At 38.5% G+C, this 144,179-nt stretch overlaps 1 protein-coding gene across 1 annotated transcript; it reads right to left on the reverse strand.

Moving 5' to 3' along the window:
- Positions 1-27,638: 27,638 nt before the first annotated feature.
- Positions 27,639-94,160, reverse strand: LOC137502979 (uncharacterized). The gene is made up of 7 exons (XM_068230267.1): positions 94,117-94,160; positions 80,586-80,682; positions 80,410-80,490; positions 63,650-63,775; positions 55,414-55,472; positions 31,854-32,242; positions 27,639-27,790 (listed from the first exon to the last, which is right to left on the reverse strand). Exons 3-7 carry the CDS (start codon positions 80,476-80,478, stop codon positions 27,639-27,641), a joined length of 795 nt encoding a protein of 264 aa, XP_068086368.1. The 5' UTR covers positions 80,479-80,490; positions 80,586-80,682; positions 94,117-94,160.
- Positions 94,161-144,179: the final 50,019 nt, after the last annotated feature.

The following is a 144,179-nucleotide window of genomic DNA, read 5'->3' on the forward strand; positions in this document are numbered from 1 at the left end:
TTGGCACATGATGGGCCTATGTTGTGTGTTTGGAATTGGTGGACATACTGCTTTTGTGCATGTATGCATAATGCTTTCACTAACAAAAAGGAGGTCTGGATTATAGCCTCGTCCCCATCTTCCACTGTTAAAAGAAGGAGAGAGTTTGCTATCATGGATGAGGGCGAGTTGAAAATGTTCAGCCCACGACAGAACTGTCTCACCATTCTTGTCCTCATGTGCGTAACCCCATACATGACTGTGACTGTTGAAATCACCTATAACAATGGAGGCTTTACTTTTATCAAAATTGTGGGGTGGAATGAAGGAAAATTCTGCTGCAGGTGGTTTATAAACTGAGGTGATTACACAGTTACTTAGTTCAACGGTGATAATTTCAATATTGTTTTCATCTGACTGGCAGGCACTTCTGACTTCTAAGTTCGGCTTCACAAAAACGGCACTTCCATACAGAGCGTGTGGTCTTTCAGCGATCAGTTTCATGCCAGGAACAAATGGGCGTTTCTGCTTCATATCTCTGTGTGTTTCCTGAACACATAGAACATCACACTGCTTGTCGCGACAAAGTTCATACAAAAGTTGTTCTTTACAAGATGTTATGCCTTCAATGTTAACAGAAATGACTGTTAAGGTTGGTTCTGAAAAGAACCGTTTGTTGGATCTCATATTAAATAGCTCTGTTACTTCTGGTGTGAGAGAATCAGCCGTCTAGGAAGAGTCCTAGTCCGTTGCCCAGGAGACACCCGGATGTATAACAATATCGCATGCAAATACACCCTACTGGGAGGTTTCTCTCGTTTTCCACCAATGATGTGTTTCTTCTTCATCTTGTGTAGGGGTTTTCTTTAACCACCAATAAAAGATTGTGGGCGGGTGTTTTCCTTCCTAAAACGCCTCGAACTTTCCACAAGAGTATATAAACTGCTGATTTTAGGGTCTCTGCGCCACTTCTGTTCCATCTTTTCGTGTGTAAAGACCATAGCAGGGGGCGGGAAGCGCCTCTTTCTTCGGCGGCAGTCAACAACCAGGTAATGGCCGATTAATTACTTCTTTTCTTGCTTGCTCAGCAGTTTAACTCTCGGGGCGGGTCCGAAGTTTTTCCATTATGTAACCTTCCTTAAAATGTAAAGAAACTTGTATCTATTCTATCTTTTAAACTACATATTGGGATAGAGAGTGCTTAACCCTCTCGAGCTCCCACTCATATTGTTTTGAGGTGAACTTATTTTCTCAACCTATTCTTCCTTAACATTATGTAAATTTGTTTCTTTCTAAAGTCACCTCTTTAGTATGGGATTAGCCCTTGCATTTGTGGCCTAGAGCCAGATTAGGTTTTAAAAGCAAATGTATTAGGAGTGCAGTTCGCCTCCTCTCAACTTGGTATTTTAGAGGTCATGTAATTATCCTTTTATCGCTTAATAGACCTCAGTAGGTTGGGTATTTTACCCCTGTGCTTACGTCCTTAGAGGACAGCTTGAAAGTAGAGTTAGGTGTGACCTTGTGATAGGCTCAAAACTTTGAGAGCGGATCGCTCTTTTGCAATTTGTTTCTGCGTGCCTCTAGGAGGTATTACTGTGTAAGTGCTCCTGGGCATGATTGGGGTTTTCTGCCCCTTTGCTAAACCTTATGTACATGTAAATTCGGGCTAACTGCTCGAGAATTGGAAGTTCGGGGCCCGAAGCCCAAAACTTGTAAATACTATTGTTGCTCCTTGTTGCCTTGCTACTCTGTACCTGCCATTCTTGTTATTTCTGAGTTTGAAAAGAAAATATAACCTTGTTAAATTTTAAATTAATTTTACTTTCGTAGCTTGAGACCTGTTCACCACCTCGCACCTTCTTTCACCTCTAACTACCACAAAAACACGGTAACAAAAATAATTGCTCTACAGTGGGAATTGGCACAGTAGATAAATCAGCTGGTGGTGTTCCATAATATGACACAATCACTAAAACAGTGTTTCTACTTTTCATCATATCCACATAGCCGTGCTAACTGTGAGACTGATTTTAAGCACATATAAATGGACAGAATGTTCAGATCAATGATTTCCGAGAAATGCTTAGGAAACATATTTTAAACTTAAAATATGTTTAGCAAGGCAAAAACTTTGAGAAAAATTTAGTTCAGAGTTTCTGAAGGGACCCAAAGCAGTTTGGTGTGAGTTATAGTTCTAAAACTCTTATGTGTGTAGAATTTTAGTTTTTGTATATATATAACCTTATGTTTTTTAGCCTGTCAAAATGAATGCAAGATTAATAAATCACTACCTAGCAAGTGGCTGCACTGTTTGGCTCACGCAGCTATCAGCTTGCATTTAGGAGATAGTGGTTTCGAACCTCACTGTTAGCAGCCCTGAAGATAGTTTTCTGTGGTTTCCCATTTTTTCACCAGACAGTTAATTTGTACTCATCATCATCATCATCATAAAACCTATCTGTGTCGGTGTGATGTAAAGCAGATTGTAAAAAGGAAAAAAAAAATACTAGAATATACCTGGAAAAGACCGCATTGCCAGGCTGAGTAGCTCAGGCAGTAAAGTGCTGGCTTTCCTATCTCACGATAGGGGCTTCAATCTCAACACAGTCCAGTGATATATGAAGGTACTCAAATATGTCAGCCTGATGGCAATAGATTTATTAGAACATTAAAGAACTCCAGTGGGACAAAACTCTGGTCCCTAGGTATTTTCAAAAAACATAAAAAAGGTAGTTACTGGGATGTAAATCCAGTATTATTATTAAAAACAGAAAGACATGTTTCATTCCTAAACAAATATATAAAATAACTTTCATCACTCATATATCATTTCAATATTTCATAGAATCTGATGTTCCTTTAGGATGAAATATATCATTCTCTTATTAATTACACATTTATTTTATAGTAATTTTTAGTGGATTGTTTTTCTATTAACATGTTTTCATTTCCAGGTGATTCCTGGCATTTTCTTAATCTTGAATTTCTTTTGGTGGACTGATAAATTTAGAAATTAAATGTTAGCCAAGTTGAAACTGAATAATGTTGTGTAATATAATGTGTTAAATATTTCTGAATTGATGCAAATTATGTCATCACTGATGCATCATAACAGGTTGTACGATATGACAAGAACAAGACCTTCATATCCTCAAAAGAGTCGAAAAAAGTAAACTCATGACAGAATACGAAAATTTATTCATTTTCCTCGACCAGCATTTTAACAAAGATAAGAACTTAAACGACATTATTGATTTTTTAAAAAGCCTATTGTCCGAACAGATTTTATTTCTATTACAAGAATCAATTCCCCTCACCAATATATTCTTAAACATTTTCAACCTCAAATTAACAAGCACTCCCACCTCCTCTACAACTAATACACTCCCCTCCCTTTCCCTCACTGCCAGTACCTCTAATTCAAAAGCAACCAATAGACCCATAGCTACACCCATGCTAATATCGCTCCCTCCAACGGCATCTCACTGTTACAATACGCGCAGCAATATACTTTCCTCTTTCTTTCCCACCAATAGTAGCTCCCCTCCAAGTACTACAAACAAGCCCATGGTCACGCCTTGGCAAACAGATCCCCCTCCAACTTAAACCTACAGCTATAACACTCGTAGTAAGAAGTCGACAGTCGTCAATAACTTTTAGCTCATAACGTTACAAGTTACCCTCACCATCGTCAAATGGTAAGCGCACACGATTTCCACTTAAACATTTTATTACAATTTTTTCACACAATTAACACCATGCTTCTGGTTTCCTTTTACAGATTCAACTGTCACATTGCTTTTTCGACCAGAATGTCAATAAACCCATATTCTTAACAACGTTTTAGCATCGTATCCATAGTGGTCCAATTTAAACATTGTTCATCAACCTTCAACTACAACTTGATATTTTTCATCAAAGTGAACCACAACTTCACCATATGCCATTGACTTTCAACTTTTATCTCATGTAAACAAATAATTACAATGAATATTGAATTTTCACGACCGCATTGTAATCGAAACCGACTTTCATCCTATTAGGTCATGTTACGTACTAAATGTACTAAATGTATGTAAATGTACGTAACACGACCTAATAGGTTGAAAGTCGGTTTCAAATAATTACAGGTTACTTGACCATCCTTCAACGTTATTTTATTCAACATTATTTTTTGAATAAATATGATTTTGATCGTCATTCTCGTCATTGTCTAATTGTAACTGCTGGTCGGTCAAGTCTCTTCAGGGCTTCTTATAAATTAGTTTTATTTCATTTATATGTAAATCAGGTGCCTGAGTTTATTTCAAAGTTAAGGCATTGGCAGATGGTGCCTATATACCAGGCGAAACATGTACCATTTTAGTTAACATGTCAATGTAAATCAACAAAGACAAGACTTATAGTATTGATTAGGTGGTCAAATTAATAAATTAACTTATTGTTAATATTTCAATCAAATATCATCAATACAGATCAGAAATGATATTTATCACATGTAATCTCTTCATTAAGCTTAAAATACTGACAATTATAAATTTGTATATTTATATATCTTTGACATATGTTAAAAACTACATAAATGAATTCATTACTAGGGAAAATTCACCTTCATGATACTCGGGGCGAAGAAGACATTGACATCACAATTCACAGGCTGTCAAAAACTGCTCACTCACATAAAATCAGTTGTTTAAGATTATTTAATAAATTACCACATTGTGCACAGTCCACTCCTTTATGTAATTTTAAAAGAAAAATGTATGATTGGTTAATAGAAAATCCAGTTTATAATACCTCTGAATTCTTAGAAATGCATAATGTTAGTATTAAGTTTTAATAAAAGGTGTATGTTCATTTAGCCTTAGTAATATTAAGTACTAAATTATTATCAGTTGTATATGATCAATGGCAAATAAAGATTCTTGATTCTTGATTTTGCAATGAAATAGCTGAGGAAATTACCATGTTGAATGCATACACCATATCTGAAACATATCACAGAATGTGACAACAGTGACCTTACATCCACATAACATAACATAGAAGGCAAGCAATAATATATCCCTCCTCATGTTACATTCCCGCACAAGAGAATAATATGAAGGTTAATGGAGGCAAATCAACTGTTACAACTTTTACAAACAGGAGCTTTAAAACTGAATTTGAATATACTTTGGATGAAGTAGTTATCCCAAAAGATGGCAAGTGCAAATACTTAGGTGTGAGATTTGAATGTAATTTGCACTGGAAGGGTCATGTTGATGACATTGTTGGGAAAGCATACAGATCGTTACATGTCATAATGAGGCTACTTAAATGATGCAACAAAGAGATAAAAGAAAAAAGTTACTTGAGTATGGTTCATCCATTATTGGAATATGCAAACAGTGTTTGGGATCCTCACCAAGAATACCTAATAAAAGAAATAGATAGTGTGCAGAGGAAAGCAGATTCGATGGTCGGAAGAGGGAAGCTGTCGAATACCACATTCCAGTTCAGGGATCGATAGTCGATCATGAGACGAGGCTGGCCGTCTTTCTTGGGAATCAGAAAAGCGGGGCTACTGAAGGAGGACTTAGAGGGGCTGATGACACCTTTTTCCAACAATTCATTAATGCATTTCCTCATGGCAGCAAGCTTGGGGGGGGGGGAGAGAGCAACTAAAACGGGAGTAGGGTCTTTCAGTCTAATACAGTACGAAAATTCTTTAGCACAACCTAATTTTGCGGTAAGCACATCGGGGAAATCACTTAGGAGATCGTTAAGCACGGAGGCTTGATCGTTGGACAGGTCAGATAAATCGATTAGAGGACTGTGGTTCGACATAAAACATAACGGTATATTATTGGTAGGGTACTCAAATGGAAAGTTCTCATTAGATCGGAAACGAAAAGCGAATGAGCGGCTGATAAAGTCAATGAACAATCCAGTGGCTAACATAAAATCAGCACCAAGGATCAGGGGAACAGACAGTTCGGGGACAATGTTGAAATTCCAATCCCAAGAAAAGTTATGAATTTTGAAATGGATTTTGGTACGTTCTTTAGGACACATGCGACGACCGTCGGCTGACATGTAGGTTATAGAACATTCGCGATCTCGAAGATATTTTATATTCATTCCCTCCAACACAGATTGATTTACGAATGAACTAGAAGGCCCAGTATCAAGCAAAGCGTATACAGTGCGTGAACCAGAATGAATTTTGGCCCAGGATGACGAAAAGGGGAGTCCACAAATTTGGCGATGAGCAAAGGTTTTAGGCACCAACGGCGGGCCTTCACGTCGGTGCAGGGTTAGTTTCCCTGGTTTCCGTTACATCGGGGCCAAATGTTGCGGAATACGTCGGCTAGACCACATTGATAGCACTTCACAGAAGGTTTTTAATTACATTGTTTGAAGCCGTGCCCACCTTTTCCACAATTCCAACATCTGATAGAAGTTGCCGTGTTACGACGGGGAACATTCTGATCAGGGAGCGCACTGGCTACGCGGCCGGGTGAGCGAGGGGACTCCAAACGGTCGCTAGGGCGTTCAGTAGATGATGCACGGGCAGGTGACTTGGCAAAGGAAACAGATTTTGATGCAGAACGACAGGCGACGTCAAGAAACGAGCAACTGGATGGCGGGGGCGGTGGTTGGTACAGGTGATGCGACTGAAGAGTAGACTCGTATTAACGGCCTAGATTCACAATGTCGTCGACGCAGTTTACTTCCGACCTTTTGATAAACAATTTGTAATTTGGGGCAAGATTTCGATAAAATGTATCAAAAATTTCTGTCTCATGAACTTCGATATCCAAGCGATTAAACAAAGTGAGGATGCCGGTCGCATACTCATCAATATGTTCCTCAGGACCCTGTGTCCTACGAAGAATCTCCTGTTTTAAAATGAAATTCATGTCCAACAAACCAAACCTAGTTTTAAACTCCTTAGTAAAGTCGGACCAACTATGAATTTTATATTTCACCAGACGGAACCATTTGCTCACACATCCCTCTAACATACCAGGAATAACAGGGATAAAGGAATCTAGGGGCATCGAAGCACATGCAGCAACATCTTTGACCTTCTCCAAAAATTCAATAACTGAAAAACCTTTCTCCTCACCGGAGAACCTCATATTCCACTTCCAGATAATATCAAGAGCAATGTTAGGTAGGGGCGTACAGTTAGTAACCGGGTGTGAAGTACGACAAACAGGCTCACTGTTAGTATCAGAGATAAATGCACTAGATCGATTGTTTACCATAGCATTGGCATTGTTGTTCTCGTTATGTGAATGAATGGAAGAGCCATCGTTTGATGCGCTCGAAACGTTTTGTTGATCAACACAAGTAGGGTTTATACACACAGGGTCTTGTATATTCTCCATATCGTCAGACAGAATACATAATGGGGAGGATAATATACAACAATGGTAAACTTAAAAACTGAAATTATACACAATATGCAAGGGAAAGTATGTCACAGAATAACATAATTTAAGATCCATTCACAGTAGTGTCATTCAAACATAAAGAAAAGAGGTTGAGTTACAAACGAATCCAGCTCTGTTTCACCGAAATTCAACCTCTCGATGAAACCTTCCAGTCACGAACCACGCTCTGCCTACCATTTCTACCACCCCCGTACCCTGCTACCATTACACATCAACACAGTACACGACATATACGCGCAGATACTTACCTCACTTACCTCTCTCCGTAAACTGCCGTGGATGGACTGGAACGAGCTAAAACAGCTCGGAGCTGGATCCATGCGTAGACAAAGGGAAGCGAAAGGACAGAAAGGCATGAACCCGTAACCCCCATAGTAGTAGTATAATTGGATGGTTCTGGCGCCTCCTCCCGCGGGAAATTTGAATTCTGGCGGGAAATTAGAATTTTGGCGGGAAATTTGAAATTTGGCGCGAGATTTGAATCTGAAAACAAAGCCACGTGCTTTTTGACAGCTGTCATCGACAACAACGCATCGCTAACCTCACTGCTGCAATCTTGACGGGCCTAAACCTCAGTAGTGCCAACTTAACCTAACTAGCGCGAGGTAAACAAAGCCACGTGTTTTTTGACAGCCACGTGCTTTTTGACAGACAACAACGCATCGCTAACCTCAGTACTGCCATCTTGACGGGTCTAAACCTCAGTAGTGCCAACTTAACCTAACTAGCGCGAGGTAAACAAAGCCACGTGTTTTTTGACAGCCACGTGCTTTTTGACAGACAACAACGCATCGCTAACCTCACTGCTGCCATCTTGACGGGCCTAAACCTCAGTAGTGCCAACTTAACCTAACTAGCGCGTGGTAAACAAAGCCACGTGCTTTTTGACAGCCACGTGCTTTTTTGACAGCTGTCATCCGCCATCTTTAAAACACAGAGCACTGTGCTGCCCTCTTTATCGCAGTAGCTGCAAATTCGTCACCTGTCATCCGCAGTGCTGCCATCTTGACGGGTCTAAACCTTAGTGCTACCAACTTAACCTAACTAGCGCGAGGTAAACAAAGCCACGTGTTTTTTGACAGCTGTCATCTGCCATCTTTAATCTATAGAGCACAGTGCTGCCCTCTTTAGCTACTTACCTTTGAAATGTGGTGGCGGATAATTTGAAAAATGCTTTTTGACAGCAGCCATCTTTAATCTAGAGAGCACCGTGCTGCCCTCTTTAGCTAGATACCAGTGGTGGCAGGCAATTCCACATGACAGCAGCCATCTTTAATCAAGAGAGCACCGTGCTGCCCTCTATGTGGTGGCGGCAAATTCTACATGCTCTTGTTTGGAAACAAACTCACGCGCTTTTTTTGACAGCCGTCATCCGCCATCTTTAATCAACAGAGCACAGTGCTGCCATTTTTGGCTAGATACTTTTGAAATGTGGTGGCGGCAAATTCCACGTGCTCTTGTTTGGGAACAAAGCCATGTGCTTTTTTGACAGCTGTCATCCGTCATCTTTAATCAACAGAGCACCGTGCTGCTATCATGCGGGCAATTTCGTCAGCTGTCATCCGCCATCTTTAATCCACAGAACACCGTGCTGCCCTCCTTAAGCACGTAGTAGCGGGCAATTTAAAAAGTTCTCTTAGCTATCATCCGCCATCTTTAATCAAGAGAGCACCGTGCTGCCATCTTTAGCTAGATACCTTTGAAATGTGGTGGCGGCAGATTGGAAATTTCACGTGCTCTTGTTTGGAAACAAACTCACGTGCTTTTTTGACAGCTACCATCCACCATCTTTAATCAACAGGGCATAGTGCTGCCCTCTTTAGTTTGAAATGTGGTGGCGGCAAATTCCACGTGCTCTTGTTTGGAAACAAAGCCATGTGCTTTTTTTTGACAGGTGTCATCTGCCATCTTTAATCAACAGAGCACCGTGCTGCTATCATGCGGGTAATTTCGTCAGCTGTCATACGCCATCTTTAATCTACTGAGAACAGTGCTGCACTCTATGTGGTGCTGGCAAATTCCACGTACTCTTGTTTGGAAACAAAGTCTATGTGCTCTTCAGCTGTCATCCACCATCTTTAATCAAGAGAGCACCGCGCTGCCCTCTTTGTGGTGGCGGATAATTTGAAAAATTCTTTTCGACAAGCAGCCATCTTTAATCCAGAGAGAACCGTGCTGCCCTCTTTAGCTACTTACCTTTGAGGCGGTTAATTTGAAAAATTCTTTTCGACAAGCAGTCATCTTTAATCCAGAGATAACAGTGCTGCCCTCTTTAGCTACTTACCTTTGAGGCGGTTAATTTGAAAAATTCTATTTAGCAAGCTGCCATCTTTAATGAAAAGAGTATCGTGGTGTTATCTTGCGGGTAATATTTTACGTCACAGCTGTCATCCACCATCTTGCATTGCTAACCTTAGTGCTGCCCTCTTTAGCTACTTACCTTTGAAAAAAAATCTATTTGACAAGCTGTCGCCCGCCATCTTGCATCGCAAACCTCAGTGCTGCACTCTATGTGGTGGCGGATAACTTGAAAAAATATTTTTGACAAGCAGCCATCTTTAATCAACAGAGCACCGTGCTGACATCTTTAGCTACCGCCATCTTACATCGCTTACCTCGCTGCTGCACTCTTTAGTTGAAATGTGGTGGCGGTAAAATCGAACAAGTTTAATCACGCATCGGGAAAGCTAGAGTAAGCACGTGCTGTTGTGATGACGTCATTGTGCATGACGAAAACATTAATAGTTGATGTGCAAGGCTTTAAAGTAAACGGAAACAAATTTGTGTTTAAAGAGGTGGCTGTGTTAGATTGCAGTGTGTTGTGGGCTCCAAAACTTGTTAGTTTAGTATTTAGTCCACCGTTCCCTTACTGTTTGCAAACAGATGAAGATAAAAAGCACTCAGTGGATTGAAAACAATTTAGGTTTGAAGTGGGAAGAAAAAGGAATACCTTATCGTTTTCTACCTTTAATGATGAATGCACATTTGTCAAGAGCAGATCTTGTTCTTTTAGAGGGTTGTGAAAAGAAAGAATGGTTGCGTGATTTTCTACCATCATCATGTGAAATTATCGACATGCATGAATTAGGGTGCCCATCATTTAAAACTCTTCCGAAAGAGCATAGTAGAGAAACAACTAAACAGTCTTTACAACATGTATGCATGCTCTTTGATTGGTTGTGTCGCAGTGCATGTCGGGAAGTGAACAACATATGTAAACTGCAGTGTCGAAATAACCTTAGTGTAAAAGAAACATTTGTAGAGTAAAGACATCATGTCATTTCTAACAGATACTAAGTGTAACGCAGTTGAAAAGGCGATCGTAAAGTTTTATGCATGCAAAAAGAAACTAAACACTTTTACTGAAGAAGAGTTAAATGCATTACCAAAGGCATTTTTGGTTAATGTAGCTGCGAATGCTGTAAAGAAGATTTGGGATAAGGTGCCTCGTGAGTGGACTCAAGATCCTGTTTTGTCAGAGCTTCAAACGTGTAGTTTACATCATGAACACGTGAGTTTAGGTAGACGACCTTCTGTGAGACAGTGCCGTACATGTCAACTAATTAAACTGTATCACGGACCTAAAACTAACGAGTTGTCTTCGCTTATAAACACTTATCATGGCTGTGGAGAGAGTAAACAAGGAAAAGGTGAAGAAACGTGCTGGGAGAAAGATGAGGAAGCATGTTGGGCGTGGACACATCAATAGAGTGATTGATCTTCTTTTCTTCGTGCTTCATCTCCCCTGCGGCCCTAGAACACGTTCGCCTGACATAAAGTTACATGCTGCCTGCATAGAGTATGTCGTGTAGCTGTTAAAATCTGCTTCGTAAAGTTATGCTGTGTGTGTGTTATTACCTAGTGCTTTAGCTGCTCAGAAGAATATAGCAGCACTTGTCGTTGTTGGTGTAATAAAACGAAAACTGAGTGACAAAGACTGCAAAATAAACAAAGGATAAAATGTACATATATATATATATATATATATATATATATATATATATATATATATATTCTAAAATAAATATGAATTGTCAAAACATATTACAGGTGTTGTTTAATCCTACAGCATGTCCTAGTGACTTAGAAGAAAGGAAACGTAGAGGATTAAAAGAAAACACACATAAGATTTAAAGTACATCCTGTTTATTAATCCATGAATTAAAGCTGTTATTAAAACCAAGCCATTTAACATACAGTTTATTGCCACGACGTCGAATAACACGTTCAACTAAATAGTGATCAGGATATTTTGTTTTCTGCAGTTCTTCGATGTAGAATCCTCCCTCAATAGGCTGTCCTCTGAGATCGCGAAGTAAATACGTAACTGGATTAGTAAGCTTAACACTTCTGATTTGAAAAATTTCAGTGCTCCAATTAGGTGTGTATCCTTTTGCAAAGATAGACTTGTGTTTGCTGATGCGAACAAAATCACCTTCTTTAAAGCGATGGCGACGTTATTCAGCTGTTTTAATTACAAGATGAATAGCATTTATACGAGGTGTATTCTTTGTAACAAGACGTGGCTTTGTTCCGATAGTGCGATGAGGTGTATCGTTGTAGGTAGATAAAAGTCTAGGTAGCAGATCAATCCAACGATATGAACCTTGCGCTGTAAATTCTCGCCACATCATTGTTTTGAGTGTACGATTAAAGCGTTCTACAACACTTGCCTTGAGATTCCTGAACGTAGAGTAGTGTTGAATGCCAAGTAACTTGAGGTAAGAAGAAAAATCCTTGTTGTAAAACTCTTTACCTTGATCAGTTTGAAGAAGCCTTGGGCAGCGTTTCGATTCTTCAACAATATGTTTAAATGCTTCTTTAACTTGAGCTGCTGTTTTAGAACGCACGGGTTGTGCAAAAGCAAACTTCGAGTACACATCGATAACAGTAAGTAGATACTTATACCCCTTATTACTAGAAGCATATGGAATCATTTCTACTAAGTCTGCTTGCCAGAGATCATCTTTTCCTCGTGTAATAACGCGTCTGCGACAGTAGGTGCGACGTGCTGGTTTATGTAACTAATGTGCGATGTTTACCTTTACAGGTGAGATCTTCTCTTGACGAGCCATTACAAAATAATACCGGCATAACGTAGTTCTCTTTCTATTTCTAGAATTTCTGATCCGTGACCAGTGTGACCAGCCTTTTGTTGCGATGTTCTTAAAAGTTGTAATCGTTCAACGAGTAAGTTTGGGTCATTCCAGTATCTTACATCCACATACGGCAACAAAGGCTTGTAGATAACATCTAGACTACGTGCAGTCGGAAACAGCTTAGAAATAATCTCACGATACTTGTAACTCTTATTCGCATTTACAGCTTCTGTTCTCTTGTAATTACGTCGTGTTGCGTCAGTAGCAAAAAGTATTGCTTTATATTTTTTAAGATCATCTTGTAAAATTATATCCTTGTCAGGTATTCGTGAGAAAAGAAGTTCTAAGAGTCCTTTCGTAGGTTTATAGGTAACACCTTTTACAATGAGTTTGTTGTTATTAATCTTAACATTTGAATTTCCTATCCGGAAACAGTCATCTTCGTAGCGAATACCGTAGGTAGTGTCAGTTTGTCCTGTAAAAAGTTTTCTATATAAGGTGCAAAGAGAGATCCATAGGTATCTTGAATAAAAGTTCTAAACTGATTGCGATACTCTGGTGTAATCATAACCTCAGACAAAGATGGTAGATTTTGCGTCGATGTAGTAGGTGTTTCAGCAATAACATCTGTAGTTAAAAACTCAACACGCTTAGATGGTGATGTATCATTAAGTTCTTCTTCTTCTTTTTTTTCCTTATCTTCCTCTTCCTCTTCTTGATCTACATCCTGCTTCTTCTCTTCCGTATCTTCTTCATGCTTTTCTTCTTCATGCTTCTCTTTATGATATGATGTTTGCATAGAAGCAAAACTTGAAGTAGACTGCGGTAATGAAGTAGAATTAAAAATTTCTTTGAGTGGTGTACTTAGTTGTGTTTTTAAAAATAAATCCGTGTCTGCTTGAATACGTTTAAGCTCTTTAAATTTCCGTCGAATATTGTTTCGAGCTTGGATGATATGTTTTGTGATCTCCTTGCTAGATGTTAACATGATGATGGTTTTTAATCAAGTAGTTACTCTAATTCTGTGTTAATGCATATAAAATGGTCGAAACCCATGCGATATCGTCCATGCTGTACATCACTTTCTTTATCAATAACTAAAAAGCTGTAACGGTGTAATGACCAACATTTAGCACACATACGTTTAAAGTCATCGAATGTCATATCCGTGTTAACATGATCGTTATACACATGTCGCATGTTGCGCTCATCTTGCCGAAAACGCACAATAACATTTGCGTTGTCGCGTATCAACTGCTTAGGCACACGAGAATAGGTTTGGCACAAATAGATGCAATCAACATATTTATGCCGACCCATACTAAAGAATGCACGAATAACGTTTTGCTGTTCTGTTGCGACATCATCAAAGATCATAAGAGAATTAGGAAGCACATCGTCTGGTGATGGTACTTGCTCATGTGAATTAAATTTAAAATATCTTATTCCATCTTTAACTAGATCATGCATTACAGTTTGTAGAATAGTATATAGCGGCTGATAGAGTGACTTTGCGAAAACGTAAATATTCTCGAAGCGTACACCATTTACAGAAGTAATAAGTGTGAGTAAAAGATTTGTTTTACCGCATCTCGACGGACCTGATATAATACATCGAACAGTAAAAGGAAACAACGTTCCATGACGTTTTCTCGTAGTTGTACTAGAACTAGGTAAGAGATGTGGTACAATGTCGGTAACAGGTAGCGTGTCTTGCTGCTTTATAATTTTCATGATAACTGAATCATAAAGTACGTAATAGTAATATATATATTAAACGAAACAAGAGGCAACGGTTAGTTTATGATTTGCTCTTGACTAGTAAAGTCGTGTCCAGCATGGTGAAACAACGATATCCAAACGACATGAAGAAGAAGAAGAAAGTAAAAACTGTTGGATGGAAAGATGTTATAAAGGCTGCGCAAAAAGCTATTCGAGGGGAATACAATCCTCGTGTGGCTATTACTAAGGCGTTACGCGCAGCAAGAGCGAGAATTTCTCCAAAGTGCAGAGCAATATTTAGTAAACGTGCACGAATTATTCCTGTACCAAAACGAGGAGGATTTCTTCCTGCGCTGTTTGCTGGCTTAGCAGCTTTAGGGTCATTGCTAGGTGGTGCTAGTGCTGTAGCGAGAACTGTCAAAGCTGTAGAAGAAGCGAAACAACAGTTGAAAGAGAGTGAACGTCATAACAAGACGATGGAGGCAATTGCGTTACGAGGCAAAGGTGTGAACATGAAGCTAGCGCCATACAAGAAAGGGCTTGGTATCTACATTTCTCCAAAAAACGTCTACTGAATGCACTGCCATATCGAGCTCTAACGCATGATGATTTTACGTTTGCTAAACAACTAGGAATTCATTATTTTCGAGGAGTGTATATGCGCGATCAACTACCAGTGCGCCCACGTGAAAGTGCCGTAATTAACTTGGACGACAGTCGTGGACCTGGAACTCATTACGTTGCTTATGTAAAACGTAAATCTAAAGTATGGTATTTTGATAGCTATGGAGATTTACCTCCTCCTTTTGAGCTCATACGTTATTTCGGAAGCAGTGTAGACATTGTTTACAATAAAAACCGTGTGCAAAACTTTAATACACGCATGTGCGGACGATTATGTCTTATGTTCTTATATCAAACCCAGACAGTAGAGAAAGTGCATTAGTGTCTACGTGATGACGAACAGTGAAAGAACGTTTGCTGTACGTGGAGAAGGACCTGAAACAACCGTCTATTTTAATCCACCAATCGAACTTGGTTATCAGCCGCATAGTCTTGGACTAGTATCGTTTGAAAGCTACAATAAAATCTATAATGTGCGTGATGGTTTAAACAAGTTCTATTACGATGAGTATGTGCTAACACTACCCTCAGGTACTTATACAGTAGACGATATTCACGACTATATTGAAAGTACGTTAATTGATCAGTTTGGGGAAGATAGTTTTAGTAATCATAATTGCAAGTTCTCAATCACTATAAGCAACATTACACATAAATGTGTTATTGAATCATCATTTAAGATTGACTTCAAATCACAACCTGATTCGATTGGACCACTGCTTGGATTTTCATCGAGGGAGCTCCTACCGAACGTACGTTACGAGTCTGATCAACCTATAAAACTCTTCGATGATTATAATGTGAACATTACTTGTAATATTATTACAGACTTGAATAGTAATCTACAACCTTCGCACGTCCTGCACGACTTTATTGTTACAGAGGAACGTGGATATACTATTTGTGAGAAACCAGCAGTAGTTCTTTATCATCCTGTGTCTGTAAAACACATTAGCAACATTACTCTTAGACTTGTAAATAAACATAATCAGCTTATTCATTTAGATCAGCACGCGTACGTAGCTTAAAAACTACACCTTAAACCAGTATGAAAACCATCTATAAAACACGGTGTACATTCCGAAGACATACTACATGTGTGCAGAGACTCATCGAGTTAACAGATACCCATAAGCAGATACTCCAAGATTTAGGATATACACTACTACAACAGAATGGAAGAAATGCTAGACATTACGAATACAGTAGAAAGTCGTGAAGGTGTAGTACGAAGTGAGCTTCATTCCTATCAACCTTTTACGTTTGGATTAAATAACAATGATGAAATTCATTTTATTATTAATCAGCAAGATGTTTACACCTTACCACACGAAAGCTACCTCTATATTGAAGGACGACTAGAAAAGTCTGATGGAAGTGGACCAAGCACTTCACAACTAAACAACCATGCTCTAGCTTTTCTCTTTTCTGAAGTGCGATATGAAGTAAATATTGTTGAAATAGATCGAACGAAGAATGTTGGTATTACAAGTGCAATGAAACTCTACCCTTCTTTCTGTGATGAAGAAAGTAATCTTTTGCGGATGGCTGGATGGTGTCCAAAAGCTACTAACAACTGGATGATTAATGAGGATGGAACTTTTACGGGTATGTTATCACTGAAAAATATTTTTGGATTCGCAGAAGACTTTACACGTATTATAATCAACGCAAAACAAGAGCTTATTCTAATCCGTGATCGAAGTGATTACAATTCTCTTAAAGCAGTAGAAACACCAGTAGAATCGAAAATAACACTGCATCGTATACTGTGGCGGATTCCACATGTAACCCTTATCTGATCGTGAAAAACATCGATTGCTCAAGATTGTAGAAAATGATACACCATTACCTATACGTTTTAGAAGTTGGGAGCTGCATGAATATCCTGTGTTACCACCTACAAACAAGCATAGCTGGGCTGTTATAACATCACGTTTTACTGAGAAGCCCTTGTACATTATTTTTGGATTTCAAACTAATCGTAAATTCAATCACGAAAAAGATAGCTCACTGTTTGATCACTGTAAATTAAGACACGTTAGACTATATCTCAACGGAATTACGTATCCCTACGAAAACATCGACATTAACTTTGAGAAAAATAATTTTGGGATGCTCTATGACATGTTTTGTAAATTTCAATCATCGTATTATCAGAAAGAAGATCGTCCGCTATATACACCTCAAGAATTTAAAAATAAAGCTCCGATTGTAGTTATAGACTGTTCTTATCATGAAGAATCTATAAAAGAATCTCCAGTTGATATTCGTTTAGAATTTGAAACATCTGAAAACATTCCTGCTAACACAGCAGCCTATTGTCTTATTATTCATATGAGTGATGTTACTTACCATCCGCTAACGAATATTGTTACGAGACTATAAATAAGAATAGATCTTTATCATTTTCATTAGTGTGTGCTTCGACATCGTACGCTATGGAACAAAACTGTAAATGTGCATGCTGTTTGCATGCTCATACGCAACATCTTATTTATCTTTCACGAGTGAGTGAGGCTATTAAGATGTTCTATAAACATAGATCGTCGATGCCGAAACATCTTATTCAATACTTACCACCAGGATTTTTATATACGTACGCTGCCTCTTACGTACATAATTTTTGGGACATCCTTCCTCTACACAGAAAGATGTCGATCGAAGTAGCTTTATGCAGAACTTGTGAACGACATTACAAGCATCGAGGAGAAAATGGTGATGATGATTGGGATGGACCAAATCCGAGGATTGAACACTGTACACAGTGTATGAATGAACGTTCTCTAGTACCTCATGATGATGATGATGATTCCGAAAAGGAATAACAGCAGGGTAAGAAGTATATGATCTTCTCTGTAAAGCATAACATACTTAGTATAATATATTTCCAAATGTTTTGTTTAATTTGAATGTTGCAGGAGGCATTTCAGAAGCATACGTTGTTAAGAAGCACACCAATCTTGTCAGCCGCAAAAACGAACACTGTTGTAGTACATTTGTAAATAAATATTTGATCGCATTCAGAAATGTTGTACTTATTGCATTGCTTCACACCGACTTTCTCTTAAGAAAAACGATCAGGTCTAAACATGCACAATGACGTCATCACAACAGCACGTGCTTACTCTAGCTTTCCCGATGCATGTTTAAACTTGTCCGAATTTACCGCTACCACATTCCTTTACACCGACTTACTCTTAAGAAAACGGCCAAGTCCAAACATGCATGATAACGTCATCACTGCAGCACGTGCTTACTCTAGCTTTCCCGATGCGTGATTAAACTTGTTCGATTTTACCGCCACCACATTTCAACTAAAGAGTGCAGCAGCGAGGTAAGCGATGTAAGATGGCGGTAGCTAAAGATGTCAGCACGGTGCTCTGTTGATTAAAGATGGCTGCTTGTCAAAAATATTTTTTCAAGTTATCCGCCACCACATAGAGTGCAGCACTGAGGTTTGCGATGCAAGATGGCGGGTGACGGCTTGTCAAATAGATTTTTTTTTCAAAGGTAAGTAGCTAAAGAGGGCAGCACTAAGGTTAGCAATGCAAGATGGTGGATGACAGCTGTGACGTAAAATATTACCCACAAGATAGCACCACGATGCTCTTTTCAATAAAGATGGCAGCTTGTTAAATAGAATTTTTCAAATTAACCGCCTCAAAGGTAAGTAGCTAAAGAGGGCAGCACTGTTCTCTTTGGATTAAAGATGGCTGCTTGTCGAAAAGAATTTTTCAAATTAACCGCCTCAAAGGTAAGTAGCTAAAGAGGGCAGCACGGTTCTCTCTGGATTAAAGATGGCTGCTTGTCGAAAAGAATTTTTCAAATTATCCGCCACCACAAAGAGGGCAGCGCGGTGCTCTCTTGATTAAAGATGGTGGATGACAGCTGAAGAGCACATAGACTTTGTTTCCAAACAAGAGTACGTGGAATTTACCAGCACCACATAGAGTGCAGCACTGTTCTCTGTAGATTAAAGATGGCGTATGACAGCTGACGAAATTACCCGCATGATAGCAGCACGGTGCTCTGTTGATTATAGATGGCAGATGACACCTGTCAAAAAAAAGCACATGGCTTTGTTTCCAAACAAGAGCACGTATAATTTGCCGCCACTACATTTCAAACTAAAGAGGGCAGCACTATGCTCTGTTGATTAAATATGGTGGATGGTAGCTGTCAAAAAAGCACGTGAGTTTGTTTCCAAACAAGAGCACGTGAAATTTTTCAATCTGCCGCCACCACATTTCAAAGGTATCTAGCTAAAGATGGCAGCACGGTGCTCTCTTGATTAAAGATGGCGGATGATAGCTAAGAGAACTTTTCAAATTGCCCGCTACTACGTGCTTAAGGTAGTAGCCATAAAGAGGGCAGCACGGTGTTCTGTGGATTAAAGATGGCGGATGACAGCTGACGAAATTGCCCGCATGATAGCAGCACGGTGCTCTGTTGATTAAAGATGACGGATGACAGCTGTCAAAAAAGCACATGGCTTTGTTCCCAAACAAGAGCACGTGGAATTTGCCGCCACCACATTTCAAAGGTATCTAGCTAAAGATGGCAGCACTGTGCTCTGTTGATTAAAGATGGCGGATGACGGCTGTCAAAAAAAGCGCGTGAGTTTGTTTCCAAACAAGAGCATGTAGAATTTGCCGCCACCACATAGAGGGCAGCACGGTGCTCTCTTGATTAAAGATGGCTGCTGTCATGTGGAATTGCCCGCCACCATAGGTATCTAGCTAAAGAGGGCTGCACGGTGCTCTCTAGATTAAAGATTGCTGCTGTCAAAAAGCATTTTTCAAATTATCCGCCACCACATTTCAAAGGTAAGTAGCTAAAGAGGGCAGCACTGTGCTCTATAGATTAAAGATGGCGGATGACAGCTGTCAAAAAACACGTGGCTTTGTTTACCTCGCGCTAGTTAGGTTAAGTTGGTAGCACTAAAGTTTAGACCCGTCAAGATGGCAGCACTGCGGATGACAGGTGACGAATTTGCAGCTACTGCGATAAAGAGGGCAGCACAGGGCGGATGACAGCTGTCAAAAAAGCACGTGGCTGTCAAAAAGCACTCGCTTTGTTTACCACGCGCTAGTTAAGTTAAGTTGGCACTACTGAGGTTTAGGCCCGTCAAGATGGCAGCAGTGAGGTTAGCGATGCGTTGTTGTCTGTCAAAAAGCACGTGGCTGTCAAAAAACACGTGGCTTTGTTTACCTCGCGCTAGTTAGGTTAAGTTGGCACTACTGAGGTTTAGGCCCGTCAAGATGGCAGTACTGAGGTTAGCGATGCGTTGTTGTCTGTCAAAAAGCACGTGGCTGTCAAAAAACACGTGGCTTTGTTTACCTCGCGCTAGTTAGGTTAAGTTGGCACTACTGAGGTTTAGGCCCGTCAAGATGGCAGCAGTGAGGTTAGCGATGCGTTGTTGTCGATGACAGCTGTCAAAAAGCACGTGGCTTTGTTTTAAAATTCAAATTTCCCGCCAAAATTCAAATTTCCCGTCAGAATTCAAATTTCCCGCGGGAGGAGGCGCCAGAACCATCCAATTATACTACTCCCCATGAATAAAAGAATGGATCAAGGAAACTGGGGTTTATTATAAACACACATAATATAGAATGAGAATAGAAATGTGAGGCTGCATTAAAAATTACTTACATAACTGTAGAAAATTGAAACATCAAGTAGTATCCCGTTCAATGACATAGTAAGTTTCATGTAACAGGCCGCCAGTACACACGATCGCACTACACACTTACGTATGACAACATAGAATTTACAAATTCGTTTGAGAAAAATAATGTGACGTGAAACACATAATCGAAGGAATCAGAAAATGGAACCACTAAAGGAATAATACAGTCGCGGTAATATGGGCCGCGCACATATCAACAGTTTGCATCAGCGCTCCAAGCGAGCGTCCATTCAATGCCAGCGCGTCCTAACAAAAGCAAAGCACAGCCTCCCAAAAGGAGCAGATGTGAAGGAGAAGAACATCTCCTCGCCAGCCAGCGCTTCCTAGCGAACCGGAGACGAACCGCCAGCCAGCGAAAACCACCCGGCAGAGCAACCTACCGGAGCAGCAGGTATCACCTCGCATACAGAACGGTAAGCTGCCTTCTCTTACTTTCTCTCCGTCCAGCGAGGGCCCCTACACCGTAAGCCGGTGCGGCTCCCCAGTGGAGCTTAAAAACGCAGTCGGACAGGTGGACGAAGCGGCACTCGAGGGGTTTCACCCCAGGACAGTCTTGTTCGGTGTAGGGTCCCACGGAGGGCAGCTAGAGGTGTCTCCTGCCTCGACTTGGTGCACCTAGGTTCCTCCAGGTGTACCAACACCAGTTAGCGCTCGCCATCAGTAGACGTTCATATTAGAATATAACGAGTGCTACAGTGCTAAAGTAGTGTGAGTGCTGTGAACAGTGATTACGCTCATATTAACGAGTTTGCCATTACTGTGAGTGAACTGTACACCGGACAGTGCTACTGCCATGGCATCAACCAGTGCTGCCACCGATACCACCACTACCAACACCTTGGACCAAAGGCCAGAAGCTAACCATTTAGCCATGGAGTCAGATATTAATGAACATGAGCAACTAAATCAGAGATGAGAATGATGTTGGCAATGACTTTGCTATTGAAAGTGATCATAGTACTGATTGGGAGGAAGAAGGAGATAAAGAATCCATATAACAGCATTATTACTATGTTAAAAATCATTATATGTGGTCTGCAAAAGAACCTACTAGAAATGTGCGCACCCTGAGTTTTTTTTTTTTTTGCTAGGGGCTTTACGTCGCACCGACACAGATAGGTCTTATGGCAACGATGGGATAGGAAAGGCCTAGGAGTTGGAAGGAAGCGGCCGTGGCCTTAATTAAGGTACAGCCCCAGCATTTGCCTGGTGTGAAAATGGGAAACCACGGGAAAACCATCTTCAGGGCTGCCGATAGTGCGATTCGAACCTACTATCTCCCGGATGCAAGCACGCACGGCCAACTCGCCCGGTCGCACCCTGAGTCATAACATAATTTGCTTACCTGGAATTTTATATTTTCCAGGGAGAAGGTGCAACTTATAGTTAAATGGACTAATATCAAAATGCAGAATATGAGAGAGAAATACAAATGCATGGACTGTCCCGAAATTCAGGGCACTGATTATATAGAAATTGAAGCTTTTCTATGATTATTTCTCTACACTGCTTCTTTCAAATCAAACAGTGAAGAAGCCTCATCACGTCTTGAAAAGGTTTCTTACACTTCTCCTAGTGCTATGATTTGACAATGCAGAAGATAGGACACAAAGGCATATGCAAAACCCCACACCAGCAGTGTCTGTACTTCTAGGATTGCTAATAAAAAATTTACAGAAATCGTACTTGTTGGGAGCTAATGTTTGCATAGATGAAATGCCAGTCGCTTTCCGTGGATGCTCTGCCATGAAAATTTTTTGCCGAACAAACCAGACAAGTATGGTCTAAAACTCACGTGCATGACCGATGCGTGGACAGATTACTTCTACAGTGGATATCTGTATGCTCAATCACTATCATTCACTACTGATCTGCATTTAGAGCAGATTCACCTGAGTGACAGATTCCGTATGTGTTGTTTTCCTAGCCTTTTACTAAATTATTTCAAAGAAATTGGAAATTTATTGAACATCTCCCTTGGTAAGTTATTCCAATCCCTAACTCCCCTTCTTACAAATGAATATTTGCCCCTATTTGTCCTCTTGAATTCCAACTGCCAGGGATACAGATGGAATAGGTCTATCAGATGAAGAAAGAAAACTAAGCAAGCCTACACAAGCTGTTTGCCTGTCAAAACCAATCCAAGGGAAGAAGAGAAATGTTACTTTCAATACCTGGTTTACGTCTGTTGAATTTGCGGAGAAGCTAAATTCTGTGAACCTCACTTGCCTGGGAGCTATGAAAAGAAAGAGATACCTTCTTGCGTTCTTGCCATTATAGCCGAGAGAAGTTGGTTCATCTCTCTACAGATTTACAAATAGGCTGACACTTCTGTCATTTGTTCCAAATAAGAAGTAAGCCATCATTTTGTTATTATCTGTGCATCACAAGAAGCATATTTGTACAGAAACAAGAAAAGAGGAATTGATGGGTATGTACAACACAACAAAGGGGAATATTTTCAGTTTGGATGGAAAATGTGCTAGTTTTCCATCAAGGCGGTGGACAAGAAGATGGCCCATGGCTGTCTTTTCCAGGATAGTTGACACTGCAGGAGCTAATGCTTATACTTTATTCCTGTCTTACCCCAAAAGTTCAGAACTCCTTGAAATCGTTATTAACTCAGTTAGCCCAACAGCATATGGAAAGGAGACTCTCAAATCAAATAATTTCAAGGGACATAACTGGAATAGCATTTATTCTGAAAATGCCACTAGGAGACCAGGAAGAAAAACTTGAAACAAGGAAAGCCTGTTGCGTAAGTTCATCATCAAAAAAGAGAAGAATATCATACTGCCATTTCAAATACAAGATATCCATTTGCTGTTGAGTGCAGAAGGAAAATATGCATAAATTGTGTAAAGGATGCACCTGTGAGTGACAGTGTCAGTGGTATTCCACGTCTGCCATACTGATAAAGACAGTTTCTCTTTCATTTATGAAATTTCACAAGATATGTATAGGCCTAGTATGAATATGATCACCTCTTATTTTGAACACTTTGGCCGCTTTTGCTCCAAAATGTTCAGAAAATAATATAGTCCTATGTAGGAAGTAAAAACATTCTCTTGATTAGTGTGGGCCGATGACCTTCGATGTTAGGCCCCTTTAAACAACAAGCATCACCATCACCATTGATTAGTGAAAACATGGAAACAAATATAATATGTGATTCGAGTGCGTATTGGACAAAAAAGAAATTAATAATTAATAAACACTTTATTGATCATCATTAATTAATAAAGATACAGCACACAAATTGCGCATTGTATAAACAAAGTTTGTCATATGTACTGTCACTTCTCACTATTACAAAAGTTCACAATAGATAATCCCCGGTTTTAGCATGTGATTACATGATATCAACTGCAATGCTCATTGCACAGCTTGCAAACACAGGTTTCGTCGAGGCATGGAAGTACTCGGTGTTGCACAGTTTATGGTGATACCCATGGACTGCCATCGAGTTAACGAAATGTCGCATGTCTTGATTGGTCTTTGTCCATGTTCTATTCATCATCGCCTCCGTTGAGTAGAAATCGAGCCAGATTTCTTCCCTCTTCTTGACTCTGTCCTGCATTAATTTTTCCCAATCATCTGAGGATGGAAACCCTCGCTTCATTCGGAGGTCCTCGATGAAGAAGGTTTCCTTTGCAAGCTCATATGCAAGCCTTGATTTTGTGTATTTTGATATTCCCAGTGTAGCTTTCAGGAAGCGCGACTTGACTGCTTCAATTGTCTTCAGCTCAGCCAGACCCAATTTATTCCATATAATGTCCAGTCCATATGTGGCAATTGGTGCAATTTTCGCATCGAATAGTTTCATAGCAGTTTCTAGTGAAAGCTTGGTAATTGTTTTAATATCATATATTGCTTTGGTGGCCGCCGTTGCTCTAGACTTTATGTGAATCCTATAGGTTGTTGCTGTTGTTTGCATGGTCAGTCCTAGATACTTAAATGTATTGTCAGTCTTGAGGACTGTAAATCCTAAGTATATCCTGTCACTTGCGGCCTCTCGGCCACCTTTCCAAAACGACTTTTTCACTGTTTTCTCTGTGTTAATTTTCATCTTGTTATCTTTTGCCCACCTGTCTAGATTGTCTACAGCTTTTTGCACATCATGTAGGGAACTTGATCCAATGACCATATCGTCTGCATATATTTTCAAATCTTCTATTCCTTGCTGAGTAACCTTTACCACATCATACGTCTAATGTTAAACAGCAAGGGGCTTAGTGGGTCTCCTTGGAGTACTCCGTTGGTCTGCATGATCAATTTTGAAGTCGCAACTTGGTCATCAATTTGTATGTAATTTGTCATCAGTATGTTACTTATCAGAGTCGTGAGCTTGTCTTTCCCCATTATTGCTTCCAGCTTCGCGATTATTAGTGGTCTGCTTAACGTGTCAAAAGCTTTTGCATAATCAACAAATACTGCATGGAATTTGCCTCTTGGATGTCTGAGGGCTTCTTCAATGTCATTGATGAGGTTGTTAATGGCATGGAGGGTGCTCCTTCCTTTACAGAATCCAAACTGTTCCTCTGGGAGTTTGTGTTCTACTGCGTCTGCAACTCATTTTGTGAGAAGCTGTGTCATTATTTTCAGCATGCACTTTTCTATAGCTATTCCTCTATATGACTTAGGGTCTGACTGGTCGCCTTTTCCCTTGTACAACATTTTCATAGTCGAGGTTCTCCAAGATGTTGGGATGTTGCATACTTTTAGACAGAGGTTCATTAGGTTTGAAATCACCGGTAATACTGTTTCTGATGAATCTTTTATGTGTTTGATGTATATGGCATCAGGTCCTATGGTCTTATTTTTAAGTGACATAATAGCTTCGTACACCTCTTCCTTTGTGAACGGGTTAGTTACTTCTTGGTATGATCCTGTTATCACTGCCTCAGTATTGACGTCCTCATCAATATTTAGTATATTCCTAAAGTGATCTTCCCATGTATCTATTTCTATCATTCGACTGCTTTGCATTTTCCTAGGCTTTAATGCTACAAACGGGTCCTTGATGACATCCTTCACGATTTTTATCGCTTCCTTTTCCATATGTTCATTTCGTTTTACCGACAGCAGTTTCTAGTATTCCTTCCTGATGACGAAATATTGCCTTATTGTCTCAATGCTCTTGTTGTTCTTTGCCGCATGCATGGCCTTAATAGTGCTCTTTCTCTTCTTATATCAATCTTTATCAAACCATATTTGCGATCTTCTCTTACACTTATACACAAATGCTGATTTGATTGTCTTCTCCAGGGATAGTGCGGCTGCATCTATGTAATTATTCTTTATGTTCTTTTCAAGTTCTTTCCGTTCTTTGGTTTGTTGTTTGAGTACAATTTTATTTATCTGTCTTGAGGGTTTGCAATCAGCATAGTTCTCTCTCTTCTCTATTCTTGAGACATAAAAATGCGTCAAGACAGGACAGTGTTTCCTTATCATCGCCTGTTCTGTAGTGAAACACACGGAGTAATTTATTAGCTTAATGTTTTGACCTTTGTAAAAGATTAAGTCTATAGTACTACTCCCTGTATATGTAAAGTACGTTCTATCTTCGAAGTTGTTAACAAGGTTGAAACCTTCCTCAGACATCATTTCCAGGAGCTCTTTCGCTCTATGATTGTTGTTGTCAAGTCTGCAGTTTAGGTCTCCGGCAAGTATTATGTCTCTGCCCGGAGCTATTTGCATTATGGAGGACATGATGATTGCTATTAGTTCTTCTGTGTATATTGCTATCACGGAGATCCATTTAAAGTTTATTATCATTGTGTCCTGTTCTTGGTGTGTACATAAAATTTTACCTAGTCATGGTTTATAGTAGCATGAAATACCGCGCATTTGTCTCCCTCTTGGTCCTTGTGTTCCTGGTAAATGTTGCGCATAGAAGTGCTTAGTTCAGTGGGTTTGGTAGATAGAGTCTCAAGTAGTATGAGAATATCATGTGATTGTAGAAGGTTGTTTGTCAACTGTATGGCGCTCTTTAGACCTTCTACATTCCATAACAAGATGCGAAGAAGGTTAGGCTGGGAGTTTGACTCCTGTTTCTCTGGAGCGCAAAAGACGGTATCGTCTCACAACAACGCCTTTAGGCCATGCTTCTGGAGCGTACACTTTCCCCATTTCATGTAAAGGTATAATTACTCTTAGTGCTTTAAGTGAATTATTAGTTTGTAATTCTTCACATTCAATAATATTTGTCACATTTAACTTGGTTAGGTGTTGCTTTACCATTTCTACAGTGGTATTATGGTGGAGTCGCCCTATGTATATCCAAGCTCTGGGTTCTGCTGCTTGTAATTCTGTTTCATTCATTGTGAGGGCCTTTTTGGAGTTGATTAATCGTGCATCTGCTGTTGTCAAGATTGTCGGCTGTATGTTGGAAGGCGTTGGTGTCTTTTGTGTGGATTGTGACTCTTCCATGATTTCTTTGTAAGTGCGGATGAGGTGCGTTGTGATTTCCATGGATGACGTTTGAGGAAGTTGCTTGATCCGCTTCTGTGTTCGTTATGAATGAATTATTACCTCGAATATCCTTCAAACTCTTTCGATTGATGAGTTCACCCTTATGGATTGTAATTCTCATGTTAATTTCCTCACGTAACATACTCGTTAATTTGGCAGTTAAAGTATCCATCATGGCATGTAAGTCCTGTGTAATTTTTCTGGTGATTCTTTCTTCCATTTCATGTTCTGAGGAACTGACTATGTTGCCCTGCTGGAGGTTGCCCTGCTGACCTCTAGATGGCATCTGGCCCTGTTGGCGCTGTTCTAGATTCGATATCTCATCTCTCTGATCATAGGTTGTTCTCCCTGTGCCATCGCTGCTGTCCCTAAAGCTGTTCTGCGGATGTCCGCTAGATAGAACCTGTCCCTCATCATGTTGGTCATTATTCATAACTTCAACTCGTTGCTCGGAGAATGATATCTTTGAGTTATCTCTGTTATTCTCTTGACTGCTCTGTGGCCAATCGGGATATTGCGTGCTACTAGTTGTTTCTTGCGAGTTCCCAAGAGATGGTGCCACCTGTCCTGCAGTTAAACTATCTGACATTGCCGTCATATCATTTATTTAACCTCATTGTCCTCATGTCGAGGAGTCTGTTTCCTTGCACTGTTATTTTCAAGCATAGTTTTCATTTCATCAAAACAGCTTATGATGACACTCACCATTTTATGAATATCTTCTTTAATTTCTTTCTTCATATATCCTCCTGCATCTGCAGTATTCTGTATAAACCTTAGAGCAATGTGTAACCGGCTTTATTACTGGATACTGGCCGCACTTAAGCGACTACAGCTATCGAGCTCGGTAGAAATAGTTATAGAGCCATTCAGAGGCATATGAGGAATGCCGATACGCTTTTAGTTCAAACATAGATTTAGTCCTTACTACATCTTCCCCATCTTACTTCTTGCTTCCATTGCTACTCAAATGTGCATAACAGAGATACAAGCGCTCAAACATCAAACCAGCTCATCATTCCTCACCATTGAAAAACAACTCATTTTCTGTGTTCAGCATATGAGAATGGATCCGTTTACCGGATGACGTCAGAGGAATACCAACCTCAGTATCATTTAACAGAGCCCTAAGAGGTACAGCAGGATACAAATGAACTGTGCATTGCTGGTCTTTTATTGATCGTTCTAGTACATTATTATCACTAGCTATTATTATTATTAATATTATTATTATTAATATTATTATTATTATTATTGTAAGTATGTATATCTCACTGGGGGGCGATTTTATTTCTGTTATAATATTTTGATTGTGTTTAACTGGGCTATATTTAGTATTAATTGTGGTAGTGTTAACTGTGATTGTATGTACAATAATTGGTTTGGTGTAAGAGAAGGCTTAATGGTCTTAACTACTCCAATAAAACATTTATCTTTATCGATCTTCTTCATAAAGCTTTTGACTTTTTAAAGAAAATGTTGGTACAATGGAGTTGGTAATAAAATGTGTTAAAACATTTTTTAAAATATGCATTTTCAATATAAAATGAATTAACCTTGCCTTTATGAAATATAATTTCATTAAAATTGCTCAAATTATAGACGTCTCTCAGATGCCATGTCACCAGTTATGTTCCTTTCGAATCACGTCACTAGCATAGCGATAACCATCCTTTGTATTTCAACCCAAATAACCTGCTATCTGGACAGGTGGGTTAGCTGCTTTACACCTAAGACAGGGCAAAGTGAAACAATAATTCCTTTCCTGTATTCTTTGGACTATAAGATGCACCCTGATATTTTGCTGAAAATTTAAGTTAAAATTTAATTTCAATATGGTTTTTTAAATGCATCTTAACTTTTGACAATAAAGTTTACAATTGCACCTGATGCAACCACCTTTATGCTTTTACATAGAATACTACACTTTGAAATATGTTGACATCATCACACAATTTCTTATCAATTCCCACACGAAGTTTTTTCCCATTCCTCAAATTTTCTGAATAAAATATTGTTCATATTTCCAATGTCATCAAATATTTGATATTTATTGGCCTGAATTTACTGTCTTAAGAATGTTCATATTGTTTTAAAACCTCATCCAAAGAAGCATATTTTTTCAGTGTTATCCAATGAAATGATTCTAGAGACTAATATGGAGAATATCACTTTGTAATCAGTAGCAAGTTCCAGTAGTGATAATTTACTGTACATGATGTAGATAAGAGATTTCTTTATGACTTAGCATTCACATTAGAAGCAAGAAATATGCAAAATTACATGGTAACGGGGCAGCACGTAGACAGTACCTGCTTGTGATTTGTAACAGTGACAGTATTGCACTATCTACAGTGAAAGGGCAATGGGGACAACATAGAGGAGGCCATAGTTCAGGCAGCAGTCAAAGGTGAAAGGCTAAGAGGAAGGGCACCAAGCGGACAAGCTGGTCAGGTGATACAGGTCACCCAGATGCTTTTAAAAAAGAAGATCTATACTTGTGCAACTGACTTAAAGCATTTAATAGCTGCCCATGTGGGAGACCGTATCTGAGTTAAAGCGTTAAAAGTCTTGTGATGTAAATGTTGTTTTGAATTTAGCGCTACATTTGTACAAAGACATAGTTCGGGGTGTAAACCATGGATGGCATATAAATGAACAGTCCCTCAACCTGACTACCTGAACAGAGGGTTCATTCCAATGCTTTTTCTTTTTTTCTTTGAGTAAACACAGACCTAAGCCAGTCGTGATATTCTTGTGTGAAGTGGGTTATTGTCTGGTGATATGATTTAACATTAAGAATTTCATACTTAGGTTCTATATTGAAACAAGATTTACATCAAAGAAAGGACAATAAGTTCCACCTTTTCAATACTATATATTGTGTGAAAGTTTTACATAACAGTTAAAACATCACAACTTTTGTTCATTCGGTTCCAGTTTCAACAGATTCCCTGTCATCATCAGCCGAGAATAATTAAACAAAGACAAGTATAGATCATGACTCTTATGGTGCGATTACAATGGTAGATTAAAAATATACATTATATACATTATATGATTTTAATATATTTTAATATAATGTATTAAAGCTACAGAAATGTGAACATTCACTCACTCAGCATATAACTCAGTTGCTTGCACACGGCAGATATTTTGGCAATACTCCGAAAACTTTTTGTAAGAACTCAAATCTAATGTGGGTAGGATTTCACAACCTAATGGGCAGTGACTATGAAGGAACAGTTGTAAGCAGTGCAGAGCCTTAGAGACCTATGGTTAGAGAGGAGCCTGATCATGTATTGTTATATGAGGAGAGATAATTCAGTTCACCCCAATTTACAACCACACAGAAAAAGGGTCAACATGTGAATACTGTGCTGCATATGCTGCCATGATAACTAATGAAATGTGACAATCATTGCACAGCATAAATGTAAATCTAATAATAATAATAATAATAATAATAATAATAATAATAATAATAATAATAATAATACAAGTATTCAAGCTCCATCTGAGCATGTCATAATTGTCTCAAGATGTCAGTAAGCAAGCTGTCACAGCAGCCTAGAACAGGTAACATTAGGGATTGTACAAGTTAAGATGTTTTCCAAATGTATTAGGGCAAAAATAATTCCTTATTAATTTTACATCTTGTATCTGTTAACTTATTTAGTCCAGAACAGCATACCAGCCACTTACGTAACAATTTTTAACAAGTTAAGGTTTCTTCCATATCGAGTAATACAGCCCCACTTTAATTAAATTTAGTAACAACCTGTTATTTTTGTAGTCACTGAGTTATCCTAAAACAAGATGTAATATTGTCGAAAGCCTTTGCTTCACTGAATAAAAAGGAAACCCATAGTTCAATCTATCTGAAAATTATTCTCTCCAAGATATCCAATGAAAATATGTCAGCACACAAACTTGGTAAATGGCACCAAATGCTAACATATTTAGTGTTTTACCATTTTGTTAGCCAACGGCCGTAACCGTGTTGAAACACCGAATCCCATGTGATCTCCGAAGTTAAGCAACATTGGGTGTGGTCAGAAGTTGGATGGGTTGCCACGCGCTGTTGGTGGGGGGTAAGGGAATGGAGGAGCGGAAAGGAATTGGCCACCCTACTGCACGCAAACTCCGGCTCAGGAACACCTCTGCGGAGGTTCGGACCTGCCTTCGGGCAGAATAACCCTTACCTACCATTTTGTTCAATTGTAGTATAACATGGCAAACACATGGGATGCATTTTCAGTATGTGCATATGAACCAGAGTTGCAAGGTTACAGTATATGCAAATTAACTACCATTAAGGTACTTTTGCAGAATGTCGCAAAATATGTCTCTTTAAATAATTTTTATTGTTAAATGATTTGCCACATTTCTCGCAAGGAAACGGATCTTTCAGTTCGTGTACGGGCACGTGAGCTTTCAGATACTTCTGTTTACTAAATATTTTTCCACAGACAGAGCAAGCGCAAGATAACTGTGGTTTTGTATGTGCCAACAAATGCTTCCGGAGACTAGAGGGCCTTCCAAAAGTTCTATCGCATTTTGTACATTTAAAAGCATTAATACCAGTATGCGTGAGGATGTGCTTTTTTAATGTAGTTTTGCGCGTAAATCCCTCGTTACATATTTGACAAACGAATGGTCTGTCCTTACCGTGTATCAGAATATGATTCTTTAGTTGAAATCTCAGGGAAAAAGCTTTACCACACGTAGTGCATTCATATCCCTTATGCTCCCCATGGGATAGCATATGTCTACCCAGATTTGACCTGTCATTGAAGGCTTTACCACAAAAGTTACAGCAAAGCCAATTATCTTGAGAGTGTTTCCGCTGATGGCGGTACATACTTGACCTGTTAATAAAATATTTATCACACATACTACAGGGATACACACGACAATCACAGATCTTGCAGCAGTAAATATTCTTTCGTACAGTTTCAAATAAGTGTGTACATTTCTTTTCAGCACTCGTAACAAACAAACCTGACTCAGGCTTCTCGAGAAGAGTTTCTGTGGAGCAGGCATTGTCACTGACTTCAAGACCTTCATCTGGTAACAGAGGAGCCACAGGTCCAACAATACAAGAAGCACATTCATTATGATTGGGCCCATTTATTTCTTTTAGGTGATGAACATCAGAGTTACCCATTTCTTTCTCCACAATTTCAGTAGATGAAGGATGAAAGCTGTAACATAAAATACAGAACTATTGCATTATGAGCATGCTACACAGGAAAGGATTATATATAAATCATGTTCATAAGACACTTCTTGTACATTAAATGGTACATATTCCCTTTACTAGATATGATTTGGTAAAGATTAATTCTTGTTTGTTACAAAATCACAGGAAAATAGATTAATCTTGGTATTTAAGTTTAGCATAAAAATGTGGAGGAGGACTTAAGCTACAACTGGTTCAGCATGAGGAATAGAGAAGGCCCTAAAACATAAAACTCAATGTATCTCTTTCACAGTTTGTTTTACACAAATAATTATTCTTGATGAAATTTATTTTGAGTAATTTTCACTAACTACTGTGCGCCATAACTTTTCCAATACAATGAAAAATTACAAAAAATATCAGTGACAGTCATGTGAAATTTAAGTGAAGGGCTGACAGCAATGTTTTAAAGGCTTGCGACTTCCTTAATATTATTGTAATACATGGCTTTTATACCTGAAGGAAGAGTTCAAATCATGGGCAGCGAGAATGGAGAAGATGAAACTGCAAAGTGTAAGAGAGAACCAAGATAGGTTTATGACATGACAAGCTCCTAACAGGGAGAGACATCACACCACAAGAGCCTCAGAATTCCACAGACATTATGGGTTGACAAACATACATATGCTAGGTGACTGTCCGGATCACAACACTAAGGACTTCAGCTAGTGATCTATAAGCCTGACTGAAAAGGAAAGTGAAGGCCTCCTTAGGACTGAGATCTACATATTAGAAACTATGGTCAAGTCCTACAAATCACAGTCATATCTAAAAGTAAGCAAAAGAAAGTTAAGAGACGTGCTGATAGTATCTGGTTTCTTGTCACTGAATGCAATGAAGACATATTCACTTTGGTTTTAAGAGATGATTTCCATCTTTAAATAGTTTTAATGGCTAATCTATGATTACATAAAATTAACTTATTGTCTACTATGGACTTAGCTCAAGGTTTAATTAGTACATATTTCATCCTGATTCATAGGACATAGTGTGTAATACAAAAACTGACAGAGACAGCAAAACACTAGGTGAATTAAGATTGTTTAAAATATGTTGAACACTAGTAAAATGTTTGGTGACACTTAACAAAGCATGGTAACATTCCAATCTATGAAGAATAATGTGCACTAGTGAAACATTTTCTGAGCATTGCCTTCCTTTCTCACCTCCTAGGAGCAAGAGCAAGTTGTTATTGTCATTAATACCCTCTATTGTAATTTGATGAATATTCACATGGACGATTGAGCACATGCAAAGCAAGCTCAGCAGGACCAGCAGGAAAACTCCTAACAAAACATTATTACCAAAAAATAACACTACTTACCAACCAAACTTCAACTACATTCATTTTCCACCTGTCCAAATAGAAACTAAAATTTACAAGAACTTAAGTAAACAGAACTAATTCCACATATATATGTTCAACCAGCCATAAATACCCATCAAATTACAATGCAGTTTTAATGACGACAAGAACAACTTGCTCCTAGAAGAAGAAGAAACTAAGACAACATTCAGCAAAAATTGCCATTGGTATACATTGTTATTCACAAGCTGGAATGATTCTAAAGTTAGCAAAAGATTGTTGTACGAAACCATATGTGGATATTGAGATACTCCTATAGAATGTAAATATTTTCAGTATTTATTTTGTACCCTTCCAAGATGATACCCACAACTCCATGCCACACTCAGATATTCCAGTTTTGGCCTGACAAAGATGCTGTACAATTAATACATGGTTTTATGGTTTTAAATGGCTTAACATTTCTTGTCATGTAGGAACCTCGTCTGAAGTGTTGTCCTGTATTGTCAAGAAACAAGGAATCTCAGGAAGGCAGATCAGAAATACATCAAAAGGTTTGGAATGTGGAGTCAAAACACAATAGAGAGGATCAAATGGGCAGATCAAGTGGGCAATGAGGATGTTGTGATGGGAGTCAATGACCAAAGAACAATTTGCAGAAGATTTATATGATGAAAAGCCAATTCGACGGTGATCTACATGAAGAAATAGATTACTGAATGATAATGCTGGAGGTCAGGTTGAAGGAAAGAAGGGAAATGGAAAGAATAAGGATAATGTTTACAGATGAACAGAATAAAGGGAGGAAGATGACATACAGCAGCTAAATAAGAAGTTGCAAATAGGACAGAGTGGTGAATTTCCTTGGAAGAGAACAAGGGCTTGTCATCGGATAAACACTTAAGCAGTACAACTGCATATGAGGTGACGGAGTGATTAGCTCAGTGTACTGGTGCTCAAACATCATCCTCATGTCAATAGATTTACTGGCACATAAAATAACTCCTAAAGAACAAAATTCTGGTACCTCAGCATCACCAAAATGCTTAAAAGTAGTTAGTAGGATGTAAAATGAACATTATTATTATTATTATTATTATTATTATTATTATTATTATTATTATTATTATTACTTTTTTACATGCGAATGGACCACTAAGGATCATGCTACAACTTCATTTCTTTCCCTTCATGCGGAGTTTTCTCTGTGTCCAATACTCCTTCATGCGTTCGCTGGCCTGCTTTCGTTGTTCATCTGTCCAGGCTCTTCTGGTCTTCCTAGTTCTTCCTGCAGCTTGAACACTTTCCAAATGCTTCAGTGTGTTCTTAAATGTACTCCTTTCTAACAGCTGGTCTTCCAAGATGCTTAACCTTTCCATATCCTTCTTTGTTTCCTTAATCCATGCTGTAGTGGTCTCTCAAGAAGTAATCAAATATCTGTTTGGTAAGTCTGTATGCATTCATTCTGTACAGATGTCCAAGAAATGCCAACCTCCTTTTCTTCATGGTCTCTGAGATTCTTTCCACCTTCTGGTAAACTTCTTTGTTACTCCGAAGTTTCCATCCGCTTTCAGTTTGGACAGCTCCCATAATTTTTCTGAGGATCCTTCTTTCCAGGACCTCTAGGCATTCACTGGAATACAGGCATTCTGTTTTGACCACGGTGTTGTAATGTTTCAATTTGGAATTCCGAGATAAGCACTTCTTATTGTAGATGTTTTTTGTCAAGCCGTATGCTCTCTCCATTTTTAAGATCCGATCGTCCATTGCAGCTTTTTCTAGTCTATTCTCCTGTATTGTCTCACCAAAGTACTTGAACTTCTTGACCCTTTCTACCCGTCCTATCTCTGTTTCCAGGAATTTGGGTCATCTTTGATGTTTGTCATGAATTTGGTCTTTTCTGCTGAGATCCTCAGTCCTGTTTGGCTGGCGATTCTTTTCAAGAGGTTAATCTGGATGGTTGCAACCTCTGGACTTCCTGATAGTATAGCAAAGTCATCAGCAAAAGCCAAGCAGTTGACTTTAACCCCACCTGATTTTCTCCCTAGACAGATCGGGATTATCCCTTGATGTTCAAGTTCTGAGTTCCATATTCTCACTATCTTTTCTAGGACAGAGTTGAACAGGAGTGGGGATAGTCCATCTCCTTACCTCACACCTGTCTTGATTTCAAATGATTGTGAAAGATGCCCAAAGAATTTTACCTTGGAGGTTGTGCCTGTTAGGGTCTCTTTGATTAAATTTGCCAGTTTCGTTTTGACTCTAAATTCCCTAATGATATTATCCAAAGTCTCTCTGTCCACCGAATCAAAGGCTATAAATGACACCACAATTTTCTTACCACTCAATATTCTGTGGCAGAGTATTGACTTCAGGTTGAATATTTGTTCGATACAGGAGCGGCCTTTCCTAAATCCTGCTTGGTATTCCCCTTGTTGTTGGTCCAGATTGGCTTCTATTCTATTAAGAAGCAGTTTTTTTTTGCTAGGGGCTTTACGTCGCACCGACACAGATAGGTCTTATGGTGACGATGGGATAGGCCTAAGAGTTGGAAGGAAGTGGCCGTGGCCTTAATTAAGGTACAGCCCCAGCATTTGCCTGGTGTGAAAATGGGAAACCATGGAAAACCATCTTCAGCGCTGCCGATAGTGGGATTCGAACCTACTATCTCCCGGATGCAAGCTCACAGCCGCGCGCCTCTACGTGCACGACCAACTCGCCCGGTAAGAAGCAGTTTTGAGAGAATTTTATAGGCCATCGGGCTGAGGGACATGCCCCTATAGTTGTTGACATCCTGCTTGTCCCCTTTATTATTATTATTATTATTATTATTATTATTATTATTATTATTATTATTATTAATATTAATATTATCAAGGTTTATGAACCTCTGACATTAGAACAGCTGGCAAAATCAACCTTTACCACATCCTCATCCGTGTCAAACAATCTAATACCATCTACTCAGTTTTTTCTACTGGGGTTAAACAACCATTTCCTAGCATAAATTTTTTTGTTGCAATAACTGAAATGAAAGGGATCATATGATCTAAAACAACTGAAAGCTCTAAGAGAGCTGAAACATTTTCAAGCATTTCAGGCACCTCATGGCTACTGATGAATGTGCAATTAGGCACTTTCCCTGCCGCCTACATCCAGTCACACATCATATTAAAATAACTTTATTCTTTCCTAACCCTAGCCCTAACTTTAAAGAAATACTGTGACCGTATAGTCACATTGAATATTTATTCGGAAATATATATATGTGGAAGTGTGTATGCTTGGATTTTCTTTGTTAGAACAGGGGCTCGGTTGCATTGTGTTGCGTAACTTCTTCGCCGGCCTGGCGCCTACCTTGGCTTATAAAACCCCCGAACTGAGTGCACGTGATGAGGGAAGAAGAGAAAAAAATATAGTTTCTGCTCACTCTGCCTCTAAAACAAATGCCAACTCACAGTAGAGCCAACATGAGGAGGTGATTTTAGAAGTAGTACTTTCGGGATAATAACGTTTAAATTAATCATGAAGCGCATGTCAAAGTAATAACTGGAATAATGGATCATTGACAAAATTATAAATCAAAATAAAATAATGTTATTTATGAAATTACATCTTAAGGAAGTTACGTAAGATGGTCTGGCATCATAACGCTAGCTGTGAAATCAGACAGCCAACAGGGATTCCCCGTTGGGCTCTTGATTTAGACGATGAATTTCTATAAAACCACTGATTGTTCCGTATTCTGCATTACATCTATTATTTGTGATTAGCGAGCCACACAATCTGCCGCATTGCTGATTGCCATAAACTTGGTGGATCTGGAGATCTCAAAATTATAGTCAGGAGCCGTTCCTCTGTCTAACGCCCACTCCATGTGAGGCCATTTATGCACATACACCTCAGGGTAGCTTGTTAGTCTGGAGACAGTCTTGGAGGTGAAAAGACGGTCGGTCGGTGGTTGGTTTTGCCTATTCTTTGTACAAGAAAATGTCCAAACAAACGGGAGAGCTCTACATATAATTTCTCATACGAAGTGCTAATAGAGAACCTAACTGATCGATAGTGCTGTAGGAATTACAGATCGTGAATTACATGATTACGTAATATGTACGTATCACATAACTGTGACGCTCTGATGTGACAAATATCAGACAGAGAGGACTATCCTTGAATTAATCTCCCCTGTGTGCGAGAGAGAGACCATGGGGTGTAATATTCATTTTGAAACTGTGTGAAGGCAAACGTGTGAAAAGGTAGCACAAAAATCTGTGTTAGATAATAAACAGATTTCCTGTACAAAATTATCGTGCTGAATGATGGCGTAGTTGTAGTAGTACAGAGAAACAGACGAACGAGACTGGGTTTCAAAATAAATATAGATACCCAATGTCTCAATGATTTAGAGTGACGAACTATTGCATTTACTACACCACGAGTTTTTGCACTAGCATGTTGGACTGAGGTAGACTAGCTACACCCTGCATCAAAGTAATAAGTACGTAACTTTCATTCCGTCAGAGGAAAAAGGGAAATTTGACTGTGACATGTGCAGAAGAAGCCATTGTGAAAATCAGTGTGATTACTATCTTTCCATTGATTTCAACCCTAATACCATGGATTACTCAAAAGGCGTCGAGGGACGTCTAGAACCCGGGACTTCCCATTTCAGCACCATGGAGTAAACACTGCAGGCGGGTCCCTCGTGGGCTCGGACGATGGAGGACAAACCAGCTGTTGAGTACTAAGCTATGACTTTGTAATGCTTGTATTCCATTAGTAAATATGTTAAAATGTAAGGATAGGATTAGGATAATTTTTAATATTGAATATTAGATTAGTTCACTTAGAGTGGTCCCTTTTACTTTTAGTCATTTCAGGTTATATGGGAAGGAAACAAATTAGGGTAATTGTACGTATTTTTGGCCCCATTTATTTCCTTGCATGTGCATGTTATGGATATTTAAGAGTGCTGTCAGAGGAAGATGGGGGAAGAGAGTAGTTAATTTTGGTAGGTTAAAGAAGTAACTTTCATCTGAATGACTATACAAGATGAGTCAGGGTAATGCAACGGTAGGATCTTTGCCAAGTGCCTGTGAACAATATAAATGTGGGGTAGTTGAAGCACTCTCCTTTTAACGTATAGTAGTAGAATTCATTGCGTGATAGGTTAAGATGTGGCTGTATCTGGATGTGTGTAAAGAATTCACTGTCCCTAGGTTCAAATACCAAACCTCCAGCCACTAGCTAGGCTCCTGTGAATTTTTTTTTTTTTGTGTGTTTGATATTGTTTGATATTTGCATTTTATTGAACTAATTAATTTGATCGGATATTTTTTGAAAAACTATTTTGTCCCTATCTTTGCCAATAATTAGCATCCATGACCTCTTCCGTTCAGGGTATGCATATAAGCTAAGTTGGTTCTAGTTCGCATCCGCAGATGCACCATGCCCTTGAGAGGCTTGTGCTCATATCTTGGAATTGAGGGGTAGCGGTTGACCTCGCTATGCTCTAATGGGCATTTGTCATCTCATGTGTTCAGATTAGTTATTAAAATCCAAATGAGGCAACATTTGTCACTAGGCAGAAAAGGTCCCTTGACTGTTATTTTCTGTAGCGTGTGGTCCCATGTGTTAAGACCCAATAGGGGTAAATTTGTGTTGTCACATGGTCCCATGAGCTATGGGAAGTGATGGGAAAGGTCCCAATACAAACAATAGCACTGAGACAGTAAACTGCCAAGGAATTAGGACTTTGAAATGGAAAAACAGGTAGAATAAAACAGAGTATCTTTAAGGTTGTATACAAGAGAGTGAAAGGGTTTGGGGGGGGGGGAGATTGTGAAAGTTAAATCAATTTATTACTGGAACTGTACTTGAAAAAGACCAAACCCACAACCTTTATATTTGAAAGCAATACTCTTCCATCTGAGCTATCAAGGCCTAAAGCCCTTATTGCTGAAATGGTTGGGGTTTGCTTGTACTGTTGTCTCATTGGCCATGATCATTTTGTACCTATAATTTGTTTGGCACATACTAAATATATTCAACTAGAAGTCTATTTCAAATACGAAAGTGTATATACTCTGGTGTCTACAAGCATGATAGGACTCTTTTTGCAGGTGCCTAATTACATAATTATTACTGAGTATTGTCTCACTGATATATTACCTTTTTTTAATGTACTTTCAATACATACTTCCTTCCTCAGGACAGGAAACATTTCACTGATATTAGTCAAAGCTAGTTTTTGTGGAATATGAAAGGTGTGCGATACTGATTATTGCTTATAGCTTATCACTATGCATTGTTGTTCTGAAGTTATCAGTGTTTGAACTTGGAATATTATTTACAAATTGACTCTGGTTTTCTTGTGTAATGGCATCAAAATGTTGCTATGTGTATAAAGAAACTTGTAATAGTAAAAAATTATATGAATAGAATTTACAACCTCAAAACTCTCAAAGATGAAGGGATGTAGGAAAAGAAGTTTTTACCAGTGACACATCAGTATAATCCCAATCATACATAAGTGCTAAAAGAAATTCTCTTGAGATGCAACCTAAAACAATGTTCTGTGAAAAATTCTGTTTCTCCACATCTGACTACAAGTACACGTTCAACCCTAAGTAGGGCCTAAATCTATTAAGTACATTTTACTGGTCCAAATCTAAAAAATTATAAGGCACTTTACACTAATTTTCCCAAAAAATATATTTTCTTCCTCAGACTGGATCTTAGTTCACATTAATTATTGTCAACATTAACCCCAGAACTGGTAATGTTAAATCTTGTGGTGGCAGTCATATTTGGTAGCTTTTACGTGTCTAAATAAAATACAAAATATCTGCAAGACACAAAATGAATCTATGAAGTTTTATAGGTCTAAGTAAAGGTAATACACTAAGGATTGCTGTAGTTACACAAAATTGCATAAATGTTTTGAGTAGAAAAATGTAGTCTGTTCTTAAATTCAAAATAAAAACAAAAATTAAAATCATATGTACACAAAATTCGAACATGTCACAAACAATATGAGAAATACAGATTGTCAACAACGAATCTGTGATGCACTAGCAAAGGTTTCATCACCCTGAAAGGTAAATAATAAGAATAAACATTCTAAATGTGACCCTGAGTCTGTCTGTTCATGCCCAGTAAACCTCAAAGTCAGGTCCATCACTTTCATTTTCCAACAAATGTTTGCACTATTTCATTTCTAATTTTCCATAATGAAGTGAAGATGCCATATTTAGACACACACTGTACTAAAAATGCATACAATCAAATAATATATACGTATATGGTATACAGCAGTAAATAACTTGCACCGAATGGAAAACTGCAAAATAAAATGAAATACAATTGCAAGAAGAGCCCGTGGAGGTTTGTTTACAAACACTACTGAAATGGCGCTCAAACAGGTCGTCGGAGAACTGCACTAATGTATTTGTGTAGAAGTGTGCCCATAGGGGCTGTAGCTATGGAAGAAACTGAAATTACAGCTGCTGTGAGCATCAAGAATGAGAAGAAGTAGACTTTCATGACATCTGCTGAATAATTGAGGAAATTAAGAGAAGAAATACAAATATGTCGATTATTCGAGAGTGCCACTACAGCACGGACCACAGTGTCGAATATTTGACAGTTGCCAGTTCTAGGGTTAATACAGACATCCTTCTGAACAATTCAATGCAAATTAAAATTCTGGTTTTATAATTGAGGAATCATGATTTTAGGTCTTAAGCTAGGTGGCATTCTTAGCACAATCAATGTAAACTCAAAGAGGGTTAATAACTTAGGGGGCCGATGACCTTCGATGTTGGGCCCCTTAAAACAAGCATCATCATCACCATCATCATCAATAACTTTTAGTACATAGTTCCTTCCCCGAGGTAGGAAACATGAATGTGTAAGTGGGGCTTGCCATTCATCTTCCATCCTTAACTGTGGTTACTCACATGGTGCTCACCTGCACAGTATACAGCTTGTTGTTTGAATGTTACAATACCTATGCTTTTGAAACACCATATACCTTTCAAACAGATTCATAGGAAGAGAAGGTGTCAGTTATTTGCAATATCTTAAAAACCAAGACCCTCAATCCACTAATAGGTGCAACAGTGCATATTTGATGAGCGGTACGCTCAGTAGCAAGTAACAAAGCTAGTCACATTTTGTGCATTGTAATAAGTCAACGTTTCTCTTATGTTTGTGTTTAATGTGATATGTTTATATTGTGACTGTTGTCAGTGAATTTATACATGTTATAACGGCATCCACTGATGAGATAATTTCGTGGTTGGGTGAAACATTGGAGGAAGTGGACTTCAGTACCAAAAGTGATGGTAATGAAACAGACAAGGTTTATGAAAGTGATTATAACTCTGAAACAGAGCATCTCCACGTTCTGAGGAAGAAGGTGCATTCTCGTTGATTGAAGACTGTATTCCATGCATCTCAAATTTCTTTATATTCAAGTATTCATGTTCCTAAATAAATTGTTTGTTTACCCCTTAGTTCTATTTCTTGATACAGGGTAAGGAATGAGGTGAGATGAATTTATATCGCACGTTTTTGGCCGGATACCCTTCCTGATGCCAGACTCAGTTGAGTAGCTAATGCAGATGAAATGAATGAATATGAATGAAACTAGGTAAGGAGCTGGAAGCAATCACCTGTGGCCAATGAATAAGAACAGTTCCTGTATTTGCCTGGACATGTAAATGGGAAACCGTAGAAAACCAATCTCAGGACAGCTGACGGTGAGGTACCAACACAGTCGTCTACTAAATGCAGAGCTTGGCATCGTAGTCGTAGGGGGTTAACATGCGTGGCCACTCCACTTGCTCATGTTCCTAAGTAAGTAACTATCTCAAACTGATGTATTAAAAATACTTCCATCTTCATATGGCCTTTAAACATAAAGGTGAGGTCCTGTACTCAGTAGCGAGTAACAGTGCAGGTAAAGACCCAGCGAGTAATGCTGGGTTAAACTGTATCACACATTTTGGAAAATACTGTATAATAATAATAATAATAATAATAATAATAATAATAATAATAATAATAATAATAATAATAATAATAATAATAATAATATTAACAATGATAATCCGTGCCCAGTGGGTAAGATCATGTATAATGGTGCTGCGTCTTGTATCGGCTTATACAGAAGAACTGTACTTTGTTTGTGGCTTCCGAGGAATAATAGTGGTTTAACATTCGGTGCTAAAAGTGTGTAAGTGTTATCTTGTGATTTTGTTCTTGTATAATAGTGTTTTTGGGGTAATATTTAATATGAATTTTGTGCCATAAATGTCCGCCAACTTGGTAATTGCGGCAAATAGTCCATAGATAATACTATCTAGAGGGCACTCCATATATCTGAATAGCACTTTCGACCTTACTGCCCCCTTTTTGTTTCCTTTGTCATTATTTCCATAGAAACCTCGAATAAGATATGCACTATTCTTTATATTCTCGGCGTTACCTAGGTCACACAGCCGGCCACTATTGTCAGCCATCTTTATGACCGGCAATGTGACACTTCTGTACTGGATAGCATACTACATTATTACCTGGTCAGTTCACGTGGGGGTTTAGTTCCGAACTAAGTACGAACTAAGCATAACCCTGCGTGAAACACTGGATGGGGCTCTCAACCCCGACACGGCGCGTCCCAATGGCTAATAGGGGAAGTTTCCTGTAGATATACAGGACAGGTGCGAATAAGACCTAGTCAAATAAGTACTTGCGGATCAACTGAGCTGAATAGAACTGTGGTCAATGGCTTCGATGGCAGAAGAGGACTTATGTCTCAATGGCAGAGAGGGCGGAAGAACCAAAAATGAAATCCACTTCGCGTCTGACTTGGATCGAGCGGCAAAGTGGTCATCGTCTGTTTACCTAGTAGGTACGGCTGTACAAATTACGTTCCAGGAACTAGCAATCCCTGGTCCTAAACTCTCAGCGGAAACACTGGACTAATCCTTGATTACAAGCAATTATGATTCGTGAGAGTAATTTCAGAATTACCCCAGGTGGTAACCAATCCACCCGTCAATGGACGGCAACCAGGTCTTCGGATTCTGGGGGACCTGGACTACCACGATCACAGAGAAAGTCGGAGTTCTCTGGCAAACTACCATGAAAGAAACCCACATACATCGGGACCTTCAACATTAACACGTTACTACAACCAGGCAAACTACACACCTTAACATCAAAACTAGATCGACAAAGGATACAGATACTAGCTCTCCAGGAAACACGCCTTACGGATGAAAACACACTAGACTATGGTAATTATCGTATTTTCAAAAGTAAAACAGACAAACGAATAGGAAGAGGTGCCACCCCTCTTTTGGGCATGGCTTTTGTAGTCCATAAAAGCATTGTTGATTCGATCAAAGAAGTCACTCCCATAAGTAATAGAGTAAGGACGATGCGCGTACAATGTGCGAACAAAAGATACACTGTGCCGCACAAACACCCATCCCCACAGTGTCCGCACAGGTAGCAACAAGACAAGAAATATAGGTTAAAAAAAAACCAAACAAGGTGGAAGCAAAATTATCCAAAAGTAAACCATCACAAAAGGTACTTACCATGAATAAGACAAGCGACCAGAGGCCATGGAAAGAATGAAAATAACTATCACTGTATGGTTTCAAATACTACAATAATAACACGTCCAGGTTCTTTTGAAGTAAATAAATATATTTAATCAGAGAAAGAAGTAATATTAAGATAACTCTGGACTCAGAACATCAACAGGAATAAGAAAAATATTCAAAGAGAAATAATACCAAAACATAACTAACCTACGTTTCGAACCGGCCTAACTTATTGGGACCCAATATAAAATTTCAGTACTAGCCTAACCTACCTTCTTATTTATAAATTACCAATAAATCATGATACGTTTTAAAGTCTTTTGGTTTAGATTAATTATTTTCGCACCATTAACTTAGTTAATTTGCATGAAATAAATTTGTTAAGTTAACTTTTCTTCTCTTAGAAAATACACTAAGCGAATACAGAAATTCTTTGAGGTACTAAGCGAATACAGAAATTCTTTGAGGTACTAAGCGAGGAGGTGGTACAAAGTTCATTGTACCCACACCCAAATAGAGGAAAACAAGGAAAAACCCGAAATTAAATTGAGAATAAATCAGGAAAATCATATCACGCGGGTAAACGGGGATACCAAGAGAAAAATCAATAACCAAAGATAAGCGAGCCAAAAATTAAGGACAAATATTAGCTTTCAACATTACAGCATCCCACAGGAGCATAAAACCTTTTGTCAACAACCCTCAAATCCGTCTCCATAGCAACAACAACAATTAACATTCACTTCAAAGAGAGTGAACCAATCCCAGTGAGAAACGCAACAATGGCAAAACAGACTGCTTTAAAAGAAAACCGCAATTTCTCAAAGGGAAAAGAAAAGTCTAAAAAGAAAGGCAGAAATACGCAGAAAATTCGCACAGAAATACCTTATACAACTTCCTCGCTTAGCATCTTTCGTTACCCAAGAGTAGGCCCTCTAACAAGGGTTTAAGACATCACCTTTTTGAAAATGAAATAACGGAAAGGTGACCAGAATAAATTTTACAATATTAGTAACACATTTTTAAGGTTTCCAATTTTGAACAGTTCCTAGTTTGGAAAACGATACAAAGCATGGGAACTGATTTCTAATCACAGCACACCGCCGAAAAAGTTATTATTATTATTATTAAATTCAAGTTCAGGTAAATTTCGATTTGTAATTCCAGTAGAGGCATTCCATGTATCACAACCCAACTAGCACAATCACTTCGACGAAATTGTAGATGAAGTTAGAGGAAAAGTTATAACTTACAGTCTTGGCGGTGACGCAGAGGAAGGACCCCGTACTTACATTAGGCCGAAGTTCAAACAAATAAAACTAGTAGAAAATACAACATCTGCGATGCTCCAAAAGTTCGTCCAGAGTACAGGAACTCATAAATCGGGGAATGTGACCCCGAAAAATGCACTGGATCAACCAGGCACCATCTTGAAGTTGAACATCATAGCGGAGCTATACATGCACGTCTGTTCGGCTTCCATGTTCTCGGCAGACCACCTCTCTCTTCCTCTTCCAACGGAAAGCGGAAGTTGGCTTTCGTTACTCCAGGATCGGGATGCGCCAGAGGTTGCGCAGTAGGTTACAGTCCACGGAAATTAAACGACTCCCGGTAGGGCATATTAACCAACAGAGTTTACAGACCCGATGTAACTTCGAGTAGTTGCGTATAATCAAGTTTCAAATAAATAGTAACTCACCCACAGTCGTAGGAGAAGGAAGCAGTTCATTAATTTAAGTTACTATGAGGATTAAGTCCATATCTCGCAGGGAGATAAAGTGAAATAATTTCCACGGAGATAGACTCCAACTCGAAAATGTCAAACAAGGAGACAGTGTTTTAATACTGTCTCAGCCTCCCGCCCAGAAACTACACGTACACTCGTACTTTATGTTACACATACTGCGGTGGTCCAGAAGTATACTAAATTTTGGTGAAGGAGTCCATATGAGTAAACGACACACCGAGATGACTGCATTATGCCTCAGGAACGCCAACATACCAATGTATATGCCTTCCAATTGTAGTTAGTACCTTTAAACCCAATGCTTGTTTAGTTCAGATATCACAAGAATAATAAGACTGTTATACTACACCAGCCATATAACCAACATGTTGGTTCATAGTTCACATACAGTAGATATGTATTACGATGAATACCCGGAATTATCTTCTTCAAAAGAAAATTAATTTGCAAGATCTTGGTAATTTTCTTTTACCATAATTATATCACCTCTGTACCAGAACATGTTTCAGTTAACGATTGGAAAATTCCCAAACATCAATTTTAAACCTTTTGAGATAGTAACAGAGATATTCTCAATCTTAATATCAGTTTTATTTATAGAGTTCCCTTTTACCTACTAAGAAATGCAATCTTCTTGTTTCAATATCAAGATAAACGAAGATTACCACCCGAAAAGAAAGGAACGCAAGGGAGCAAGGAACAGGGAACAAGAAAGGATCATAAATTGGTGTATGCAGAACTACATGATACCCAAGATCCAAGTATTAGCTTTAATTTAAATTTTTAACTTGCGCTCGATTGAACTAGGGCCCGAGTATACCACAAAATACCCCAAATAATGCATAACACAAGCAGAACCAAGGTAACCAGAACTAACTCCAACAAGCAGAACAGAACAGAGGCTGACCTTCAACACAGCAAGCTCGCAAAATACCAAATTTCACAAATACACCAGAAAAGATGCAAATGAATATCCAACCAATGAGGCTCAACATTCCAAATACACCATGCATAACCAAGATGAACAAGAACAAGGAGAGGCAACCAATACACAATCAATTAGCAAGGTTTCAGGTAAGCGAAAATAGGATATAAAATATGGAGAAATCCAAGGCTAAAAAGGTAAACAAATTCATAGCAAGGGAAGAGTAGGCAGGATCAGTTGGAGACCTCTAAAGATCATTTAGATGGAGGGTACGCGTTTCAGTTTGTCATCAACAACGGACCAACCAACAAACACCAAGCTACCAAAACTTACAGATCAAAATTAAGTACAACACAGGACCATAATTAGCTCCATGGAAGCAACAGGACAGAAATAGGGACAGGAGAAACTCAGGAGGGAACAAAATCTGGAATCAGGTAACTAACCTACTGCATGGAAACATAATCACAATTCATTCCACAAAGGGACACCCAAACAAATTAAAAGGAAATTTAAAACCTCAGATCAGAAGACCCCGAAAGGAAAATAACGAGCACTGACCAACACAGCGTACACTACCGGTTACCCAATAGGGTCTCAGCATTACCTGGTCTATAAATACGTGACTTTCCGATCACACTGTCGCTCTACAGCCAACAGGTGCCTCCCCCTATCTCCCAGGGGAGCAGGCAAATAAAACATAAGTGGCGGAATACGAGGCAAGTCCATGGAAAATGCTCACAGAAGCATGAAGAAGGCAGTTCTCAACTAATAGACCCCATAATCTATTAGCAGGAAGATTCCAGTACCGACTAAGAGAATCCTAATCCGTCCCATACCAGAGTAGCAAACTCAAAGCACGGTAAGATGGTCAACACCAATGTCTACAGACACCAAAGAACCACTGGGATAAGAACACCATAGAGTGGCAGATAAAATTTAAAATGAGCATTACAGAAGAACCAAAAACAGATACGATGACATCAGATCAACCAGAAATGCAGGGTGACAGGAAATGAAGAAACCATGAAACACGAAACCAGGAAGTTACAACAAGGTAAGATAGTTCCAAACGAGAAATAAATTCATGCGAGGGGTTATTCCCAAATCTACAAAGGCACAAGGTAAAACATCAAGGCAACACATCGCCCATACCTGACATGCCATAACCACAATTACACACACTACAATAATAATAGTAAAACCATAATGACTACCCCAAGCCACGTGTTAGCCCTTAAAGGGATCAAAGGAATACACCATCCTCAACAACATGCTCAGTAATCAATATGCAAATCCCAAAATCAAACTTACGGTACCGTACACTTTCCTTCAAACACAGGATCACGACCAAACCATTACAGGTTAAAAGGAACTCAGTCCTCAGGTGTTATGACCCTACTGCATCACTCAACTCCAAATCAATAAGTAGATAAGGTAAAGGGTTTCACAGAACTCACAACTCGAAATGGAACTAGGCAAATAAGGATAGGTTGAATGAATTTTGCAGAAGAAATATACCTAGACACATAATGACTTCAACAGGGTACCATGTCAGATATGCCGAGAACTACCAAATACAAGAACCTCCATATATGATCAAAAATTTACATCAGGATGACAACAAGGTCACAAATTTCAGACAGAACGAGCTAGTTTAATAATTCCACCATAGACAATTCATCAGCAGGAACACTTGAGGCAGGCCGCACCGTACAAATACTTTCAACAAGGTAACAAATACAACCGATAATAGGGTACAAAACACAATGAAACAGAGAACCACATACAATCAATAGTTGGGAAAAGGGTAAACAAGCAAAGACACTAAAATGTCCAGGCACGTGGCCAACAAGTCACCAACCCAATCACCGATTAACAGAGTTCAACTATAGCCCATAACTACCAAATAACAGATGACATAATGTAACATGCCTCCGTCCACCACCTAACGACACACCAAACGGACACCAACAGCAAGACAAGGTAAAAATGGAAACCACTCATGCAAAAAGCACAGCCAAGTCTCGCAGCTAGCTCTGATCAGCGATTGCACAGGAAACAATGGAAACACATCACCACGGACTGGTTGTATAAAACATAAATGATGACTTCCAAGTAGATATAAGGCTCTACACTTTAAAGACAAGTTCCCCACGGGACTAATGGTAACCAAACAAGGTTAGGAAACATTTACCAGACAAAGTAAAGGTAAAGATTTTCGAGGTAACAACCGGCCCAATGTAAAGAAACATCACAGGCAGGATTAATTTCAAAGTTTAACAATAATGAAGAATGAAATACTCGAAAGAAACAGTTACCGGCATGCACACAATCCCATTTAGGCCAAAGTAGGTAGCAAGGCATAATTTCAATCGCACAGAGCAAATATCAGTAACACATACATGCCAATCACATAAACCAGGAAAAGTTTAAAACGGGTTCATAGGCACTAACGATGGGAGGATACGATGAAATGCCCAACAGTTCAGCAGTAAATCACACCCATACTGACCAGGCACAAGGTACACATGCCAATAGATTAAGTACATGCAAGGTTCACACGCTGTTAGCAACGCAGTAGGTAAAAATCAACAACGATAGTTTCTCGCAGGATGATTTTAGCACAATCGAAGCATCATGTCAGGTAAAATAATAAGAATAACAACAAACCTGGGAAACAATATAAAACGTCAGGACAGATAATGTAATAAGTTCCCAGAGTACAGGCCAACGATCATAATCCAGTAAAACAAATAACGTCACACGCAACATATCCGAGCAAAACCAATAACTCGATTAAACACAATTAATTCCATAACCACAGATTAAATCATTTTCGCAGGTAGACCATGAAAATACTGAACAAATAACCACCAAGAAAATCACAGAGTACACGGCAAACTGTGGTACACTCGTAGCCCAAAGCCAATCGATTCGTGCTCAAGTGTCGGTCATTTCACAATTTTTTAAGATAAATGATGATACATTCAGAATTTAGAGTAATTGATAAACTTCAAACTCACCAATTTACGAAGAAACAAAGAAGGGAATGATACAAGGCACCTGAAAGCAGTAAGGCAGGCAGGCGGGAAACACACGAACAGCAGCTGGTAGAGCAATACCAACATCACGTACACAATCCAAGAAGGTAGCACACAGCTCGACAGGGAACCGGACAAAACACCCCGAAGATATTAACATGAAACAAATTTTTGGACAGTTAAACAAGATGAATGCATTTCCTTTACATTTTTTAATAGATATCTTAACATGCCTTTCATTACCCAGACACACCTTTTAAAACCATACAGTGACAACGTTAAGGGGATGCCAAGAGGGTGAGCTACGACACCACGAAACACAATAACACAAGGGTCTACTAACAGGCGAGCAATTCTGAAGGAACAGCTCGCATACCGCCCAGAGCGAAGGGAAAACAAATGACAACCACGCTCTGGAGCTACCACTGACTGTGCCGCACAAACACCCATCCCCACAGTGTCCGCACAGGTAGCAACAAGACAAGAAATATAGGTTTAAAAAAAACCAAACAAGGTGGAAGCAAAATTATCCAAAAGTAAACCATCACCAAAGGTACTTACCACGAATAAGACAAGCGACCAGAGGCCATGGAAAGAATGAAAATAACTATCACTGTATGGTTTCAAATACTACAATAATAACACGTCCAGGTTCTTTTGAAGTAAATAAATATATTTAATCAGAGAAAGAAGTAATATTAAGATAACTCTGGACTCAGAACATCAACAGGAATAAGAAAAATATTCAAAGAGAAATAATACCAAAACACAACTAACCTACGTTTCGAACCGGCCTAACTTATTGGGACCCAATATAAAATTTCAGTACTAGCCTAACCTACCTTCTTATTTATAAATTACCAATAAATCATGATACGTTTTAAAGTCTTTTGGTTTAGATTAATTATTTTCGCACCATTAACTTAGTTAATTTGCATGAAATAAATTTGTTAAGTTAACTTTTCTTCTCTTAGAAAATACACTAAGCGAATACAGAAATTCTTTGAGGTACTAAGCGAATACAGAAATTCTTTGAGGTACTAAGCGAGGAGGTGGTACAAAGTTCATTGTACCCACACCCAAATAGAGGAAAACAAGGAAAAACCCGAAATTAAATTGAGAATAAATCAGGAAAATCATATCACGCGGGTAAACGGGGATACCAAGAGAAAAATCAATAACCAAAGATAAGCGAGCCAAAAATTAAGGACAAATATTAGCTTTCAACATTACAGCATCCCACAGGAGCATAAAACCTTTTGTCAACAACCCTCAAATCCGTCTCCATAGCAACAACAACAATTAACATTCACTTCAAAGAGAGTGAACCAATCCCAGTGAGAAACGCAACAATGGCAAAACAGACCGCTTTAAAAGAAAACCGCAATTTCTCAAAGGGAAAAGAAGTCTAAAAAGAAAGCCAGAAATACGCAGAAAATTCGCACAGAAATACCTTATACAACTTCCTCGCTTAGCATCTTTCGTTACCCAAGAGTAGGCCCTCTAACAAGGGTTTAAGACATCACCTTTTTGAAAATGAAATAACGGAAAGGTGACCAGAATAAATTTTACAATATTAGTAACACATTTTTAAGGTTTCCAATTTTGAACAGTTCCTAGTTTGGAAAACGATACAAAGCATGGGAACTGATTTCTAATCACAGCACACCGCCGAAAAAGTTATTATTATTATTATTAAATTCAAGTTCAGGTAAATTTCGATTTGTAATTCCAGTAGAGGCATTCCATGTATCACAACCCAACTAGCACAATCACTTCGACGAAATTGTAGATGAAGTTAGAGGAAAAGTTATAACTTACAGTCTTGGCGGTGACGTAGAGGAAGGACCCCGTACTTACATTAGGCCGAAGTTCAAACAAATAAAACTAGTAGAAAATACAACATCTGCGATGCTCCAAAAGTTCGTCCAGAGTACAGGAACTCATAAATCGGGGAATGTGACCCCGAAAAATGCACTGGATCAACCAGGCACCATCTTGAAGTTGAACATCATAGCGGAGCTATACATGCACGTCTGTTCGGCTTCCATGTTCTCGGCAGACCACCTCTCTCTTCCTCTTCCAACGGAAAGCGGAAGTTGGCTTTCGTTACTCCAGGATCGGGATGCGCCAGAGGTTGCGCAGTAGGTTACAGTCCACGGAAATTAAACGACTCCCGGTAGGGCATATTAACCAACAGAGTTTACAGACCCGATGTAACTTCGAGTAGTTGCGTATAATCAAGTTTCAAATAAATAGTAACTCACCCACAGTCGTAGGAGAAGGAAGCAGTTCATTAATTTAAGTTACTATGAGGATTAAGTCCATATCTCGCAGGGAGATAAAGTGAAATAATTTCCACGGAGATAGACTCCAACTCGAAAATGTCAAACAAGGAGACAGTGTTTTAATACTGTCTCAACACAATAATTAATGTACATGCCCCCACAAACATCGAAAATAAGAAGGACTTGCAGAAAGTAGAACAATTCTGGTCTAATCTCGAAAAAATCTTGGCAGCAGTCCCCAGAGAAGATACAAAGATATTGCTAGGTGATTTCAATGCACAGATTGGTAGAGAAAAAGAATACCAAAAGACCGTAGGCAAATATCCAGCTCATAAATTCACCAACAAGAATGGCATGAGACTTATTGAGCTCTGTCAACAGAACAACTTGATGGTAATGTCCACCTCTCTGAGGAAGCATCCTCGAAAACAGAAGACCTGGAGATCACCTTTACAATCTCTTGGAGAATATCAGATTAACCATGTAGCCATCACACATCCTTTACAGAAAGAAATTCATGATGTTCAAGTTCGAAGAGGAGCGAATATTGATTCTGACCATTATTTAGTGCGTATCAAAGTGAAATTTACCCCGAAAAGAACCACTATAAGAAATGTCATCTTCAGAAGTTCGACACGAAAAACATAAAGGAAACTAACATAAAAGAAGAATGGGAAAAGGAAAAGGAGGACACCTGGCAACAGTTCCATGACAAGATCATTACAAGAGCTAAAGAGACGATTCCAATGAAGAAGAATACGAAACACCCTTGGTGGGACTCTGCATGTGAAGAAGCACTGGAAAAGCGGAAGAGAGCCTTTCAGAAATATAACTGTAAGAAGTCACTCGAGGCTCAACAACACTATCTTCAGACAAGGAAGGAAACGTCAAAAGTAATCAGGCAAACGAAGAGGAGATACATGAAGGACCAACTGGAATCTATAGAAAAAGATTTCCAAGATCACAATATGCGAGACTTCTACAGGACTTTCGCAGGGAGAATCCATGGATACACCCCACAGAATTTATGCTTCCGAAAACAAGACGGAAAACTCGCGCTGTCTAACCAGGATAATTGTAAGGAGTTGGCTCGATATTTCTCTGAATTACTGAATTGCCAGGAGCCAACATTATGATGGCCCAAAGAAACTCCTGTACACGTAAACCCTTAATCTCCACCACCTACCAAAGAAGAAATCCAGAGACACGTCTTCAGACTCAAAAATAACAGGGCGCCTGGAGAAGATGGCATAGTTGCAGAACTATTAAAGAACATAGGCCCAAATACGCTTGAGGAGCTCACACTAATAATCATGGACACCTGGGAAAAAGAAAAGCTACCTGAAGAATGGAAATGTGCACTTATCCATCCGGTACACAAGAAAGGTGACAAAACCGATGTAAATAACTACAGAGGGATTTCTCTCGTTCAAGTCACCTACAAGATTCTCTCCGTGTGTCTTCTTCAAAGAGTACAAGAACAGCTTGAACACAAAATTGGAGAATATCAAGCCGGTTTCCGACCTGGGCGGTCCTGTGTTGCACAAATTTTTAACTTGAAGACGATATTGAAATATAGCGCAATCCGAAACTCCCCGATTATTTGTAGTTTCGTTGACTTCAAGAAAGCGTACGATTCGGTTGATCGACAGTCTCTCTTTAACATCTTAGAAGAACAAGGGCTTGACCCAAAGACATTAAGACTCGTCAAGGAAACACTCACGGACATAAAGTCAAAAGTTCAATTCATCGGTGAAGTATCGGAGCCCTTTGCCATTAAGACCGGCGTGCGACAGGGTGACGGACTGTCACCACCGCTTTTCAATCTTGTTCTAGACAAAGTCATTCGGGAATGGGAGAAGGAATTAAAAGTTCAGAAGCACTTGAAACCCATTCAACTTGGCCGAAAGAACGATGACATTAAGGTCAGTTGTTTAGCTTTCACAGACGACCTAGCGATACTAACAGACAGTGAAATTTCAGTGATCAAACAGATTGAAATCCTCAAGGAATGCGCTGAGAAAACTGGACTTAAAATCTCATTCGAGAAGACCAAGTTTATTTGCACTGAATTCGACATTCAGGAATTACAAACAAAATATGGACACATCAAACGAGTTCCATACTTTAAATATCTCAGTGAGATCCTAGAACCAACAGGGTTGGAAAAGGAAGCACAGAAAGTTCGATTACAAAAACTCAAAAGAGCATATTGGAGAACCCGTGACATATACAACGAGAAGTGCATGTCCATACATAGAAAAATCAAACATTATAATACGGTGATTAAACCTGAAGTGCTGTATGCAAGTGAAATCTTGGTTCTTAATAATAAAGGTGATCTGGACTTTGTACTAAAAGAGACAAGAACTTACCAAGAAGGAGGAGACCCGCCCAAGATATAGGCTTCATTCTGGTCTGTTTCTTTCACATCCTACAGAGAGACAAAAAATATTCATATTTCTCTAAACTTACGGTACTACATTTTAGCATTTTTGAAGGAGGAAAGGAAGATCTTGAGGAAAATTCTGGGTCCAGATAAAAAGGAAGAAGGGTATAGGCTCAAATCACGCAAAGCTACGGATTGACTGTCTAACCTTGCCGCAGACGTCAGAAAACGAAGACTGAAATTCTATGGACACATTCACAGACTATCGTCTTCAAGGCTAACCCACAAGATTTTGACATACACCGAAAAACTGAAGAACGTACCATGGATACAAGATGTCAAAAATGATCTGGAAAAGGCCCAGACAGAACCATCAGAAATAGTGGACAGAAACATTTACCGTCACAAGATACATAGATGGGTAGTAAAGCCAGAGAATGAAGTCCCTAAAAGATCGGGGACTAAGTGGTCAGAAGAAAGAAAACAGGCACACAGCAAAAGAATGAAAGCAATATGGTCTGTTAGAAAGGCGAATCATGAATGTAATGCGTGATCCAACAGGGTCCATACGCAAATAATAATAATAATAATAATAATAATAATAATAATAATAATAATAATAATAATAATAATAATAATAATGATAATAATAATAACAATGATAATAATAATAATAATGTACCCACTGAGGTGTAAATTAAGCTGCTGCAATTTCTTATAAATAAATGAAAGAGTTCCCTCTCATTGTCACATACCACCACACATAAATAATTAAGAAAATGTAACCATTTGTACTAAAAGAGACAAGAACTTACCAAGAAGGAGGAGACCCGCCCAAGATACAGGCTTCATTCTGGTCTGTTTCTTTCACATCCTACAGAGAGACAAAAAATATTCATATTTCTCTAAACTTACGGTACTACATTTTAGCAAATGAGAATCATGCACTTTAGAGGGCAGACCATGCAAAAATGTAGAAAAGAACTGCTTGATAATGTTTAGGCAATGACATTTTCTCTTACTCAGATGGTGTACAAGTGAATGTAATAACAATAATAATGATGATGATGATGATGATGATGATGAATGAATGAAAATCCACATCCTGTTTCCAGTCATTAGACCAGGTCAGGAATGGAATGAATGAAGCCCCATTTAGCAGCGAGAATAAGAATTGTGCCAGCTGCCGAAGCCTGTCGCACTCATCTGGGGCAAAGGGTAATAACTGACAGATGAAAATAAATGATACTGGAGAGTGTTGCTGGAATGAAAAATAACAGGAAAACCATGGTACCCAGACAAAAAACCTGCCTCGCCTCCGCTTAGTCCAGAGCAAATTTCACATGGAGTGACCGGGATTTGAAGCACGGAAGCCAGAAATGAGAGACTTGCACACTGCCGCCTGAGCCACAGAGGCAATAATAATAAAAATAATAATAATAATATAAACATTGTCTAGCTGGATAACCTCACTACAGTAATAGAGTAGACCATACAGCAGTGTCTCAATGCCAAGTATCGAACAACTGTAAACAACTCGACTCCAAAAAGAGGCCATCAGTTTTGGGTGGGTGAGTCCTTTTAGATGGGGTGATGGTACCCTGAGTGGAGAAAATGTCACTCTAATCCACACAGCGGTATCTATCACCATGTTAGTATCAGTTTTAGTACAGTAAAATGTCTGCAGTGTATGATATCATGACTGACAATGGCGAGGACCACTGCACAGGAGAAGGTAATGTAAACCACCCGGAAGAGAACAGTATCTCAACGGTGGAAGGGACCAAAGATTAAGGGAGTCAATCAGAATGAAGTCTAAGGCAAGAAACACAGGGTAAAGATGAATACAGGTGGTAGTTTGCTAGTTGCATGTAGCATACACTTTCCCCTTGATGTCAGTGGCAATGTGGTGTGACAGAAGCTCAACAAGATACTGGAAGCATGGGAAGTCATACAGTTCCACAACTAGTGCACAACCTCACATAATGCACAGAGACTGTTTGGAGGAGGGTGAATGGTGCGCTCATCTCTCTCAACAGACTGAGATGACTTTGGGAACCACGCAAGCATGTTCAAATCTGTGAAGTGTTCATCAAAACAATCAACCACAATAGGAATTAATGGAAGGCGCATTATTGTCTTACTGTACGTACAGGTCTCCTGCAGTGTTGTGGAAGTGGCCGATAGCAGGTTCCTTTATCATTCATCGGTGAGGGATGTTGTCAGATGTACCAGGGTTTTCATATCATCCCACAAGAACTGTCCCTTTATAATGATACAAACACCACAAGCCTCAGCTCTACCCAGCTGACAAGACAATCCATACTCTGCTATCAGTATCTAGTAACTTGTACGTCAAGCAGTCTAGCTCTATGTTTTGAAAATTGTTGGTGTTCCTGTATCACTGCCTTGTGACGTGTGGTGAGCAGTGGTACCAAGTTGGCCGGTGGCTTTTGCACTTCATTCGAAAAAGTGGCTGGTAAGGCTATTCACATTTTGATGTTATCCAGCATTGAACTTGCGAGTAATCTGCTCTAGTGTGATCCAACTCCCTGCTCTTACCATCCAAGTCAGTTGACACGTGCCCCTGTCAACAACATGTTGTACTCCATAACAGCTGACCCTGTGAACAATTGTTCTGCCCGAATCTACATATTCATGGTACACTCAGCACATAACAGACCATCGAATGCCCACTGCCTGCGGGAGATGGAATAGCCAATACGTACAGCACCAAAAATCTCGCCACGATTAAACGCACGAGAGATCTTGTATCTAACCCATTCTGCATCCTACTGTTACTCACAAAGCCAGTATGACATCACAGTCATGTCCCATATCACTGGGACGATAACAGTGCAATTTTGACAAAAATGGCAGCTATCTTTCATTCAATTGCTCATCTGTGAATAAAAGTCATATATAAAAAGGGGCTTCATCTTTGTCTTTCTGTCTCTCCACACAGACTTATTCTGATAGATACTAGTACTTGATATACTGACCCACTGCAGTATTAAAGGGGTAAAACTGACCATACTGAAAGCCTATAATGGCCAGTATTAACACATATGTGCCCACTGTCGACATTTGTCGACGTTAATATCTGAATATTGTTGATCTTATATCTGTAAACCGGAAGAATATTTTTGAGGTGTATTGTTTACAGTTCATTGTTTGATACTTACTGCACAGCACAAAAACAAGAATCACTCGGTTTCGCGCCTTATCGCGTGGCCGTGTATGATATACCATTCCCTATACAGTAAAGAGGATGACGCTTCCATCGCGGTGAGTAATATTTTCTTATAATATTGTTACAGTGGAAAGTAAGATCGGACTGTTGTGTTAAACGTAACAACAAAACATACCTTTAAAAGATTTTGAATTCATTTATGGCTGATTTATAGTTGCTTTTGACTAGCAGAGCACAAAATTTCCACGTCGACATATGTCAACAGTGGGCGCGAATGGGACTGCCTCAGTACTGATATAGAATTTTCAATTATTCTTCTCAGACTGACCGTCGAGCAGATCATAAGCATCCTGGAAGAATCACAAGACATCCTAGATGCTAATATATATGCATAGAACCACCTGAAAATGATTTCCATAGTGACGGGGATTAGTGATGATGATGAGTCATGTGGAGATATAAACAAACTTTCTGGTAATCAACTCCGGGCTGGTGCTGAACCAGTGTGTACAAAAATAAGTGAACTTTACTGTTTGACACCAAACAGCAAAGAGGAAAATTTAGACCCTCTCGCCTTCACACGGTACATCGTTAGGGCATATATTTGATCTTGTGCTGCTACGCATCCTAACGCAGGAAGGCCGAGTATGAAATTATCTTCATGTGTATTGCCAGAAGTGTGTTTTGATGGGGTAATCCATTACCTCGAAACAAGAGGGAAGCAGCTGCGGTGCGCTCAATGTGCTAAAGCTGCCAGGAAACAGTGCAAAAAATTTAACGTTAGCTGCCACGTCCTTTGCTTCGAGGCATTTCACTCACGCTAAACCAGACTGGATGGCGAAAAGAAGAGTGTAACCTCAAAATACACACTAAACTATTTTGAAGTTCTACTCGTAACTTTCCTTTTTTGCTGTTTTTAAAGTGATCATACTTGCTTAAAATTTGGTATTGTGTGTATAACAAAACTACAAACATACGAATATTGTCCTTTTATTTTGAAACAGTGTGCATTCCAAACTGAGACAAAACTGTTCTTCATTTACGTTTTGAATCACATATTTTGTAATATTTTGTGCTTATTCAACACTTGTGTGACTAATATTTACTATGTGATTAATTATTAAATTCATATGAGCTTAAAATGCGAAGAAAAGTTCCTTTATTAAGCATGTCTTTTACCCTACCCGTCCAGGCTCACTGTCAACATATGTCGACACGGTAAATCTCCGCAAAAATATGTTAATGGAACCTAAAATCATCATAACCCTTTCATTTTGATTACAAACAATTGTACATACGAAATATATTGCAATATTCCACAAAAAAATAATTTGGGCAGATATGGGTTAATTACTTAAAGTGACAATCTCACTGCACTGAAAAACTATTTAATACACATCATTTAACTGTACATTTTTCAAGAAAACATCATTCTCTTCTTCAGAAAAAAAAAAAAAAAAGTTACCAAAATCCAATGAATTGAGTTGAATGAAAATGAATATTACTTGAAATGAGCAATTAAAATACACACTCCTCTGTTAAAAATGAAGAAAGGAAAAATAATGAATCTATAACCTTTCTCCCTATTAACCTGTTAATGCCGGAATTTTTAATTTTTTTTTTTTTTTTTTTTTTTTTTTTTTTTTTTTTTTTTTTTTGTTTAGAATTTTGATTTGCCTGTTATACATATTGCTTCTGATTGTGTCTAGAGTATGTATATGAAGTTTTATGCATTTTCGCCCAGTAGTTTCCCCGCGAGGGACCGTGTCCATATGATCACGCTAGGCGGGAGTGGGAGCATTTCATTTTATCATTAATATCTTTGTAAATGTATTATTATTTTAATATGTGACAAGCACATTCTACAAATTCAACATATAATGTACAAAAACACTTGTGTAAAATATATGGGTACAACAAACCATGAAATTAAAAACGTGAGAGCCATAAGAAAAAGCATTTGTTCATCACTCTATCACTGTTTACCAATTTGGTTGTCTTTTCTTAGCGTTATTCAACTGTATGGTAAGGAACATAGCAAGGAATGCAGAGTCCAACGTTGCATTTCAAGCACTGGGTACGTACAGTGCTAAAACAGTTAATTCCAGCACATCTGCGAAGATTACCAGATGCTACTAGATGATTTCTGCCATCTAAGCGAATATCATTGGGGGTGCGACCTTGATGAACCGTTCCAATGGGACGTCCTGCCCCAGATGATGGATTCCTGTACGCGTTGAGGTATGTCTGTACGATGTGGCGGCGGAAGTCAGGCTGAGGGATGTCAGCACCTGATCTTCTCATAAGCTGCCAGGCATTATGTGCTGTAACATCGAGCATCCACATAAATAGGGAGCACCACCACTTCTTCCCCCGTATGACTATGCGGTCGTCGGAGACGTTCTCATCCATTTTGTCCGTTCCTCCCATGTTCTTATTGTATGCCCCGAAAACAGCGGGACGTCTCACACGCACTCTCTTCTTCTCTGTTTGAGAGTACCGTGAAACGGAAGAGGCAGTATCTGTGCCGTAGCACGTGGATGCAATGATTACGATGGAATTGTCAACCCATCTTACATTTCCAATCCCATCTTCCACACGCATGGCAACCTCAAATGTTCCACGGGGCTTCTTCTTCATTTCCGTTACTGCGGGAAGAGGACATTCCTTGGGAACACGATTCTCTCTGATAGTCCCAGTCCCTCCATAGCCACGGCGCTTCAGCTCTTGAAGAAGTGTCATGTTTGTAAAGAGGTTATCAAAGTAAAGGCGGAACGGCAGTACTTTGAAGTCCTCTGGCAGTTCATCTAACATCAGCATCATGGGAGCTGCACATTTACCATAGGCCTTTCCGTATTCAGAGTTTCCTTTTGGATTCTTTCCTTGATATATATCAAAATTGATAAGGTATCCAGAGGATGTATTCAAACACCAGATTTTGTAACCGAAATGTATCGGTTTCCCCCTTATGAATTGCTTGCAGCTATGCCCGCCAAAGTATTTTACCATGCACTCGTCGAAATTGAGATTGTGCTCAGGCCTGAACATGGAAACAAATCGCTTTTTCAGAAGATCCATAAGGGGGCGTAATTTCCACATCTTGTCATTGGAAACTGGCTGGGTGCTATCTGCACAATGAATAAATTTACACATATCTAAGAACCTGTCTCTGTGCATAGCATTGACAATTAGTTCATTGCGCAAGTCCTCACTTGCTTCCCAGTACGAACGTTTACTGGGAACAGGGTTGCAACCAGACAGCAACAGAATAGCAATACTTTCATTTCCTCTGGCAAGAAATTACGATCAGGGGAATTTTTAAAAATTGCGTACTTTCTTGATTCTTGCAACAGCAGTTCAATAACTTCACCATAAAAGAAAGTTTTAAAACACTGCACAGGGGATTTATCACGAAACAACGTATAGTCGGGTTCTGGAAAAACACTCTCTTGATTTAGTACGTTACACTTATTCCACGAGTAAATGTTTGTTTTCTTCTTCTTGGCAGAAGTGTCTGCTTGTTCAGTATCATCTGTTGCACATCCTCCCAAACGTACATTATTTGTATACACAATTTCTGCCTTGCTGGATAGTTGACGGCCAGTGAAATTGTCAACTAAACCACCAACATCTTCGTCACCTGAATCTTCATCAGATGGTACATTCACTTCAGGCGGTCCGATGAATATTCCCTTCACCGTTTCCTCTTCACTGTCATCAGCTTCCAAAATATCGAGGACTTCCATTAGAGTTATATCCCTGCAAAAAATCAGGACATGTGTAAAGAAAGCAGGCTATTTACAGCCTAAACGTACTTTTACTTATATTATGGACTAATAGAAATGTCTGATACATTCGCAACTACCGTAGGTATGTTTTCGAGCACCGTTATTGAGATGTAGAAGCGAAGATTAGGGCACAGATATGCCATAAAACAACATACAATAGCAGTGGGAGTAGGAGAAATAACTTTTAAAATGTTAAAACAGAGACCCCTGATAATATTCTCGTAAAATCCTAGCTTATTACATGTGTGATATTTTATGAAACCGAAAGCCACCGCTAGAGCCTAGCGTGTTTGTACGATCACACTAAAAATTCTTGGCATATAATAGAGTAGTAAGAACATTTTTCCTCTTGAAAATTATCCAGCATTCAATATGATTTATATAAAATATATCGGTGCATTTTTCATGGGCTAATATGTGTGAACAGGACTAGAAAACAATTACTTACTTGAAGCACGCATCCATTGTTGATCCTCACACAGGCACACTCCAACTCACAATGCAATAATGCTGCCAAATGAGAACTATAACATAATATATCGATCAGGCTGAGTTGCCAGATGTACGTCAAAGAGAATATAACAATAATTAGTAGATTAAACCCGAAGGATTTGAAAATATACAATATTATATAAGGCATTGCGATGCGTGATCATATGATCACGCATGGCGTTAATGGGTTAAGTTTTTGAAAACTCCTCCAATAAGAGTAAAGAGCTCATAACCCCAATACTTTTCCATTACCTGTAATATACTGCAAACCATAGCTCATCTACATTCACAGTCCTAGAAGAACACTGGGTCACCGGGCGATTTGGCCGTGCGCGTAGAGGCGCGTGGCTGTGAGCTCGTATCCAGGAGATAGTGGGTTCGAATCCCACTGTCGGCAGCCCTGAAGAAGGTTTTCCGTAGTTTCCCATTTTCACACCAGGAAAATGCTGGGGCTGTACCTTAATTAAAGCCACAGCCACTTCCTTCCAACTCCTAGGCCTTTCCTATCCCATTGTCGCCATAAGACCTATCTGTGTTGGTGCGACGTAAAGCCATGAGCAACAAAAAAACAGTGGGTCAACAATAAGCATTTTAACTAGCACCAAAAAAAGATACTGAAGGACTAATGTATCATTTTTTCTGAATGGAACCTTTTATCAAGCTAAGATCTTTGTTTCAAGTAATAAATGAACAACTAATTAATTTTCATTCAAATCAAGTCAATGGATTCTCATAAATAATTTTTTCACTGAAAAAGAGAATGATGTTTTCTCGGTGTATATATATATATATATATGAGTAAATAATATGGATTAAACTGTTTTTTGTATACTGACAAGGCAGATCCTATTATCTCCTGTTTTTCAGCGTAGTGAGCCTAACATAGTATTTGAGGTATTTGATCACTGCTATGGCAGCACTGATAGGAATGAGTTTACACACCAAACTCAGAACAGTCTCTACCGCTGGCCATGGCCAGTACATTTCAGCACTAGTACTTGGCTTCCATATATCACAAGTGTGAGAAACTGTGCGGCCTTTCATTTCATTAAGCATTTCATGCGATAGCATTGCCATTAACCACAACTTCACTCCAGTTGCTAATTAGATTACTTTCATCCATTCACCACCTAAAGGGCTAACCTACCAAAAGACTGGTATGACGTCTAGTGGTTTCTGAAATGAAAGGGAGGCCAGGAAAAAGTACATTATGTAAGATTGGTCTTGTTGAGTAAACATGTCCTAGACTTGATCATGGTGATGGTGTGTGACAGCAAGAAGAGAGTCAAATGATGATGATAATAATGTTAAAGCCTGTTAATTACTTTTATGGTGTTTGGAGATGTTGAGGTGATGGAATTATGGTTTGAGAAATTCCTTTGTTAACCTGTAAGTCTACTGATCTCCAAATACAACCTGACTGAGCTATGATCAAAGCCATCAACTAGCGCTGAGAAAGTCAATGCTTCACTGAGCCTCTTAGGCTGGTGAGAGAATTTGCCTAAACCCAGCTGAAAATTTATAATGGAAAATATAAAATCCACTAATTGATTAATTGAGATTAAACAGTTTTATTACCTGAAATTCATGTTCTTCTTTGATGAATTCTTCTGCAAAGTTTCCTATCTTTGAATCAAGAAACTTATCAGGTGGTTCACATTTTACTTCCACTAGCTTATCAGTAGCAGCCTCTTCATTTAATTCCTGAAGGAAAACAGAAAATAAGGAAACAATTCACACAATGTGAACAATGTCTTTGCATGTTCACATCCTCAAAAAAAAAAAATATATATATATATAATACACACTGGAAATTCAAAGTTCAAACTACTGTCCAATGTACTGAATTATTTGCAGAACCCAATGAAGTCAGATTCAATTACAGTGTGAGTTGAATTTCTAGCAGAGAGGTCTAAAGCATGCAGACATTGAACACAATTACATAAAATCACCTCTTTAAGATTTGTTTTCCTGAAAATTTGTATGTATAAAACAAAAACATGAGTAGCAAGAGCAAATTCATCACCTGCAAATGTGGTACAATTTTTATCTTTTCTTCCATGCACATTTCTGTAATGATAGCTGCCATTTTCATTCTAGCACACCCATATCATTTAGCGATTTCCGAATGGGGAAACATTTTGCGAAAGAAAGGTCCCGTATGGTCGGCATAATTTACAGGCAGGTTTGTTCTATGATAAATGACACCAAGCTCGATAGCTGCAGTCGCTTAAGTGCGGCCAGTATCCAGTATTCGGGAGATAGTAGGTTCGAACCCCACTGACGGCAGCCCTGAAAATCGTTTTCGATGATTTCTCATTTTCACACCAGGCAAATGTTGGGGCTGTACCTTAATTAATGCCATGCCCACTTCCTTCCCACTCCTAGCCCTTTCTTGTCCCATCGTCGCCACAAGGCCAATCTGTGTCGGTGCGACGTAAAGCAACTAGCAAAATAAAATAAAAATGATGAATGACGTAAATAATGCCTCGGCATTCTTCACAGGATTTACATCTTGATTTTTACATGAAAAGTTCAGTTTCTGGTTTCTTTCTACATACCGGACACTCACTTCATGTTTTTCATTTGTGAATGTTTGAGTATATCACACTTCCCACCATGCACAACTGATAAATCACACCTACATATAATACAGCATGTGAATGTTGGTCCCTTTCTGGATTCACTAAAACAAGGAAAACTATCCCTATAACCTCTTTTAAACAATGCATCATATTTCTAAAATTCTGGCCAAAACAAATGTTAAGACATACAACACGAGCACTTATGCAGGTCCTGCCTCGTGTGCTATTTCTGAGGTTAGGTCACTCGCTTGCGACTTCCACTTGCTATTAAGCTATATGAGTATTTGACCAAATAGAATGAGTATTTGACTGCATTATAGTCCAAAGAGGAGCACATGACTGGCCACCGTGCCCCATACTGCTGTCTGATTTTATTATTAGAACTATTATCAACCAGCCATACTCAGCCATATATCGATAGAACAAGGAAATGCATGGGAGTTTAAAATATGAAAATTACTGAAACTGCTCTGAAAATCAGGGGATTGGTCCTGGCGATCGGAAGATCGGGAAGAACAATGAAAAACTGGGAGGCTCCCGTTAAATCTGTTAAACCATTAAAAACTATTTAAAATAGTATGTGCTTGGCCAACCTTGTCAATACATGTTTCATAAACTGAAAACTTTATTTAAATAATCTTTTTTATTTGGATAATGTTGAAAGAGAATCTATGTATGTATGTATGTTGGGCATTCAGCCCGAAGGCTGGTTTGATCCTCTGCAGCCCCGCCAACAGCTGTCATAAATAGCCTAGGTGTCACTGAAAAGGCATACTAGGGAAATGATGAGTGAGGTAGTTTTCTGTTGCTTTCCTCACCGAGCCAGCCGTTGCTATTACATATCAGTCTGCCAAGCCCAAATAGTGATATTTTCACACCATTCATAACAGGGACTGGCTACATAAACAATGGTATTACTAGCATCACTCATACCTCAGTCACATTCATATTGTCAAAGCCAAGGATGAGACTGAGACAGATCGATGAAAGTAACAAATTTGATATAGCCCATACCAGAAGACATAGTGCACCTTATACACTACATCTCGCCAGCACCTTATCAAAAGCCTTGGATAGGGCAGAGAAAATCTATATATAAAATGAGAGTTTTGTCTGTACCTACATTGCTCAGAATTTGAAAAGAATGGTATTTTCATATTGGTCATGTCACAGTAACAAGGAAATGCCCTTTTTACTTTTCTGTAATTTCTGTCTGTCTGTTTGTATGTATGTACATGCATCACTAGAAAACGGCTAAAGAGAATTTAATGAAAATCAGTATGCAAAGTCGGGGAAGCAGTTGCTACAATCTAGGCTATAAATAATTTTATTCCTGCTGATTGAAATGGTAGTTTAGGGGAAGGCCTAACATTTAATTTTCAAATATTTTCAAATATGTTTTTAGAGGTCCTATCTTAATAAAAATTGGCATTCAAAGTCAGGAAATAAGTCGCTATAATCTAGGTTATAAATAATTTTATTCACGCTGAGTGAAATGGTAGTTTAGTGGAAGGCCTAAAATTTAATTCTCAAATATTTATATTATTAGTGGTCGTATCGATAAATACTACATAACCAAAGTTATATAGTATTAAACTTCTGACCATTTATGTCGGATACATTTTTAATGTACCGGTTATGATAACACAGATGTTCACGACTTTGTATTTTTGTTACTAAGTCCGTATCAACGCCGAACCACGAGAAAATGGGTTAACAGAATTTAATGAAAATCAGGAATAAGGAACTAGAGTCAAAGCTATAAACAATTTTATTCACCCTGGCTGAAATTCTAGTTCAGGGGAAGGCACCTAAAATGTAATTTTTAAATACTTATGCTATTGGTCCTATCGAAAAGTACTACATAACAAAAGTTATAGAGAATACAATTTCCGGACATTTATATTTTATTCAGTTTTAACGTACCGACCATGATAAGAGTGGTATTTCAGAGTCAGAAGAAAACTAAAAGTGAAGACCTACAATACTGAAAGCGCACAGCCTAACACTGATCAACAATAATATTACATTGAACATTGTTTGTTGTGATGTTCGTTGTCTCTTATGCTGCCTCTCAACTTCGATAGATGGGATTACTGTTGCATACCGAGTATAACAGCCTGACTGAATATTGGTGGGAAATAGCCAGGGTGTTAGAAAACTTTCTTCTTTAGCATGCCATTCCTCGGGTTCATACATTTTATGATACAGCTGGTACGTAACATACTGGTTCATAATAGTAACCCAGCTAATCGATCCCTACTCTGACACGCTGTTTTGAATGGGCAGAGGCTCACTTAGTAGAGTCATAGTAGTAGTATGTCCTGGACTAGAATAACAATTAGGGCTATTCCAAATTATAGCACCACAATTCACTAAATACTCAAAATTCAACCCTGCTGTTTCTTAAGGAAAGCTTCTTCCTCTTAATTTTTATTAAATTCCACATTCATTTTATTCCAAATTAGCAGTGAATTTGGTTCCAAGTCAGATAGATTATTCCACCGCCAGAGTAGTGAATTGATACCTTCTGACTCATCGGGTACTCATAGGAAACAGATTAGTAAAAGGGCATAGTTTTTGCCCTGGGAGACGCCACTATTCGACCCTCTTCTTGCCGAAAAGGGATAAAGAGTGTTCACGGCTCACGGCAGTCTGTGGCTTGGTCATTCCAGCTTTGGAACTTTGGACTGTTAGATCGGCAGCTTAGTTCTGCTCATTAAAAGTAAGAAAACACGTCGTTTTTCATTTGATCGAGTATTTCATATTGCTTTTAATCGTGCCATTCCTACTGACGTCATTGTAATGACCTATGTTCATTTAACTTGGGAAAACCACTAAGACAGTGTTTCTGAGGATGTAAAAAGGCAGGTGGAGAGTGAGTGTCTACCATTATAATGAAAGCTCCCCAACCTGATTGTAAGTGATGGTAGGCAAGCGGGCCTACCAATACAGTGAAAATTCCCTAACTCAGTCTTCATATGAGAAAGGATGTTTGGTGAATTCTCCGTCGCGTTTCTAGGGTAACGTTAAGAGCTATGTAATTTCATACAATCTTGCTCACAACATGTACATTACCTAACCTAGAATTCTGTATACAATGTAGAATTCCATAGCAAAGCATGGGTACAACAGCTAGTACCTAAACATATTTAAGATCTCCAAGTATTATCATTTCCTTCCTAACGTGATTTTACATAATGATAATTTTCATAATATTTCATTCATGTTTGTTTATTCTTTGACATGGTGAATTATGATATAATGCTTCTTTAAATTGTGGGCTAAACAAAATATAGTATTATATTGTTTTTATTCTTTGACTGGACATCACTGATGAAGGAAATGTACTATGCTCCTGAAATATGTAAGAATAAAAAAATTCAATCATAATGGTTAGTCCACACCAAGGTTAATAAACAGTGTTAACAATATATTAATGAAAATATTTCTCAACATGTTAACAAATTTTTGTTAATAAATTTTTGTTAACAAACTTCTTCAACATTGTGTCCACACCAAAATAGCCGTTTGTGAGGTTACAATGGATAGGGTCAGGAAGAAGAAAATACTTACAGCTACAGCTTTCATTATTTTAGTGAGTAATATAAAAAAAAGTGCAGATGTGAAGTGTGGCAAAGAAAAATATTGGAAAGGCGAGTAAAATTAAGCTTTGAGAGAACACATATGTCGAACTTTTAATTCATGATGCAGCAGGCGTTCAAAATTTTATTAAAAATGCCTCCACATGACTTTCAGTTCTTATTGACAGTAAATGGGTCTGAAATTCCAAGTAATTATACAGATTATCAGAAAGCTGGCTCCACTAATGACAGGCTATTTCTTTTGTAGGTATAACTTAAAGTTTCCTAGCAAATGGTGACTCAGACATTTCACTTCTACACCTATTTGTCTACAGTATCAAAACAAGCAATTTCAGTTATTGTGTCTGAGGTGTTTGAAGCTTTATAACAACAATCTCAAAGAAAATGTAAAGGTATAACATAAAGAAAATCTTCATTTAACATAGTTAGGACAGTATTATTTTGATGATATACAAGCGATTATGGGAGGTTAGATTATTCAGCGAGGAGCGAAGCTGGAAATGAAGCTACATTAGAACACAGCTAAAAGAATTTCATACAGAATTAAAGGTACGATATACTAGATCTTTCGCTTGCGATTTGGTGGTCAATTTTTTAGAAGCAATAAGAAATCATTGTATTCTGCACTACGAATTTGCACGGTATAATTGCGTCCTTGCGCATGTGTGAATTGAAATGTTAACAGAAACGCGAAAAGTTAATGAAAAGGTTTTTTTTGCTAGTGGCCTTACGTAGCACAGACATAGATAGGTCTTATGGCGATGATGGGATAGGAAAGGCCTTGGAGTTGGAAGGAAGTGACACTGGCCTTATTTAAGGTACAGCCCCAGCATTTGCCTGGTGTGAAAATGGAAAACATGGAAAACCATCTTCAGGGCTGCCGACAGTGAGATTTGAACCCACTATATCCCGGATGCAAGCTCACAGCTGCATGCCATTAACCGTATGGACAACTCGCCAGGTAATGAAAAGTTTCATTCACTAAAGTTAAAGATATTTTTATTAACACGCTCGAAAAGTTTATGAACACGCCAGTTTTTTATTACGTAGGTGGTTTGAAAAGTTCTCAGAATGTACTAGAATTAAGTATCTTACCTCGGTGGAATTGCTTTTATTATTCAACATAGTCTCCCTGTAGACTAATGCATCTGGTCCAGCAATGTTCCAAAGCCTTGATCCAATCTCGAAAATGAGATTCCTCCAGGCCTGCAAAATATCTCTCCAATTCGGCTGTCAGTTCTTCCCTTGTAAAAAGTCTCCGGCCACCGAGGAAAATTTTCAGCTTGGCGAATAGATGAAAGTCTGATGGTGCCAAATCAGGTGAATAAGGTGGATGTGGCAACAATTCGTACCCCAGTTCATGAAGTTTTGCCATGGCAATAACACTTGTGTACAGCGGAGCGTTGTCCTGATGAAAGATGACCTCTTTCCTTGCCAAACCAGGCCTTGTTTTGCGTATCTTTTTCTGTAGTTGGTCTAGGAGGTTTGCATAGTATTGCCCCGTAATTGTTTGGCCAGTACGAAGATAATCTATCAGCAGAATGCCTTTTCATCCCAGAAAACTGAGGCCATGACCTTTCTGGCTGAACGCACTGCCTTTGCTTTCTTAGGTGGCAGTGAATCAGCATGTTTCCACTGCTTTGCTGTTTTGTCTCTGGGGTGTAGTAGTGGATCCAAGTTTCATCTGTAGTCACAAACCAGCGCAAAAAATCTTGTTGGTTGCACTGAAATCGGCCGGACTTTCTTTGGACATTTCCAATCTGGTGCGTTTATTGTCCATTGTCAAGAGCCGCAGCACCGATCTTGCGGATAATTTTTTCATACCCAATTCTTCGGTTAAAATATAATATACCCATTTAGAAGACATCCCTACAGCTTCAGCAATCTCCCGCACTTTCAGTCGACGATCCTCCACGACCATTTTATGCACTTTTGCAATAAAATCTGGGGTCGTAACACTTTTTGGGTGTCCACTAGTCAGATCATCGTCCAAGCGCTCCCGACCAAATTTAAACTCGCTGGTCCTCTTGGCAACAGTTGAAAATGAAGGAGCAGAGTCCCCCAGTGTCTTCTGAAAGTCGGCATGAATTTCCTTTGCTTTCATACCTTTCTTTACAAAGTATTCATTCACCGCTCGAATCTCAATTTTTTTTCCATTGTCACAAATCACTACGCGGGAACAACAACAAAGAGTCGTCGCTACCACACTCCTGCAGCTAGAGCACTGACGCACCACGTGTTCACTCACAAAGGATGTGTGATTATTGTGCGGGAACCTCATTGCTCTAGCACTGACATCTAGCGGTGATTCCGAGAACTTTTCAAACCGTCCTCGTATTGACAAGGTGGGCCAAGCACATACTATTTTAAATAGATTTTCTTAGCTTTAGACAAGTCAGTACAGGAACAAATGCAAATACTTATTATGGTTAAGTTTATCAACAGTAAGTTTTGACTTGCGAGCAAAATTAAAATTTTTGTGAATACATTTGTCTTACTAAAACATCTAAACATACCAAAAATGTAAAGAGTTAAGCATAAATAAATTATATGCAGCTAATTTCAATAGAAGAGATTGAAGGTAACCATTTATTCTCAGAGAAATAAATCCCTAATTGCCTGTTTTAGCACAGAAATTGCATAGGGCTTGACTAACATTACAGAACAATATTCTTCTCTAAATAACTGACACAAAAACTAGCCTACTTTTATAAATTACTATCACTAATGCTACAGAATGATTCTGAAAATGACAAATTAAGAGTATGGGTTACTGTAGTCACGTCCTAGTTTATAAACCATGGGCAACAGCTGAATGACCTAGTAAATGGTCCTGAGAGTCGAGATACAAGCTGGTTTGGAACAGGAGTGGGCTTCTCAGGTATATTCTGAGTCATGGCCTTCCTTGTGCTCGGGCAGCTAGGACTAAAAAATCCACCCATAGTCCCTAATATGTTACAGAAGATTCTCACTGGTAAGCTACTATCCTGCTTCACATAATTTACCAAGCTCAGAATATCTTATGCTAGCCTCAGACTTACAGGAGTAACAGAGACCTACTTCCATTTGACAGGAAAGGGACTCCTTGGAAACAAGCTGGCGAACAAAGTGGAATTTGATGGGGACCTATCAATATTAAAGAAAGAAAGCAAAACTGGTAGAGTCAACAAAGAGGTAGGGTCTGGATATATTAGGAGTCAATGATATTCAGACAACAGGAGATGAGGAAAAAACGGCAGATTAACAGGTGTTAAAAAGGGAAGGGCAGAGTTTGGAGTAGGACTCTTCTTTAGGAATACCACGGTGTGCAACATAGTTTCTGTTAGGCACGTGAATGAGCAAATGATGTGGGTAGATTTGGCAGTTGGAGGAATTAAACAAGAATAGGATAGTGCGAATGGGTAATTTCAATACAAGAGTTGGAAATAAAACTGGATTATATCAGATGGTAATGAGTAAATGTGGGAAAGATAGGGAAGCTAATTGGAATGGGAAGTGTTTACTGAAATTGTGCTAGTATGGGATTAGCAGTCACAAATACATTCTTCAAGCATAAGGCTTTTCACCGATACACATGAGAGGGTTGGAATACCAGAATCATAACAGACCATATAATAACTAACCTATAATTTGGGAAAACTATTAAAAATGTGCAAGTATTGCAGAATTTTTCTATGACAAAGACCACTGTTTTATATGTAGTGATCCTAGTTCATCAGATGAGACATATCTTGCAAGAACTCGGCATGAACTCCTCTCTTCAAATAACATGACTGGTTTCAGCATTATTATGAGCAATTGGAATTAAAGTTTATCTTTAAATTGGTGGGACATCCTCAAATAGAGATTTTGGTCCGTCACCAGACTATTTAACTGCAGTTATGCCAGAACACCCAGAGTGCACCATGTGGAGGCAGGTCTACTATTTGTGTAAGTGATTATTTGGTTGTTCATCCAGTACTTTTACACTATTATAAGTATATGACCGTTTGTTTGTTCTTTGTTTGTTTGTATATTTAGTAATTCTAACCAGTATATACAGGAAGTATAATTTAAGACTTCTTAGTGGAGTACCGAGGAATAGCAGCACAGGGAAGATGAGACAGCGAGCGCAGTACCCGCAATAGAAAGCAGATGTAATTATCTCAAAGAAGGAGAATGATTATGCTTATAGAATCTAAAAAGAACTGAACTCAACAGTTATATAGAGGGCCGATGACCTAGATGTCAGGCCCCTTTAACAACAAGCATTATAATCAGTTATATACAAACTCAGGATAAATAAATAACTAAATATATATATATATATAATGTACCCGTGTGGGGATTTACCAGTTACCTCCATCGGATGCGTCCCATTGGAATTGGGGAAGCCTGCTGGCTCTGCCGCCAGCAGAGTCAGAGGGTAGTAGGGAAATAAAATACCGCCGTGAAAAAAAAAACTGGTACCTTGCCAGGGTTACGGCGAAGACTGGTAAATGACCAGAAGCCAGAAAACATCTTGAGGCAACCTCTAGGGCTAACAACCCTAGTTGTAAAAGGATGGGTACCCATCCAAAGCAATATCAAGTCAAGAAGCATGATGGCACAACTTTTCAAGAAACATACCCCAGGGGGTAAATCTTCGGATAAATCCCTCATCGTGAATGCCACGGTGCACAAGTCTCATTTGGATTCTAGGGGAGACACGACATCATGCAAGAGACGAGTTGGAGCGTCTCGATGTACCCCGAAGAGTCAAAAACTCAGGCCAAAATCCAAAACCTTTCTAGCAACTTTCAACATAAATTCACTTATACAAACTGGCAAGCTGAAAACCCTCACCAAAGCTCTTCACGAAAATCAGATATCCATAATGGCCCTACAGGAAACAAGGTACCCAGATGAAGAGATTTTTTAATCGAAGGCTACCGATTTTTCAAGAGCAAAGCGCAAAGAGTAATCCTCAATGGAGCTGTGATGCTTGGACACGTGTTTGCTGTTAGAACCAAGATCCTTAAATCAGTTGCAAATTTCAAACCTGTGAATGACAGATCATCTATACTCACAATTAAATGTGCAAACAAAACCTACGCCCTACTTAACGCACATGCTCCTACAAACGATAAGAACAAGTCTGATCCAGACGAAGTTGATAATTTCTGGGACCTACTGGATGAAAAATTAAGCAAAATCCCCAAACACCATGTCAAGCTAATTTTGGGTGACTTCAATGCCCAACTAGGTCATGAACAAAAGTACAAGAAAGTTATAGGAAATTACCCTGCTCACAAAAGAACCAATCCCAATGGCAAAAAACTGCTGTCCATTTGCGAAAATCACAAACTGCAGGTCATGTCGACCCACTTTCGCCATCTACCCAGAAAGCAAATGACTTGGCGTTCTCCCGTCCAAACTCTCAGAGAGTTCCAAATAGATCATGTTGCAATCTCCAGGAGAAACAGCCCTGAGATTATGAATGTCAAGGTACAGAAAGGCATCAATGTGGTCTCATATAACTATATGTCTCTTATCAAATTCAAACCGATTCCCGCAAACACAAGGAAGACAACCAAACAGATCACACACTTCGACAATGACAAACTTCGGCAAAGGGCCAAGGAGTTCCAGGAGAAGGCTAGACCAAATGACTGTGACTTTAACAACACTAAAAGTCTCCTTGTTGAGGCCGCCAAAGACGTTGAAGAAATCAAGAGAAGCAAAAAGCATGCCTGGTGGAATGGTACCTGTGAATCAGTCCTCAAAGAAAGACTCAATGCGTGGAAACAGCACTGCTCTACGAAATCACAAAATAATTGGGAAACCTACAAAACCCAACGTGCCCAAGCAGCTGGGATGTTCAGAACTGAGAAACGTAAATACAAAAATCTCCCATTGAAAAGAAAGAACAAAGCTTTAGGAAGAATGAAAGCAGAGAGTACTACAGAGCCTTCAAACGTAAACTCACTGGCTATAAACCACCATCTCTATGCTTTGAGCGAAAGGACGGCACACTGGTGACGTCAAATGAAGAAAATTGCAGCATTCTGGCAGACTACTTCAAGAATTTACTTAATTACTCTAAACCGCAAAGCCCCATTGAGACCAAGGAACCCTTACACAGGTACACAGATTCCAGACCACCCGGCAGAGATGAAATCAAGCGCCACATTGCCAGTCTCAAAAATAACAAAGCACCGGGGGAAAGACTCAGTAGTAGCAGAGCTATGGAAATATGCACCAGAGGAATCACTTGACATCTTGCAAAAGCAAATAGAAGAAATTAGTAACAAGGAGACCCTACCCGAAGATTGGAAAATAGCTTTGATCCATCCATTACACAATAAAAGGCAGCATGAAGAACATCAACAACTACAGAGGAATATCTTTGCTACCCATGACTTAAAAAATTCTATCACTTGCCATCCTGGAGCGTTTGGAAGCACAAGTCGAACATCAAATAAGTGAATACCAAGGAGGGTTCAGAAAAGGTCGCTCAACAGCCGAACAGATCCAAAATCTCAAAACGATCATCAGATATTATACACTAAGGTCCAAGCAGTATGTGTCTGTCTTTGTGGACTTCAAGAAAGAGTACGACTCCATTGATGGGGAAGTCCTGCTAAATATCTCAAATGAATTTGGAGTTGATTTGAAACTGCTGGCATTAATTAGAGCCACCCTGACCGATACAAAATCCAAGGTGAAGTTCCACGGATGTCTCTCGCATTCCTTTGACATCAAAACAGGAGTCCGACAAGGCTATCCCCGATACTCTTCAACTGTGTTCTTGAAAAGATCATCAGAACCTGGTGGGTGAGATTACAGGAAACCAACTTACAGTCCATTAAGAATAGGAACCAATTCCAAGGGGATCGCAACAGACTGCTTAGCATTTGCCGATGATATTGCTGTTCTCTCAAACGACATAAAAACCGCTAGAGCTCAAGTTGAAATTTTAAAGGAAATTGCCAAACAAACTGGTCTGCAGATATCGTTGTAATGACTAACATCAAAGAGGCTCCACCAAAACTCCATACAAAATACGGGGACATCACCCGAGTACACAAATTCAAATACCTGGGTGAGATCATCATGAAAAATGAACTGGACAAAGAAACACTTCAGGAGCGAGTACGCAAACTGGAAATAGCCTACCAAACATCCCGCACAATCTACAACAAAAAATGCCTTTCCCAAAACACCAAGATACGTCACTATGAAACAGTTCTGAAGCCAGCAGATCTATATGCAGCCGAAACCCTGTCTCTAAATGCCAACAAAGGACTCCTTGAAGAGCTGGAGAAAAAAGAACGCAAAATTGTGAGAGGACTATTGGGATCAAAGTACAGAAATGGAATCCATCAAAAGAGATCCAACGAGGAAGTCTACAGCAAAATAGAGAAAATTACCGACACAATCAGAAAAAGACAGGCACGATTTTACGGTCATCTGAAAAGAATGGACGGAAGAAAGTTAACTGCAGAAATCTTTCACTTTTTCGATTCAAACCCCAAAACCACAATTCCGTGGTTTAGAAACACCAAAGAAGACCTGCAAATGCTACATATCTCAGCTGAAGACGCCCTTAACAGAGATCTCTTCTGCAAGAAAATATTGGCGAACGAGCTAAACCGAGACGAACAACCGAAGAGAAGACACGGTGCCCTTTGTACAGAAGAACGTAAGCAGGCCCACTCACAAAGAATGAGGGAAATTTGGGCTCTAAAGAAGGCCAAGTTCAGTGTCAAATGCAACAAGACTTAATGTGGTTCTTGATGGCCCCAGCGAATTATATACAGGGTTATTCACCTAACATGTTACACGCAAATAACTTCTAAACCGTTCAAGATATCAGCATTCTGTTTTCATATTCGTAAATGGTACGCAGGGTCTTGTAAAATAACGTGCTACTTAGTCTCATGGGATGATTAACAACCGAGACATTGATACTAACTCCATATTTTTTAAATGGAACGGTACAAATTTATACAGCTGATTTAAAAGTTCATCTGCGTACAAGTTCAAATATGTAAGTATTTTAAAAATCAAACCATTACTTTTTGAGATATAAGTAGGAACAGCATGCACTGTTTTGCATGCCGCATCAGACGGCGTGAAGTTGGGCAAGGATATATTGAGGCGCAAGCAGTTTCCTGGGAGTGAGTTCAGCCACAGAATGGGTACCAGGCATGTAAGCACCTCGTACACATGTGATGGGTTTGCGAAGTGTGCATGACAGGCGAACACATGACAGGACAGAAAGGGTTGATGTGTTTAAAATGAATAATATAAATACTTTGCCTTGAGAGGAACATAACGAAAGCTATAATTGTCGCTGGTTTTAGTGTACAGTTCATACTACTCTATGAGTTGAGAAATAAACATAACACAAAACACTAGAAGAGCTCCTTCTAGAAAAGCAAATGTTCAGAGCTGAGCACAATTATTTATGTTTTATTTTACACGCATTAATCTTTGCAGAGCTCCAGCGCAACTGTAGTGGCGTGCATTCGGGAGAGCGTAGGTTCGAGTCCTGCCTCGCCCAACCTGATATTGATTTTCATGGTGTCCCATGTTCAACACCAGGCAAAAACCAGATAGGTACCTTTGTGATAGGTCACGGCCGACTTTCTTTCCAAATCCTTCCCATTCCCATCCGTCAGAAAGAAACGCTAAACTGAGCGCAGCCTATTACATGTCAAAACTAAACAATACAACTTTAATCTCCCTTCCCCATTGTGTGTTCGCCAGTCATACAATAACGTTGCACACCCAGGGTATGTTACGGTACATCACATTGTGTTTACAGTACATGCCTGGTATCCGTTCTGTGGCTGGAATCAAGGCCAGGAAGCAGCTTGCACCTCAATATGTCCTTGCCCGGCTTCACGCCTTCGGATGCAGCATGCAAAACAGCGCATGCTGTTCTTACTTATATCTCAAAAAGTAATTGTCCAATTTTGAAAATACTTACATATTTGAACTTGTACGCAGATGAACTTTTAAACCAGCTGTATAAATCTGTGCCGTTCCATTTAAAAATATGGAGTTAGTATCAATATCTCAGTTGTTAATCACCCCATGAGACTAAGTAGCACGTTATTTTATAAGACCCTGCGTACCATTTACAAATATGAAAACAGAATGCTGATATCTTTAATGGTTTAGAAGTTATTTGCGTGTAACATGTTAGATGAATAACCCTGTATATATATATAAATATCATGTATATGCAAATAAGTGTTTTGTCTGTACATTGCTCAGAATTTGAAAAGAATGGCATTTCTGTATCGGTCACGTCCACAGTAACAAAGAAATGCACTTTTTACTTTTCTGTAATTTCTGTCTGTCTGTATGTATGACTGTCAGTATGTATGTACACGCATCACGAGAAAACGGCTGAAGAGAATTTAATGAAAATCGATATGTGAAGTCAGGGGATAAGCTACTACAATCTAGGCTAAAAATCATTTTCTTCACGCTGAGTGAAATGGTAGTTTAGTGGAAGGCCAAATATTTAATTCTCAAATATTTATATTATTAGTGTTCCTATCAATAAATACTACATAACTAAAGTTATATAGAATTAAATTTCCAATCATTTATATCTTATACATTTTTACCGTACCGGCTATGATAACATATTTGTTCATGAATTTGTGTTTTTTTTTTGCTAAGTCCAAATCAACGCCGAGCCACAAGAAAAGGGGATGACAGGATTTAATGAAAATCAGTATATAGAGTCAGGGAATAAGAGACTACAGTCTAAGCTGTAAACAATTTTATTCACCCTGGATGAAATTATATTTTAGGGAAAGGCACCTAAAATTTAATTATTAAATACCTATGTTATTGATCCTATCGACAAGTACTACATAACAAAGGTTATAGAGAAAACAATTTCCTATCATTAATTTTTATTCAGTTTTAACGTACCAACTATGATAAGAGTGATATTTCAGAGTCGGACGAAAACTAAGTGTGAAGCCTACAATATCGAAAGCCCATAACATTGATCAACAATTACGTTACAATGACCATTATTTGTTGTGATGTTCTTTGTCTCCTATGCTGCCATTCAACTCCGATAGATAAGATTACAGCTGTGTACCAAGTATAACAGCCTGACTGAATATTGGTGGGAAATACCTGGGGAGTTAGGAAACTTTCTTCTTTAGCAAGCCATTCCTCTGGTTCATACATTTTATGATACAGCTGGTACGTAACATACTGGTTCATAATATTATCCCAGCTATTTGATCCCTACTCTGATGCGCTGTTTTAGAATGAGCAGTGTGCACACATAAGGCAGAGGCTCACTTAGTAGTAGTAGTAGTAGTAGTAGTAGTAGTAGTATGACCTGGTCTAGAATAACAATTTAGGCCTATTCCAAATTATAGTACCACAATTCACTAAATAACTAAAAAATCAACCCTGTCTTAAGAAAAGCTTCTTCCTCTTCATTTTTATTAAATTCTACATACATTTCATTCCAAATTAGCAGTGAAGTGGGGGTTTCTCCTCTGGCTTGGAAGAAAAATTTGGCTCCAAGTCAGATTTCTCCGCAGCCAGTGTAGTGAATTGAGATTTTCCGACTTGTTGGGTGCTCCTAGGAAACACACTAGTAAGAGGGCATAATTTTTGCCCAGGGACTTTCCACTATTCGACCCCCGCCCCCCGGAAAAAGACAAAGAATGTTCAGATCACGGCTGTCTGCTGCTTGGTCATTCCAACTCTGAAACTTTGAATTGTTAGATCGGCAGCGTAGTACTGTTTGTAAAAAGTGAGAAAATGTGTGGTTCTTCATTTGATTGAGTATATCATATGATAGCATTGCTTTTAATTGTGACATTCCTTCTGGTGTCATTGTAATGACCTATGTTGATTTCAGTTGGGAAAACCACAAAGACAGTCTTTCTCAGGATGTAAAAAGGCAGGTGGAGAGGGAGTGTCTCCCATTATAATGAAAAATACCCAACCTGATTGTAACTGATGATAGGCAAGTGGGCCTACCATTACAATGAAAATTCCCTAACCCAGTCATCATATGAGGAAAGACGTTTGGTGACTACCCTGTTGCATTTCTAGGGTAACGTTAAGAGCTATGCAATTTGATGCAATCTTGCTCACAACATGTATACTACCTAACCTAGAATTCTGTATACAATGTAGAATACCGTCGCGAAGCACGGGTACATCAGCTAGTAAATAAATAAATAAATAAATAAATAAATAAATAAATAAATAAATAAATAAATAAATAAATAAATAAATAAATAAATAAATAAATAAATAAATATAAAATAAATAAATAAATAAACAAATAAATAAATAAATAAATAAATACATAAATAAATAGATATTTAAAAACAAAGTTCAGATCCATGATACCAACATTGACACTATTCATTAGCCAATTGCAAAACTGTATTCTTGCAATGAAATCTGTAGCCTGTACGTTATCGACTGAATGAGACCAGTAAGATCATAAATGTAATAACTTTGTTGCATTACATGTTGACGAATTTGAAATACCACTTCTCTGAGCTACTCTCCGAAGCAACCTACGTAGACTGACTTGCAGTCTTGACCGTATATCTTCTAACCTCTCTTATGTGAGAGCTGCTCTCTTTCACTGCTTTTTCTTATCAGCTATGGAAACAGTACTATGCGACATATGAACAAGTTGTTGCACATAACATTTTGATAGTACTGTAGAACCGAGAAACTGTCTACGGAATTTTTTAAGGCACCCTCTAACTGGTTTCTTCTACTTGTGCAAATAACACTCAATAAAAATATTCTGTGCGCTGTCATGTACTTGACCATCATGATAATAACCCTATAACACACCTTAAAAATCTAACAGTAACTAACGAAATAAGCAAGACAGCCAAGTGTATCTGCTGCATTAGCTTCACCACTTCTTGTCAGGCCAAGATTAACACAAGCCATATGGTACTGGCTTGGGATTCCTGCAGTCTGTGACCAGAAGTGTGAAGTCTTAAATTATACTCCCTGTATAAGTGATCATATGTTTAGTACATATAATTATTATATGCAAGTATTTGTATATTTGGTACCTTTAACTGTTATATGTTGGTGATGGTTTGTAATGAAATATAAGGGCAGCTACAAACTTTAATGAGCTCCATTATTTACTCACACAGTTGTAGGATTCGCCGCTATCTGACTGCCAGTCAGGCTCACATTTAATGAACTGGGGTTGCTCCATATTTCACAAGATCTATAACAACATAAAACGATGAGCAATGTATGTAAATAAAGTGAGATACTTCAAACTTCAGCACATTACATTTCAATATAATGGTAGCTTATCACCTGTTTTCAGATGTAACTACGATGACCTAAGCAGCTAGAATCTTCTGAGATAAGAATTCCTTTGAGGATTTCACCATGGTGCTCAATCTGGGAAAGACTGTTGAAAAGAAGAAATTGGTAAACATACTTCTGAAAACTAGTGACAAGTAAATGAAGACAAGTATATAATATAACCTACAATAAATTATTTATAATTGAGTACTACATTTATTGAGGCAATAATTAATGAAAAGTATTGAAACCATGCTAAATCAAGTCATATACAGGCTGTAGTGAAAATGTTAGGTGTGGATTCCTCATGTGCAGACAAGAAAAAAGTTATTTCAACATGATCCAGAAGTACTTTGTTGTTCTGTCATGCTCCTCACTTTCATATGTCCTATCTGACCTCCTATGATCAATTCTTATTCTATTCTGAACCTGATGGTATTCGAGTACTTGAGGCATAAAGAGTCTTTAATTTTTATGCCCTTTGCGGCCCTTGTCTTTCTTTGGCCGATATCTTCGTTTTTCAAAGTGTTGGATCCCTCCATTTTCCCCCCTCTGATTAGTGTTATATAGAGGATGGTTGCCTGCTTGTACTTCCTCTTAAAACAATATTCACGACCACACGTACTTGGTCACCACATTAGTGGTTACAAGAACGTGAGAGTATGTTTGTTTGTAGGACTGGAATACATGTGCAGGCATTAAGAAAATCAAGCCTTTATTATCAGAGTTGGGAAGTAATTGAGTAAGAGTAATCAAATTACTTGTAACAATTACATTATCAGTAATTTGCACTTGTAACCATTAGTCTTAACGAGAAGTAATTTTTACTTGAAATTTGCTTCTAGAGATAACATTGTAATCATTACATCCTAGTAACTGATATATATCACACAGAAGCAGAAATGTGAAAAAATAATGATCAAGATAACTTTCTCACTTCTACTACAACAGAACCAGTTCATGATCAGGTACCTCCAAAGATATTCCATTCATGTTCTTAAAATTAAAAGTGGGTATTTCTTCAAGCATGGCTGTAGGATACCTTTTCAGTAAATGTAAAGATGTACTTCCCCCTTAAGACATTGAGGATTAGCGATGAGAACTTTCAGAACACATTAATTTATTTGCAAAGTAAATGGAAAATCATTTGAAATGTTAGCCATCATCATCATCCACTAAAGGCAATCCCTTGTTGCTGTAACCACATCTGATGATCTACTGCTAGCCTCTTCCTGTTGCCGTAAAACAACATGCCAGTTCACCGATGGAGTCCTTGATATATGACATCCTTGGTCACCTCCTGGGTCTCATTCTCAGTACTTTACCTTCAATGATGATTTGGAGAAGAGTCATGTCTCAGAACGTGTCCAAGGAACTTCATTTTCTTCTTCTTTATCATATTTAATAAACATTGATCCTCATTTACATTCTTTAAAACAAGGTCTTTTCTTTTATCCATCCAACTTGTTAATGTAATTCTCCTCCAAAATCATATTTCTGTACCCTCAAGTTATATTTCTTCCTGTTTCCCTGATGTCCAGGTTTCACATCCATACAGTAGCACACTCTAAACAAAGGTCTTGAGAAATGATCTTCAGGTCTCCAAACTGAGATGGTTGTTTAGCAATAAGTTTTTCTTACGAAGGCTTGTTTTGATACCACTTTTCTCTTCTGGAAGTCAATAAACAATATAAAAATTATGGGAAAAAGAACATTTTGAAAATTCCAAGGTATCATGTTCAGGCTCACTTAATGTCTCTATGCTAAAAGAAAAAACACAAAATATAGTAATACATTCCTTTTCATTACAAACTTTTGTATTATTCCAGCCCTAAACAAAAAAGAATAAATAATTTCCTTTAGACTAACATTCTGTAAAGTAATCGTAAGTTTAGTGATTAATTTTTGAAAAAGTAATTCGTAATTGAGTAACTGTAATCAAGCCCTCGTACTGTTCCCATCACTGTATATTATTCACCTCGCACATTATAAAAACAAATGACACTTGTCTCACATTCCCTTCAGCAAGCAAAGGATACTGATGCTATCTGCAAGCCTCAATAATGTAGCAAAAGAAAATGAAATGGCGTATGGTGCTTAGAACCGGGAGAGTCCGAGGACAGGATTGGCTCACCAGATGCAGGTCGTAGACAACCCACCCATGATGAGGATAAAAATGTGCTGAAGAAGGCACATAAACCCAGCCCCAGTGCCAGCAAAATTAACCAATTATAGTTAAAATTCCCGACCCTGCCAGAAATAGAACCTGGGACCTCTGTGAACAAAGGCCGATATGCTAACCATTTAGCCGTGGAGCTGGACAATAATGCAGCAACCAAGAATTTCTGAATCCATGTTGATTTAACCTTTTCATATTCTCTATATTTAAGGAACCCATGTCATAAAAATTTTGCTCATTTTTTTCATACACCGGGCGGGTTGGCCGTGTGGTTAGGGATGCACAGCTGCAAGCTTGCCTCCAGGAGATAGTGGGTTCAAAAACCACTGTTGGCAGCCCTGAAGATGGTTTTCTGTGGTTTCCCATATTCACACCAGGCAAATGCCCGGGCTGTACCTTAATTAAGGCCACAGACACTTCCTTCCCACTCCTAGGCCTTTCCTATCCTGTTGCCGCTAAAAGACCTATCTGTGTCATTGCGACGTAAAACAAATTCTAAAAAAAAATTCTTTCTCTTACACACTGGAAAGAAAGGTGGTAACATGAAAATAAGTAATGGGATAACAAAATGACAGGTCAGAAAGAGGAAACAAGAACAAACATGAAAACAAGAAAGTACAAGGACAATCTCACTGCCATTTTCAAATAAATAGCCCTCAATCACCATTCTTCTACATTCATTCGTTCTCAGTCCCCAATGACCAAATGAGTTGGCCATGTGGTCAGCAGTGCACAGCTGTGAGCTTGCATTTGGGAGATAGTGGGTTCATCTTGGGAGCATAGAATGGCAACCATGGAAGCCCTAGCTGAGACTGAACATATTTCAACATACTTTAGCCATGATTCCTTTATCAAATCTTCTTCTTTCAGACCCTGATGGTATTAGATTTTCAAGGTCACAGGAATCTTTCATTTTGTGCCCTTTGTGGTCCTATTTTTTTCCTTGATACCCTAATTTATTATCCTTAGACCTCTTCAACTTTCTGTAAACTATCGTTGACAGGTGGTGGTGGTGATTATAGTTTTAAGAGGAAGTACAACTGGGCGACCACCCTCTATATAACACTAACCAGAGGGTAAAATGGAAGGGGTTTAACATTTTGAAAAATGTATCAGCCAGAGAAAAATAAGGGCCACAAAGGGCTTGAAAAATTAAAGACTCCTTAGCCGTCAATATAATACCGTCAGGGTCAGAGAAGAATTGACCAAGAGAGTATAGAGGAAAGGAAGGAACCTCACAAAAGTGGAAGCAGAGCCACGACTCAGCTGAGGACTCCCTGGTCACCAACCCATGCTCCCAAGTTAACAGAGACTCGGGCTCCTTTTAGTCACCTCTTATGACAGGCAGGAGATACCATGGTGTTATTCTACCCCCTGCACCCACAGGGGGCTGTTTAGAGAATGGCTGCCTAGATGTACTTCCTCTTCAAACAATTAACCCCACCATTTGAAGATCGTGATGTGGAATGATAAAGGGATGTATTTGTTCTCATGACCATGCATGAAAATGTATTTTACATGAGAGGAAATAGGGATCACAAATTTGTGAACGCTATTATGAAACGTCAGACAATAACAGCAAAAGCCCTGGCTCATAACTAATTCTTACACTTCACATTTAGGTAGAGGGCACAGGTGTTACATTATCACTAATTTCCCATGAAGCTATAGAGCTGCAAATTGGCACAAGTATTCCTTATAAGATCATTTTAGTGACTAAAGGGGTGAAATTGGAGCAAATACCACAATTATATTACCATTAATTCTCACAGACTGCACTAAGGTAGAGGTATGAAATTTGGCATCAGTTATAAGATAGTTAATATTTCATTCCAACACCTTGTGATTTAAGAGGTGAAATTGAGATAAATACCAAAACACAATGTCACTTAATCACTCATTTCCCATAAAGGAAATGCTGAAATTTGACGCAAGTGTTTCTTACAAGCTATTTAAGGAATTTAAGGAAGTTTTCTTCCAATATTTTGTGGTTAAGGAAGTGAAATAGGGTTAACTCCCCTAATTACAATATTTAATTCTCACACTTCCCACAAAACTAGGGAGCTGCAATTTGGCACATATATTTTTCATAAATCAACTAGGAAAAGTAAAAATGTCTCATTACAATATTTTATTATTAGATGGGTGAAACTGGGGTAAGTACATAATTTCAATATCATTCTCACACTTCCCAGAAAGCTAAAGAGCTGGAATTTGTCACTGGTTGCATATCTATAAATGTGGATCAACTTTTATTTCATGGTGTAACTGAAACAGCCCGCCTGGTGGCCACGATCTTTAAAGCATTAAGTCAACAAGACTCTGATACCATGGTTAGCTGGTTCGAGTCCCATTGGTCAAAATATTTTCAACATCAGAATGTTTCCTGGCAAGGTAAGATAGGTAGTGGTATACATTCCTAATCACTAGATTCCATGCCAAGCCAGGATTCGATTCAAAACATCACCGTAGTGCTCATATGCTGAAGGACATATGACACTGTCATTAGTGATTCAATCAATCAAACAACAATTAAAGCAATCAATCACTCACTCACTCAATCAATCAATCAACCAACCAACCAATCAATCAAGCATTTAGGGCTGTTGTCCAGGTGGCAGATTCCTTATCAACTGCTTTCTTATATTTGAAGGCAACTCAAGTCCTAAGCAGTCCGTTTGTAGTTATACAAAAGCTGCTTGCATTACCCGCCACGTTCAAGAGGAGAATGAAAATGGAAAAGAGAGGAAGTGCTCACATACAGAAGGATATTTTCCTCGGATCTTGAATTGACTTTTTGGTGTACCATCAAAGTGACCACTTAGGACTTGATTTGATGCCAACTATAAACTTTTCATAAATATTTTAAAAGAAATTGGAAATTTATCAGACATTTTCCTTGATAAATTAAGCAACTCCCTTACTCCTAGACTGATAAATGAATATTTGTCCCGATTTTGTGAACTTGAATTCCAACTTTATTTTCATATTATGAGCTTTCCTAATTTTAAAAGCTCCCATTAAGCTTATTTGTCTACTAATGTCATTCCATGCCAACTCTTCACTGACAGCTCGGAACATACCACTTAATTCCACTATAACTGGATCTGTTATTGAACATTCCTCCCCTGTGAACCATGTGACCTTGCCATGGTGGAGAGGATTGAGTTTCCCAATGAAGCAGGTAGCCAAGCCATAGGTGCAACCATATCAGATGGGTATCTGTCAAGAGACTAGACTAACAAATGGTTCATTGAAAAGGGGAGGGGGGGTGGCAGCCTCTCGGAAGTTGCAAGGGCGGCAGTCTAGATGATTGACTGATATGGTTTTGTAATATTATTTAACATGGCTTCGCTATGTTGGTATGGCTACACGGCTGAAAGCAACGGGAAAGTACAGCCGTAACTAACTCTCAGGGACATGCAGCTCTCTCTGTATGAATGATATACAATGGTGGCTTCCTCCTAGGTAAAATATTCCAGAGGTAAAATAGTCCCTCATTCGGATCTCAGGGTGGGGACCACACGAGAAGGGGCAATCATCAGGAAGATGGATACTGACATTCTGCGAGTCAGAGTGTGGAATGTTAGAAGTTTAAATCATTGTAGTAGATTAGAGAATGTGAAATGGGACATGGATAGACTAAAGTTAGATGTAGCTGGTATAAGTGAAGTACATCAGCAGGAAGAACAGGATTTTTGGTCAGGTAACTACAGAATTATCAATACAAAATCAAACAGGGGAAATGCTGGAGTTGTTTTTCTTTTTTGCTAGTGGCTTTATGTCGCATCGACACAGATAGGTATTATAGCGACACTGGGATAGGAAAGGCCTAGGAGTTGGAAGGAAGCAGCCAAAGCGTTAATTAAGGTACAGCCCCAGCATTTGCCTGGTGTCAAAATGGGAAAGCACGGAAAACCATCTACAGGGCTACCAACAGTGGGATTCAAACCCACTATCTCCTGGATGCAAGCTCACAGCCGCGCGCCCCTAACCGCTTGGTTATCTTGCCCGTTAGGAGTTGGTTTAATAATGAATAAGAAAATAGGGCAGCATGTAAGCTACTACGACCATCATAGTGAAAGGTTTATTGTTGACAAAATACACACCAAGTCTATGCCCACCAAAATAGTGCAGGTCTATATGCCTACTAGTTCAGTAAAGATGATGAAGAAATCAAAAGAATATACAAAGAGATAGAAGAATTAATACAATATGTAAAGGGTGATGAGAATCCAATAGTGATAGGGGACTGGAATGCAGTGGTAGGCCAAGGAAGAGAAGGTAACATAGTAGGAGAATTTGGATTGGGACAAATGAATGAAAGAGGAAGCTGGCTGGTTGAATTCTGCACCAACCATAATTTAGTCCTTGCTGACAATTGGTTCAAACAACACAAATAATGGCTGTATACATAGACAAGACCTGGAGATGCTCAAAGGTATCAAACAGACTTCATTATGATTATGCAGAGATTCAGAAACCAGGTGTTGGATTGCAAGGCTTCCCAGGAGCAGATGTGGACTCTCACCACAACCTGTTGGTCATGAAATGCCACATGAAACTGAAGAAAGGAAGAAATGCAAGATGGGACCTAGACAAGTTGAAACAAAAGAGTGTGAGGGATTGTTTCAAGGAACATGCAACACAAGGACTAAATAAAAATGCTGAAGGAAACACAGTAGAGGAAAATGGACAGTCATGAAGAATGAGATTAGTGAGGCTGTTGAAGAAATGTTGGGAAGAAAGGAAAGAACAACTAAGAAACAATGGATAACTCAAGAGATATCAGACCTGATTGACGAACGACAAAAGTACAAGAATGCAAAAAATGAAGAGGGCAGAAAATAATATAGGTGAATAAATAATGAAGTAGAAAGAAAGTGCAGGAGAGCTAAGGAAGAATGGCTGAAAGAGAAGTGCAAGGATGTTGAAGGTTGTATGGTCCTAGGAAAGGTAGATGTTGCATACAGGAAAATCAAGAAAACCTTTGGAGAAAGGGAAACTAGGTGTATGAATATTAAGAATTCAGATGGAAAACCACTTCCAGGGAAAGAAGACAAGTTAGAAAGATGCCAGGAATATATCCAACAATTATATGAAGATAAAGATATAGATGATAGGGTTCTGAAGCGAGAAGATGCTGTTGATAGTGACAACATGGGAGACCCAATTTTGAGGCCAGAATTCGACAAAGCATTGAGAGACCTAAGCAGAAACAAGGCACCGGGAATTGATGACTTATCCTCAGAATTACTGACAGCCTTAGGAGAAACCTGCATGGACAGGTTATTCGGTTTAATGTGTAAGATGTATGATACAGAAGTGCCATCCGATTTTGGGCAGATTTATACCTATTCCCACCAAAGCCAGTGCTGACAAGTGTGAAAACTACCGCACCATTAGTTTAGTATCTCACGCCTGCAAAATTTTAACACGTATTATTTACAGAAGAATGGAAAAACAATTTGAAACTGAGTTGGGAGATGATCAATTTGGCTTCAGAAGAAATGTGGAAACATGTGAAGCAATTCTCACTTTACGTCTGATCTTAGAGGACCAAATGAAGAAAGACAAGCCCATGTATATGGCTTTTGTAGATGTGTTGCAACAAGTTGAGCGTAGCTGGAAATGAAGCACGAGGTGATTCCCATACGACATATGTCATTCAAGTATATTCTTCCCCCTAACATAACCCTTTCTCTCTTAGCTGTAATTTATCCAGCTCAACTGTACAGTCCGCATTGAACTGCGAAATCCAACTACCTTTAATTACTATTATGTATTTAGACCTCCATGCGCAACAATCATCATCTTTCAAGATTCTTAAAACAGAAGAGCCTTTCTAACATCATGCATTGCAGTCATGTATACTGAATATATGAATATCTTGAGAAGACAGCATGACTTCGGCTCAGTTGAACTTTGAATAGAAAGCAGCATATTTAAGGAACCAGCCTTTATTGAAATTCCACACATCATCCTTGACTAGCAATTTAAGGATTTCTATCGTATGCAACTTTTTAATGTAGTACAGCGCACTGGATTTTTATGAATCTCTATCAAGGAGCAACTTTTTAATGTAGTGCAGCGTATCTCTTGAACCTTAATTTCTTACATAGTATTTATATCATGTGGATCAGTGGTAGAGTGTCGGCCTCCGGATCCAAGATAGCGGGTTGAAACCCAGCAGAGGTAGTAGGATTTTTGAAGGGCGGAAAAAAGTCCATTCAATACTCCATGTCGTACGATGTTGGCATGTAAAAGATCTCTGGTGACACATTTGGTGTTTACCCGACAAAATTCATTAAATCTCAGCCATAGACACCCAAGAGAATTTCGGTTTACTCGGTCTGCCATCTAGTGGGCCTAGAGTAAAACGAAACATCGAAATTGATGAGCAGACAGCCAGATGGCATCAAATTGAAATGTCTGCACAAGGTAGCTGAGGCCATACGATTATTATTATTATTATTATTATTATTATTATTATTATTATTATTATTATTATGTCACTGACACTGCACTGTATCTTAAATTGCTTGAACTTTCAACGGAATTTTATTTTATGTAACCAGTCTTAACTTCAATTCTATGAGTTGCACATACATTTTTAAAGACCTTTGTGTCTTTACGTTGTTTATTTTTTTTTATATATTTGTGTTGATTTGCTTTAAGGCTAATGATGACCTACAGTTAGGTCGAAACTAGTCCCCGAACGTAAATGTAAAACATTGTAGAGTTTGTATTGAAAAGGTGGACCTTAATAATAAATATTTAAACACTATTGTTATCACAGTTCTATACGGATCAGACATAATGTAATTTATATCTCTTAAAGCATTAGCCCGTCTGACTTCCACAACTTCTCATGTTCCTTCCCCTCTCTCCTGCCTAACTACTGTATCCTGTACATTGATTGAGTGAGACTTATCTTCACTCCTATCCTCCATTACAAGTCTAATTACCTTCTTCAAACTTGCTATCTCATCCCTCATCTCTCTAAGTTCCCACTCACACCAACAGTTCTTACATGATCCTCCCTCAGCCATTCTTTTATCTCATCAAGAAATGTGAAGTAATACGGAAATATCAACAGAAAGAGAGTCCTTTTTTTTCTTGCCATTTGCTTTATGTCGCACCGACACAGATATGTCTTATGGCGACGATGGGATAAGAAAGGCCTAGGAATGGGAAGGAATCGGCCATGGCCTTAATTAAGGTACAGCCCCAGCATTTGCCTGGTGTGAAAATGGGAAACCACAGAAAATCATCTACAGGGCTGCTGACAGTAGGGTTCGAACCCACTATCTCCCGATTACTGGATACTGGCCCCACTTAAGGGACTGCAGCTATTGAACTCGGTCAGAAAGAGAGTAGCATATTCAATTATGGAAGTATATATATGTCAGAGGAAGGAAATAATGGATACTACACAAAGATTTTGTGACAATAATGCCAGCAAGAAACCAATTGATAAATTAACTGAACGTCACCTATCAGATGGAGACGTTACGCCTTGAGCAGACCTCTTGGTGCTCCCTACTGTCATGTATTACGTCATTCATTTAAGAAAGGGCAACGGATCGTTAAAAGCTCGCTACAAAAATTGATCTCACTTCATACCCTACCCCGTAGAGAAACGGGGCAGCTGGGTCTGTACCTTGACGCTACTTTCCCAATCCTTCCCCATTCTTGCGTCGCCGAAAAGTACGACGTTAAACCACTAGCAAAAAACAAAATTATATTGTTTCAGCAACTGCGCAAAAATATTAAAGTCACTGATAGATTACAGCAAGGAATAAACTTTGCACATTTGTGCGCTGTTCTGTTTATTAGTAATTAATTCAGTTTGGAGATGTGACAGCAATCATCAGTGTGGTGTAACAATCAAACACACTGTGTGAATATAGTAGAAGTTTAAAAAAAACTTTATGCCCATTTGGGTGATCATTGCCTAAGGAGGAAGACAAGGATTGGACAAACACACAGAGTTACTGAAATAAATGTATTCCACTATATTAATAAAATAGGCGTATATTATTTCAAATGCAACCTTCACATAACAAGGATAAAAGTGACCCGTATTGGCCGTCGTAGGCAAATCGAAATTGTGGGCATCTTTAGTCATAACTTAACACCATAACTTAACAGTTTACGTGCTGTCAGAGCTGTAACTGAGATTGACATTTCAGGGGAACCTCTGAACTGTGGTAGATGTATCTTTGCCTTGTCAAAGAGATACACAGTATCTTAAGGAAAGTAAATAATATACCAGTACCAATATAAAATATTAATTTCCATCATATTTTTAAATTTGAAATGTGTGTTAAGGCAACCATACATACTTGAAACCTTGTTTGGATTGCATCATCACGTTTGAAATATACTAATGCAAACGGACTTTTGTACTGTGCTATGGAGGTTCTGTGTTAATTATTATTCATATGACCTAGGTACGTATTTTCCACTTCCCATAAATAAATTAGTTATTTCAAAATCCTATGAATAGTACTCATAAATATGTTACGGTATATAATTTGACGTACTAAATAAACAGCCCAAGTTCAATCAAGACCGACTCTAATCCTCAGACCGTAATATATAAAAAACATGGCATCCGAAGTAGCCGGATTGCTGGTATTGGCTATCTCATACATATTATATAAACGGCGGTAAATTAACATGATAAATGTAACATCATAAGGAAAATCACTTTTACACGTATGAAAACGCTTCGCCAACAAGAATCACATATATACTGCTAGAGAAGAGACCAACACACTGATTATTTAGAAATTTCAATTTGTCAAATAACACTTTTTCTTAGATTTCACTTCGCTAGACAGATAAAATTACATGATAAAACTGTTAAAATGATACTTCTAATATCATTTTAAATGTTTCAAAATAAATTAAGGTACAAAATTCCTCGATTTACTCGCGCTCATGAGAATTGTGAAATACAATTTGTTGCCTTAGTTTTGAAGTGGTGGACACTTTCTTAAATTCAGCAACCAATGAATAGGAAGTACACCCGGAATAATAATGTTATTGGCTTTACGTCCCACTAACTACATTTGTTGTGGTTTTCGGAGACGTCGAAGTGCCGAAACTTTCTCCTGCAGTAGTTCTTCTACATGCCAGTAAATCTACCGACACGAGGCTAACGTATTTGAGCACCTTCAAATACCACCAGACTGAGCCAGGATCGAATCTGTCATCTGAGTCACTCAGCCCAAGTACACCCGAAATGATTATGTTAACCCAATGAATGGCCCTGGTAATGTTAACATAATGTTGACATATGGCATAGCAGCACTTCACGCAATGATAGTAACCTTAGTAATGAAACATTCAGACACTAAAGATATAATAGGTTTTTACACATTAAAGAACATGAGTGCAAAAACTGTATTGACTAAACATTGATATTTAACCACATGCACGAGCTTCAGTTCGGCGCAGTCTGCTTGATGACAGATAACCACAGCATGAATCGGAAGGTGTTGGTAGTGTAAAACCCTACGTTACAAACCCAGCTAATCCCTCTAAGTCACTCTTTCTTCTTCTGTGTAACAGTATACAGATTGCTCCAACTGTCACACTTATAAGTTTTGTTATACTCCAAGATCCAGCCAAACATTTCCGCAGGCAAAGCACAGATTATTGTAAAATAAACTTGCATCTAAATCATTCGACACTTTGAAGCACATAGACACTGATGGAATAACACAATATCAATTATATTCTATCTAAATTAATATATTTCGAGGAACACGAATAGTTTGGAAGTAGAGAAATGGCTTCCCTAACCTCAGACTTATTGTCAAAATGATGTAGGCCCTATGCACGCTACAGTTTTGTCATGGACTTTAAAATAATCGCGATGTATATTCCTAACTCATTTCTATCTTAATGTTCTACTCCATAGGAAACTTAAGAATGGTTGTATGAGAGGCATTGCCATAGTTAGACTAAAACCTGGTCCACCTAGTGCACTCATGTTGTTGTTGTTGTTGTTGGTGGTGATGCTTTTGGGCTTTATCTAACATATTTCACCCAATCTATAATCCCTTACGTCCTGAGTAACACTTGTACAACTGAACGCTTCAATCCTAGCAAAACTGCTTTTATGTTTTGAAAGAGTTACACACCACTGTATTCCACTATATCACTCTATACTTCCTTACTTGCTGAATAACATTGGATACACAGAGAAATTTGGAAATGGAATCACAGTCCAAGGAGAGGAAATCAAAACCTTGAGATTTGCCGATGATATTGTTATTTTATCTGAGACTGCAGAAGATCTCGAGAAGTTGCTGAATGGCATGGATGAAGACTTGGGTAAGGAGTACAAGATGAAAATAAATAAGTCCAAAACAAAAGTAATGGAGTGCAGTCGAACGAAGGCAGGTGATGCAGGAAATATTAGATTAGGAAATGAAGTCTTAAAGGAAGTAGATGAATATTGTTACTTGGGTAGTAAAATAACTAACGATGGCAGAAGTAAGGAGGACATAAAATGCAGACTAGCACAAGCAAGGAAGAGCTTTCTTAAGAAAAGAAATTTGCTCACTTCAAACATTGATATCGGAATTAGAAAGATGTTTTTGAAGACTTTCGTGTGGAGCGTGGCATTGTATGGAAGTGAAACATGGACGATAACTGCCTCAGAAAGAAAGAGAATAGAAGCTTTTGAAATGTGGTGTTACAGAAGAATGCTGAAGGTGGGATGGATAGATCGAATCACGAATGAAGAGATACTGAATCGAATTGGTGAGAGGAGATCGATTTGGCTAAATTTGACGAGAAGAAGAGATAGAATGATAGGACACATCTTACGACACCCAGGACTTGTTCAGTTTGTTTTTGAAGGAAGTGTAGGGGGTAAGAACGGTAGGGGTAGACCAAGATATGAATATGACAAGCAGATTAGAGCAGATGTAGGATGCAATAGTTACGTAGAAATGAAAAGGTTAGCACACGATAGGGTGGCATGGAGAGCTGCATCAAACCAGTCTATGGACTGATGACTCAAACAACAACAACACATGAACACTTCAATCCTTGAAAAACCGATTCTTTGACTGGGACACACACTACTGTATTCCACTATAGCACTCTCACTGAATACCACACAAATATGATGAATCGCCGCACTCATGTTCTTTAACGGGTAAAGCACGATCAAAGGAAGCATGTTCTCAAATTACTGTGTATAATTACAGATCGTATGTATCCACTGAGTCATATAAATATACTCGCACACTTATATTCTACAAAGAAACTAACATTTATCGTCAAATTTCATAAAACTACACAGACTACATACAATAACAACAAACCAAAACAAACCCAGATTTCCAACAATTCCGGCTACTCGATTCACCATCTTCGAACGATCGAGAGTAACATTAAGGTCTGAGGATTGGAGTCTGTCTTGGTTCAATATATCAACAGATAACAATGGCAAAACGTTCAGTTCGAACGAAATGCATGTTACAAATATCATAAAGCGACAAGAAACGCACGTTCTTCCATCAAGTGTTTACTACCGTATTACAAATCTAAGATAGATCCGCCTCATTCAAACGGTAGTATTGACGGAGCTTAAATGCGTCAGTGGACTTACCGGCAAGTAAAACAATTTCTGCACCTTGGTGTTCCCAAATACCGTAAAAGTAGTTGTTGCGACATTATTATTATTATTATTATTATTATTATTATTATTATTATTATTATTATTATTATTATTATTATTATTATTATTATTATTATTATTATTATTATTATTATTATTATTATTATTATTATTATTATTATTATTATTATTATTATTATTATTATTATTATTATTATTATTATTATTATTATTATTATTATTATTATTATATGCGAAAAAGACCAGAAAACTGATCACGCAAAGCTCACTTAGAAGTTGTGCATTTCCTTCTTTGCCAGGCAGCCTTCAGTTTTTCTCTCATTGTGGCTTCGAGCATACAAATAGATAGAGGGGGCGCTGCCAGCAGAACGTGGCGCCAAGATACAAATCAGCTGATGTTGGGCACCTATCGTAAATATTGCGCGGGCCATCGGTGTAAGCGGGGAGATTTCAAGGATTCATTGTCGACAAACCAGGCTTTTTCTATGCAATTTTAATGTGTTACAAATATAAAAAAACACGTAGTTTCGTTGATGTGATAAGTGAATTACACCAGTCTGAAAGAATATAGCGAAAATGGTCATATCTTGCTCTGCTTACAATTGCAGTCAGAGATTTGAAAAGGGGAGTAAGATATCTTTTCACAGGTAAGGATTAAAATCTGTAACTGAAAAGACACTGTCTTGATTTCATACGGCATCTAGGCTGCCGGGGAAAACGTGTATAAGTTAGAAAACGACTTGTACTCTTCTCCCATAGATATTAACATGTTTACTTGTACCGTTGGGTCCAAATGGAATATTAGGCCTAGGTACATATAGTTTAGTTCTGACTTATAACTACATCGTGGACTTATCTTACTTTGAACTTTGTTGACACTCGTTTTTCCTGGTAGCTTAAATTTATTTCTAAAAGAGTACTGGACAACACAGCACAGCCGTACGTAAGCACCATGACTACGCGGCTGAGCCGAATGTCCGGAGATAGAAAGTTCGAATCCAGGTGCTGACTATCTTTAGAGTAGTGGTTTTCCCCGAGTTTTCCAATACTCCTTCCAAGAAAATGCCGGGATGGTACCTTGTTTAAAGCCCCCATTCCCCCACCTACCTGAATCCTAGACCTTAAAAACATAATTTGTTTAATGTAAGATATAAATGTTGCAGGAGTGGGGTTGACAATGGGTTATTGTGGGATACATTGCTGGATATCACCTTCTAAGCATAACTGATTATGTTCTTCACTTATTTCAGTTTCCCTTCAGACCCCGAATTGTTGAAGAAATGGGTCATGAATATGAAGAGAGAGGGTTTTCAGCCATCAAAATATAGTAAACTTTGTTCAAAGCATTTTAAACCTAGCTGCTTCGACAAAGAAAGATTTGGCCATCCATTTCTTCTGAAAGGATCAGTTCCGACTATTTTTGAATTTCCAGAACACCTGAATAAAAAACATCGAAAGCCACCTAAAAGTCAAAACACTTCTTGCACTTCATCTTCACTTCCAGTAAGTGAAAGTAATGATAATTCAACTGAGCAGCAGACTCCATCCACCGAAAACATTCCCAGTACTAGCTCTAACATTCTAGGCAAGTCTAGAAAAAGAAAGCATTACATTGGTGATTTTGAAGAAAGTGACATGAATTCCCCCAAAAAGGCAAAGAGATGTCTTTTCAATGCACGCAGCACAATTTGTTCTCAAAGGAAAAGACTGAAAAATCTACTTAAACAAAATACAAGAATTAAGAAAAAAATTAATTCTTTAAATTCATTGGTGGCTCATTTACAGAAGGAACTAATGATAAATGAAAATGCTGCAGCAGTGTTAAAGGTCAGTAAAACTTTTTTATACTCACTACATTTGTTGGTTTAAGAGAAATTTGTGATCTTAAAATACTTGATTGATTATTGTCCTATAACCAACAACTACGTTCTTTTTATGTTAGGAACTTTCTATAGCCATGCATAAGTTATTTATTCCTACTTACAATCTTTTTTACCTTTACAGGCTTCCTTCTCAGGTCCTGCTGAAGAACTGTTCCAGAAAATGTTGGGGAACAAACAGCAACAGTATTCTGAAGGCTTGCGATGCTTTGCCCTTACATTGCACTTCTACTCCAGTAAGGCTTACGACTATGTAAGAAAGGTGTTCAATGTATGCTTACCTCATCCACGCACTCTTAGAAAATGGTACCAACATGTTGATGGCTCTCCTGGCTTCACAAAAGAAGCTCTAACAGCTCTAAAGCTTAAAGTGGAAGAGGGTAATGCCACAGGTAAACCTGTTCTTTGTAGCCTCATCATTGATGAAATGTCCATCAGGAACAAGATAGAATGGGATGGAAAGGTCACATGTGGTTATGTGGACATGGGGATTGATGTTGATGATGATTCACTCCCAGAAGCAAAGGAGGCCCTTGTGTTTCTGGTAAATGCCATCAATGACCATTGGAAGGTTCCCATAGCTTATTTTTTAATTGATATTTTGTCAGAAGAAGATAAGGCAAATTTAGTAACCACCGCTCTCACCATATTGCATGACACTGGTATTCATGTAGTCAGTTTAACGTTTGATGGGGCAGCCAGCAACTTGTCAATGGTAAAATTTCTGGGCCTAGATATTCACCATGCCAATGAGAAAACCTCATTTGAGCACCCAGTGACAAAAGAGCCAGTGTTTATTTTCTTAGATGTGTGCCACATGCTGAAATTAGTGAGGAATTCTTTGGCTTCTTTGGGCACAATTTTTAACAGTGAAGGTAAGGCCATAAAATGGACATACATAGAAAAACTAGTGGAAATAAAACTAGAAGAGGGATTAACACTTGCTACTAAGATTCGTAAGCGCCACATTAATTGGGAATCAGAAAAGATGAAGGTCAAATTAGCAGCCCAAACTTTGAGTAACAGTGTGGCTCAGGCACTCAGGTATTTGAAAAATTCAGGGTATGATTTATTTGAAGACTGTGAAGCTACAGCTGAATTCGTAGAAATTTTTAATAACATATTTGACATTTTGAACAGCAGGAATATATTACAAAAGGGATTTAAGTGTGCTTTCTCTCCCAAAACAGAGGTTTTTTTAAAGGATTTCCTCAGCAAGGCAGAATCATACATCATGCGGCTATCAACATCAAGTTCATCAGACTCTTCTCTTCTTCACTCAAGAAAAAAGACTGGATTTCTTGGATTTTTGGTGTGCATAAAAAGTTGCCTTGGCCTCTATAATTATTTAGTCCTCAGTGAGCAGCCTAAACTAAAATACTTATTACTGTACAAATTCAGTCAGGACCACTTGGAGGTATTGTTCTCTGCCATTAGAAGGAGAGGTGGTGATAACAATAACCCTACTGCTGCTCAGTTTAAAGCTGCATACAAAAGATTGCTGGTTCACCATGAGGTAAAAGGAGCAGATTCAAGCAACTGCATTGCCTTGGATCAAATTAATATATTAAGTGTATCTAGCTCCGAGCCCAGTTCAGATTTACAGTGTCATGCAATTCTCACAGTATCACAGGATAGGGTTGCAGATATCCCACTCATTCCAGATTTTGATCATGACTACTGTACTCATCCAGCATTTGAACAGTTGTCCCCATATGTGAGTGATGTTGTGGCATATATTGCTGGATTTGTGGTGAGGAAGGTGGAATGCCTTATCAAATGTGCAGTATGCTTGAGTGCTCTGAGAAGTGCCAGAGAGAACTACACAGATTATGCTTTAATCAAGGAGAAGATGTACTCTAGAGGTGAGGGATTAATTGTGCCCTCCAAAGATGTGATAGTGTTGTGTAAGTTGACTGAAAGTGCACTTAGAAATATCAATGTACTGAGGAGCAAAGAAGTTCATCAGAAGGTCCTCTGTAGGGTGCTGAGGTCAGTGAATGGAACCTTGTTTTATTGTATAAAGGATCATTTACTTGAGCAAGAATTTGCGCAGAGCCATGAAATGGACTTGGTTAAGTTAATTGTGAAGTGTTATGTCAATTCCAGAATGCGACATGAATGTGCCAAGGAAGAGGAGAAAAGAGATAGAAAGAAAGTAAGAAGTGTATTGAACAAGTACATATTGTTCAATCATCAGTGATTTAGGGCAATATTGTGAAGACATGCAGTTCTCTGGTTTTCAAAACATTCCTGATCTTCAGTCAGGAGAAGAATGGTGAATAACTTACATGTAAATATTTGTTTCCTGCGTTCTATCATACATTTGTGTATTGATTGGCTGCAGCTGTTCTGATGAGTTATAGCCTACATGGCTTCCTGTCTTTGATCATATTGTAAATTATGTTATTGTACATTTTTAAGTATAGTTTTGTGAATGTTACATCTTATTAGGCTTAACTATCTCAGTTATAGTTTTGTGTTCTATCATACATTCGTGTATTAACTGGTTGCAGCTGTTTTGGTGACTTGTAGCCTACATGGCTTCCTGTCTTTCATCATATTGTACAATTTTAAGGATAGTTTTTTGAATGTTATATCTCATTAGGCTTAACTAACTCGGTTATAGTTTCGTGTTCTATCATACATTTGTGTATTAACTGGCTGCAGCTGTTTTGGTGACTTGTAGCCTACATAGCTTCCTGTCTTTCATCATAGTGTACATTTTTAAGGATAGTTCTGTGAATGTTACATCTCATTAGGCTTAACTAACTCAGTTATAGTCTTGTGTTCTATCATACATTTGTGTATTAACTGGCTGCAGCTGTTTTGGCAACATGTAGCCTACATAGCTTTCTGTCTTTCATCATAGTGTACATGTTTAAGGATAGTTCTGTGATAGTTCTCATCAGGCTTAACTAATTCAGTTATAGTTTTGTGTTCTATCATAAATTCGTGTATTAACTGGCTGTAGCTGTTTTGGCAACTTGTAGCCTACATGGCTTCCTGCCTCTCATCATAATGTACATTTTTAAGGATAGTTTTGTGAATGTTACATCTCATTAGGCTTAACTAACTCGGTTATAATTTGATATAGCCTGAGCATTTAGAACAGTTGAACAACTTTTGGTGTGTGTGGGTGCTTAATCATATCTGATAGTGGCTGGTAACCTACATGTTAGGCCCTGTAAAACAATAATTATCATCATGCCTAAATGTACATCTATAAACTAAATGTGAAGGTCTGTGAATAAGTGTGATGATGGTGATAGCTGTTTTTTTAAAATGACAGAACCTTGAGGTTATCAGCTGCATTAAGTATTGGTAATTTCAAAATTTCTTTGACCATAATTATTATAGGTGCAACGGGGACGATTGCGCTATTATCGGTCACGTTTCTTGATTTATAAGGCTTAACCAGCATAAAATTGGCATTATTAGAAATGCAGGCTACCGTATTGGTATGTTTTGTTGAGTTTATTATTTGCAGCACTGTGAAAATATTTTAAGAATAACTATTTTGGACAAATATTACGGAGAAAAATTAAACTTGTGAAATTAGAAGACAAGTAACTAAAATAGGTTAACAACACGAGACCTGTTCACGTCACCGTATCGATGAACTGATACATAAACACATCAGAATATCACACATATAAAATGATACGTAACAATTTTCATACAAACAGGAACGGAAATATTCATATGGAATTGCGTTTATCACCATCTTCAATAGTTTTAATCAGTTAATAATAAGGAGCACGCTTAAATCGGGATTTAAAAACACACTGCAATGCTCTTCTTATGGGAGACCGCTTTGTTTTGCCCTACATCAGCTGATCGCTCAGAGCTTGATGTTGGTGCCACGCTTGGCCGGTAGAAACATACGGAGCGCCCTCTCTATCTATTTCAATGCTCGAAGCATTGTGGTTCTTCGTTCTTCTGTCCACTTAGCTCCTGTCTTCTTCTTGTGGTTTCTCTCTGACTCTACTTCCCACTTGTTGATTTTCGTTCTGTAGCAGGTTCGGTTAGCGATGTCGGCCACTTTGATTCCTGATTTTTCCAGGTCTTGGCGGATTTCCGTTGTCCACCTATTTGTTTTGATGTTTTCTGTTGCCTCAAGTAAGATTCTTGTCAGTCTGTTTTCTGGAAGGCGTTTGATGTGTCCGTAAAATTTCAGGCGTCTTTTTCTGATGTCGGCCGCAAGGTTTGAGAGCTCCTCGGTTTTCGTACGAGATTGCAGTCTATATCCTTCGTCAGTCAGTTTTGGACCGAGAATTTTTCTGATGATTTTACGTTCCTCTTTCAGGATGTCTTCGAGTACTGTTTTCCTGTGGAGATCCAGTGTTTCACTCGCGTATAGTATTTCAGGTTTGATCACAGTGTTGTAATGTCGAATTTTGGTGAAGATTGAAAGGCATTTTTTGTTGTAAATGTTTTGCGTTCGGTCGAGGGCTCTCTTCATTTTCTGGATGCGGACCTCGAGGGCCTTCTGTTCTTTTCCTGTTGGTACTATAATTTCTCCGAGATATCGGAACTCAGTTACTTTTTCGATTGTGCCAAATTTCGTGTTCAAATTCTGGAGGCTACAGTGGTTGCACATGACCTTGGTTTTTTAGAAGGAGATTTGTAGGCCGAACTTTACTGAGCATTTCTTGAGAGTTTCGATTTGGCTGATTGCCTGTTGTTCGTTTGTTGCAAGGATCGCGAGATCATCTGCGAAAGCGAGACAGGAGATTTTTACATGTCTTCTTGTCATACTTAATGGTTGCCAATTTCCTTCAGCTTTTAGAGCTTGTTCCCATTCTCTCATGATTTTGTCCAGGGCTATGTTAAAGAGTAGTGGGGAAAGTCCATCTCCTTGTCGGACACCGGTTTTTATCTGAAATTTTTCAGATATATTTCCCATGAATTTTACTTGGGAGGTTGTGTTGGTGAGAGTTAGTCTGATGATTTTTTGTGTCTTGTTGTCCACTCCGTACTCACTCAGTGTTTGGAAGAGAGATTGCCGGTCAATGGAGTCGTATGCTTTCTGGAAGTCCACGAAGGTGCAGATTGTGGGTTGTTTTCTTGTGTGTCGTAGTTTCAAGATGGTTTTCAGGTTGAGTATCTGTTCTGCACAGGATCTGTGGGGCCTGAAGCCCGCTTGGTATTCGCCTATGAGTGGTTCTAGTTGTTCCTGTGTTCTTTGGAGGAGGACTGCAGAGAGGATTTTGTATGTGACCTGCACCAGGGAAATTCCCCTGAAATTGTTCACATCTGTTCGGTCACCTTTTTTTGTGAAGTGGAATGAGGAGGGCGCTTGTCCAATTTTCTGGTAGTTTTTCCGTTGTCCAAATTTCTTGTATGATTTGTGTGAGTTCTTGGAGAGAATTCTTTCCTAGATGTTTAAGAAGCTCTGCTATGATGCCGTCGTCTCCGGATGCCTTGTTGTTTTTCAGTCGTTGTAGGCCTATGTGTCGGTGTATTTCCTCTTGTGTAGGTGGGGATGAGTCTGGGTTTGGGTTCGGGTGGGGTGGGGTGGGGTTTAAGTGGAAACCTCTCAGTTGGTTCTGGGCGGTTGAGTAGTGACTCGAAGTATCTCGCGAGTTCCTTGGTATTTTTGACATCTGTGAGTGCCAATTTCCCGTTTTGTTTTCTGAAGCAGAGGTTCTTGGGCGTGAACCCATTTAATCTGTTGCAGAAGACGCTGTAAAAATCTCTGGTGTTGTAGTTGCGGAAGTCCTGTTCGGCCGACTTCAGTTGGTCCTCCAGGTATTTCCTCTTGGTTTGTCTGATTATTTTAGAGGTCTGTCTGCGGACGTCGCGGAATTTTTCTTCGTTTTCAGGTGTACGGTTGCTGATGAACTTCTGGTATGCGTTTTTTCTATTCAATATGGCTTGGTCACATTCGGTGTTCCAAAACGGGTGTCTGCTCTTTTTCTGTAGTGGGATTTGCTCTGATGCACTCTTCATGATTTTGTCGTGGAATTCGTTCTAAGTTTTGGCTGGGATTTTTTCCCATGTTTCCCTGAGATTTGATGTTTTTATTTGTGCTGTGTCCAAATTTTTGTTTGTCTTGGATTCCTGGTAGAAGCGTTTTGGGGTAAATTTCACTTTGATTCTTGTTAGATGATGGTCCGAGTCAATGTTGGCTCCTCTGCGGACTTGAACGTTGTGTACTTTTTGTGCTGGGAAGGAGATGGCGACATGATAGATCTGGTGTTTGCCGCAGCAGGTGTTGGGTGATTCCCATGTGAAGAGCTTATTGAGGTTTTTCCGTAGGGATGTTGACATGATTTTCAGGTCGTGTTGTTGACAGAGCTCGATGAGGCATTTGCCATTTTTGTTGGTCTTTTCGTGTGCTGGGAATCTTCCTGCGGTTTTTCTGTAGCACCTTTCTTTACCAATTTTACCGTTGAAATCGCCGAGGAGAATGATGGTGTCTTTTTCAGGTATTTTGATGAGTGTGGTTTCAAGTTTGTTCCAGACGTTTTCTGTTTGTTTCTGATCTTTGCAGTCGTTGGTGGGTGCGTGGGCATTTACAAAGGTGTAGTGGCGATTTGCACAGCGAAGTCGTAAGGTCATTAGTCTGTTGTTTATGGGTATGATCTCTTCTACGGAGTTCACGATCTTTTTGTGTACCAAAAAGGCCATGCCTAACATTGCTGTGGCTTTTCCTACTGTTCGTGTAGTTTTGCTCTTGAAAATGCGGTAGTTACCATATGCTGACGTCTCCGACTCAGTGAGTCTGGTCTCTTGTACGGCGAGTAGCTGGATTTTTTGCTGATCTAATTCTGATGTTAATCTGAGAAGTTTTCCTACTTGTATGAGTGTGTTTACGTTTAGCGTGCCGATGTAGAAGGGCGTTTTAGTGGGAAGTTTGCCAGAGAGCTCCGACTCTCTCTTTCGTGTCAGCCCGGCTCCTCCAGAATCCGAGTGGCCGGTTGCCGCCTTCGTTTTCAGTTGGCGGGTGGGTTGGTTACCACCTGGAGTAATGTTGTTCTTACTTGCACGAATCATGGTGTGCTTGTTCTCAAGCGATTGGGTTGATTCCGAGGGATCGGAGTACAATCAAGTGGGTGAGTTTCTGAAGGTTTTCTGAGGCAGCCGCTCCAACTCGGAGTACAGACGCTGACCAGTTGCCGCACCAAATAGGTGAACAGACGCTACTGGATTTATTACTATCCTATGCCGTTGGCCTTCTAGTGGCTCTTCCGCCTTTAGGGGCAGTTTCCCACCCCAAGGGCAAGAGAGTGCCCTGAATCTCTACCCGCTCATCCGCCCTCCGAAGAGGCCGTTGGCACTTGGTAGAGGAGGACCACTTGTACCGGTGGTCACTCGGTTTGTGGACGCAGTTTAACGTCATGCCCGGGACAATATTATTATTATTATTATTATTATTATTATTATTATTATTATTATTATTATTATTATTATTATTATTATTATTATTATTATTATCGAAATCGGCCTTCACCATATTAGGTCGTGTTACGTACATTTAGTACGTGTTGAAGAGATGTTAAGTGCAGAACAAAAATGGCCAATAGGACACCAGTGGGATCCGAACCCACAACCTCCCGATCTGTTCAACACGTAGTAAATGTTGCAAGTGATAAAAATCATTGTTATCCGTATTGAAGATACTGAATGTAGGATGCTAAAAGGTTTGTTTTGTCACCTATTCAATACATATAAATTTTACAATTTAGGAATTTATTATTGATTCCACTTGAGACATGTTTCGCCCTTCATTGAGGGCATCATCAGTCAAATTATCTCCTCAAGGCAAAAAGCAGGGTACCTGGTTAGTAGTTGACATGCACAAATTATTACACATTATTAATAATTATTAATTATTAATTAAACACATTAATTATTAATAATTATTAATTATACATATTATTAATAATTATTAATGTGTATTAATTTGTGCATGTCAACTACTAACCAGGTACCTGATTTTTGCCTTGAGGAGATAATTTGACTGATGATGCCCTCAATGAAGGGTGAAACATGTCTCAAGTGTTATCAATAATAAATTCCTAAATTGTAAAATTTATATGTATTGAATAGGTGACAAAACAAACCTTTTAGCATCCTACGTAGTAAATGTACCGGTACGTAACACGACCTAACAGGTTGAAAGTCGATTTCGATTACAACGCTGTCGTAAAAATTCAATATTCATTATTATTATTATTATTATTATTATTATTATTATTATTATTATTATTATTATTATACGACTCCTTAGCTGAATGGTCAGTGTTGAAGCCTTCGGTTCAGAGCGTTCCAGGTTCTATTCCCGGCCGGGTCGGGGATTTTACTCGCGTCTGATTATTTTTTCTGGCTCAGGGACTGGGTGTTACTGTTTGTCCCAACTTTTCCCTCTTCAGACAACACACCACACTGCCAATCACCACACAAACATGCAACAGTGAGAATGTCCCTCCATAAGGGTTTGGCGTCAAGAGGGGCATCCGGCCGTCAGGCGGGACCAAATCCATATGTGCAACACAGTTCGCACCCGTGATCCAACAGGTGTGGAAAAAAGAGGTAAAAGAATATTATTATTATTATTATTATTATTATTATTATTATTATTATTATTATTATTACTATTATTATTATTATTATTATTATTATTATTATTATTATTATTATTATTATTACCTTTTAGACGTTGGTAACATTTCTTCTACCATATTTCCTGCCTTTGCCTGCCTAACAGGTATCAGTCAGTCACCACTGATGTGTATTTACGGCTGATCCTCACGTGACAGATTCCCTATAAGTTGTTTACCTGGTCTGTTCTTAAATTATTTCAAGAAGTTAGAAATTTATTGAACATCTTCCTTGGTAAATTAATCCAATCCCCAGTACCTCTTCCTATAACCAAATATTTTCCTCAGTTTGTCCTCTTCAGTTCCAACTATATCTTCACATTTTGATCTTTCATGAATTTGAAACTTTTCATTTCATTTCATTCATTTATTTCAATTAATTCCAACGAGCCTGCAGGCTCATACATAGGAATTGTACAGGACATTACATACTGGCGGGCACTTACACATCAAAATATAGTTTGTGTATATAAGATAATTAGTAAATGGTTGAACATATAAACACATACAATATATAAAATATGTACATCATCAATATGAGGATTACAGAGAATTATTTCTGACTGTATTTACATTTACGTAACATGAAAGTTGCAAAAGTACAAGAATGGATTATGGAATATTTTCATTTACATAAGAGTTGCTGAAGTACAAGAATAGATTTCAGATTATTTACAATTACATAACACAAAAGTTGCAGACGTACAGGAATTGATTACAGAGTATTTATAGTATATATACATAACACAGAGTTGCAGAGGTACAAGAACAGATTACAGAGTATTTACATTTACATAACATAAAAGTTGTAGAGGTACAAGAATAGTTCCGGACAGTTTGCAAGATTGTTTGGGAGCATGCCTTAAATGACATCTGATATTTTGATTTAAACAGCACTGTACCTTTCCCAAAAATAATGCTTGACTCTTTGTTTGAATTTTGCCAAAGTTGGTGCTGTTTTTATCTCCTCAGGGATGTTATTAAATAACTGGATCACAGAGAACTTCAAGCTGTTTATACCATATTTATAAGAGCAAACATTGTATAAGGCAAAGTCATTTGCATGCCTAGTACTATATGGATGGTTGTCAGAATTCAGAGTATATGTAGTGTTGTGTTGTATAAATTTATGTTTTATTTTATACATGAGTACAGCTGTATTGAATTCTGCACTCATGCTTAGGGGTGGTATTTTAGCACTTAGGTATAGATATTTTAATGGTGTTAAGTAGGGAAGATTAAGTATATTTCTAACAGCTCTATTTTGTACTACCATTAGCTCATTCAAGTCGGACTTCTTACAGCGCATTACATTCAAATATTGTAGGTTACTATGAATTAAAGAGTAGTAGATGTGTTTTAGCAGATGTTGTGGGACAAGATAACTAAGTTTCTTTAAAATTCCTGCAACAGGTGTGATCTTTTTAGTAATGTATGCAACATGGTCTGTCCAGTTCAAGTTCCTATCAATCACCAACCCAAGATATTTGACAGTTCTAACTAGTTTTATTTCAGTATTCTGCATATATATTTTACTGTGTGGGATTTCATTCTGACCTTGTTTTGTCATTATCATATAATTAGTCTTTTGCACATTAATAGTTAATTTATTTGCTTGAAACCAAAAGCACAGAGTATTGAGGTCTTCCTGCATATCCTTAACAATGGAGTCTATATTACTACCAGTATAGAACAAGTTTGTGTCGTCGGCATACAGTGTGATACGTCCTTTCAAGCGGCAAGTTGCAATATCATTGATGTAGACTAGGAAGAGAATCGGCCCTAATACTGACCCCTGTGGAACGCCATGGGTTACCCTAATTGCTGAGCTCCTACAGTTATTCAGCACTACATACTGTTTCCTATCGGACAGATAATTATCAAACCACTTCAATGCAACACCACGAACTCCTGCTCTCTCTAATTTAGCTAACAGTCTTTCATGGTCTACTGTATCAAAGGCCTTCTTTAGATCTATAAACAGCCCACCAGCAAAACTATTAAAATCTATTGACTCTTGCAGCATATTTATGAGATCTACGGTTGCTATTTCAGTGTTAGAGTTCTCACGAAAGCCATATTGTGCATTGTAAAAGAAATTATTTTTGTTTAAAAAAGTGAGAAGTCTCTTTTTAACAATAGTTTCTAATATTTTGGAGATTATGGAAAGAATACAGATAGGCCTGTAGTTACTAGGATTCCTCCCGTCCCCACCCTTGAAGACAGGAACTACTTTAGCTACTTTTAGCTCACTAGGTAATGTACCAGATGCCAAGGATTCGTTAATGATATCTGTTAGCATCCCACTTAAAGAATCCTGGAATTCTTTTAGAAAGTTGGCAGTTATACCATCCTGCCCACAGCTACTCTTGCTTTTTAGATTTGATATTATAGATCTTACTTCTGTTTCATCAGTTGGATATAGGTAAAATGAGTTCAAGTAACTAGGAACTGCAAGTGTTTCAGTGCTCTGGGGAGGGATTGCTGTAGCCAGGGTTTTAGCAATATTTGTAAAATATAAATTTAATGATTCACATATTTCCTGACTGTCTGTAATTATCTTGTTATCTATTTCCAGAGATGTACAATTATCGCCTTTTTTTGTTTTTCTGTTATGTATGATTTCATTGATTATTTTCCACGTTTCCTTTGGGTTCTTGTTATGAATTCTAAATTTTTCAGAGTAATATTTGTTTTTTAACTTCCACTCACTCGTTTTTGTGTACTAATATAATTTCATGGGATATCTCCACTGATAGCCCAGAACATCCCACCTCTGATATGGATATTGATTCCCTTAGAGAACCTGAATTCTTCGTCCCCAATGAAATTACTCTGTCAGTATATTACATCGCACCTAATCAAGTAGCTTTCCTCCTCATCCTCAAAATCCTCCCAGCCCGAAGTTTTCAATATTTTCGTAACTTCACTCTCTTGTCGGAAGTCACCCAGAACACTTCTGGAATGAAGTAATCCTGGCGAGGGTCCCATACACTTGAACCGTAGCTACTGTAATTGGGGTCTTATTTTCCAAAGCCTTACCTTCCCTCTCTCCTGCACCTTACTACAACCCCTAAACACAATCACCACTACATGAAGTGGTCTGCAAACTTTATTTAAAATCCTGTTAATGTGATTAATCCAATGGAGATCTTTCCTAATATTGTGTAGGCTGATGATGACATGGACAGATGTCGAAACCGGTCCCTTAATAAATTAAATATGTTGCTACATTGATTCGTGCAACAGTGTTATTGTATTGAAAAGGTGGAACACTTTTCCTTTTTTAACATTAACTCCTAGGTACTTACAGTGATCTGAAGTTGGTGGGTTTGATCCTGGCTCAATCGGGTGGTATTTCAAGGTGTTTAAATATGTCAAACTTGTTTGGGTAGATTTACCGGTGCATAAAGTAACTCCAGCCTAACTCATTTCCAAGATGAAATCTGGAATAATATTTTTATATTCAGCTAAATTTGGTACCATATGCATTGGTGTTGACTAAACATTTTTAAAAAATTCAAGTCTATTCTAATTGTTAACAGGAAGCGACAAAATATGCAAAACCCCTAGTTCTCTACAGATTTACCTTCATCATTTAACTACAAAACAGAACAGAGGTAAAAAATGCCAGAGCCTAAATTGTATATGATAAGTTCCCATTAAAAAAATAATAGCCTCCTTCAACCAGAAGCGGACAGACTTGGTGTACTGGTGGCTATTTTCAAGAAAAAATTTACTACCTTCTTTGCCCATCAGCCATCCTGCAATACACTTGTCTTGCTCACCAATACCTTTGAATCTCACACAGCATTTTTATCTGCTGGCTGGCATGGCCCTTGTGACCAGTTGCAGTAGTTACTACTCCAACTATTCTGAATACTTGAACGAGACTCCTGGAAAAATGTAGGTCAGTCAATTCTGACATAGGCCTAAGTGTAAATGTGAAAGAAGAGTGACTTCAACCGTGCATAGATTGCTGATGAATGAATCTGTGCTTATCATTCTATATTAATATCAGTTTGTAATATTATATTAGTTATTCATAATTTTTAATCCTAATTAGCATTTTTCCAAAAGTTGGGAGTAAGGAGAAGTGCTGCTCAACTATGTGGTATGTTTTGAGCTGTCATTGGAGAGTGGGCGGGTAATGATATAAGTAGAAGTAAGATTTCATAGCTGGGGCCTAGGTTATTGAGGGTATCAGTTTCATTAAGTTTATATGATAACCAATAATATACTTCTTAAACATTTTCAAGAAAACTTGGAAATTTATCGAACATTTCCCGTGATAATTTATTCCAGTAAGGGAATCTGCCACCTGGGTGACACCTTTAAATGCAGATCATTGATCATTGTACCTAAAACTAAGTGGCATGTACCACTGTCTAGAAGACGTGATTATGTAGGAGATAATATAAAAACACATCAGCTCATTTTTTTACAGTGCAAGCATGGAAAATGATATTGCACTGACTACACAGTGTGTGGGGTATCAGCTTATTGGCTACAATGCCTCAGCCATAGGGCAAAATGAATTCAAAGAAGAGTTTTACTCCTCATGCTCAAAATTTAAATATGGTATCTGAAATTGTTATTGGTGTTTGAATATCAGCTTAACCTAGAAGTAAGATTTCATAGCTCGGGCCTGGGTTATTGAGGATATCAGTTTCATTAAGTTGATATGATAACCAATAATATACTTGGATTCCTGATTTGATTTCAAAAATGTTCTTCTCTTTCTTCTATCCCATTGAACAAGTTTGTCTTCAAAGCCAATGTATTGCATGAATAACGGATAACAAATATTACATATAAAAATTTACCAGGCCCAGCAGCTGAGGGTTTTGTGTTTGACGTCGCGAAGACTGGGCCTTCGCTTTTTTGAGCTTATCCTCAATCTTCTCTGCCCACTTTTGCTGGGGAGCCATTCCTCGGACCTTCATTTAAGCAGGTCATCAGAGTAATTGATAAGAAAAACATACTTGAGACACTCTGCACACACAGCAATCTCTGATATGAAATTAATTCTTCCATCGCTCGTTGGTTTTCGCACTTCAGTCTAGTGGTTCAGTTGCAAAGCAAGTTACGCAAAAGGACCCCCACTATTCACCTAAGACAATGCATTTGGAATCCTTCCAGTTTACTCATGTCTGCTTTTAGCAATGTCCGTATTTCAGAACCATACATCAAGACTGGAAGTATAAGCAAGCGAGAGTTGCAGATTTTAGTTTTGATCGTGACATTACGTTTTTTCCACTAGTACCGCTCAAACCATCCAAAGGCAGCTGCAGCAATTTAATCCTACTGCGAAAATTCATAAACAATGGAGGCTAAAATTATAAGGAAAAGATCTATTAGAAGGGCACTCCCAGAATTTTCGTGTGGTTTCAATAAGAAACTTGGAAACTATTTGAGGATAGCTGTTAGAATCACATCCAGCAGCTTTCCTAACATTAATACATTGCCAGTTCATAAATATATCCTATTATCATGTTTTATTGTCCGGCTCCATGGCTAAATGATTAGCGTGCTGGCCTTTGTTCACGGGGGTCCCGAGTGCAATTCCCGGCAGGGTCGGGAATTTTAACATTAATTGGTTAATTTCGCCTGCACGGGGGCTGGGTGTATGTGTCGTCTTCATCATCATTTCATCCTCATCACGACGCGCAGGTCGCCTACGGGTGTCAAATCATTAAAAGACCTGCATCTGGCGAGCCAAACTTGTCCTTGGACACTCCCGGCACTAAAAGTCATACGCCATTTCCATTGGATTACTAGGATTACAAATTCTCCTATATCATTGGGGCAAATATTAATTTACAGGACTAAGCGACACACTGGCTTCGTAGACAAACTTGTTCAAGCATTGACAATGGGGTGGAATAAAATAAGAACATTTTTGAAATCAAACCAGGAATCAAAATATATTATTGGTTATCACATAAACTTAATGAAACTAAAGACCTAATAACCTATGCCCTAGTGAAATCTTACTTCTTTTCCTTTTCTTTTTCTTTTTTCCAATTTCGTATTCCTCTTCAAGAAACACATCAAATGAATAGCATAAGACGTTCCAGAACTCAATATTTGTGGTTAAAAGTCAGTATTAATATTTGACTTTATTTCCCAAAATTGACATCTGCTTCATTAAGTTTATTCCATAATCCGACATTTGCACTTCGCATTTTTTTTTTTTTTTTCACTATTCCACCTATTCAATACAATTGATTTTGTGTTGTTAGAAATTCATTTTACCACAACACTACATTAAATAGGACATGTTTCGCTCGGTTTCCGAGCATACTCAGCCTTTGTAACTTATCTCAAAGATAAGACCTGTCATTGTTAATTTGCTTATAACTAATTTGTACTTAATTATGATTCTAAAACTAACTAGTATAATACGTGAACATATGCATGTGTAAACACAATGGACAGTTTGATGATTTTAAATGACAGTGCTAAAATTGGGATAGACTTCGATTCTAATAACACTGACGTCCAAAATACAGCAATATCCTCACAGTAATAAGATTAGCTAAAATTCCCAAGTTCTTTGTTTTTAAAACAGTTGTTAGTTGACTTATTATATTGTATACATTACAATTTGAGTCATAAATCCTGTTAAAACTCAATACTAACCAGTGGCGGCTGGTGGTATCTGAAGCTGGGTGTTGCACCAAAATTTTCACAGTGCCACATTTTTATAGCTTACAGAAATAACAAGAAACCCTATTATTGTTAAGTAATGAACTACATTCCTACTAATACTGAAATATATCTGGCAATTAGAACCCAGTAAATAAGAGGCTAATCACACATTATAACTACAGTTACTCTTAATAATAATATTTTTGTCTTTACGTCACACTAACGAATTTTTAACGGTTTTTGGAGACGCCGAGATGGCGTAATTTAGTTGCGTAGGAGTTCTTTACATGCCAGTAAATCTACTGACAGGAGGCTGGCGTATTTGTGTACATCCAAATACCACTGAGCCCAGATCGAACCTTCTACGTTGAGGTCAGAAGGCCAACGCCTCGACCGTCTGAGCCACTCAGCCTCGCACAGTCACTTTTTGCCGTCCTGTTTTTTCATTGAAGCAAGATGCTGATAATGTTGTGGGTGGTCTGGTATGGCGTGGAAAATAAATTACCCAGCAAGTTGGCCGTGCGGTTAGTGTCACGTAGCTGTGAGCTTGCATTCTGGTGATAGTGGGTTCGAATACCCCTGTCGGAAACTCTGAAGATGGTTTTGCGCGGTTTCACATTTTCACACCAGGCAAATACTGTGGCTGTGCCTTAATTAAATCCACGGTCGCTTTCTTCCCACTACTAGCCCTTTTCTATCCCATCGTCGCCGTAAGACATATCTGCGTCGGTAGAACGTAAAGCAAATGGTGTAAATTTAAAACATGGAAATGAAATTACCTCTGTGAGAGAAGAGAAAGTAGGAATGAAGTAATCTCCACAGAGTGGCGCAAGCTAACGAGGACATATGGAACTGTTTCTCGATAGGGGACTTGCTAGTCTCGTGCAACTCACTGAGACCGATACTGGCGAGTGTGCTACCTGTTGCTATACAGGCTTAGGCTCGTCCCTGCTGAGGTACATTGCGCCGCGCTAGGGCGTTGCTGTAGGAAAGCAAACCCCCTGAGTTTGTTCCGTAGCCAGCAGCGTTTATTGGTCCCTTACGAAGCATTAGTACAGACAGCAATCAAAGATGGTTGATTTTAACATGTTTTCGAATATATGTTAGGTTTATTAAACTGAAAAATTAGAAGAAAGGACAATAAATCTAGTGTAAAATTATTGGGAGTTGTGCGACTTTGCAACAATACCACGCATCGCCCCTGATACTATCTAAAGCTTAAAGTCTGAATAAGCGTGTCAAAGAGGTTGGAAATATTCTGCATCATGTCTTGGTTTGCGGCATGCTTCTGTAATTTATGAATTGTAAATGGTAAAATGCAACTTGTTGGTAGCTTCCTCGAACTGGTCGTGATTTGGCAGGCAAACTTTACATTGGAAGCAGTTCGTTTTTATGAGAGCTTAGTCAAAAGGGACGTCAATCTGAAAATCTTGAAATGTTGATGTATAATCCTTTTTCACAATCTTTAAGTGATGGTGCGTCTGTAACAAAGGAATCACGTGATAATGTTGTGTGTTATTGTGCTTTCACAGTGATCGAATTGGTGTGTGTCACTTACCCCTTTGACTGCTACTATGGCCGCTGGCGAGTTATAATGCCTCGCGGTGCTTGTTACATCACGGTGACATGCTTTCGCGTTTCTACTTCTTGTGTTATACATATGAAGAAGCTGTTGTGACGGGCGAGTACGGGGCTTAGGGGAAGAAACAGTAGGCGGGGCGTTAGACGTTGGCGTATCGTGTGGAGAGGAGTCTTCATGCGTTGTCAAAGTGGGGGTAGGGGAAGAAACGGTAGGTGGGGCGTTGGACCTTGGCGTATTGTGTGGAGGGGAGTCTTTGTGTCTATATTAGTGGTGGGAGTTTTCAGATTAAATGTCTTAAATAAGTTACTATTATCTGATTTTAAAGTTTGTAGTAATATTGGCAATTGCTCTATTAACAGACTCTTTATTTCAATCGCGTCATTCAGGTATATAAATATTCTCAAACTCAGTCATTAACTTCCCTTTTTCATTCCTTTTGATTTTGAGGTCTCAGCCTATTGTAGTATATTGATGGCCAGTTTCTTTCATGTGGTTACTCATTGCGAAATATTTATAATGCTTTAAAGCATTAAAGTGTTCCATGTATCTGGTAAAAAAGCTGCGGCCAGTTTGGCCGACATACGAAAAATTACACTTTGTGCACGATAGTCTGTGTATCTCAGAATCTTGATATTTGTTATTATTGGAGTTTACTATGTTGTGATTAAAGAATACGTTTCTATTGGTGTTGTGTGTCTTGAAAGCTATTTGTATGTTCCGTTTTTTCAATGGGTTTGCTATTTGATGGATCGCTGGAGTGGTGTAAGTTAAAATCGCGTATTTTGATTTTTTAGTCTTTTCTGGGGTAGGATTTCTGGCTAATTTGAGTTTATCTTCGTTGATAATTCGATTTACCATCTCTATTTTGTATCCATTAACCAGTGCTAGTTCTTTTATGAAATTTAGTTCCTTCGTTAAATTCGCGAGTGATAAGGGTTTTTTGAAAGCTCTGTAGACCAAGCTAAAAATGTTTACCTGTTCTGGGGATTTCGGATGAAGTGAATCATTTCATATTGTTACAAAGGCTGTGGATGCTCGACAACCGAGCAGAACATGTTCCTTTTAATGTACTGTTGTAGTAAAATTAATTTCTAACAACAAAAATAAATTGAATATGTGGAATAGAAAAAACAAAAAAATGTATGCAAATTATAGCAAATTTCAATACGGGTCTAAACATGAGAATAGTTACATGTAATTTGCACTTCGTTCCGAAATCCAACATTTTCTATAAGGAAGTTCATGTAACTTCCAAAATGTGTTCCAAAACTCGACATTTATGTTGCTTTATATATAGACAGTGTATTCCCGCACACTTTTGATGATTGTAGTACTTAACAATATTCGCGCTAATTAACTTCATTCTATGTGTTCCCGCCAAGCTTGTTCTAATGTGACAATCCAATATTTTTACGCAGTATTCATTGGCTCGGTAGTTCAATCGCCTACTGACCTTTGATTTATTCAGTGCTTCTCCCAAAGATAGAGGAAAATGTATTAAGAGTATAACCTGCTGTACCTGGTCGTGGGAGGAAACGTTCCCGTGACCCCGAAAACTAGACTGAGAACAAAAAAAAGGGAAAGGTGAGCATCTTATTACTTGCTTAGCAATAATTGATACATAATCGTTATATTAAAATGTGTTTGTGGAAGATACACTGCTTCACAGCCCCCAAAATTACTGGCATCCAGTTACAAGAAGGGAGCATTTCAGTGCCAGACGCTGACAACAAGCAATATCAAACATTTTTATAACATATTCTGCCCGACTCGTTGGCTGAATGGTCAGCATACTGGCCTTCGGATCAGAGGGCCTCGGGTTCGATTCCCGGCCGGGTCGGGGATTTTAACCTTCATTAGTTCATTCCAATGGCCCGGGGCTGAGTGTTTGTGCTGCCCCGAACATCCCTGCAACTCACACACCACACATAACACTATCCTCCACCACAATAACACGCAGTTATCTACATATGGCAGATCCCGCCCACCCTCATCGGAGGGTCTGCCTTACAAGGGCTGCACTCGGCTAGAAATAGCCACACGAAATTATTATAACATATTCTACAGCACACTAATGAAGCTTACCCAGGCGCATTTATAATCAAGTACACAGAAGCAACACTTCCAACGAGAACTGGGAGTAAAAGCACCAATAAAAATAAGAACATGTCGATAAAGTATTTTGTGAAGATGGCAACAAAACAACCCAGTAAACAACATTTTGTACCTGTGTGGGGGGTGACTTTTCTAGGAATCGTACAGATGTCATAAGGCAGGGTAGTTATTTTTGCTAGTGGCTTTACGTCGCACCGACACATACAGGTCTTATGGCGACGATGGGATAGAAATGGTCGAGGATGGGGAAGGAAGCGGCCGTAGCCTTAATTAAGGTACAGCCCCAGCATTTGAATGGTGTGAAAATAGGAAACAACGGAAAACCCTCTTCAGGGCTGCCGACAGTGGGATTTTAACCCACTATCTCCCGGATTTAAGCTCACAGCTGCGCGAAACCTACAGTAACCGCACGGTCAACTCGCCCGGTAAAGACAGGATAGGCCTGGCTTGTAAGCTTCACTTTGAAACTGGTCTTCCACCTATAGACAAATGATGAGCAGATACTCGTAGCAAACAGAGTGAAAATAAAAGACCAGCAATTAAAATGTTCATTGATAAATTCACTGTTGTCAGTGAATTACACCATTGTAGAGGACAAGTGAAGGGTCGCCAGTACTTGTCAAGTGAGCTGAGCAGTAGTAAATTGTGGAAAAGTTAGAAACAGTCAGTATCAGCCGAGCTACAAGTTAAGGCAGCTTACTTTAGACCTTATTTCTGTCGGACAAACAATATTGGATTTGGCACGCTAGGGAGTGATATTTGTTTGAAATGCTTGTTGCTGAATGTTAAGATTAGTAACTGAAACATTCCTCAAGAAAAGAGTAATATCACAACCGAATTAAGAGTACATACTCTTAGGGCACACGCTTTTCATAGTGCACTAAGTAATCAAGAAAATAATGAAAAGATACCAAGTTTCGACTGACAAAATAATTTACCTTTACCAAAATTACCAGACCAAGCAACGTATTATTCCAGACAATTGTATATGTACAATGTTATAATCTGTGTAGGAACATCGCATGAGCATCAAACTATACAAAACACTTTTTATATACCAGTGGCTGGAATCATCTCCTCCGAACGATCTAACGAAATAGCTTCCTGTGTTTAAGACAGACTTAATCATCTTGATCTTACAGATATCACAATAGTTTATCTGGTTTTTGATGGCTGCGGAGGTCAAAATAAAAATGGTATCATGATTGGAATGGTTTCTTGTTGGATTTTTAACGATTTCCCCGCACAGGTTAAAGAAGTCGAGATGGTCTTCCCCGTTGTAGGCCACTCCTTCATACTACCAGACAGAATCTTTGAGAGAATTGAGAAGGAGATTAGAGTGAGAGACACTATTGTAAAACCAGATACCTACACTAAAATTTTCGATCAGTTTGGCACGGTGAAAACGTTAGGTGTTGATTGTCCGATGTATGACTTGAAAGCACCAGAGTCATGGCATTTTAAAATACAATCTTGCAAGAGATTTGTATTTAGGATAGCAAAATCTTCTATTCTTCTTCGTGGAAGGCATAATTATGGGAGTGACATAACTGACTTCAAAGAGATTACTGAAATGGGAAAAACAGTACCTTTCGATAAAATTCAGTTGCCTCTTGGTGCAGCCATCAAAGATGAAAAGATGAATGATGTTAACAAACTGCAGATGCTTCACTACGGGGAAGGGTGGAAAAACAATGCAGAACTTCAATATTTCAAGAAGTGCATGGATCAAGGAAACGTGATGGAAGGTGACGTGACAGACAAACTCGTCTGTGAACCCCAGGAAGTGGATAACAAATGAACCCTCTCTTATACGCGCACTCTCTTGTAACACCACTACGCACGTGCGGAGTGACAGTATGCAATTGTTTGTAAGCTTCCTTTCCTTTCATTTCACTTCGTTTCCCATGGATTCCTTATTTCTCTCTTTAGTCAATCTATCTTATATCGTAATTGCTTTATTTTGATTTTATGTTTATTAATAAATTCTTACATATTCTATATTTACAGGAACATTTCAATCCTTTAGGATAAATTCGAAACGTTATGAACTGTAAATCACAGGACTTAGCAAAACTAATTGTAAATTATCAATAATTGATCTAAACTATAAACAAGGCATTTTTACATTAAGGTACAAAGTGTAATAGTAAACAAAATTTATTGTGGGAGACAATTGACGCGATTAAGTTGTAATGGAATGTGAAGAATCGTAAACAGGGAAACCGCAAATCAGTCTCGTCAGCTATCCACCTTTTTATTTTGACTGTAGGTATCACATACAAAATACATAACCCTTACACAGTAGAAAAGGCAAAGATATTTACGCAGACAATTTCAAATACTTCTATTTACACTTCAGACTTGCACATCATGAACAGAAAAATTAACTCTATCTTCCGACGGATTCCACTGCCATAGATTGTACAAGTTAATACAATTGATTCGGATTTTATTCGTCACCGTCTGACTCCATTTTGATTATAATGTGTGCTCTGTTGCAGCAGTCACTGTACAAGTGTGCGGGAGCATGTGCTTGGTAGATGTATTTTTCACAACCCATGCACTGGAGCCTTGTTGGTCTGTTTTTCCTTCGATCGCAGAAATTGCACCTCCCCCAGGTCGATTTTACTCTACGCCTCGTTGGAGGTTTTACATGAGAAATTCGGAAGGTTTCCTGAAGGTGAAGCTTGATTGTAGTTGCGATGTGCTCAAGTTAAACTTTCGATTTCAAATAGTAGGTGAGGAACTGCTTGGCTAAGACCTTCAGAAACTCTTTCCTTGCGATTGTGCTGTTGGTATTGTATTTGAAAACTATACAGGCATATTACCAGCAATATGCTCTATTGGTGGAAAAATATCTAATTCCCTTTATGGGAACTTAGAATTTCCACACGGAATTGCTAGGCGGGCAATAATTGCATTGTGGAGATTTATCTCCCGTATGCAGTTATCAGACTGTGCCTCTTATAATGGGCTTCTGATAAGTTCACCTGCATACACCCCAGCGTCAGTGGGTAGGGTCTGACACATCCCACTGTGATGAGTCTAGTGTCAGACCTAAGACGAAACGCTGGTTAATAGAGCAAACGCCTGAAAAGCCTTACATCTGATCTGTATTGTGACATGCTTTGTTGGTGGAAAAATATCTAATTCCCTTTATGGGAACTTAAAATTTCCATACATACCACTTACACATAATTCCCATGTTTGGTCCGCATTGAAATGTACATAAATACACAGTATGCTGTATTGAATAGGTGGATATTAAAAATAACAATTGTAACATATTTCGTATTTACATACCACTTAGTTGAGCAGCTCGTCTCCTTTCTCTCAAATCTTCCCAGCCAAAACTTTGCAACATTTTTGTAACACTACTCTTTTGTCGGAAATCAGCCCGGACAAATTGAGCTGCCTTTCTTTGTATTTTTTCCAGTTTTTGAATCAAGTAATCCTGGTTAGGGTCTTATACACTGGAACCATAGTCTAGTTGGGGTCTTACCAGAGACTTATACGCCCTCTCCTTTACATCCTTACTATAACCCCTAAATATCGTCATAACCCTGTGCAGAGATCTGAACCTTTTATTTACAATCACACTTATGTGATTACCCCAATGACGTCCGACTCGTTGGCTGAATGGTCAGCGTACTGGCCTTCAGTTCAGAAGGTCCCGGGTTCGATTCCCGGTCGGGTCGGGGATTTTAACCTTAATTGGTTAATTCCAATGGCCCGGGGGCTGGGTGTTTGTGCTGTCCCCAACATTCCTGCAACTCACACACCACACATAACACTATCCTCCACCACAATAACACGCAGTTACCTACACATGGCATATGCCGCCCACCCTCATCGGAGGGTCTGCCTTACGAGGGCTGCACTCGGCTAGAAATAGCCACACGAAATTATTATTATTACCCCAATGACGATGTTTCCTTATATTAAGACCTAGGTACTTACAATGATTCCCAAAGGGAACTTTCACCCCACCAATGCAGTAATTAAAACTGAGAGGACTTTTAATATTTCTGAAACTCACAACCTGACTTTTAACCCAGTTTATCATCATAACATTGCCTACTGTCCATCTTACAACATTATCAAGGTCATTTTACACATGATCACAATCTCATAACTTATTTATTACTCTGTACAGAATATCATCATCTGCAAAAAGCGTTATCTCTGATTCCACTTCTTTACACTTATCATTGATATGTATAAGAAAACATAAAGGTCCAATAATACTGCCTTGAGAAATTCCCTTCTTAATTATTACAGGAACAGTTAAAGCTTTGCTTACCGGTACTCTAATTCTCTGCGTTCTATTTTCTAGAAACATAGCCACCCATTCACTTACTCTTTCATCAAGTCCAATTGCACTCAATTTTGCCGGTAGTCTCCCATGATCTATTCTATCAAATGCCTTAGATAGGTCAATCGCGATACAGTCCATTTGACTTCCTGAATCCCGGATATCTGCTATATCTTGCTGCAATCCTACAAGTTGAGCTTCAGTGGAATAACCTTTCCTAAACCCAAACGGACTTCTATCAGACCAGTTATTAATTTTGCAAACATGTCTAATCTAATCAGAAAGAGTTTTTTTTTTCAAAGCTTACATGCAATGCATTTGTAACCCACTCTAAGCTTACAATTAATATTTAGAAGTGACTCAACTCAACTTATGCAGTTTGTGAGTTGCTCATGGTCTAATGAGATTCCAGCTCTTTCCGTCAACATACACTAGTGTCCGAAAGTTAAGCATAATCACTAAACGTGGCCATACTGCCTAATGGGAATGTCAGATGGATTCCTGAACAAATGGAAGCTGAATCACACACCATATATCACACAATTTGTAAAAAAAAAAAACAGTGTCAGAAATGTTTGAGTGCTAAGGTACACCTTTGACAACAACTAATTAAACTTGGCAATGTCTTCCACAACAAAATATGCTGTTAATAGGGTGTATGGTTACCCTTAATGGCCACACATGATTTGAAACAATGTGGCATGCTCTCTATCAGATGGTCCAAGAGCTATTGTGGCAGTTGATCCCATTCCTCTGAAAGGGCAATGGAAGGTCTTGGAGGGTCCTCGGTGGAGGCTGAAGGGATGCCATTCGCCTCCCCAGTGCATCCCAGGCATGTTCTATAGAATTCAGATCCACAGAACTTGCTGGCCAGTCCATGAGTTGAATATCTTCCCAGCCAAAAATTTATCCACCAGAGCTGCGCAGTGCGGTCGGGCATTATCGTCCATTAAGAGGAAGTCTGGACCAACCGCACTTCTGAAGAGTCGAATATGTGGTCTCAGTACCTCATCCCTCTATCTCCGAGCGTTAACAGTGTTCGTAGGACCACCCATGTAGATGTGTAGGTCCGTACGACCATTCAACATGATGCCGCTCCACACCATGACGCCACCACCACCTTACTGGACCCGTTCCACAATGTTCCTGTGGTTGTATAGGCTACCCTGTTCTCTCCAGATTAATGTGTGATGGGAATCATTCTGCAAACTGAAGCAGGATTCATCTGTATTCATTAATGGTCCAGTTTCGATGTTCACGGCTCCACAGTAAACGTGCCCATCTCTGTGCTAGGGTGTGCAGGACGCACACCACTGGACGACGGGCAAACAGCCCTGCTGTTCTGAGCCTCTGGTACACAGTTTTCCGGGAAACGGCAACCCCTGAGACGATTGCAAGCTCCGCTAGCAGTTGTCTTTTAGGTGTACTCCGATTTCGTCGGGCGGTTAAGGCCGGATATCGGTCCTGCCGTGGGGTGGTTACCCTTGGTCGACCAGGTATTGGCCTATGACTAACATCTCCTGTGCCTCGAAATCATTTCCAAAGCCTGGAAATTGACACTTTTCGGCACATTTAAGGATACGGCGACTTCGGTCAGTGTCTGGCCTGCTTCCAGGCGGCCTATTATTCTACCCTGCAAAATGGGATCCAATTGGCGTCGTGCCATTATGTTGTCACGTTCACCACAAGGCTACACTCCGCACACTATAAAAGGGCAAACACGACCGAGGTAATATGGGGCGCAGGCACTGGCTGTGTTTTCCTTGTGGTTATGCCGCTAGTCAGAGCAAGGAACACGCCTTTCCTTATACAGAGCGAACACATAAGGTTGGTTGGAGTATACGTCGTAACTTATGCTTAACTTTTGGACACTAGGGTAAATGACTGTATCAAATGCATAAATTACAATGTATGAATATGTGTATGTTCAGAAATATGTAAATTAAAAGTCCACCTTAGTCAATAATCTTTAATTGTGTTTCTAATCAGAGGTTGCACGAATTCACCAGGTCCGTGTTTTGCTAGGTGTGCGGCTGTGTAACAAACAAATCCAATAAGTGCCATGTGGTGCATTTGCACTATTGTCGCGGCCACCAAATTAGGCGGGTCAGAGAAATTATGCTGTTGCCAAGGTTTATGTAGCAACCGGCGAAGTAGTGTCTAACTGAGCACATCATTTCGGAGCGCGAGGCAGGTTGTTCTCTCTCAAGTTCCTGATGTTACATAATATGATGTTTCGATACAAATTATACTACAAGCTTCAGAAAATAGTGCTGATTTCAGTGGTATAACTATTTTCCATATAAACCATTTTAAATAATTATTAAAAATAAAATCTTGAACGAGTAAATTTAAATCCGTAGAATGATCCCACAACATCTTCTAAAACACATTTACTACTCTTTAATTCATAGTCACCTACAATATTTGAATGTAATCTGGATGCACTGTAAGAAGTCCGACTTGAGTGAGCTAATGGTAGTACAAAATAGAGCTGTTAGAAATATACTTAATCTTCCCTACTTAACACCAATAAAATATCTATACCTAAGTGCTAAAATACCACCCCTAAGCATGAGTGCAGAATTCAATACAGCTGTACTCATGTATAAAATAAAACATAAATTTATACAATACAACACTACATATACTCTGAATTCTGACAACCATTCATATAGTACTAGGCATGCAAATGACTTTGCCTTATACAACGTTTGCTCTTATAAATATGGTATAAACAGCTTGAAGTTCTCTGCGATCCAGTTATTTAATAACATCCCTGTGGAGATAAAAACAGCACCAACTTTGGCAAAAGCCAAACAAAGAGTCAAGCATTATTTTTGGGAAAGGTACAGTGCTGTTTAAATCAAAATATCAGATGTCATTTAAGGCATTCTCCCAAACAATCTTGCAAACTGTCCGGAACTATTCTTGTACCTCTATAACTTTTATGTTATGTAAATACTCTGTAATCTGTTCTTGTACCTCTGCAACTCTGTGTTATGTATATATACTGTAAATACTCTGTAATCAATCCCTGTACGTCTGCAACTTTTGTGTTATGTAATTGTAAATAATCTGAAATCTATTCTTGTACTTCAGCAACTCTTATGTAAATGAAAATATTCCATAATCCATTCTTGTACCTTTGCAACTTTCATGTTACGTAAATGTAAATACAGTCAGAAATAATTCTCTGTAATCCTCATATTGATGATGTACATATTTTATATATTGTATGTGTTTATATGTTCAACCATTTACTAATTATCTTATATACACAAACTATATTTTGATGTGTAAGTGCCCGCCAGTATGTAATGTCCTGTACAATTCCTATGTATGAGCCTGCAGGCTCGTTGGAATTAATTGAAATAAATGAATGAATGAATGTATTGAATATATCAGTAAGCGGCCAAGTTTTTATTTCTTGGGCCAATAAAATTTTGTCTGCGGGGAAAATGTAAAAAATTGTCTGACTTACATTTTTTTATCTGAAATATATTTCTGTGAGTCTTGTAGTTTTCCTGGAAAATTGCCCAGAAAGCGATCATGTAAATGACACTAACTGAGACAGTTCGGGGCGCGCGCGCCAGCACAGGCTGCAGGACGCTGTAAATACTTTCGGATTAGATATTAATCTGTATCGGTTTTCTTACATTATAACTTTGAATATTTGAGTAATGTATATTGGACAGAGTAATATAGAAAAAGAACTACTTTAAAGAATCGGTTTACATTAATTTACAATGAATAAGAATCGGTTTCTATCTAAAAGGCAGTCTAAGATTTCTTAGTCACTGTCATCACTCATCTCGCTATCTGTCGAGTCGTCATTTACACTGATGATGAATGTCTCCATTGTTTCTTCCCTTATTATTTCCTTAGCCCAATCGTCTGCTTGAGGATTTTCTGCGCGATTGAAGCACTTTTCCCAGTCTGCAGCAGTCACACGGACGGTGGCTTCTGACGCGACTTTTTGTACGTCCTTTATTTTGAATATCTTGTTCCTCTCTGCCACTTCTCTCTTGACTTGAGCCCAAATTATTTCAATTTGGTTGTATTGGCAGTGGTAGGGTGGCAACCTTACTACCTCATGGCCCCAAGAGAGAGCTAATTTATCAAGTTTTCCTTGAAGTTGAAAGTATTTTATGGTTGGGTGAATATTTCGCTTCGTGAACACATCTCTGGATAGAGGGAAAGCTAACATTACACATTGTTGCAGTCAATTCTTGACTTTTCTTGAAGCTCATGAGTCGGCCAACTTGTGTACGTATTGCAATACATTCACAATGACCGATTTTGTCTGGCTGGCTAAATCCTTCTTCTTAAGCCCTTCCAACCGACGACGCTTCAGAGGAGTTTCTTGTTCGTTTCTCGCGCTTACTTCGTCCGAAGAAACACCAGGCGGAACACATTCACTACCATCTTTGGTAACTGCACTTACGGTGCGATCTCAACAGCCGCATGACAGGGAATGACTCGTGTAGCGTGGCCTGGAGCGGATGGGCTTCAACTAGACAGCACTGTACGATCAGCGTTGCCAATCCGTGCTCGGAGGTAAGCGAATCTCGACCATCTATCAATCAATCAATACTGATCTGCATTTAGGGCAGTCGCCCAGGTGGCAGATTCCCTATCTGTTACTTTCCTAGCCTTTTCCTAAATGATTTCAAAGAAATTGGAAATTTATTGAACATCTCCATTTGTAAGTTATTCCAATCCCTAACTCCCCTTCCTATAAAAGAATATTTGCCTCAGTTTGTTCTCTTGAATTCCAACTTTATCTTCACATTGTGATCTTTCCTACTTTTATAAACGCCACTCAAACTTATTCGTCTACTAATATCATTCCACGCCATCTCTCCTCTGACAGTTCGGAACATACCACTTAGTCGAGCAGCTCTTCTTCTTTCTCTCAGTTCTTCCCAACCCAAACTTTGCAACATTTTTGTAACGCTACTCTTTTGTCGGAAATCGCCCAGAACAAATCGAGCTGCTTTTCTTTGGATTTTTCCAGTCAGGTAATCCTGGTGAGGGTCCCATACACTGGAACCATACTCTAATTGGGGTCTTACCAGAGACTTATATGCCCTCTCCTTTACATCCTTACTACAACCCCTAAACACCCTCATAACCATGTGCAGAGATCTGTACCCTTTATTTACAATCATATTATTTTATGTGATTACCCCAATGAAGATCTTTCCTTATATTAACACCCAGATACCTACAATGATCCCCAAAAGGAACTTTCACCCCATCAACGCAGTAATTAAAACTGAGAGGACTTTTCCTATTTGTGTAACTCACAACCTGACTTTTAACCCCGTTTATCAACATACCATTGCCTGCTGTCCATCTCACAACATTTTCGAGGTCACATAGCAGTCGCTCACAATCTTGTAACTTATTTATCACTCTATCACTCTTCACCGTTTCCATATCTGACGACAGCGCAGTTTTCCTCACCCGCCTAATTTGGTAGCCGCGACAATAATCATAGCTAAAGCCTTATTCATTAGTTCTCCATGTAGCAATCAGTGTTCTCCTGAAACTTCTCTCTGCTGGTTGGTTTCCTTGTTACAGTGATACATCCAGGGGCTGACCCCTTTCTTGCAGACTGTTATTGATCACTACTGTGACCTCACTGTATTAGCTTAATTGGTATAATCTTCAATTGGGTTTCTAATCAAAATTTGTGTGTTGAGTAAAGTGGACTTTTAATTTACATATTTCTGTACAATTATGAGATTCTGAAATTGTGTGTGTATTCATCATTTGTTTCAGGTTTCTGTAGGCCATGAATAAAAAACTAAACAATGAACAATACTGTGTTCTGAGGAACATCCTTAATTATCTTCTTCAGTGCACATAGAGATTGGTTAGTTTTAATGTGTTGTATTCAATCTGTCAAGAAATTCTCAATTCTGAGGAGAAATCCACCTTTACAATACTAAAAATTATTCCTTCTTATAATAGCATCAATGGGACATGTTTCATCTTTCTCTAAGAAACATCTTCACCAATTCAAGGAATAAAATTAAATAGCAAAGATACATAAGCATTCCTAAAAGACACTAAATTATTTCTTGAGCAACATATCTTAGTCATCTTGTGTTATTCTCTATAGACTAATCAAATTGCCACTATTATATACATACCCTTAAGAAACATAATTAAAAATCTGTCAATGGGCTTTTATCTAAGTAAAAACTTAGTTAATTAAGATATGGCTTTTGGGTCTCCATAAGAGATCATATGAAATACCAAAATCTGAAAAGTTTAAAATTGGTTACAGTCTCTTCAAAATCATGGTTCTTACAAGGCTTTGTAATTGCTAAGTTAAAATGTTAAATGATAGTTCCAACACTTGGCTGACAAGCTGCAGTTTTTGATGCTCTAGCACTAATTTGAATTGAGCTTAATTCATAGGGGAACTTCTCTCAAAATATTGTGATTAAGTGTTGAATTGTCAGGCTTGGTATAATTGAAAACTTCATATACTGAATGGAAAACTTAAAAGGGAGAAGAAGTCTAAAAGAAGAAGAATGGTAAAATTAGAAAAGATCTGAAAAATAATTAAACAAAGTTATGCAATTAAGAATGAATAATGTTATTCTAAGAAGGGATATATCATTTCCAGTATTGTGACAGTGGATTTCTCCTCATATATCTATAACAATTAAGGTTGACAATAAGGGTTAAAAATGAAAATTATTTCATTTAATTGTGAAAGGGTTTTACTATTGTGGTTTTATGCTGCTTTTGAATGTAACCTAAGGTGAATAATTCTTTGATAATATTCACTAATGGTTCTTTAATGACTCAATATTTTCTTTAATAATTAGAGCCAAAATATTGTCTATTTCTACAGCTTTATTTTATTTTGCTTTACCCAAACATCTCTTCAGATTGTATTCTGTTATCAGCACAAGGAAGCTAGTACGAGGGTTACAACTGATGTTTAGTATGGAGACTAAAATATATGAAGGATGTGGATGCATCAAAAGGCAATACAATATGTTCTCAGCTTTTTTTTTTTTACTAAAAGTGAGGATACATTAATAATGTTGGTCAGAAAACAGAGTGATGTTAAGATGGTTTCATCCAGGGAATGACTCCATTCTTCCAGGCTGCTCTTGATCACTACTACAACCTCGCTGTATTAGCTTGACTTCGCCTTGATTCAGTCTCACTTACTATACTACTAACCTGGGAGAACACACATCGTAAATACTTGAAATGACCTACCTGTTCCAGTCCTGTCTTTCTGAACTGACATTCTCTCAGATCTATTCCGTGCTGTCATCAGATAGTCTTGAAAATAGTAATGTTCACATCATGCTTATTCCACCACTTTATAATAATGGTTATGTTCTTATATATTTTAAGGTAGTGAATGGCGGACCTGACATAGTGAGGATAGATGAAACTCTTCCTGAAGAATGGACGTGAGTATTACCTTCTTATTTAATTATTGTAACTTTCGTTTCAGTGATTTTAAAGTTAGAAGTTGCCTTGTTGCTCGGTGGTAGGGTATCAGACTCATGATTCCTTGTTTACTGATTCAGCCCTGGCTGAGTTTGCCAATTGTTTAAGAATGTTCAAAAATCTTGGCACTTCAGGTCATTGATGGCATGTTACAGATCCTTGGTGGTGATATCAGTTTTACCGTACAACAATTTAATTAACTCAGTCATAGGAGTTGTCCAGTAATATTTCACATTTCTTTCTAGATGGCAGCAGAGTCAGAGTCAGCATGTGACATCATGCATTCTATCGGGTAATGAGCAGTTGTTCCTACCTGTGATAGATATTCCCCTCATTTTAACAGGCCTGTTGTTCACCTCCATAGAGTAACGGTTAACACTATCATCTACCATCCTCAGAGGTTGAAATTTGATTCCCAGTACTGTCAGAAAGTGGAGATTGGCAGGAGGGCTGCTAATTAGTTGAAAAGGTACTGGACAGTGGCATATACTGAGGGCTACCAAGGCTATCAGTGAAGCCCAAGCCTCAAATGAGAATGATGGAAATCTAAATCTTGTTATAATGTAAGCATCTGACACATTCTTCCATTTACAAAACTTGAAAACATTGAGAAAGAACGTCGCTCGTATTTCTGAGAGCAAGGCATCGGAGACCAACATCGCAACCCAGGCCTTCGGCCCACTCCCCTCGACCCGCCGCGTGAGGCTTGCTGGAAGAACGTTGCTCGTATTTCTGAGAGCAAGGCATCGGAGAGCAACATCGCAGCCCAGGCCTTCGGCCCACTCCCCTCGACCCGCAGCGCGTGGCTTGCAGGCGAATGTCAGAATGGTGCGGGGAACGAGGGGATCCTAACCTTGAGCTGGGCTAGGCTTCGGTCCGTCAAATCACCGCCGCTAACGAGAGAGACAGCGGTGAAAAGAGAAGGCCCAAAGACTCTAAGTTCTCCAGAAGTGTCCGAATTGATGGGATTCACCCATGTGCTACAGTATCATGAGTTTGTTTTTGCATGTGCAGGACATCTTATGGGTTGCTTATAGTTGGAAATTATTGGTATATTTCAGTTGATCTCAGAACAATATTTTAGTTTATCTGAAGTTATAGTGTTTAACGTGACTGTGACCTTGTGATGTTATTTCTGTGAAATGGCTGAACCATGTGTAAGTTGGATAAACCATTCTAACAACTGAAATATGAAGATAAATTGCTGATAATTAAAATAATGTAAGCCTACCCCACCTCTTACTCAGTTACAGTGTGAACAGGAGAAGAACAAGAATCCATACAAAGGGTATTTCAACGTAAATAAATATGAAAAGTATTTGTGGTTATGTGGCTCATGCAAACTTCACAAACTTTATTGTTGGCCATGCTTATTGTTTGCAACTGAGATTAATAATAATAATAATAATAATAATAATAATAATAATAATAATAATAATAATAATAATAATAATAATAATAATAATAATGTCCGCCTGTGTGGTGTAGTGATTAGTGTGTTTAGCTGCCACCCCCGGAGACCCGGGTTCGAATCCCGACTCTGCCACGAAATTTAAAAATTGGTACGAGGGCTGGAACGGGGTCCACTCAGCCTCGGGAGGTCAAATAAGTAGAGGAGGGTTCGATTCCTACCTCAGCCATTCTCGAAGTGGTTTTCCATGGTTTCCCACTTCTCCTGGCAAATGCCGGGATGGTACCTAACTTAAGGCCACGACTGCTTCTTCCCTCTTCGTTGTCTATCCCTTATGATCTTCCCATCCCCCACAAGGTCCCTGTTCAGCATAACAGGCAAGGCAGCCTGCACGAGGTACTGGTCCTCCTTCCCAGTTGTATCCCACCGACCCAAAGTCTCACGTTCCAGAACACTGGCCTTGAGTTTTGAGGTGGGATATCTCGCTGAGTACGAGGGAAAACTAACCCTCGAGGACAAACGGATTAATAATAATAATAATAATAATAATAATAATAATGCATAGCCTCTGGAAAGGCTTGATGGTGACCTGATGAAATGAATGGTGAAGACGTCATAAGCACCCAGTCCCCGAGCTAGGGAAATTAAGAATACGAGGAGGCTGATTCTTTAGCTACCATCTACAATAGCAGAGGCTAGGACTTGTGAACCATCCTTAACACAGCAGGCTACTCCGATGGCTATTAACTGCAGCTCAAAACCCTTAAGACTTGGCGTTCACTAAACCAACTATCGAAAATGGGAAACCTAAGTCTAGTGATAGCTCATGTCTTGATGGCAGCACACGCCACTGGTACTGGAAGCTCATCTCCTTTGAAGTAAGCCTTCAAAAAGGCTGCACCATCTCAGAACAAGTAATAGATTTCTCTTTATTGTAGGACTTTTATTTCGTTGGTTCATGAGATGCTAGAAATTATTTCATGATCCCGATCAACCCATTTCAAATGAATACCTGGGATATGGGATGCTACTGTCGCTTGTCATACGCACAGAATTTAACCCACTATTATTGAATAATGTTCATTACCATTGTACTTATTATTACCCTTCTGTAATCTAGTTTGGCTATAAATGTTTGTCTGTCCCTTAGTCATATTCTTAATGCAGGGTTCGGGATGAGGTGAGGTGAATTTATAATCCATATTTTATTTATGGCTGGATGCCCTTCCTGATGCTAACCTCGGTTGAGGAAACGATGAAGACGAAATAAATGATTGTGAATGAAATTGAGCTAGAAGGTTGAATGAAGTAGCTCTGGCCTATGACTAGGAACTACCCCTGCATTTGCCTGGAAGTGAAAATGGGAAACCAGAGGAAGCCATTCCCGGGACAGAGTTTGAACCAACATGTCTCCCGAATTCAAGGCTTAATTCCATAGTTATAGCATATTTTTTGCTATTGGCTTTACGTCGCACCGACACAGATAGGTCTCATGGCGACGATGGGACAGGAAAGAGCTAGGACTGGGAAGGAAACGGCCGTGGCCTTAATAGTTATAGCATATTAATATGCACAGCCACTTCACTCAGTAATATGGCTATAAATGATAGTGGAATAATAGAAAATTAATGAAAATTATTAATAATTATAAACTCGCTAATATCACTGGCAAACAGGACTATGGTTGTAATGTGATGTCTACATTGGCTTCTTTCGATGACAACTGCTTCCCCTGTTGCCTGCTCCAGTCTGCAGGATCTGCCGTGTCTTGTAAACACTGTATTTCACAGAGACCAATGTTCGCACAGACTTTGAATCAAGGAACCCATATCTTTCAACTGACATGAACACTGAACAGGACATGCTATTGCTGTAATAGTTGAATCTCAATCTCACTTCTCGCAGTGTACTTACGAACATCTAAATAAGTGATCTGGGTTCTTTTTAGAGCAATGCATTAGGTTGTAGGCAACTAACTATTAATGGCGATTAAGAAATAGGATTTCAACAAGAGAAATATAAGTACCAAGGGTTGAGGATGAAATGTAAAACTTGGAAGCATTGAACGCAAGCAATAGCCTGTATACAGATGTAAAACAATATCTTGAAACAATCTGAAACTCAATAAACATAAATTGGGGAAGGACAGTGCTTATTAGAATGGAAGCTATGCCACTGTTAAGGCAAAGGTTTACCCATTTTTCCCGGTAGCATGTCCTTTAATATGCAGAAGGGGATTTCAATTCTATATCACACACAAATCTTAAGAGGAAATTATGTAGCAATATTCAAAGTGGGGAAATTTACCCTATAAAGTAGGAGACAATCTCATACAATTGTCGGATAGGATGTAGTAGGATTCTGATGGAAATAACTGCTAAATATCCTGGCGATACAATGTAGTAATATGTATTCAACTTAGGTGTTAGCAATGAACTTCAATGTTAGGCCCGTATTGATTGATATGACTTACTTTTCTTACTAAAAGCCGTTATTTAACCACCTAATCAATACACAACATTTCATTGAATAGTACTAGTTTCAGCCAATTTATTCAAGAGGTCCTCTTCTCAGCATCTTAGAATCAAATTTTATCTCCTTCGATCTGTTCACTAATTCTGCGTTGAATATGAATGGACTTCCTGAAAGCACTAATGTTCTTGTGGAGTCAATAATTTCTAAAGAATTCAAATATTATGACAGAAAATTTAACATACATCCCACAAATGATCCTCCAAACTCTTCTCCCTTCTCCCTCTCTCTTTTTCAACTCTCCAACTTTCCCTGCCCTTTCCCCTTTCTTCCCTTTTTCCCTTGTCTTCTATTCTCTTTTCCACCATTCCATAGGCAGCTACTACCGTCACAACACTAACATCTACATAAGGTGCACCACTGGAACCTTGAGGGGTGAGCCACTTTTCCCATTTATGTATTTTGGAGCTCATAACAAATTTATTATGATCCGTCAAAGGTCTTCCTATCTTTTCTCTTCTTGTTGCCCTTACGGACAGCTGTGATTTTATTTATCTTAACATCGGGATATCCCTCAGCCACTATAATAGCATTTATAACTTAAACAAGATTGATCCACCTTTTCAAACATATATAATGTACCAGGAAGGCTGGTCCAAGACAGATTCCTCGAGGTTTAAAGTCGAACTCCGCGCCGTGCGCTATCACCCAGCTGGCTACAAGCATGTCAGCTGCGAGCAACATGGAGCATGTGACGTCACGTGCTGCATATCTCTGTCAAGGCTAAATTACGTCAGCTGAGAGAGCATTTTAAATGTTCTATCATTAATAACTTTTGTTTGGATCAAAGTACAATCATATGAACAACATAATCATATTCACCGATTTTTTTTACCATCATAGTCTTCAAATTTGAAGGAAATTCAACAAAGATTAAGGGAGATATTTAACAAAATATAATGGCCTCAATTCTCCAGAATCTTGTATATAAGGAAGGCATATTTGCATGTCAAGTCAGTCATCTATGTACCACAGTTAAGGCAGGACGGTCGACTGATGGTTCTACACCGTCGTGATGTGAGTTAGGAGTTCGGTTCTCGTTGAGTGTTTGAAAATTCTGCGTGATGAGAATAACGCTACGATGCTTCGTATCAGACTTAGAAATTTCAACACCATTCACGTGTGATACAGAAGTTTGACTGTGAATTAAGACAGGTCAATTTATGTGCATTTCAAGTTCTTCTTCGTTAAAAAGCTACAAAACCATTCATAGTGGAATTAAACCTTTCACCTGCCAGCCTTGTGGCCGCAGTTCTGCTCGTAAACGCACGCTGACTGAACATACGTTGCTTATTTCCAGAGGGTAATGATTTTCTTGTTTGTATTGTAAATAGTTCTTCACTCGTCATTTCAGCTTAGTGTAAATCCACACGGGGGGAACGCCTTCTTTCATGCTCTTCATTGCCACAAACGTTCCACTCATCTCAGTTCTCTTATAACTAGAGCTCGGATGTTTAGGAAAAGTTCTATTTTTTCCCTGTCTGTATTTTCTTGCCTGCTGAGATTTGGGTGCAAATCAGGTGATTATCGCCAAAACTAAGTGTATTTTATTTGTCATATAAATGCATATTTTGGCTTTATTTTCATAAGGTCATATTTTGAGTTCTTATTGTTGGAACGTCATATTTCGGCGGTTTGACATCAGCTGTTGCTGTGCAAAATCCATCTTCAACTTACCAAATGCGAACTAGTGTTCACAAAACTGCTTCTCAGTATCACATCTGCTTTTGATATAAGTGGGATACCCTTATATAGAATAAATGTCAAAGGCCCATCCCAGCAGTGAAGTAATTACTTCTGGGAATCGCTAACTTGTCTTTGTTCAAATATTAGAACCTCAACCTCCTTTCACTTACTTCTGAACTTCTAGTGTTTGTAAAATTATGCATTTTTGTTTTATTTTGTTTCAAATTAGTATAAAACCATTTTAGCTTTAGGCATAGATTGCAATACATTTTTTATACCATATTGTATTGAATGACACCTACTTAATTCGTTTTGTGGTGCTCAATTTAAACATTAACGCATTTGAATGATATTAATGAAATCTGGGCCGAAACGTACAAAATTATTTTTTTTAAGTAGGCTGATTGCTAGTTTTCTCATATTTCAAACTTCCAATGCAGGGTGCAAACATGTTTTGCCTTTTAAAGTGTTGTGTTATTTGATAATCCTAGCAAACTTAGTACTTCATAGGTACATATTCACAAATGTTTGATAAGTGAATGAAGGACCATAGACTGCGAATATCTGCTAAACATGTATATTCGGAATATTAATATAAATGTTAAAACAAAGAATTTCGTTAACAAATGTGTATAAAAGGAATTGCTATTTCGATGTATAATTTATTTTAAAATTGCCATATTTAATCATTTTCAGGTCATATTTTGTCACTTTTGAGGTCACATTTCGTCTCTTTTGAGGTCACATTTGCTTCATTATTTGGGCTATTTTTAGGTCTTAAACATCCGAGCCCTTCCCATAATATGTGTGAACCCTTTCTGGTAAATACCTGTATTACTTTTCGCTCTGCTCCAAAAGATTTGTAAATCACAGTGCCGTTGAGAAACATACGAATGTTCATGTTGCAATTAGTTTACATAAGAACTAAGTCCTGTTCTGAAGGTATGACAAGGCTTCATTTACAATAGTTTTTCACTCCAGGTTTTTGTTTGCTTTTCATTTTAATCTGTGAATAGAACATTGTGCTTGCTTTCTATCTTCCTAATGATTCCTCAGTTATCAATGATGTGCGTACTATGATCCATTCATGGGACAGACTGAACAATCGCCCTGCTGCTCCAGCCTGACATTGGAAAGAAAATAGGCCGACCCCAACATGGGGTGTCTGCCACCAGCTCCAGGTCAGACACTGTCATTAGAACTGATATCTACACACCAATACTGAGTACTGGGCTGCCTCTTTATCAACCTACACATCAGAAAGCCATTTGCTCCTTGTAGTTTCTATTGTGGTATTTACACATTACTCTGAGCTTGACATCCATCAGAGGGAGCGTGTCCCAGTTTTTTTAAACCCCCCAAGATTTGAGTTGCGGGTTCACCTCTGAGGTATCTGAAGGATGTCTCCCTCCCCTGAATCTGCCTTTTAGGATTTACTATCTCCCCTAAGGGTAATTGGCAACGTTCGCCTTGATAAGGCTGTTCTACATCCATGCATTACTTGAAAATCAATCGGCATCGACGAAGTGGCCGACTGAAACACGATTTGCAAGACACCATAAACAGAGACGTGAGGAAGATCAACGTGTGTCCAATTTAACACTTAAACTGTATAAGTGACCAACAAGTTCCAAAGGGCGAACCCTGCACCACCAGGACAAACATCAAGAAAAATATCAGGAAGTTTCTCAAGTATTTGGCTCTGTTTTTAGCAGATAAAATATAAACATATTTGTCCTACAATAAAAGAATTCATAAGGTTCATCTCGTAAATCCTGCATTTTTATTTCATTCCAAAAGACGTAAATAACTGTACGTTAGTTCCTGGAGAGGGTTTCAAGAACAAATTACAGTTCATTTGATGCCTTTCTAGAAAGTGAAGTTTGTGACTCTTGCGCTATTCTTGTTTACTGTAATCAGATACACAGTGATTCAAGGGAAATTAGCACCAATCGCACTGCTGATTTTTGAACATACCATGGGCAAAAATATCATATGAACTGTGTCTTATTCTCACTACTTACAGAGGCACAATCGTTTGATGTTTCGAAAACACGTTATTTTTGCTGTTGCTTGAAGGTTAAATGCAATTAATTGAACTCTTTGCTAGCTCCGTGATGAGTTAGACATTCTAAACGATGATGACTTTATTTTTTGCTCTATCGGCTGTACGTCTATGCCATTCCTTGGAAATTACGTAGATATCTTGCTCTCCAGCTGATGTATCAAGATTCTCACATATCCCATTGAAACGGACTGACTTTGCAGCTGCGGTTGTTCGCTTTGCTGCCTTCCTTGTATCACAGTACGAATTCCAGTCTTATTTTGTCCAAGCAACAAAATATTAATTTTGCAGGAGATGATAACAGTTATTAGCAAGTCACATACAGTATAGGCAGTTTCTGTTTTATTCCACTCAAGAAATGAATTTTTCATCTAATTGTCATGCATTTACTCAATCGTAGCAAAAAGGAACTTATTTTGAAGTTATGAATGTCACTTACGATTGTTTGCTGGGTATTGTCGAGTGCAATGTTTAAAAAAGTGGTCCTCTTACGATACTTTCTGTAGTGCTTATGATATTTTGGAGGGATTGCTTTGAACGAGTATAAGGCATGAGAATAATAAGAGGTTTCCTTAAATAATTCTATAAAGAAATATAGATAATAACGATACGAAAATTGACTTGTTACACTACAATAAGAGAATGAAAGTGAAAATTGCACTGATTACAGTAGATTATTCAGAGAAGAACATTTTTATCAGTCCTTCTCATCGGTTTGTGGTAATAGATCACTGTGTTTGGAGTCGTAAGTAATGTTTAGATACTCGTCTTTTGTCGCCTGCTAATCTCGTTGTTGGATATCACCCATCAGTCGTCAGAAGTAGACTAAGTTTTTGCAGCAACTCGCTCACAAATTTATTCACAAGATAACAACTGTCATGTCATGGCATGTGCCGATGCAGGTCTTTTGCCGTATAGGCAACCTTGATTAAAACCCTTTTATTGTTTCTAATATTCTTCCAATCAAAGCCTAATTACAATATTTCTCAAACTTGGAAATGACTCCTTTCTTCTGACACAAGCCTTAATTTAGGAATTGATGGAGCGGTTTTCTGAAGAGTACCAGTATAAAGTTCATCAGTTGTGCATCAAAATCTTAAAACTCGTAGAAATCTGTTACACGCATTTCCCCTTTCCATGATTTTCCTGGTGTACCAAGTGAAGTTTTCAGTTTCGTGCTGTCTCTGTTCTATTTTCGTCTATTCGTTTAACGTCACACTAACACATTGAAAGATTATGGCAATGGAGGAATGGGGAAAAGGCTAGAATTGGGCTGCCGACAGTGAGATTTAAAAAAACCCACTACCTCCTGAATTCAAGTTCACAGCTGCACAACTATAATCGGATGGCCTACTTGCTTGGTTAAAATTCTCATGACCGTCCTCTGCAACACTCTTTTTGCATCTGCTATTTTTTATTTAATTTTTACATTCAACAACTCCCTTTTATACTGCTCTTGTGTTTTATTTTTTCTGCCCTCAGCTTCATTATTCATAAAATTATTAACACTGCACATTCTCTCGCGTTTCTACTCTTGTCGCGAACTTCAGTTTAGAGTTTTCAGTGGCACAATCCATTTCAGGTACGAATGGTAGGAATAGACCTGACAATAAACCGATTTGTTTAGCTACTGACTGTACATGCTCAGTCAAGTCTCTCACACGAAGTCTCACAAGAAGTTCTCTTCCCTTTACGCCCTTCTTGTGCATTCCACGAGTGTGCTACCTGTCAATAAGCATGCGATAGGTCCGCCAGTAGGCTTCGCCCATCGAGCACAGAATGTTATTCTGTGCTCGGTGGCTTCGCCTTATGTTCCAAGTGCCAAATTGACTTGAGGCAGTTACAAAACATGTACTACAGCAATGATCGACAACAGTCACGATCAATGAAACTGACGCATCTTACGTTCCCTTCAGAATTAAAACTTGTCACGTACGATAATCTGTACGCAAATTACAAGATTCCAATACAGGCGCTTAAGATGTAATGGCCGGGCTACTGGCTCAGATGGTTCAGGCGCTGGCCTTCTGACCCCAACTTGGATGATTCGATCTTGGCTCAGTCCGGTGATATTTGAAAGTGCTTAAATACGTCAGCTTCGTGTCGGTAGATTTACTGGTGCAAAAGAACTCCAGCGGGAGACAATTGTGGCTCCTCTGAGTCTCCGAAAACCATGAAAGTAGTTAGTGGGACGTAAAGCAAAGAGCATTATTATTAAGATGTATTGACTGTTGCCCACGATAACCTGGTGTTCTGTATCTTACTGATGATGGTTATGATAATTTATTTTTGACATTGTTTTGACACTGGATTCATTTGACACTTACGATAATTTGCCAACATGTGCAATAGTATCCGTTTGAAGTATAAACATCGTAACCCCAATTTTGGTGAAAATGTCACCTACAATAACTTGCCTTTCCAGGACGATATTTAATACCATCTTCTGGCCCGGTGAGGAAATCAACAGGAAACTACCCTACTCCCCTTTTCCCTAGTATGCCTCTTCATTGAGATCTAGGCTTTCTATGACAGCTGTTGGCGTACTTGTAGAGGATCAAGCCAGCCTTCGGGCTGAATACCCAAAATACATATATACGCATTGAATATTGACGAATCCAATTGGCAGTTTGTGTCAGTACCAATGGCTGTTTATCACTAAAATATTACCAAATGAGATCATCACGTGAGATAGGCAATTAAGGTTAAGTTATGAGTAGGTTCCCACCTTCCAATACTTATCAATTTCTATATAATAGGTTTATTAATTACATAATATAAACTATATAATCTCTAGTACATGTTTCGTTCCGATTATGGAACATCTTCAGCTAAAATTTGATAAAATGGCAAGACAATTAAAACACATTGATGTTATGATGATACAAAAGCTAAAAGATGTGATAAAATGGCACGAAGATTAAAACATATAATTATGATGATGAAATAAAGTTCATTCATGTTGGTTAAAAATTCAACAAGTCAGTGTTCAAATGACGAAGTAAAAATGGCGATAAGGTTCTTCTTCATGTTGGAGACGTGTACATTTTGTTAATCTTGAAGATAAATTGGAGAAATACAAGATTTTCTTAATGTATATTTATCGGGGGATCTCTTGATAAAATAACCGTAGTTGAAGTTGAGTTGTGGTTAGATTTTTGAAATGAGTCTGAAACGAGAAAAGAATGAGTAAAATAGAAAATATTTTAAGGAGAAAACCTTGTTAAAAATGTATGTTCGCGAGAATGAAGGATAATGGAGTTGATTACCTTATAGTCAGTCGTGTCGTATTTGACGTCCTCCGTTATGTCGTGTTGTTAACTGAGTTCTGTGTACGTGTGTAAGGCACTTGCGGTGGGCGGGGAGTATTGGAAGGAGAGGTAAGTGACGTGAGGAGAGCGGGTGAAAAGTTGTGTAGGGTGGAGCTAACTGAGGAGTGGCGTTGTGATAGGCTAGGGGAAACGGAAGGAAAGGTAGGAGGACAATTGTGTAGGGTGGAGCTAATCGGAAGGAGGTGTGTTGGTTGTTTGTTGGGATTCTTTTTGATGGTTTTTCTAGATTAATCTAATTTGGTAGCCTCTTCTAATAATATATTTATATTTTCCGTAATTTCGTTAACATTCTGGTTGGGATTTCGTTTCTGATCAATTTCAATATAGATATTTTCAAGAATATTCATTAATTTGCCTTTGTTTAGCGTTCGTAGAATGGTTAAGTCCCTTTCTATCGATATAAAACTGTGTTTATGTTCGCTCATGTGAAGACTCATGGCCGATTACTTCCTATGTTTTTCGGCATTAATATGTTCTTGATATGTTACTAAGAAATTACGGCCTGTTTGTCCGATACAAGAATTGGCACAATTTGAGCATTTAAGCCTATATATCCCGGAATTTAAATATTTGTTATTACTTGCAATGCTTTGATGATTGAAAATTAAACGTTGATTGTTGTTATTGGTGCGAAAAGCAATTTTAAAATTGAATTTCTTAAAAATGTTAGTAATCTGGTAAATATTCACGTTATTATAAGTAAAGGTGGCGAAGTTTTTCTTTTTATGTTCTTTTACCAGCTGCGTTTGAGGTTTATTCTTCATTTTATTCATTAATATATCTATGTAGTGTTTTGTGTATCCATTGCTTATCGCTATTTTGTAAATGAGATTAATTTCTTTTTGGAGGTCGTTTTTGGACAAGGGAATGTTAAAGGCTCTATTTATCATGCTTAAAAAGGAACTCCTTTTATGTGCCTCAGGATGGTACGAGTCTTTTCGTATGGTATTTATAGTTTGAGTCGGTTTTCTAAAGATTGTAAAGGCCAACTTTTCATCTTTCCTTTCGATTGTTAAATCAAGGAAATTTAGTTTTTTATTGTTCTCGGTTTCTAACGTAAATTTTATGAAAGGGTCTAAACTGTTGATCTGGTCTAATAAATTAGTGCTACTATTGATTTTTTCATCTATAATTGCAAAGATGTCATCGACAAACCTTAGCCAGATAATGATACCTTTTTCATCATTTAAAATTTTATGTTTTTCTAAGTGATCCATGTATATTTCAGCAAGGATACCTGACGCTGGAGATATACTTTGTTGATATACTGTGTTATTGAAGGAAAAGTAATTATTGTTAAGTGTAAATTCTAGGAGTAACATAAATTCTTCTATTTCATGGTTACTAAGTTTTCTGTGTGTCTTTAAGTTGTTCTTAATTATATTTAGAGTTTCTTTCGTGGGGATCGTAGAATACATATTAGTGACGGTTGATTAGATTGACTGTTTGCCTTTTACTACCACTCTGAGTGCTAATGTGAGTCAATGCAGAGTATCACTTAAGTCCCAATAACTGCAATTGGTCTGGGCATTTTTCAAAAAATCAAAAACGCCTGAGACGTTTGAACAAAAGAACACATTACAGAAAGAATTATATAAATAATTTAATTTGTTTAGGATCTGAATAAAAAAATGAGTAAACAAACGAGCGATTATAGGCTGCTTTTCAGAACAGCATTTAGACCGGAAGTTATTTCCGAAATTTGCTTTATTATCCTTTATTCTTTTCCTTTTTTGATAGAGCTACCCAAGACCCACAATTTGAAAATTTCCGGGCCATTTAACCCTTCAACTTTTGGCACAATTAAGGAAATTGCTTAATTTTACATATTTCATACTATAAAGACCTCTACTTTGTGTGCTAAGACATGTTTTCAACATTAACATCTTCTACTTCTTGGCCTTCTCGTCGCTATTTATTGAGACATGCACTTGATGTTCGTTTGTGTCACTTTTATGGCCAGATGTCCTTCCAAATGCCAACCCTACATTGAGGGTCGATTGTGTGTTGATGATGAGAGGTGAGCTAAGATGAACATAAATGGTTAATTCCTCCAGCTCATGGACTGGGTGTGTGTGTTAAACCACACTACACTACAAACCACCACAGAAGCATGCAATAGTAAATACACCTATTCACATAAGACTGGCATCAGGAAGTGTATCCTTTCATAAAACGTTTTGCACCGTATGAACAAAGAACCAGAAATTCTCACTACCATCAAGAGAAGGAAGCTAGAATACTTTGGTCATATGATGCGGAACTGTAAATACCACCTTCTGCAATTAATACTCCAGGGGAAAATTAATGGAAAACGTGGTCCGGGGAGAAGTAGGACATCATGGCTCGGCAACTTGAGCCAGTGGTTTGGGGTGACAAAGCTTACTCTGTTCAGAACAGCTATGAACAAACAATAGATCATGCTACTGATCGCCAATGTTCTGCAAGGACATGGCACATGAAGAAGAAGCCCATATCTAGTGCTGACCCCGAAAATTAAGGATTGAGGTCAGGAACAAAATATGTTAACAAGTAGAAGCTTAGTTATATTTGAGAGTGCAAGGTCTCGTTGCTAATACAAGATACATTGAAGCAGATTACATCCTCATAACTTCGAATTACTTGATGTTGAGTAAAACTTCATGGGTAACTCTCAGCTTGCACAACTATCTGGGTTCGTAATGAAAGTTTTCGAAATTACTGCCAGACAATTGTGATGCAATGTCTACCAACAGCATAAGTAGCAGCATCACACGTGCTGCTGACCACTGATCATTGTCAATTATAGAAGGAGAATTGCAGATAATAGTCAAAGACAGGTGACTGGTTGAGGGGTTGGGTAAAAACAAAGCGAGATTTCCTCTTGGCGTTGTCTACAACCGTACAAATGTGTTCTTTGAGTCGATCAATCTTCTCGCATGTGGTGCTCTTCGACTACTACTTAAAAACCATTTAAAATAGTATGTGCTTGGTCCACCTTGTCAATAACTTTTATCATTGAAAATTATTTATTCATACATGTTTCAGGAACATAGTGCATTCCAATCAAAGAGTAAAACAATGTAACACTTCCTTTTGTTTAGCCCAAAATTTACAGTATTACTGTATATCATAATTCACCTTATCAATGAATAAACAAACATCCGTGAAATACAATGAAAATTATCATTACATAAAATGTTATTACTTAGATGATTTTTAATGAGAATACCTAAATAAATTTAAGTTCTTCAAGTCATACCTGTTTCTTCTCCTTTATCTAGTTTATACAGTAGGTTTCTCTTCTGCACTTCGTTCATTCAAAGCGAGTTTTTGAGCAAGATATGTTTCTAAACCCTCTGAAATATTCATAAATTTTTCCCTTTCTGGCCGAATATATGAATTCCATGTCATTAGAAGTGTCTGTAGATTTATTATTCTTTTCAACCATATGCTCTCCTATTACCGAATATTGGCTGCATTAGCATATTATCTGTGCCTTACAGCAAAACTCCTATGTATCGCTGCCTACGTGTTTGCATGCCAATTTGAAAATTTTCGACTTATTAAATATACATTTATTCTCAATTGAAAATCATCTTACTAGCAATATTATCAGTTTTGTATGCGATACGGATGTTCCTTTTTTGGAGAGTGCAAAGAGTAAAATGAACCATCATTTTCACTGGTAATTTCAGTACTGACATCAGGAATAACAGATGTCTCATCGACTATATGTGACATAAATTCAATCCCAATCACCTCACTATTCAAGGCAAAACTTACACTGATGTAACCTTTGCAAAGAACACTGATGTTAACTGTATGTCACTTGTAGTTCTCATACCATCTACCTCTTATAAATAAAATGATACCAGACTACTAAATGTGAGTGCATTCTCATACCTTACATTAAACATTCCATCCAAACGATGAATTCGTGCAGAAAATTTGCGGCTGATTTTCAAATACAGCTTATTGATTTGTTTAGATTTGTGTACAAGTACCCATACTGTTTGAAGTATGCACATCACCAGTTACCTGAGGATATTTGACATGAATTACAAGTAGTCACCAAAATAAACTTTCATGGTATTACGTCATGTTCAGTACGTATTGGAGAGATTTTAAGTGCAGAGCAAACAAGGACAACTCGATGCCAATGGGATCTTGGTCCCACACATTTTGTGGAGAAACTATTGCATTTTTATTCCAGTTTAGCTGGATGAAACTAGACATTATTTAAAAAATAGCAATTTGAACAAGCCCTATTGTCTTATCGGCTAAATCTTTCCTTTATTTTCTTTAATCACAAACAAAATTTATAGCGGAAATACGCACAAAATGTCCTTCGTCCTGGCTAAGTGATTTGTATACCGGAAGCGCCATAGCAAGTAGTGGAGACTTTGCCTGTGCTATGAGGAAGGGTAGCACGGGGTATGATTCACCTGCTTGCCGCGCATTCGTCAGTCTGGCAGTCTCTTTAGTGTCTGATAGTTGTTGAGTGTGTAGTCAAATACTAATTGGTTTTAATTGTATTGTCCCCGTCAAATTTGGTGATCTCGAGAATATTTCCAACAAATTAATATTAAAAGTTTTATTGTCTGTCGGGAGCTGTAATTTGTCATTTGGGAAGTAGTCAGTGAGCTCCAAATCAGTTTTTCTTCATTCAGAGGGACGATGTATTGATCCAGCTTCGACAAGGCTAAGGTAAATCACGTGACGAGCCCATGTGCTGACCTCCCACACGCGAACGACTGACAGCCAGCTTCTCGAACAGTCTGAGCCATTTACAAGAGACCCGATAAACAATATCGTCTTCGTAGAGTACACGCCTCCCAAGCCAAGGATATAAAAAGCCTTGTTAAGAGTAATTCACTCTCTTGGATGTTCGATTCTCTGCTGGATAACTCTCTGCTGTGCGATTCTACTCTACGACGCTACGTTACTCAACCACGTGGGAAATAACTTTGCAGTATGAGCAGACGCCCGTTCTGACACAATTTAGTGGAATAGTTAACTAACTCCTATGGAGTAAAATTCAACTTAAAAACCAAGTTAAGTGTGACTACCCAGGAGAATATTCAGTAATTCTGCGTGTGTTTGTGCCTATATTAACATTTACCATCTCAGTTACAGCTTTCACGTCTGGAACGCAACAGAAGTCAACCTGAAGATCGCAGCACATCAAGATGGATAATTCTTCAAGAATCTACACCTCAACTTCATTGTGGGACGTCTACTGCAGTGTCTCCATGGATTTCTAAAATGTGAGGCGTATCTGGTCAGGAGGAGGTGACTGACCGGGGAAATGCTGGAATGATTGACTACTACCTGGGATCGAACCTCATCTAAAACTTGAGTACCATTTAACAGTTTTATTTCTGTCTCATCTTTGTAAAACTAGAGGTCTTCTTCTTTAAATCGTAGATCTATTAGTTTTGTTGTAGTTAGAAACGTTTCATTTTTCCATTTCTTGAGGTGTCGTGATGGTCGAGTCATGTGTGTGAATGAAATTTGGAACCTATTAGATTAGATGTGTAGTCTGTCTTTGAATGATTTCCCATACATATGAGTTAGGTATTTAAAAATCACTGACCACGCGATGAACCTTATTTCTTTGTAATATTGAAATTAATCGGACTTGAATTTACGTGTACAACTTGTGATATAGGGTCAAACCTAGTGTCTTTTTAAGATCACTTCTATTTTTTAGGATCGAGTCATCTAATTTTACGATATTTCATGAGAATTGATAGATGTAATAATCACTTGAGTAATAATAACATTAACTAAATATCGGGTAAAAGAGAATTAAACGCTCATGAGCCATAACTTATCTTAGATTAATTATATGTGAGATCTAATGTGCTCTGTTCATGAAGTGTCTGGAATATGGCAAATCCTGCGGGATATTTATTATGTAATTGAGCAATTGGAGAATTTATTTGTGGTAATTGACTTGTTCTTGCGTCATTGGGAGAACAAGGGAACTTATTGTAAGTACAGCACGTGTTGCGTGTGTATTTCACGGATAGGGAAAAATAATAATAATGCGATTGAGGCTCACGAACGCAATAGTTGCGATTTGTAACCCAT

The sequence above is a fragment of the Anabrus simplex genome, chromosome 14, assembly GCF_040414725.1.
Source record: "Anabrus simplex isolate iqAnaSimp1 chromosome 14, ASM4041472v1, whole genome shotgun sequence".
NCBI classification, from domain to species: domain Eukaryota; kingdom Metazoa; phylum Arthropoda; class Insecta; order Orthoptera; family Tettigoniidae; genus Anabrus; species Anabrus simplex.

Excerpts from the sequence above, each read along its gene's own strand:
- LOC137502979 (XM_068230267.1), bottom strand. The coding sequence starts at position 80,478 with ATGGAGCAACCCCAGTTCATTAAATGTGAGCCTGACTGGCAGTCAGAT. Across the intron at positions 63,776-80,409 it reads GCGGCGAATCCTACAACTGT|GAATTAAATGAAGAGGCTGC; the intron begins GTGAGTAAATAA and ends GTTTTCCTTCAG. Across the intron at positions 32,243-55,413 it reads GGCGGGTCTCCTCCTTCTTG|CTTTCATCCTTCATCTACTG; the intron begins GTAAGTTCTTGT and ends TTTATGTTACAG.